The 140137-nt window shown below is 41.9% G+C and overlaps 5 protein-coding genes and 4 long non-coding RNA genes across 10 annotated transcripts in view; 5 read left to right on the top strand and 4 right to left on the bottom strand.

Annotated features, from left to right (window-relative positions):
• The window catches only part of LOC133392946 (uncharacterized), a 51269-nt gene extending 48485 nt beyond the window's left edge, over positions 1 to 2784 (bottom strand). For both annotated transcript variants that reach the window (XR_009765909.1, XM_061655586.1), the window contains exon 1: positions 2229 to 2784. Coding sequence is in view for 1 of the 2 variants with exons in the window: in XM_061655586.1 (XP_061511570.1) it covers positions 2229 to 2727 (499 nt within the window). In the remaining variant the exon portion in view is untranslated. The remainder of the gene's footprint in view (positions 1 to 2228) is intronic.
• Positions 2785 to 19210: 16426 nt separating this feature from the next.
• Positions 19211 to 22350, bottom strand: LOC133393698 (uncharacterized). The gene is made up of 3 exons (XR_009766332.1): positions 21390 to 22350; positions 21181 to 21317; positions 19211 to 21000 (listed from the first exon to the last, which is right to left on the bottom strand). It is a non-coding gene; the product is annotated as an uncharacterized LOC133393698 (long non-coding RNA).
• Positions 22351 to 39624: 17274 nt separating this feature from the next.
• LOC133393810 (uncharacterized) lies at positions 39625 to 40557 on the bottom strand. The gene is made up of 3 exons (XR_009766405.1): positions 40000 to 40557; positions 39835 to 39933; positions 39625 to 39753 (listed from the first exon to the last, which is right to left on the bottom strand). It is a non-coding gene; the product is annotated as an uncharacterized LOC133393810 (long non-coding RNA).
• Positions 40558 to 46512: 5955 nt separating this feature from the next.
• LOC133392786 (uncharacterized protein K02A2.6-like) lies at positions 46513 to 48540 on the top strand. Its single transcript, XM_061654173.1, has 2 exons — positions 46513 to 46983; positions 47077 to 48540. Exons 1-2 carry the CDS (start codon positions 46513 to 46515, stop codon positions 48538 to 48540), a joined length of 1935 nt encoding a protein of 644 aa, XP_061510157.1.
• Positions 48541 to 49699: 1159 nt separating this feature from the next.
• LOC133393609 (uncharacterized protein K02A2.6-like) lies at positions 49700 to 54186 on the top strand. The gene has a single exon (XM_061659259.1). The coding sequence runs from the start codon at positions 49712 to 49714 to the stop codon at positions 52136 to 52138; it is 2427 nt and encodes an 808-aa protein (XP_061515243.1). The 5' UTR covers positions 49700 to 49711; the 3' UTR covers positions 52139 to 54186.
• Positions 54187 to 91967: 37781 nt separating this feature from the next.
• Positions 91968 to 93011, top strand: LOC133392940 (uncharacterized). Its single transcript, XM_061655572.1, has 2 exons — positions 91968 to 92277; positions 92749 to 93011. Exons 1-2 carry the CDS (start codon positions 92148 to 92150, stop codon positions 92925 to 92927), a joined length of 309 nt encoding a protein of 102 aa, XP_061511556.1. The 5' UTR covers positions 91968 to 92147; the 3' UTR covers positions 92928 to 93011.
• LOC133392784 (uncharacterized) lies at positions 92928 to 93770 on the top strand (the record flags this gene model as incomplete). The annotated part of the gene is made up of 3 exons (XM_061654161.1): positions 92928 to 93154; positions 93235 to 93542; positions 93625 to 93770. Coding segments are annotated over 3 exons (681 nt in total), but the record flags the coding sequence as incomplete, so codon positions are not given.
• A 26-nt stretch (positions 93771 to 93796) lies between these two features.
• LOC133392941 (uncharacterized) lies at positions 93797 to 95247 on the bottom strand. Its single transcript, XR_009765907.1, has 2 exons — positions 95156 to 95247; positions 93797 to 95027 (listed from the first exon to the last, which is right to left on the bottom strand). It is a non-coding gene; the product is annotated as an uncharacterized LOC133392941 (long non-coding RNA).
• Positions 95248 to 105208: 9961 nt separating this feature from the next.
• LOC4397748 (uncharacterized) lies at positions 105209 to 106486 on the top strand. The gene is made up of 2 exons (XR_009765906.1): positions 105209 to 105680; positions 105745 to 106486. It is a non-coding gene; the product is annotated as an uncharacterized LOC4397748 (long non-coding RNA).
• Positions 106487 to 140137: the final 33651 nt, after the last annotated feature.

Here is a 140137-nt window from a genome sequence, read left to right as displayed (position 1 = left end):
TAAAGGAAAGGAAAAATGAAGCAATAGTCCTAAATCGGAGAGTAGAATGTATAAACAAAACAAACGATAACTTTTGAATGGCTGATGCAACGTTAACTTGAGATTGTTTATCGGTTCTAATTAATTATGTTTCTTTGCATTTACGTAAAACATAGACTACACAAGATTACTGAAGCCCCTACTACTATGGGAAAACAGGTTCCTTATGCTATTGTAAGGAAACATACGAGGTTAAATTGTTCAATTAGATAAGTTCCATGATGAAATATAATAATTAAATTAATAAATTAAAAGCAATATATGCTAATGATACGGCCAACCAGGCCGTCCTTACGAGAAATAAAAAAAAAAGCAATATATGCAAAACGATTATTCAATACAATTTAAACGATTGGATTCAATAAATGAAATTAAATGAAATTATTCAGTGTTCAAATAGTATAAAGTTTATAATAAAGTAAAGTTTGCTTGTTTAAATTTTGCATGGGATGCTTGATCCAATTAAGCCTTATGAAAACAATAGTTTTTGGTGATATTTCAAGTGTTGTAATAATATACAAACTAGACTCAACTAGCGAAAAACTAGATAAAAAAAGTACAATAAAACATTACGTTAACAATCCAATAACGAAGTGTTAACAATAGGCTAGTAAAAAGCCTTCATATTAAAAATTAAATAAATATATAAACAACATTATGTATTCTGTTATATTACAAACACATTTAATTTTTTGTAAAACTATTGTATTATTGGCATATTGCCGGGTGGGAGAACATATTTCAACAGAGTTTTTGCTCAGTTAAATTAAAATAATCGCACATAACACCAACATAAGTAAATATAGTTTCCTTCATAACACCCCATTCCTATATGGAAATCACCGATCAAATCCAATACTATCTTATCGAGTTGCAAGCTGATTCTTCTGCAATGTCAGTGTTTACATAAAATACGCATACAAAGTTGTGAGTAATGATCTGCGAAAATGGCGGAAATGTGTATATGTATCATAGTATGTCAGGGTTTTTTGGTTGTTTCAGGAAGAAAACTAATGAATCATTCATTTTTCCTGTTTACACAGTTTTTTCTCATTATCTACGAGACAAATAGACAATTTAAATACGATTAGAACTCTTACTTTTACTCTTAGGGATAGGTAAGAAAGTAAGTAAGAAGAACTCTTACTAAAATGATTTTAAGTTTCTTGAACAAACAAATTCTCAACTTTTTTGTTAATATATATTATTTTTTCGATAAAATCAATGAACATACAAAAATGCACTTAATAACCAAGAATACGTTCTATTTGCTATACTTTGTGTGCGGAATCCAATCGTTAACGGTTTTACAATGACGCTAAGTCGTTAAACTATGGCAACCCCCCAAAGGTCCATTTTCACCACCATTTTTAATCCACCTTGGGTTGCAGTTACCACACAACCAGATAGTCAGTCCTATTAATCGCGCCCACGTGCATTCAAATACATCGGAATCAATTATGGAAGTAGTTATCAACGCAAAAATAACAGTGTTTTATCACATTGTGCTCTGAATTTCATTAAACACATATTTGATTCTGTCCGGAATTCGAAGCAAGATTTTATATTTTGTTTTAAATTCCGGACATCCGAGGTTTACTGTGGTTAACTGTATAAAAATATGTTTTTAGATAGTGATAATAACAAGAAAACAACTATATTTGAAGACCTATGCGACAAATGGCTTGACGGCTGTACGGGAAAGACCGTTAATTCGTGTACAAGAGAAAAACAGCATCCATACCCCGTTGTTTTTAAGACCGTCGTTCTGTTGGTCTAGAAAGTTTCCTTCACTGAGAGTTTGATGTTTGAAACTTGAAACAAGTTAAAAGCTAAAAAGGTAAAACCATAAGATTATAGACGAAATTTAGTGGCTGTCCGGAATTTGAATCAAAATGTCCGTAATTTGAAACATGAGCTCGAAACTGTCTAGAATATGAATCAAATTTTTGTTAAAATTTAATGAATTTTGGCAATGTGTCGTGTAAATTTATGGGAAATCTTTTTTTTTTCTCAATTGTAGAAGGTTTTCATTAGTAAACGGTGCTATACAGACGTCTGAGCGATCAATATTGATTTAGTTAAAAAATATTCAATGCCAAAAATGCCTAAAGTGCCCGTTAATTGAAGCAGTACGGTAGAAAAAAATGTGAAAGATGATTTCAATTGAGATACTTTTCATTACATACCTAAATTCAAATTTCCTATTCGCAAGGGAAACGGTTCAGGAATTATTTTGGAACACTGTATACCACTGTCACCCGGATAGCTTAACCACAAATGATTTTCACTTTTATCGCAAGGCTTACTCGTTTTGTTTAATTCTAGAATAACTGGTTCACAAACATGGCCTTTTTCCATTTTCGTATTCAAATCACTAATCGAAAGTTTGGTAAAATTAGGGAAACTTCCGTTGTATTTACCACATAAATCACATTTATCCATTTCATAGAAACTATGATAAGCTTCCTCTTCAGTAACGGAAGATGACAAAAATTGTGATTTATCACCAAATTCCTTGTTCCTTGCAGGTGTTGACATACTTAATAAACGGTCGATGCCAAAAGTTAATTTTCGATGTGAAGCTTCATCCTGAATTTTCACCGGTGTTCGTATGTTACTGCATTCAATAACATTGTCCCCAAAAAGCCTACCACGTTGCACCATATCGTTGTTGATATCGCACATAGTTTGAGCTAACTAACAACTGTGAAGGATGGCATCACAGTACTGGCAATCATTTCACGCAGGTTATTTCGTCGATTGTTGGAACTTTTTTCTATGCACGATTTTTACCAAGTAGTGGGCGTGGCCATGCAGTATCGCTTGATAATTAGGTACTCAGCTAACAAAATCAACATGTTTTCTCGCTCTGAAAGGTCTGTTGGGTAGAGCGAAAGAACATGTTGATTTTGTTGCTTGAGTTGTTATATTAGCTTGTGACTAGTGATGGGTGTGGGTAATAGAGGTGTGCCAAATGAAACAGAACCGATGGGTTTATTCTGTTCACGTGAAAAAATGAATGACCAAGACAAGAATAGAACAGTATGGTTCATTTGATACATCGAAAATAAATAAGAATCTACAAAATGACTGCAGGTATTAATGATCATTGAAAAAAACCGAAACAACAATTTATATGCAGAACCAGAAAAGTTCGATTTTCATTTGCGCAATGCGTTCCAGCGTCAAACGATAGATTGTCAGTATTGGCTTACAGTTGAGGCAACCAAGCCAAACCGATCTGTAGTTCTACCGATTTTCAAAAATTGTCTATATTGGCGGTGCCCATTTTTTCATCCTCTTCCTCTCCTTCCTTCACCATGAATTGCCTTACTTGCGCTGCAGCCTGTGCCTTCCGTCATAAGCTGATAGTGTGCTGTGTATAAGTTGGTACTTTAGCAGTTAGCATTTTCTATTTGTGTGTGTGGTTTATTTCGGAAAATGAAGTATAATCGGTGTGGCGATGGTTTATTTAACACACAAACACACACACACACACACATACACACACACACACACACACACACACACACACACACACACACACACACACACACACACACACACACACACACACACACACACACACACACACACACACACACACACACACACACACACACACACACACACACACACACACACACACACACACACGCACACACACACACACACACACACACACACACACACACACACACACACACACACACACACACACACACACACACACACACACACACACACACACACACACACACACACACACACACACACACACACACACACACACACACACACACACACACACCCACACACACACACACACACACACACACACACAGGGAGTTGAGTCATGAAGGACGTGCTTTTGCTGTCGCTTCTGATCGAAGCTGTTTTTTATAGTGTTTTGGTGCGATTCACTGGTGCTTTTCCTGGACAAGGAATTTGGTTCTGCCTGTGGTTTCCGTGCGTGTAGCGGGTTCTGGCCGCGGGCCTTTTTCTGCTGAGGGGCAGAAGCGCGGAACGTGCTAATCTTGTGCAACGCGGGTGAAGCCGCCACTATAGAACAAGGTCGTGTTATAAGGAAGTGCGGTTGTTTGTAGTGGTGTTGCCGTGGAAAGTATCTCGTGCATTTAGGATACACACTGTACCACTTAAATATTGATAGTGCGCGTGAAGTATAGTTCGGTATTACGGGTGCCTCTACGCACACTTGAGTTTAGCGAGTAGTGTAATTGTGCTGGTGAAGCTAGGAGCACCCAGTGCGTGAGTGACTCGAACGTGAGTTCTGTGAGTTTCAGTGACTTCCCGTCCGGCAAAATGAGTGTATTTTTTGAGTGATTTGAGTACCGTCCCCCGTTAGCAGTTACTCTTGGAGGAATGAGTTACACCCTCGCGCGAGCCCTCCCCCTCCACACCCGTAACGCACGGTGCGCTCTGCAGTTCTCAATGTGTTGTGTTCTTTCCAATCATGCTACCAACACATCCACAGATATTTGTTTCTTTCAAATATGTGTACAAGAGAAAAACAGCATCCATACCCCGTTGTTTTTAAGACCGTCGTTCTGTTGGTCTAGAAAGTTTCCTTCACTGAGAGTTTGATGTTTGAAACTTGAAACAAGTTAAAAGCTAAAAAGGTAAAACCATAAGATTATAGACGAAATTTAGTGGCTGTCCGGAATTTGAATCAAAATGTCCGTAATTTGAAACATGAGCTCGAAACTGTCTAGAATATGAATCAAATTTTTGTTAAAATTTAATGAATTTTGGCAATGTGTCGTGTAAATTTATGGGAAATCTTTTTTTTTTCTCAATTGTAGAAGGTTTTCATTAGTAAACGGTGCTATACAGACGTCTGAGCGATCAATATTGATTTAGTTAAAAAATATTCAATGCCAAAAATGCCTAAAGTGCCCGTTAATTGAAGCAGTACGGTAGAAAAAAATGTGAAAGATGATTTCAATTGAGATACTTTTCATTACATACCTAAATTCAAATTTCCTATTCGCAAGGGAAACGGTTCAGGAATTATTTTGGAACACTGTATACCACTGTCACCCGGATAGCTTAACCACAAATGATTTTCACTTTTATCGCAAGGCTTACTCGTTTTGTTTAATTCTAGAATAACTGGTTCACAAACATGGCCTTTTTCCATTTTCGTATTCAAATCACTAATCGAAAGTTTGGTAAAATTAGGGAAACTTCCGTTGTATTTACCACATAAATCACATTTATCCATTTCATAGAAACTATGATAAGCTTCCTCTTCAGTAACGGAAGATGACAAAAATTGTGATTTATCACCAAATTCCTTGTTCCTTGCAGGTGTTGACATACTTAATAAACGGTCGATGCCAAAAGTTAATTTTCGATGTGAAGCTTCATCCTGAATTTTCACCGGTGTTCGTATGTTACTGCATTCAATAACATTGTCCCCAAAAAGCCTACCACGTTGCACCATATCGTTGTTGATATCGCACATAGTTTGAGCTAACTAACAACTGTGAAGGATGGCATCACAGTACTGGCAATCATTTCACGCAGGTTATTTCGTCGATTGTTGGAACTTTTTTCTATGCACGATTTTTACCAAGTAGTGGGCGTGGCCATGCAGTATCGCTTGATAATTAGGTACTCAGCTAACAAAATCAACATGTTTTCTCGCTCTGAAAGGTCTGTTGGGTAGAGCGAAAGAACATGTTGATTTTGTTGCTTGAGTTGTTATATTAGCTTGTGACTAGTGATGGGTGTGGGTAATAGAGGTGTGCCAAATGAAACAGAACCGATGGGTTTATTCTGTTCACGTGAAAAAATGAATGACCAAGACAAGAATAGAACAGTATGGTTCATTTGATACATCGAAAATAAATAAGAATCTACAAAATGACTGCAGGTATTAATGATCATTGAAAAAAACCGAAACAACAATTTATATGCAGAACCAGAAAAGTTCGATTTTCATTTGCGCAATGCGTTCCAGCGTCAAACGATAGATTGTCAGTATTGGCTTACAGTTGAGGCAACCAAGCCAAACCGATCTGTAGTTCTACCGATTTTCAAAAATTGTCTATATTGGCGGTGCCCATTTTTTCATCCTCTTCCTCTCCTTCCTTCACCATGAATTGCCTTACTTGCGCTGCAGCCTGTGCCTTCCGTCATAAGCTGATAGTGTGCTGTGTATAAGTTGGTACTTTAGCAGTTAGCATTTTCTATTTGTGTGTGTGGTTTATTTCGGAAAATGAAGTATAATCGGTGTGGCGATGGTTTATTTAACACACAAACACACACACACACACACACATACACACACACACACACACACACACACACACACACACACACACACACACACACACACACACACACACACACACACACACACACACACACACACACACACACACACACACACACACACACACACACACACACACACACACACACACACACACACACACACACACACACACACACACACACACACACACACACACACACACACACACACACACACACACACACACACACACACACACACACACACACACACACACACACACACACACACACAGACACACACACACACACACACACACACACACACACCCACACACACACACACACACACCCACACACACACACACACACACACACACACACACACACAGGGAGTTGAGTCATGAAGGACGTGCTTTTGCTGTCGCTTCTGATCGAAGCTGTTTTTTATAGTGTTTTGGTGCGATTCACTGGTGCTTTTCCTGGACAAGGAATTTGGTTCTGCCTGTGGTTTCCGTGCGTGTAGCGGGTTCTGGCCGCGGGCCTTTTTCTGCTGAGGGGCAGAAGCGCGGAACGTGCTAATCTTGTGCAACGCGGGTGAAGCCGCCACTATAGAACAAGGTCGTGTTATAAGGAAGTGCGGTTGTTTGTAGTGGTGTTGCCGTGGAAAGTATCTCGTGCATTTAGGATACACACTGTACCACTTAAATATTGATAGTGCGCGTGAAGTATAGTTCGGTATTACGGGTGCCTCTACGCACACTTGAGTTTAGCGAGTAGTGTAATTGTGCTGGTGAAGCTAGGAGCACCCAGTGCGTGAGTGACTCGAACGTGAGTTCTGTGAGTTTCAGTGACTTCCCGTCCGGCAAAATGAGTGTATTTTTTGAGTGATTTGAGTACCGTCCCCCGTTAGCAGTTACTCTTGGAGGAATGAGTTACACCCTCGCGCGAGCCCTCCCCCTCCACACCCGTAACGCACGGTGCGCTCTGCAGTTCTCAATGTGTTGTGTTCTTTCCAATCATGCTACCAACACATCCACAGATATTTGTTTCTTTCGTTTATCGTTTTCTTTCATGCATTGCCACGATCGCAAATACGCACTTATTCCAACAACAAACACAAACACGGTCATTTTTTATTTCATTAAACACTTTATTGAAACATAAATTACACTTTCACAACACATTTAGAATCCTTCATACTCACGAATGGCGTCATACTGCAAAGTACCGGGTCGAGCCAGGCTGCGGGAAACTTGTCGACAATCTGCGTTGCCTCTGTTCAGCAAATTCTTACCTGTCGATGCACGCACTGCATGTGCGTCTGTACACACTGTTTATTCACTTCACACTTTACCAAAACACACCAGCGCACGAGACTTATAACGAAATGCACACCAACGCACAAACACTGCGCGCGGGACTTATAACGAAACGCGCACAACCATCTCCGGCAAAGCGTCGCGCTGTACTGGTGGTTTTGCACGCGTAGGAGGGGGGGACATACGGAGCGATGGTTCGATGCTGTAGTGTAAGCGAGACAACACGATGTGACGAGCAGCTAAAAGTTGAGCTCGCTGAAAGAAGACACACACACATTCACAGACGGCTCGTCAAAGCACGGTATTTGTATTGGTGTTAGTGAAGCGCGCGTGTAAAACAGAATGCGAACTCTCATCGCAGCGCGCTTCTCCGTGCTTCCTCAAGCTTCCTCATACCCCTCGGCCTGAATCACTCAAAATTTGGGGTCTCATTGTTTGCGTGGTTATCGTTGCGTTCGTTGCGTTGTGTGTGGTATCCAAACACCACCGGTATACTGTGTGCGTAATGAGTGTATTACGATCATCGAGTGCGTGAGTGCCTTTGAGTTAACGTGCGGAAGAAGCATTAAGGTGCGCATACACGTACCGTGCGCGGTTAGCGTCTTAGGGTGCGCATACACTCAAAGAACTAAATGCGCTGCGTATCTGGATTCACCTGACGGAATGAACGGAAACGAATCGCTTCATCCTCGTCCGCTAGGGTCTGCCCTTAAGGACATAGGCGCCTTTTTTGGTCGTAGCAGCAAGACGCCAAGATCGCCTCCGAATGATAATGTGCAGGGTTCTGTTTCACCGGCGGTGGATGTCGTTGAAGTTACTCCGGAAGAGCAGACTTCAGCCAGCATGGAGTGCCAGGAAACTTCCCATCCTATCAAGGAACAGGGTTTCGAGGTTAGTGCCAGCAAACTGCAAGAAGCTCTGATGGTAGCAAGGGAGCTGCATACGTATACGAAGGATCGGAACAATATACATGCTCCGATAAAAAAGATGTCAGTGAGCATCCTCTCGGCGTTATCGTGTATCAAACGGGAGCTGCTGACTATGAAGTTGCGAGCGGAGAGGGCTGAAAAGGCGCTTCGCGAGGTCCAATCGGAACCTCCAGAAACACCTATGACTGGGAAGAGAAGTAGGAAAGCGAGAACGCCAGAGGAAGCAGAGGACGCTAAACGAGCAAAAAACGATGCTCCCTCTTGTAACCGTCCAGATGCAGAGTACAGCGAAGGGGGTAAAAACTCAGAGAACGGTGAGCTATGGAGCACGGTTGTCAGCAAAAAGGCCCAACGCAAGAAGAAGATGGGAACCATGGCGGAGGGTAAGCAAACAAGAGCGGGTGAACACAACGGCCCAGTTAAACCCGTACCGCGACGACCAAAAACGGAGGCAATCCTAGTTGAGACAACTGAAGTATCAACGCACAAAGACATCCTCCGCAAGCTTAAAGCTGACCCTGAGCTACAGTCGTTCGGCAAACAAGTTGCTCGAATAAGAAGCACAAAAAATGGAGGATTGCTATTTGAGCTTAAGAAAAGTGATCAAACGGAGTGCGAAAGCTTTTCCGGAAAGATTCAACAAGCCATTGGTGAAGCTGGCAACGTAAAGTCTTTGGGACAAATGGAGACAGTAGAAATTCGTTTCATCGACGAAGAAACGGAAGCAGCTGACGTAGAGAGGGATCTGAGAAACCAGATAACTGGCCTCGAAGGCTATAAGGTGGAGGTAACGATGAAGCCTTCCTTCTCTGGTATGCAGACCGCTCTAGTGAAACTCCCGGTAAAGCTAGTGTCGGTGGTTACAGGAGCAGGAAAAGTGCAAATCGGTTGGTCAGTCTGCCCGGTGCGTATAAATATACCTTGCAGAAGATGTTATCGCGGCTGGCAAACCGACCACATTTCTCAGGACTGTTGTGGACCAGACAGAAGGGACTGCTGCCTGCGCTGCGGGGAAAAAGGGCACTTCGCTGCTACGTGTCGTCAGCCACCACGATGTGTGCTTTGTCCAGATGGATCCAACGCGCATCACTCTAGTGGAGTATTCTGTCCGGCGGCTAAGAAAACAGCACCATGGAAGTAGCCCAGATAAACCTAAACCATTGTGAAGAGGCACAGACACTACTGAGCCAGGTGATGGTGGAGGAGATAGGAGATATAGCCATAGTCTCTGAGCCATACAGCGTTCCAACAGGCTCTAGTAGCTGGGTGGCAGATAAGACTGGGAACGCTGCAATATGGGTGACAGGCAGGTACCCAATACAACGGGTAGTATCTAACACCTTCGAGGGTTTCTGCATAGCTGAAGTAAATGGAGTGTTTTTCTGCAGCTGTTATGCTCCCTTAAGTTGGGAGCTAGAGAGGTTCCATGTTATGTTAGACAACCTCGTAGCAGAGCTGGATGGGCATAGACCACTTGTAATTGCCGGTGATTTCAATGCTTGGGCTGTTGAATGGGGGAGCAAGCGAACTAATAGCAGAGGTGATGCTGTTCTCGAAAGCTTCGCCCGGCTGGGAGTAACGCTGGGAAATACCGGCACAACCCCCACGTTCAACAGAAACGAGAGGACATCAATCGTTGATATTACGTTCTGCAGTCCCACTCTCTCGGAGAGATTGAACTGGCGAGTTAGTGATGCACTCACTCTCAGCGACCATAATGTTGTCAGATACGCCATCATCCAAGGGCATAGGCTAACATCATCATCAGCGCATGGGTCCCGAGTTGGTGGTAGAGGCTGGAAAACCGAATCCTTCAATGAGGATTTCTTTAAGGAGCTTTTAGCTTTCGGAGATTTCGGCGAAGCCGTGAGCGCCTCTCAAATCGTGATAGCCCTTACCAAAGCCTGTGATGGCGCTATGCCAAGAAGAAAACCTCCTAACGGGCGACGACCACCTGTGTACTGGTGGAACGCGTCGATTAAAAGACAACGGGCTGAATGCGTAGCAGCACGGCGCAAAATGCAGCGAGAAAGATGCCCTGAAGTAAAACAACAACTCTGGATCGTATACATTGCGGCTAGGTCAGAACTTAAAAGAGCGATTAAAGCCAGTAAAAGGCAACACTTCCTCAAGCTATGCGACGAAATCGCTCGGAAGCCCTGGGGACTTGCCTTCAATACACTCATGAATAAGGTAAAGTCTTCGGAACCTGTAGAACAGTGTCCTGTAAAACTGAAGAGCATTATTGAAACCCTGTTTCCAACACATGCACCACCGAACCTCAGTCCTACAACACGCCAGAGACTGACCCTGTGCCTATAACGAGACAGGAGATTATTAACCTGGCCAATCGTTTAAAATGTGGCAAAGCTCCTGGGATAGATGGCATCCCCAATATGGCGATCAAGGCTGCTATGTTGGCATACCCTGATGTGTTCAAAAACGTGCTAATGAACACCCTGACTACCGGCCAGTTTCCGTCAATGTGGAAAAGACAGAAATTAGTCTTGATACCGAAGCCAGGTAAGCCGCCAGGCCACCCGCCAGCTTTGAGGCCCTTGGGACTTGTGGATAACCTGGCCAAAGTGCAAGAGATGGTGATTTTGGACCGCCTAACAAAATACACTGAGGGACCACACGGTCTGTCTGATCGTCAATTCGGCTTCCGGAAAAAACGATCTACAGTGGACGCGATACTGGCGGTGCTGGAAAAAGGTAATGCGGCGTTTCAACGGAAGCGATGTGGAGCTCGATACTGTGCGCTCATCACCATCGACGTGAAGAATGCCTTCAACAGTGCTAGTTGGGAGGCAATTGCGGCAGCGGTAGAGCGCATGAAGATTCCCCCGCACTTGTGCAGGCTGTTGAGGAATTATCTTGACGGTCGCGTGCTGCAGTATGATACGGCGGAAGGAGTGAAAACCAATGCCATCACCGCAGGCGTACCCCAGGGATCAGTGCTTGGTCCCACCCTGTGGAACGTCATGTATGATGGAGTACTGACCCTCGCCCTCCCTCCTGGTGTCGAAATCACTGGTTTTGCAGACGAAATCGCTATCACTGTCTCAGCTGTGTCTATTGAGGAGGTAGAGATGCTCGCCACCGACGCAGTCGGTCGGATTGACCGGTGGATGCGGGACGCAAAGCTAGTGATTGCGCATGCGAAGACTGAGTTCATCGTCATCAGCAGTCACAAGGTGCACCAAAAAGCATCGATAATGGCAGGAACTGTACAAGTCGAGTCTACCAGATCGCTGAAGTATCTTGGGGTAGTCATTGATGATCGACTGAAATTTAAGAGCCACCTCGAGGAAGCCTGCAAGAAGGCCATGAAAGCAATAAATGCACTAGCGGCATTCACTCCAAACATTGGCGGACCGAGTAGCAGCATTAGGCGCCTTCATGCTAACTGCGCCATCTCGGTGTTGAGGTACGGAGCGCCGGTTTGGGCGCATATACTAAAGGAGAAGCAGCACCAGAACACCGTGAATAAGGTGCACAGGAAGTTGGCCATGCGTGTTACTAGCGCGTACCGTACCATTTCGTACGAAGCGGTATGCGTTATTGCGAGCATGATGCCTCTTTGCATCACCCTCGAGGAGGACTCGAAGAACTTCCGGAAATCGCGTGCGGGGGAATCTTTCACTGAGACTGCCAAGAAAGCCTCAAGGCAAGCATCGATGCGGCAATGGCAGAACGAGTGGAGTAACTCGTTGAACGGAAGATGGACCTACTTGCTGATCCCCGACGTTGCAGTATGGCTAGACAGGAAACATGGTGATGTGGACTACTTTGTCACCCAGGTTCTTTCCGACCATGGCTGTTTTAGAAGCTATCTGCACAGGTTCAATCGCGCCTCTTCATCTCGGTGCCCTGCGTGCAAGGATGAAGATGAGACGGTGGACCACGTCATGTTCCACTGCCTTCGATTCGCCGAGAAACGCCTGCAGTTGAACGAGAGTTGCAGAGTAGAGGTGGGCCGTTCAAACCTGGTACAAGTCATGCTGCAGCATACCGACTCATGGGAGGCAGCGGCAACAACAATGCGTCTAATCCTGACCAAGCTGCACCAAAAATGAAAGCAAGACCAGCAGCTCGGCGATATTTAAATTCGTCGTGAGTGTATGTGTTAGTGAACGCGTGAGTGCGCGGCGGAAAAAGTGTCGTTTAATGTCTAGTGTTTCGCGTCGTCGTCATGACCGTCTTGTGTTCGCGTGATAACTGTCAAATCTGTCTCACGAACTTTGGCTCATCGTACAGTAGCGAGGATGAAATGCTAATGCATAAGCCCTTCCCCAAGAAGCATACCGAAAGGTGAACCCATGGGGAAGGGTATATGGCCCAAGGAGGGGGTTTACTGGGTAAGAATCCCATGTCAACACCCGTGCGACAACGGGAGTCTTTCGAAGATTTCCCCTCCTTGTAAAACAAAAAAAACACATACACACACACGCACACATACACACACAAACACACACACACATCTACTCTTTGATAGAGAGTTCTTTTCGTTATTTACGTGGTCACGAAAAAGCATACCAGAACCAGATACCAAGATACAAGATTTTCTAGTTAAGAAACTTAGCCATGGAAAGGCACGAAGTGATGTGAAAGGGTTACGGCATACGGTGAAACGTAAAAAGAAGCTTAGATTTAGATAGATATAATAATCCATTAATTGTAAAAGTGTTTTATTCAATTAATGATTTAGGCATTTATACAGTTAGGATATGAATTGTGATTCCAGTTGTGATATAAACTTTGCTGGAGTAAACGTATATGAATTTAATAAGTAAAAATTCATTCGCTTCATACACACTTAAAAATATTTCACGACCTCGGTTAAAAAAACTGCCGAAATCCGTCGGCTCTTTCGATTCTTGCTGATATGTCAGTTGAAAAAACCCAGTAGCCGAAAATCAGTACCATTTAAAACGGAAATATCAGTTAAATAAATATTTGAACCGAAACTCGGCAACACAACATGCCGAGCAAATACGATAACACTGCTGTCACCGGGATAATCCGTCAAAATAACCGAGATTTCAGCTTTACTACTTGGATTAGCCGAGGCTCGGTATTCTATCTGTCATTCGCCATTCTGTTAATCTCGTGCTAATGAAACGAAAACCTTTCGTAGTGATGTTGTGATGTAAAATAAAAAATGTAAAAAAAGTGAAAATGAGTCTCTCAGCGTGAAAAAAACGAGAATCAGTAGCGTGCGATCGAGCACAGGTATGGAGCGGGATTGGGGTTAGGAAACTCCATCAGCGCACGCAACCGGTGCTCTTCAGAGCGTCGCTCGGAGCAGTCCCTATTTAAGGATCAGATGTGGAAGCTAATCCGGTTGGTTCAACCTTTGCCAGACCGTTCAGACTTCCAGGATTCATTTCCGGTCACCTACACGAGGTAAGTATCAACACTCGATCACATGAAATCTAAAAAGGGTTTACTCAGACTTGTTTCACTCTGCCCGCTCTACAGAACCGTGCCTGTATCAGTGCCCGCTCCTTGTCCGGCTCATTTTCCTGTACCCTTGTTGATGAAAATCAGCGCCGGGCTGAACATGTCAATGCGACTTAGGGTTCAGCGCGTTGCACAGCAAACCCTCCAGCGTAAACTAGCGATTTCTTGGTCATTTTTATATTGCATTGTTTGAACTCATTGCGATTTTTTGGTTTGATTTGTGAAAATGCAACTTCATCGCCGCAATGTTTGGTAACGGCATTTTTAGGCGCCACAACAGTTCGCGAGCATTGACCACACGCGAGAAAGAGATGGAGCTATGGAGGGAAAAAGCACGAACGACGACTGACAGCGATTGGCCATCTGACGCACCAACACATCTAAACCTTCGGCAGCGCGCTCATGCGAGGGGTATGAGGCGGAGCCAGGGACGGGTTGCTCGACGAGGTGCTTGACAAATTTGCAGTTGGAGGGAAAAAGATGGCATGATAAAATTCTCCGAACGGCATGATTTCTTCCGTCGCTTTGCACAGCGGGATTTCCTGCGCAGGAAACTGCTCGAATTTGCGCAGCGGGCCAGCTGTAAATGATGAAATTTATGGCCCAAGTGTAAGGCCCGTGGCAACGCTCATCGGATGCGATTTTATCGGACGAGATTTATATGGGATTTGACAGATAACGTCGGACGTGCGATTTCGTCGTCCGACGTTATCTGTCAAATCTCATACAAATCTCGTCCGATGAAATCGCATCCGATGAGCGTTGCCACCGCCCTAACTCCCATTCAAAACTCTATTAATGATGATGGACAACTGTACAACGATCTTCAAAGCTGGTCCGTGGGTTTCTACATAATAAAAAATGCCCTGAAGTCGCTTATGGGTTTACTTGACAAAAGGTTGTCATATTTTTTTATTTGGCAGTGACCATGCACCAATTGGGGTTTCTTTGATACTTCGTAAAACGCACTCGGAATATGTGAGCAGCTTCGCTTGAGCCTGAATTATTTTGTCCTAGGTTTCCATTATATGCATTTGGTTATTGATTATGGTAGCGTGCTGTGTTGATTCTAGGTTCTCCCCTGTTGAAGCTGGATCGACATAGACGATGTGTGATGTAGAACATTGACTCTGCTCTTTCAATGGAAGCTGCTTTTGATGCTTAAAGACTGAATTAAAGACTGTCCTTACCGGTTAACTATTCAACTTACAGGACAGTTTTGTTTAATTGCAACACTGAATTTCCAATTCTTTCGGGAGCACTACAACGACAGACGCTTTTGTTTATAAGTTTGACACTTGACACGATAAAGCTTCCGGAGACACAATAGCTTGCGCCATTGCTGCCATACAGGTTAGCATGTTTCACATGTCATCGCGTACAGTGCTGTACAGCCATTTCCACGCTAACAATGAGACCCCAAATTTTGAGTGATTCAGGCCGAGGGGTATGAGGAAGCTTGAGGAAGCACGGAGAAGCGCGCTGCGATGAGAGTTCGCATTCTGTTTTACACGCGCGCTTCACTAACACCAATACAAATACCGTGCTTTGACGAGCCGTCTGTGAATGTGTGTGTGTGTCATCTTTCAGCGAGCTCAACTTGGAGCTGCTCGTCACATCATGTTGTCTCGCTTACACTACAGCATCGAACCATCGTTCTGTTTGTCCCCCCTTCTACGCGTACAAAACCACCAGTACAGCGCGACGCTTTGTCGGAGATGGTTGTGCGCGTTTCGTTATAAGTCCCGCGCGCAGTGTTTGTGCGTTGATGCGCATTTCGTTATAAGCCTCGTACGCCGGTGTGTTTTGATAAAGTGTTACGTTAACAGTGTGTACAGACGCACATGCAGTGCGTGCATCGATAGGTAAGAATTTGCTGAACAGAGGCAACGCAGATTGCCGACAAGTTTCCCGCAGCCTGCCTCGACCCGGTACTTTACAGTATGACGCCATACGTGAGTATGAAGGATTCTAAATGTGTTGTGAAAGTGTAATTTATGTTTCAATAAAGTTTTTAATGAAATAAAAAATGACCGTATTTGTGTTTCTTGTTAGAATAAGTGCGTATTTGCGATCGTGGCAATGCATGAAAGAAAACGAGAAACGAAAGAAACAAATATCTTTGGATGTGTTGGTAGCATGATTGGAAAGAACACAACACATTGAGAACTGTAGAGCGCACCGTGCGTTCCGGGTGGGGAGGAGGAGGGCTCGCGCGAGGGTGTAACTCATCCCTCCAAGAGTAACTGCTAACGGGGGACGGTATTCAAATCACTCAAAAAATACACTCATTTTGCCGGACGGGTTATGCTTAACCTTTAAGTTGGCAACCGGATACCCGGGTATTTTTTCAACTTTAAACTGAAATAACTTTTGATTCACTGCTTTTATTGGCCTGAATTTTTCTGTAGCCCATCAACTTTTAATTTATGATTTTTTGGTGGATAAGTTGTAATTTTAAACAGCCTGTAAGTATTTTATTTTGATTTTTTTTACTTTACCACGTAAGTTGGTAACCAGCATACCCGGGTATTCCATACATTTTGTATGGAGAATGACGTTTCTCTTCTTCTTCTTTTCGTATTGTGCCTACCCAATTGACATTTTCGAGCACGAATAACCGGGAATTCGAGCAAATTCCCTTAAACTGGAGCCTTAAACTTCCCTTAAACTGCACCAGTTTAGAGGGAATTTAGAAAAAGTCCTGTAAAATCAACTGTGATACAACTTTTTCGTTGCTTTCTTCCAAATTCGATCGGAAATGATGTTTCCTATCGTTATAGTGGGTCATGTTGCCATTTTACACTTAAATAATATCGATTTTTTATAAAATAACGTCACACAAAATTCGATTTCATTTTTCATGAAAAAACAAAGCTACGAATCTAAAATGAGCTCGACGGCATAGTTCATCGATAGAAGAAAGTCTAATTTACGAACACGCCAAATCTTAGAGCTTTCAACACACTTGATCACACACAAATCCACAATTTCAGGCGTATCGAGTACTAATCGAGCAGATATGGAAAAGCATTATCGAGCAAATGTCACTTGGGTATTTTCGAGTCAAATTCAAGCGATTCCTCCAATTTCAATTTGACCGTTATTTTTATAATAAAATGAAAAAACTTAATGAATAAATGAAATAGAAGAGAATATATGGTCGGCACTACTTGCTTACAGCATTAAACTATAGAAAGCATTGTTTACCTATGAAAATCGTTAATTTTTTGCATCAAAACGTGTGGAATACCCGGGTATGCCGGTTGTCAACTTACGTGTGTAAATCTGGTTGCCAACTCTACGGTTAACAGAGCACATGAATAGGTAAACTAAGAATTTTAAGTCTAAATATTGTTTGTTGCCATACATGTTAAATCAAAATTTGTTTGAAAGAGTCGTAAATCAAGATATAAGTGTCTTAATGCAATGGAAACCATTTTGATTAATGAAATTAACATTTATTGCTATCTAAATGTGTATGCCAAATTGAATTTCTGTGTATGCAAATATTTGACTTCATGCTTATAATTTAAATTTTTAACAATACATGACCTTTTTCAACTTGATATTACTTTATACTATGCTACAATAAGGGATAAGGGTCAAATATTTTTTTTATTATTTTAAAATAGTAGAACACTCGACAGTTCTTTTTAAATATTTTTTTTATTGTTATTTCTTTATTTATTAAGTGTATTATTATGTCAGCGCTTTGTCAAAATTCGAGGTACAATGTCATATTTCATCAGTAAAACTTTCTTGGCATTTAAATTTGCCCTTCGGCAATGTTATATATACATAAAAATATGACTATTTCATTTGTTGACTATCACGATTCACAGGCAGATAATAGCTGGCCTCGCGAAAGAATTGGTTTAAAATTAACAGTCGTTAAAATTTAACCAGAGTCGTTTCAAATTTCTAGAATTTGGCATCGCGATCGCATTGAGTTCATTTGTTAATTTTAACTACTGGTCATATGCCGCCGTTAAACAAACGACTGTGAAGAGATGCACTGACTGTATGCGATGCAAATTAACAGTCGTTTAATTATACTGCTCGATTTTTTTCCCCGTGTTTGCCTGTATGCGATATCAAGCAGTCGTTAACTGTTTTGACGATCGTTTATTTTAACAGGAATGAACAACAAATGAACTAGGTTAAACCAAAATGAACTTTAAACGACTGTTAAAACGTGTTCATTTATTCGCTATGCCGGCTAATGTTATGGTTGTATTTTTATTGCCACTGAAATCTTTCAAGAATAACAATTTCACAGTGGTACGGATTATGATTTTTATCTCATGATTTCATTTTTTATGTGTTTTAAAGACTTTCTGAAGATCATGGAATCTTGTTAAAATATGATTATCTCAGTCGTAACATGTACTTGAAGATTGAATTAAATTTCCAAGATACAAGATCTTAAAGTCTAGAGAAGGTTGCAACGAATAGTTTTAATAGAGTTCTGTAGATGGGCCCTTTCAGGCTTAAAAGAGCTTTATTATGGTTTTATGAGGACATACAAGAAGAACACCTATTCAATGAATACTTAATGTCATGATAATAACAACATTGTTAGAACTATGATAAAACTTAAAACGTTACTTGGGTGCTATCATCACATAAAGCTTGCTTCAGATAGAATTGGAACATAGACAATTGCCTGTATGTCAGTTATTTATTATTGAAATTAAGATCTTTTTTTATGCAAATGTAGCGTTTTCTTCATACTTTTAAAGAAAAATACGGATAAAATTATTCTTCACGGTTTCGAAGGAATTCTCGAATTTTTCCTGTAACACGGCTCATTAGGCGGCGCACATCTTCTTCGTCCATCGTTTTAGCTATTTTATTGCACCAGGTCGTCATCTGATTCAAGGTTATTAAACTCTATACAGGTTACGACAGAGCGATTGAGAGGGTCACCATTTTGTAAACCTTGTTTACAATTTGTCTGTTAAAATCGACGCCGGTCAGCTGATGCTTGGAATAAACAACATAAATAAGATTGCAGAAGCTGAAACTAACGCTTCAAGTTTTCTTCATCCTATCACGTTCCATCGTTAATAGAATACGACTTCCTTGTTGACCTGTTCAATGCTGAGTAAGTTCTGCTGATTTGCCAAGGATATCATCGCATTGTTTACCCAGTTCCGTTTGTTCTCCAGGTTTGAAATTGCAGTTACAGCTTCTGGGGACGAGGATTTATGCCATCTAGCAGCAGCATTGATAAAAAGGGTTAGAAATTATGCAGTCCTGAACGCGACCCTACTGCGATGTGTGGGAAGCGGCGAGGCTCCATGCCGATTCGCCACAATCATCGAGTTCAGGGTGATCGTCTATGCTGCTCCCGTTTCAGTTCCGTATCATAGCAAAAGAATGTTCGTGCTGTTGTCTTGTTCCAGTGGTAGAGAATTCATGCCAACTCGGGTGCAGCTTAATTTAAGTGCTAGAGCGAAAAGACGAGAGATAATTGTCGTCCCGGCAGTGTTAAACAACGGCGGGGGTCCATTTCATTTGTGCTCGAGTCAAGTACAATACAGAGCGAATATGATGTTTGAAGCATTTGTGGTGGGTACATAGGTGACATACATAGGTAGGGGGATCATAGCTTACAAATTCCCACATTTGTGTGAGGCGAGTGCATTGCACGGCAGAAAAGAGAGTGTGTAAAAAGGTTGATCAAGTAGGTGCTCTCGGTAGGGGTGCACGGTGCTGCTGGTGTACGGCCCGTACAGTATGAGTATCAAAATGTTTTGTACATAGTGTTTATTTATATAATATTTTGTGATTGCGTAAATTGTTGTGACGAAAGTTATGAAAATAACATATTGTCAATGTTATAGAGGAAAATCGTATTTGATAAATGCTACCAAAAAACACAAATATATTTGAAGTTTTTTTCCTAATTATTTTTGTTACAACGGGCTTGTTAAACATTAACTCACTTTTACCTTCTCCTACTCCTTGGTCAGCGATTCGACAACTCACGCACGTTCTTCCATACACACACTAGTGAAAGTCGGGGCAACTGGAACTCACCGGGTCGGAGCAATCCGAAGCATCCCGTAGCCGTGCGGGTCAACCCGAAACGTACAAATAGATGTAGTATGTGCCACGATTTCGGTAGATACGAATCCTAAAGCATAAGCGATTCCGGCCCATTGGTGCAGCGAGTACGGGTCGGGTATTAAACCTACTTTGACCTGACCCAAACTCGCTGCACCAGTGGATCGGAGTCGTTTATGCTTTCTTACAACTACTTATCATTCGAGTGAACTTGAAGTCCTTACGGTAGTAGGTCCCCGAGGTAGGGTCGGATTTGTTTCCGACTCCGATCTAGCACACCCGCTCCACTTGTGGGTCGGAATCATTGATGATGCATGATTTGCGTTACCCTATTGCCTCAAAACCATTTACTGTAGCTTAGTCTAACCTGCTTTAGAATACGCGAGCATTGTTTGGCACCCAGTTAGTCTGGTATGAACTGACAGGGTTGAAAGCGTTTAACCGTTAGGCGGCTCTTGGGGCAATCGGGTGCTACTCTTCTCCCGTATGAAATTCGGTGTCGTATGTTTGGTTTAATGATCCCCACGATCGTCGATATGCTTCTCAAGTTTTGATTATTAGTGGTTTGCTTCGATATGAGATTGACTGTCTTTCATTGTTCATTAATGAGCTGAGATAGTAGATGACGTATGATCACGTGCATCCAGTCTGCGCGTCAGAACTGATTATGCAACCAGATCACACACTGGAGTCGGGCTATGCTATGGGCTATGGAGTTGGTTATGTGTGTGCTGGACCCATCACGCGGCACTGTTGGATCCACAGGGATACGCCAATACATGTGTTGACCAGCTAACGGTTTATCTCTATATGACGGTATATATGAGCAGCTTCTCCCTCTGCTGATGCTGCAGTTACATCCGGGCGGTAAAAGAATTCGTTCCCTAGAATGGAGTAACATTCAACGGCTCATTCGTTCATTAGTGCAAATATACTCATCTAGCCGTAGCAACATGCCATCTCGGTCATCAGGACATTATGTTGCAGTCAGGTGGAGTCTGAAGGGAGATAAACCTCATCCCAACGGATACTGTCTAACAGCCAGGCATGGTATGATTCCTCACCTATAATGAACAGTGATTGCTTTGGGAAGAAACGGCACTTTGCTCCCCTCCCTCTTCATAGCTACTGAACTGTTGTTGGACGGAAAGGAAACTCGTAAGATTAAACTGTGTCTGCACTGCACATCCTCTTGAGAAATCTATGAGAAGATAGTTTGTAAAAAATGAAAATTATTTTTATATTCATTTCATTAAAATATGAATCAAATTACCGCACAAGTTCCAGCAACTGCATACATTTCCCTCCAACATATGCTTTCTAGCTGGGTACTTCACTCGCTTATTTATCTCCTTGTCCGTAATGCTGATAATGCTGAGAAGCGAATGATTTCACAGCAATCTTCTGCTTGCTTGATATAATCGTTTTACCTGACACAATGTTAAACTCCTACATGTTGGATCTTTTCACCACAACAAAAGCATATTTTACTAGATTCTCACTTACTCGATTTCTCTCTTGTCACAGCTGTTAATTCATCGCAATATTAATAATTATAAAGTTACAAAATAATTAAATAAATTATAATTTGCAAGATTCAACACCAAACACCATACCATTGCACGATTGCAATCCAGACAAATTGTAAACAAACCAGTCCAGTTGTAAACAAACCATTCCAATTTGTCTGTCAAAATTTTCATTCATTTTTTTATTGGAAATCGGCCAAAACGGGCTTTTTTCGTAACCTGTGTAGAGTCTAATAACATTGATCTGATTGATGTCTTTGACAACCTTTCCCTTTGCCTTGAGTCTCCTCTTCATGATTGCCCAGTATTTCTCAATAGGGCGGAACTGGGGGCAGTTGGGTGGGTTAAGGTTTTTCGGAACAAACAAGACCCCTTTCTCTGCATACCATTCTCGAACGACTATACTGTAATGACAACTTGCCAAATCGGGCCAAAACATTACGGGATGGTCGTGGGATCGAATGAATGGCAAAATTCGTTTTTGGAGACACTCTTTTTGATATTGTTCCGACGTCATTGGCTGGTATTATTGAATCCGTTCGTAGCGGGAACGTACGGCGCTCACATGAAATTCTAGAGATGGCAACGCATTTCTTGAGCCCGCTCCTACAACGCCACGGTGAATAACTGTAGCAACCATCTAGTACGTTAGGAAAATAAGTGTCGGGACGTACGCCGCCGCTACGAACGGATTCAATAATACCAGCTATTCGGGGCGACTATGGGCTTCGAACGACGAGATCCGTTCGCCGCGGTTGTCAGAAGGCGCTCACTTGGCGCTCAGTTTTAAAATAACGTACCATTGAGAGACTGTAAGAAGCGCGCGAAAGAATGAGTTCTACCTGCCGGGGTCGAACGTTCCCGTTTGTATGGGGAGAAATCCGCGAGGTTTTGCGCTGCGGATTTGGAACGAATGTTGTTTTCAATGTAACGTTTTGCTTTAAATTTTGCTTTAAATGATTGAAGTGAATTGAACTTAGAGGTATGTAACATTTTAAAAATGTTTTGTGATCAATTTCCAATGAAATAAATTTTCATCAGTTTTGAAAATGTACATAAAAAACATAAAATTTATCGGAATATAACTATACATACAAATATCTATAATAATATAGTTCTATATATATATATATATATATATATATATATATATATATATATATATATATATATATATATATATATATATATATATATATATATATATATATATATATATATATGCATAGAGATATTTTTTTGTTTTTTTTCAAGAAAGTGAGTAAAGCGTAAGTAAGTTCAATAATGATGTATCGAATGAAATCCAATACCAACGGCAAAAAAATTCAAAATTCAAAACATAACTATCCTTAAATCGTAGATATAAACGTCTTTAAATGCTTGACAGTTGTATCTCATGATTCTCATTCTCTCATGAGCGTCGAACGGATTTCGTCGTTCGAAGCCGGTACTCGCCCCGATTGTCTTGTTTGTAGCGAAAACTTTCGTTTTTTTGCCACAGCTACAAATGCCCTGCCAAATCATAAATTTTCTTGCAAATTTGTCGGCAAAAACAAATTTAAATTTGGCGGGAACATCCCCCCGACCCGTTGCCAAGTAAAATTTTTTACCTGGGATTTGCCCGAAGTCAGCCTTAACATAGGTTTCATCATCCATCAGAAGACACCCGTCGAACTTGGTCAGCACCTGATCGTATAGCTTCCGAGCACGAGTTTTGATAAAACTATTCTGTTTTATGGTGCGATTTGGCTGTTTGCTAGCTCGATACGACTTGATTCCTTCCCGGAATCGAGTTCTTCTGACGGTACTATGGGCAGCACCGAATTTTCTGGCCAAATCGCGGTCCGACAGATTAGGATTCCCCTTTATCGTCTTCAAAATCTTACTACGTAGATTCTGGTCTTCCACTCCGACGATTGGCTTGAGGTTTCCGAATCGTCGTCAATGTTTTCTTATACCGTTTGATAACGCGCCATACGGTATTTCTGGTAAATTTCAGCTTTTTAGCTAGCCTAGATGCAGACCACAAAGGATTTTCCAAATAACTGTGCACAATTTTTTCCCTTCTTTCGGCTTCCATGTTGATTGTTTACTAATTACAGTCGATTTGCGGAATGTCAAAAATACATACGTCAAGCTGACAAAATGCCCGACACGTTGACACTAAGAACTTCCAAATCCGTCCACCAGGAGCGCCACAATATGAGCAAAAGTTTGTTCCAATTCTAAATGAAGCAAGCTGTATATACGTCGTGTGAGACGCAACAACTCGGAGCGCCAATTCCGAATCCACGTCCGACGTACGTACCACGCCGCGTAGTCACTGTGAACAAGCGTCTGGTGAAACGCAACCACACGGTGTGGCCTTCACGGTTCCACGTCGGTCGAGACGTGCCACGCAGAGCGGCCACTGTAAACAGCCGTCGGATGAGACGTAACCATCGCAATTCCACGCGGAACAACCGTCGGACGAGACGCAACACGGCGGTTCGGCCACCGCGGTTCCACGTCCGATGAGACGTGCCACGCGGTGTGGCCATCGCGGTTCCACGTCGGACGAGACGTGCCACGCGGTGCGGCCATCGCCATTCAACGTCGGACGAGACGCAACACGGCGATTCGGCCATCGCGGTTCGGCCATCGCGGTTCGGCCATCGCGGTTCGGCCATCGCGGTTCCACGTCGGACGAGACGTGCCACGCAGTGGGGCCATCGCGATTCAACGTCGGACGAGACGCAACACGGCGGTTCGGCCATCGCGGTTCCACGTCGGACGAGACGTGCCACGCGGTGCGGCCATCGCGAACAATCATCGGACATGGCCAACCCGGAAGTATTCCGGATCGAATACAGCTAAGCATTTTCTTTTTTATCATTATCATTCTTTTCAATCATTATTATTGTGTAGGATTGCGCCCTACACTAGATTACCTTAAACTCACGATTCGAGTTTCAAAGGGAGCAAAAATCAGCACGATACCAAATACACTTGAGAGCGCTGATAAGTGTCAAGTAAGAGCTACCCGCCAAGGACTCTGTACAAGATTTGCCAGCTGGGTGATTTGAAGATATAGAACAATAAATTCTGACTCCACAATCTGTGCTGTTAACTGAATTCTGCATGTATTTCTTGGGGTAGTTATTACAAAGTGCTGTGTTCCGTTAGCGATGTTTACCTTTTGGAGTTTGTACGCTGGCTTAATTTCCCCTCTTTCCGTGAACATACAAATGTTTCCTTATGATTAGCCAATACACCACCCTTTGACCCCATAGTTTGCATAATTAACTATGTAGATGGCGCTACTGTGAAGTGTGGAATAGTTGTGTTATTGCCTCGAGATGGCGCTGCTCTTGGTTTTACGGCTTACTTCGCGCATACAACAAATTGCCTACATTTGGCGCATTTAAATCCTAAACATTCTGCCACCTTAAATTGGAACCAATTTAACCTGGTTTAGGAAACACGTATGATCTATTGGTCTTGTTATTGTTGTGCCCTAACTGTTACTCACTGTAGCTACTCTTGAATGAACATCCTATTGAAGATACTCTCGTGGGATACAAATTGAAATCTCTTGCCAATGGACACTTACAAGATAAATTATTTCTTGCCTAATTCAAATTCCCTGTCGATTTTGTATGTCCCATTTTACGATTACGATATACTTTGCCAAACTCACTGTTAGAACGATACCAAATCTTTCGTTGCTGCATTTGCCGCCAAGGGTTGAGACGGTTTCTTGGAAATCCTGCTGGGTTGTTTTCTGAAACACCCTTCAGTACATCAGCATCCGGAGGTTCACCGATGATAGCAGCTACGAAACGAGGTTTGAGACGACACACATTTGTCGCCATCAAGGTTGTCGGCACGGTAGATGATCCGAAGACTCGATCCAGATCCGCCTTCGTCAGGTTTACTGCTGCCACCTTGCTGATAGGCCTCAGATGTTGACACTCGTTGTTACACTCGATGCTCACCTGTCGAGTTTCTGGTTTCAGCTGCACACGATGCTCAATAGTTGGGAACCACTGCAACGGATTGGATCGGGACTCGATGTCTTCACTCGTAGTAGTTTCACGTTCCTCCAACCTCAAATTCGGTTCATCAGTCGTGTATTAAATTGCCGTCATGCACACTGTTGGATCGGCAAATGTTTCAACGGGTGCATTTCCACTCACTATCCAGCCGAATTTCGATTCTTGAAGTATCGGACGATGCTGACCAAAAGATACACGACGCTCCTTCAAGAATTCGTAAAACATCTCGGCACCAAGAATGACGTCCACACTTCCAGGCTGATTAAACGTCGGATCTGCCAAGATGTATTCAGCCGGGATGTGCCAGTTGCTGATGTTTACCGGTCGGGTTGGTAAATTTGCAGTAGGTTTGGGCAAAACCAGCAAATCGACGAAGAACGTATCGTTGGAGCAGAGGGATCGAATTGTGGCTCGTACAGCATGTCGGACGTTGATGTTTGAGCTGCCACCGATGCCCGATAGGGGAATGTTGACAAGTTTCCTTGGCAACCGCAGTAGTTGGGCCAGTCTACCAGACACGAAGTTGGATTGCGAGCCGCTATCCAGTAATGCTCGCGCATGATGCTCAATTCCTTGATCGTCCTTGATGTTGATGATCACTGTAGATAACAGGACAGTGGAGGTAGCCTCTCCATTCACACTCAAGGCAACCTGAGGTGAAAACTGACTTCCGGTCGGTTGTGATGTAGTTGAACCAGCTTGGGATGACTGCGTGGAGGTAGATGGCACATTTTCCGTCTCTGTCGTATCGTTGCTTAGCTCAATGTGAAGAAGCGTGTGATGACGTCTGTTGCAATGGCGACATTTCCTCTTGGATTCACACCTCAATGATGAATGTCCGGAACCAAGGCAATTGTAACATAGATGAAGAGTTTGTGCCTTCGCTTGTTTCTCACGTACGGAGAGTGCCAGGAAATCTGGACACTGTGCAATGGTGTGTTGTTCGCCACGACAAAGCTTACAGACTTGTACCGATGATGTGTAAGCTCTAGCACCTGCCACCTTGCCTTTCTCGCCTTTGTCTGGAGCACACTGGTCTAGCACATCGCATTGCCTGCACAAAAATTCGAGCGTAGTCTTCAATTCAGGAAACTGCCCTCTGGTCATTGTCCGTTCCCACAGCTTCCTTGTTTCTGGATCGAAACATGACGCCAAGATGTGGGTGATGATTAAATCGCTGGTACCGTCGATCTCCTTTTTCATGTAAGACAGTCCGTCTAAATGAGTTTTACACGTCTCCATTAAATCACGCAGTCCACGTGCAGATTCTCTGGCGAGGGGTTTCATTTGAAGCAAGCCCACAATATGACCGTCAACAATTACGCGAGGATTTTCGTAACGGTCCTCTAGTATCTGCCAAGCACTGACGAAATTGTTTCCGGCGATGATGCTTGCGTTTAGAATGCCACTTGCATTGCCAATCAACGCCTTGTTCAGATGATGAAGCTTGATGGCATCAGAAGCACCAGATTGCTGCACAATGTCCGAAAACATTGATTTGAATTTAGGCCATTGGGAGTACGTTCCATCGAACGTTGGCATGGGAATGTTAAGATGGTGTGACGGTGCTATTACTACTGGATTCACCGGAGCAGATGCGGCACTCGGTGTCCCACGTGCAATCAATGTGTCCAATTGAATGCAAATCTTCGAGTATGCTTCGTCTTCAGCAAAGTCGAGCTCCATGTCAGCGGGAGCTAGGGCAATTACCTTTTCAAAGATTGCATTCTGCTTGGCTTTTAAATCATTCAAATATTGCCACTTGACGTTATGGGTTGTTGCGGCTCCCGGTAAACGACTTTAGGACTTTTTTAGAACCTTTAACTTTATTTTATTTTAGCGCTAGGTTTAAAAACACGTCCGATTTGTATGGCGTTCACCGATCAAGAAACCGATCAAATCCGCCCGGATAATCGTGCTTCCTGTTCCTCTCTTCCGCTAACGACCTGCTACTTCACGCGTTTACAATCGCAGGCCGAGTTCGTTCGAGCTATCCTAACATTCCTCCTCCCGTGAAATAAGTGTGGACTATTCTACCTAGGCCCTTTGTCCACCAAATCCTTGCGTCGAACGAAGGCATACACCACTCCTGTATTTCTTACAATTTGAATACAATTATTTCAATTCGCGATTTTCTCCATCAATGGTCGGGGTACCAAAATTATTCGTTTCTATATCAAGTTTGGCAAGTTTCGACACTGCTCGCAAAAATTTTCCTTCAGACGTTTCCACCACAGCTTGACGAATTCTTCCATCCCAACCCTTCCGAATTTCAATGACTTTCCCGCGAAGCCATTTATTTCTTCTCTTCTCATCAACGATAAGTACTATGTTTACTAATTCAATGGGTTTTGTTTCGTTAAACCATTTAGTCCTGCGTGTTATTACAGGCAAATATTCAATAACCCATCGACGCCAAAATTGATTTGTTTGTGTTTGAATTAGCTCCCAGCTTCCTTTAATCCTGACAGGGTAGGTACAGTCGTGATCTAGTAGTGGTTTAGAACCACTTGAACTACCAAGTAAAAAATGGTTTGGGGTCAATGCTTCACTTTCTTCTGAATCCAATGGTAGATAGGTAAGGGGTCTAGAATTTACTATTTTTTCAGCCTCTCCTACTAGGGTAAGCAAGCTTTCATCGTTCAAATTTTTCATTTCTGCGCAAGCAATACTACGCATAGCTTCCTTTACCGATCGCACCATCCTCTCCCATGCGCCACCCATGTGCGGTGTAGCAGGGGGTATGCAATTCCACTGTGTATCGGTGTTTGTGAAGCTAATGCTCAATTCCCTATTTATCGGAGCAAGTTGCTGTTCTAGTATGGCCTTTGCACCCTTAAAATTGGTTCCGTTGTCGCTGTATATCACGGAAGGTGCTCCACGACGACATATAAATCGTCGCACACATGCTATGCAACTCTCGGTTGTCAAGTTGTGAGCAACTTCCAAATGCACTGCGCGTATGGTTAGGCATGTGAATAAGGCTACCCAACGTTTGACTGCACTTCTACCGACCTTCACAGTCATAGGACCAAAATAATCGAGCCCTACATGGGTAAAAGGACGAAATCCCACTGCCAAACGAGCAGGTGGTAATGGGGCCATCCGTGGTATACATGGGGTTGCCTTGCGGATTTTACAAAATTGACAATCTTTCGTAATGCTGCGTAATGTCGCCCTTAATCGTGGGATACTGTATTTTTGGCGAATTTCATTTACTACCGTTTCTCCGTTAGCATGGTGCATATCTTCGTGATAATGTTTGATAAGAAGCTTAGTAGCTCTAAGATTTCTTGGTAATATAATTGGATATTTCATATCGTATGGAATGCATTTAGCTAGGGCGATTCTACCTTCTGATCTCAAAACTCCTATCTCGTCTAGAAATGGGCTTAAGTCTCGCAGATTACCTGCGATTCCTCTATGTTTTCTTATGCTATCGATTTCGGTTGGAAAAGTTTCGTGTTGAACTAATTTCTATATATAATTTTCTGCTTCAATAAGTTCTTCCTTACTAAAGTCCATTGACTCTTCAATAGTTCCACCTGAGGAGTTCTTAGACGATTTTACCATTTGTGCTGTTGCCAGAAGCAGACATTTAAAATCGTCAAAATTTTCAAATTCGATATTAAGTTCTGTCTCCGGTGATGTATGTACGTTCAAACAGTACTTGGCTTTTAATCCCTCTGTGATTTCTTGTATGTTTTCTTGTTGAGGCCATTTGTCTTCTGTCTCAAATAGGAACGTTGGTCCCTGGAACCATCTATTGTTATAATCTAATGCAGACTGTCTACTCCACTTGGTACCATCGTCGGCTACATTTAGTTTTGATGGGACATAATTCCATTCTCTTACATTTGTAGCGCTAAGAATCTCACCTATGCGGCAAGCTACAAATGACTCGTACCTTTTGGGATCACCTATGATCCAACCTAAAACGGTTTTTGAATCACACCAGAAGTATCTTTTGGAAATGTTTATGTTATGCTGTGCTTGTATGAAAGCAGCTAACCTTGTACCAAGCACAGCTCCACATAATTCTAATCTAGGAATGGATATAGTTTTCAATGGTGCTACCTTAGACTTTGCCGACACTAAGGAACATTCTATACTTCCGTTAGGTCTAACAATACGAAAATAAACTGCTGTACAATAAGCCTGTTCGCTTGCATCTACCAAAATATGCATTTGCAAGGTATTATAAATTTTACTAGTAACTCCCGCAAAATAACATCGTGAAATGTTTAGTGTATATAGTAATTTTAGGTTTTCAATCCATCTCTTCCATTCTACGTAAAGGTCTTCGTCTATTGGTTCATCCCATCCTAATCTTTTACGCCAAGCATTTTGCATTAGTATCTTGCCGTGAATAGTAAAGTTACTAATCAAACCTAAAGGATCGAATAAACTCATTAAACATTTGAGTACCTGTCTCTTAGTGGGTCTATTGATTGTATCAAATAAATGTTTTGCTTCAGCGCTAAATGCTGTTGAGTAAGCTAAAGAATCGTTGGTTGGCGTCCATAACATGCCAAGCACACGTTCTGAGTACTCCTCATTTGGGAGACCAATGGTTTTTTCGTTAGTATTGTCTAGTTCTCCTAACTCTTTCACTATTTCCGGTCGGTTAGATATCCAGTTCCTCATACAAAATCCTGCATTAGAATGGATGTCCTTGACTTGCTTAGCGATCGTTTTTGCTTCACCGATAGACTCAAAACTTGCAACAAAATCGTCGACAAAATGTTCGTTTATGATCGCATCATAAGCCCTTGGATACTGATCCTTGAACGTTGCCGCGTTTAAATCCTTCACGTATCTTGCAGATGCTGGCGAACAAGTAGATCCAAAAGTTGCCACATCCATAATGTAAATCGTGGGATTTGACGAAGAATCGGTTCTCCACAAAAAGCGCTGGACATTACTATCTTCTTTCCTTATCCTCACCTGATGGAACATTTCGCGTATATCGCCACTAACTGCATACGGGAACTGCCTGAATCTAAAGTAAATAGAGGGAAGTATTGTGGTTATTAATTCCTCTGGACCTTTTAAAAGTGTGCTATTAAGTGATACTCCCTGCACTGTAGCTGATGCGTCCCATATTATTCGCACCTTACCTGGCTTTTTGGGATTAATAACTAACCCAATTGGCAAATACCAGGTTTTAGGATCGACAGTTATCAGCTCCTCTTCGTTGGCTGCATGGGCGTAACCTTTTGCTACGTACTGTTGGATTTGGTTCTCAACATTTTCCTTCAAATCACTGTTTCGTAGTAATTTCTTTTCTATCTAGTTGCTGCAATCTTTTCAACGCCATTTGGTAACTGTCAGGCAACTGGATTCCGTCCCATTTCCACAATAAACCGGTTTCGTATCGGTTTCCTATACATTTTGTAGTTTCCTTTAATAGTTTTGCACTTCGTTCTTCTTCCTGAGAAATCGGTCTGGGTAAGGGTTTTGTACCTATATCTTCGCCAGAAAAATAAAATTTTAGTTGATTTTCAATCATTAAGTCATATTTAAAATGAAAATTATTTAGATAATGTGTTCGATTTAAATCGCAATTTCCGCCATATACGCCCCACCCTTAGCGTGCTTTTGCCGCTATTGGTTCTTGTTTGGCTCCTTCACGAACCTTCAATGGAACAATTAGCTTAAGGTGGTCGATACCTATAAGCAATTTAGGAATTTGATTTGTGTAACATTGTATAGGAAGGCCTTTTAAATGTGGAAAACGATAGATATTTTTGGTCGACAATGACTGGCTGGGTAAATTTAAATTGCTAACTGTTCTAACGTTTGCTAGTGAAAATATTTCAGATTGATTTTTCCCAGATATTTTTAGGTTAACTCGCTCCGAGTCTTCGATTCTTGAAATTAGTCCTGTCCACACAAGCTGCAGTGGATCCTTTTCCCCATGGACACCCAATTCTTTAGCTAAAGACATTTCGATCATGGTTAGGGAGGATCCTTCGTCAACAAAGGCGTATGTGTCAATTTGGTTATTCCCGCGATACAATGTGACTAGCATTATACGAAATAAACATTTTTCCTTTTTTTCTATGTGCGCACTGTGATTACACGGATCGACATTCTGATTTTCCGACGATTGATGGAGTAATGGGTAATGTTGCCTTGTGCAATTTTCAACGAAACAAACTACAGGATTGTTGCATGGCCTTCGCCCGTGCGATCGCAAACACCTAATGCACAGTTTAGCTGCTCGTATAACATTCCACTTTTCACTTGTACTGTACCTCACAAATTTCCTACAGTCTCGTATTTCGTGATTTCTCAACTTGCACGCGTAACACATTTGGTCTTCATGGTTGCCTTCTCTATGAACGTGCGAGTAATTCCTATCTCTCTGTTTGCTTTCCTGCTTACGCTCGTTGTGTCCACTGTAGTGCGTTAACCTTCCCACTGCATATACTATTTTTTTCATGAAATGATTAAATTCGAGTAACGTCACTTTTCGTTTTGTTCCCTCCACATATTCCTCACAATCTATCGCCCAGTCCATTTGCATATGCCCTGGTAGGCGATTAACTATTTCTTCAATCAGTGTTGGGTTGCATAAGTGTTCTTCTAAACCCGCAACCCTAAGATAATCACACGCGTTTCTAACCGCTGCACCGAGTTCTAGAACACCGCTGGCGTTTTCCTAATTTTGTCTAATAAAGCTTCTACCATGACCGCCGGTCGGCCAAATCGCTTTTTTAACGTCTCTAACGCTTCCTCAAGTGTGCCAGGTAGCATTAATAAACCTTCAACTAGATTTAAGGCTGGCCCTTTTAAACTGGCATGTAATCTTTCAATATTTTCTTCTTCAGAAAATCTGCACAACGCTGTGCTCCTTTTGTAGCTACTTATAAAACGTACCCACTTTTCCGGTTCCCCAGCAAAGGGAGGCAGCGCCGAGACCGCGTGTCTCGCTGCCCATTGTTCTGCGTTAGGTTTAGTCACTTTTCTCACCTGTACTGCATCTTGCTGCTCCGCTGGTTTCTCGGGTACCGGTGCATCACTCGTAGCTGCGTTGTGGTCGTTTTTGCTGCGACGATCGGCACTCGTATCCTCATTACCCAGCATTGTAGCGTATCGAGTGCTACTCAGTTTCGCTAGGTCAACGTCCTTCGGCTGCTCTCGTTGGTCCATCCTCGGTACAGCGTAATCGATCAGCGTCGATGTGTAGGCCGCATCCGTGATAGAATGGACTTCTTCCTCTTCGTCTATCTCCTCCTCCATGTCCTGCTCGATCCTCGATTGTTGCAACTTTACCGATTCTAACTCGAGTTCGATCAACTGGCGTCGCAGATCGATCTCCTTTTGCTTGTAGAGGTTAAGCTTCCTCATGGTTTCTGCCTTACTCGATGACGAGGTTGTGCTTCTCGCCACTGTGGCACGCACCTTGCCTTGCTGCATACTTCCACTCGCTTCGTCGCACGGTTCTTCGCGCACTTCTGTGACCGCTGAGATTGTGGTAGTGGAGCTTTGTCCTACCTTACCGGATTCGTCACGCGTGCCATCCGTTGCCGAGATGCTGTGCTGTGGTGCGGTGTTCATCGTGATGCTTGGCTTGGTGTTGGTTTCACTTCACTAATAACGCGTATGTATGTAATGTCGCGTGTAGTTGGAGTGTTTTTAAAAATGTTGCGGCTCCCGGTAAACGACTTTAGGACTTTTTTAGAACCTTTAACTTTATTTTATTTTAGCGCTAGGTTTAAAAACACGTCCGATTTGTATGGCGTTCACCGATCAAGAGACCGATCAAATCCGCCCGGATAATCGTGCTTCCTGTTCCTCTCTTCCGCTAACGACCTGCTACTTCACGCGTTTACAATCGCAGGCCGAGTTCGTTCGAGCTATCCTAACAGGGTAGATGCCGTTATTGGATTTGCTGTGACTTCTTCTAGTAGCTGAATGAGTTTGCGTTGCATACTGGAATGCAGAAGCCTTAACGTCTTAAGCTCTCTTTGTGTGGCCAAAGATCCATCGTCCCCATAGTGGTACATTTGTTCAGCGACGACAGCTTGGGATGCAGATTGTTGTGAAGCTAGTGATGCAGCTTGTGGTGCAGCTGGTACAGCTAGTGGTGCAGCTGGTGCAGCTAGTGGTGCAGCTTGTGGTGCCGCTGGTGGTGCAGCTTGTGCTTCTTCTTGTGATGCAGGGTCTTCTATACGCTGCGATGTGGATCTAGTTGTCGGCATGATCACTTGTAGATGCTTTTCCTACTGATGTCGTGATGAACACACAAGGCGATGTCTAATACACCGCAAAATTGACGATAGGAGTTGCTCGTTTGTGGATGTCTTCCTCGTTGGGCCAAGGTTTGTGCCGTTGTCCAATACAACGCACTCTCAGGGATGAATTGGAAGACAGTGGATGTCTTCCTCGTTGGGCCAAGGTTTGTGCCGTTGTCCAATACAACGCACTCTCAGGGATGAATTGGCCGACAGTGGATGTCTTCCTCGCTGGGCCACGCCGTATGCCGTTGTCCAATACAACGCAGTTTAAAGGGATGAGATGGCCGCCAGTGGATGTCTTCCTCGCTGGGCCATGCCGTATACCGTTGTCCAATACAACGCAGTTTAAAGGGATGAGATGGCCGCCAGTAGAGGTTTCCGTCGCTGGCCACGCCGTGTGCCGTTGTCCAATACAACGCACCTCAAAGGGATGAGTTGGCGTCCAGTGGAAGTTTCCGTCGCTGGCCACGCCGTGTGCCGTTGTCCAATACAACGCACCTCAAAGGGATGAGTTGGCGTCCAGTGGAAGTTTCCGTCGCTGGCCACGCCGTGTGCCGTTGTCTAATACAACGCACCTTATTGGGATGAGTTGGCGTCCAGTGGAAGTTTCCGTCGCTGGCCACGCCGTGTGCCGTTGTCCAATACAACGCAGCTTATTTCACTGGTTCACTCTTACTTTACCGACCTGGCCGGCATCCGGTTCGAAGGACCAAAATGTGTAGGATTGCGCCCTACACTAGATTACCTTAAACTCGCGATTCGATTTTCAAAGGGAGCAAAAATCAGCACGATACCAAATACACCTGAGAGCGCTGACAAGTGTCAAGTAAGAGCTACCCGCCAAGGACTCTGTACAAGATTTGCCAGCTGGGTGATTTGAAGATATAGAAAAAACGGTGTTGAAAAAACCCGATGTGGACAACCCTTACACCTCACTCAAACATCATATTTTGAATAGAGTTACTCAAAGTGAAGAGGCAAGATTAACAAAATTGCTCTATCACGTGGAGATTGGTGACAGGACCCCTTCGGACTTGTTCCGCCATATGGTGCAGTTAGCAGGAGATTCGAGTATGGTAGGTTCGGCCCTCATTCAGAAACTATGGAAATCGAGGTTGCACAAAGCAATAGAAACGGCACTAATAGCAGTAGACACAAAGGAACAAGAAGAACAGCTGCGGATCGCAGACATACTGTGGGAGTGTGTTCAAGTGGGAATGGTAGCAGAGGTAAAAAATAAGAGTGAATCTTATTTTGATACACAAAATACCACCTCTGAATTAAGGGCGGAAATCCGCGAGCTTCGCGAGGCAATAAAAAAATTGACTGTTCAAAAGCGAGGAAGAAGCCCATCGCGCTCTCAAAGTGGTCGTGCTAGGCAACGTTCCAAGTCTGCTCGGTCAACCTCACAGTCACGCATGTGCTGGTACCATTTTCGGTTTGGAAAAGACGCCGAAAAAAGTGTTGCTCCATGCACCTTCAGCAAAAATAACAAAAAAAAACTAACGAACTCGCGTGAACTAGCGGATGTCCCGCGAGCTCACATTAGCTTCTCGCCCCGTCTTTTTATCGAGGACGAAATGTCCAAATTAACATTTTCATTCGATACAGGAGCTGATGTGTCTGTAATTCCGCACACCATGATAGGGAAGGCAACGCGTAAAACAGAGGCAATGCTCACCGCAGTCAACGGCAGTGCCATTGCAACGTATCGTACGATGCTGATAAAAGTTAGCCTCGGATTACGACGTGTTTTTAACCCTATATTTATGGTGGCTGCAGTCAATCGACCTATATTGGGAGCAGATTTTCTTTTTAGTAATGATATCGCAGTAGACTTGAAGCGACGCAAGTTAGTAGATTCGTCTACTCACATTACTGCTCAAGGGAGAATTGCTCAGGTTGACACGCCTACACCTAAACATTTTTCACATGAGCCTTGCGCATTCACGAAGGTGTTAGAAGAGTTTCCAAATCTACTGGAGCCACCGAATTTCAATGAGCCAGTACGTCATTCGGTCCAACACCACATCGAGACCAAAGGGACTCTTCCCTTTTCATGGTGTCTAAATCGAATCAGGATTGGAGACCGTGTGGTGATTATCGGCGACTCAATGCCATCACCACACCAGATCGATATCCAAATCCCCATGTACAGGACTTCACCATGAACCTCAACGGGTGCACATTTTTTTCAAAGTTGGATTTAATCAGAGCCTACCACCTGATTCCAGTTGCAGAAGAGAATATTCACAAAACTGCAATCACCACACCGTTCGGATTATTCGAATTTGTTCGAAAGCCGTTCAGCCTTAGAAATGCTGGACAGACATTCCAGCGATTCATTATTATTATTATTATTATTATTTATTAATCTTCAACGGGCCCTATGGCCTAATTAAGATGTAACAGTTCATTAAAAAAAACATATCAAAACATGATTTGCAGCGCAATTCACTGCGGCCATGGCAAAAGCCGGAGACGTTCCTTGAAGCACTGAGTTGAGATGTCGAAGTCGAAGCAATCCGAGACAGTGTTGAAGACAGCCGACATGCGGAACATAGGGTCAGACCGACCAGCGCTGGAACGGGGTTGAGCGAGCCGTAGTGTTTCTCTAGACCTAAGTGTTCGGGATGGTGCATGGATATTGACTCGATGCAACAAAGGCGATGAGTCGATAGAGCCATTTAGCAATCCAGCGATGAAAGAACACTGTGCATTGCGTCTTCTAACCATAAGAGGTTCAAGGCCTAGAAGACGGCACCGCGCAGCATACGGAGGAAGATTATTGCGATCCTGCCAGGGAAGTAGGCGTAGGGCATATCACGTGAGCTTACGTTGAATCGCCTCAAGTCGAGCAATTGAAGAAGCGGTAGTTGGGCTCCAGACTACGCACGAATATTCCAGAACCGAACGAACGATACAGTTGTAGACAGCTTTGATTCACATGGGGTTGCGGAACTCATTAGTTGTCCGGATAACCACGCCAAGTAATTGATTTCCTCTGGCTACAACGTCATCAATATGCTGTTTAAAGTTCAAACTAGAGTCAAGCAGAACGCCCAGGCATGTCTTTGGCATGATTTTGTCGATTAATTGCAGTGCCGTCTATGAAGTAGGTACCAGTGACTGGGCTCCTGCATTGACTAAAAGACACACAGTAGCATTTCTCGATGCAGATAGTCAGTCCATTACGCTTCCACCACGAACAGAAAATTTCGATGCAGTCTTGCAGCAATATACAATCACCTGTGTTGTGAATAGGCGCAAAAATTTTTGCATCGTCGGCAAACAGACTAACACTGTCGGGAGGTAAAGCGAGGGTAACATTTTTGATAAACAATATGAAGAGAAGCGGGCCAATATTGCTTCCTTGTGGCACACCCGAGCTGCTGACTATTTCTTTGGACATGTGCTTATCAATTTTCACGATGTATGTGCGATTAATTAGGTAAGACTTAAGCCACTGTACGAGCGAGCAGGGAAATCCTAGCTTATCGAGTTTAGCGAGAAGAATTGCGTGCGGAAGAGAGTCGAATGCTGCTTTCAGATCTGTATAAATTGCATCGACTTGAGCTCCGGCATCAATTTGACTAGTGCAATAGGTTACAAATTCAACCAGGTTCGTGGTAGTCGACTTTTTTGGCACGAATCCATGTTGATACGGGCTTAGGTAGCTGCGGCATGCATGTAGCAGATTTTTGTATATCACTAGTTCGAACACCTTGGAAATGGTACACAAAGATGTAATACCCCGGTAATTGATGGCATCTGTCCTGTCGCCCTTTTTGTAAATAGGAACCATCCAAGATTTCCTCCATGTTTTGGGAAAGTAGCCATTGGCTAGCGATGCATTGAACAATTTTGCAAGGATAGGTGCTACTGTCGTTTGACAGCGTTTCAGTACGGTAGAAGGAATTCCGTCGGGTCCAGGAGCGAAGGAAGGCTTTAGTTGTGCTAGGGCAGATAAAACGATCTCACTGTCGATGAAAGGAGTGCTCATGTTAATTGCGCCAGCCGGAGTGTTGACGAGAGCAGCATCAATGGTATCGGTATCATTCATGGCTGGTGAAAAGCAATCTGCGAAGCGATCCGCGAAGAGATTGCACATTTCATTAGTGTTGGCACTTGTTGCTCCTATGTACGTAATGGATTTCGGTGTATGCGTGGATTTTGTTTTGCTGTTGTAGAAGCGCCAAAACGAGTCAGGCCACCTGCAGAGGTTACGTTGAATTTTACTCAAATATCTGCCATATCGAAACCTGTTATAGCTGCAGTATAAAGAGTGCGTGTCAAAGTAGATCGAGCGAGATCTTTGGCAGCGGCGCGTTTGGTAGTGACGATAAGCAGCTCTTTTTACACGTTTGAGTCGTTTGAGTGTGCGGTCCGCCCAGGGGGGGTTAGGTTTAGGACGCTGAACTGGGACGCATACAACAAAGGCTTGCAGCATAAAGGACGAGAATGAACATACTGCTTCGTCAAGTGAAACAAAATTGGAACAGTGAAAGCTATTGTTAAACATTGATATCATGTCGTTCAGTTTCACATAGTCAGCTTTAGCAAAGTTATAACGATAAAATGCGGTTGTCGTCGAGTTTTGTCGAGCCGTCAAATTGCGTCGGGTCGACGAGTTAATACGTATATTGAAGTCAAACGCCGGATGGTAGGAGTCAAGAGGTACAAGCGGAACAACACTTGGAAAGACAGGCGAACACAATTTAGCTGCAGCATTGTTAGCGTAGAGCAGGTCAAGCATGCGTCCGTGCGAATTATTGATGTGATTAAGTTGCACTAATCCGTTAAATTTAAATCCATCCACAAAGGTGTTGTTGGCCAGTGAGCGCGCAGTTGGTTCATAGTGCGTGATTGATGAGTATGCTGGCGAGGACGAAGGATCAGCTGTGGACCAGCTTATGCTAGACTGATTGAAATCGCCAATAACAAACAGCAGATCCGAAGGCTTCAGTGTGAGAGTGAAGCTGCTGATACAATCATGTAGAGAGCGAAGAGTCGATATCTCGGAGCTAAGCTGCGGTGGACCCAAATAGCATTGGAGCGTTACGTTTCGCGATTTTTGTATGGAGGCGTTACTGCTCGCTACCTGCTCATAACACTGCTCGATAGCAGTCATTAGTGAGCAGGTAGCGTGTAACATTCTATGTAAGCTCAATGAAAGCTCAAAGCTCAAGCGTTACTTAGCGAGTGCACGAACCTTAGTATAACGCTGTGGGTTCTGTATTCGGATGTAAACAAAAACACACACACTTTTTTAAAATTTCGATGCACATTGTCCAGTACAACGATAAAATGTATTTTATTTAACTATTATTCAATACTTACATGCCGCAATATATGGTTTTACACGTTTATATACGATTTCAACCATCACTTTGGATGGTATCAACGGATGCTGACGGCGTTGTTGTCTCTGCGTCAGGCACATGTATTGTTGCCGTTTCTAATGCTCGGGTCGTTTTTTCGTTAGCAGTAGCACAACGATTAAACGCACTAATTGTACCACTTGCAAAGCGATACAAATAACGTAAAACACATAATACACCGTACAACACACTTCTTAACAACACATGCACATAAAAACCACTTGTCGATGCGGTGATCCAATGTCCTGTTTGCAGTGGAAAAATAACAAGGAAAGATTAGAATGCTTTCAAATATGACATTATTTTATAATACTTTCCTTTCCATGCTATTTTGTGGTGTATGGCAACGTTAGTTTGCTTGAAGATACACAACGACCGGTGTGTTGGTCCAGTTGAGAATGTGCCGATCACGATCACAGCCGGCTTTAGTGATTGATGTAGAAACTGTAACAAAGATCAATATCATTAAATCTGCATTATTTTTGCAATTCATTGTGATTTAAAAAGTAAAACATTTCATCTTACCGGCGTCGTATTCCGTCTGCATACACACACACACACACACAGCTGCTCAACCATACTCGGACGAATGTTGCCAAATTTCGGGATGAAATTATGTTTTTCCTGTGGAATAATGTGTTCAAGCATTAAAAGATAGTTTATTTACTGAAATATGCACAGAACACTTACCTTTTCCCGAGTTTTCACATAAAATTTCACGATTATTCTGCTCACAATCTTTACGGGCGGTTGCCCGTGTTTGTTTACGGTTCTAACTTGACAAATATGCGAGCTGTCATGTAACGAAGTGAAATACATTCAAACCTCGCCAATTGCAAGACTGCTTTTTCAATTGAATACAAAAAATCCGAGTTGTTCATATAAATATGAGAAAAAGTCAGTTAATCCACATTGTATAAAATAATAAACATGAAAAAATACGCAGACATTAGTCGTGTTGCATAAAAAATGTCTTTTTAATAAACAAAATCTAATTTTTTGTAGACATATGATATAAATGCAATTAGCGAGTTCTAATTGTATCATATATACAGGCGGTCCCCGAGATACACGGTTAATGGGGACCGAAAACGGCCGCAAAATACCGCGTATCTCGAATTTCCGCGTAAGTCGAATCTCGTGATTTCCAGCTAAAATATTAGTAATGTTCGTGTAATTTTGCAAGTAGGGGGAGGTTATAGTTACTTTATGAATTAGTTGATATGATTCTTACTGAATATAACTGTTTTAAACCTTTTGATATAGTTTTTAACATTCGATCAAAACGGAAATTATTTGGCAATTTTAAATTGATGTGTCAAATCAGTACAATTTGCTCAAAGAATTGTCAAATTTAGAAAACCGCGTATCTCCGAATCCGCATATAAGAGGTACCGTGTATCTCGGGGACCGCCTGTATTGCTATTTTCAAAGCGGTTTAAATTAAAACAAACATCAGTGTTTTTTTTTAAATAATCAGAAAGATAATTATAAACTTAATAATGATTAAAATGTATTTTATTACATTTATGTACAACGATAACCTAACTAGTAAGCATGTTCATGCACGTGTGTAATTATTTGATATTTTTTTGTGTGATCCCAATACGAATGTAATTAAGTAAAACAGACAATATACTCTGTTCCTTTTTCAATTCTTCAAGATAAGTTTTGTTTAATAGAAACATCTAAGTTTGCTTAAAAAACATATATAAATACATATATAATTACACATACATATATGAATATAAATATAGAAATAAATAAATAAACAAATATATATATATATACATATGTACATATATATATATATATATATATATATATATATATATATATATATATATATATATATATATATATATATATATATATATATATATGTATATATATATATATATATATATATATATATATATATATATATATATATATATATATATATATATATATATATATATATATATATATATATATATTTGTTTAATTTGTTTAATTTGTTTATTACTCGTTCAATGGATAACAATGGATCCGTGTGAATGTTCTTAAGTCTAATATTAGATTAAAATAAGTAGTAAGATCATCTTAATAATTCGCTTCTAAGGCAGTTTTTAAAGGATTGCACTGACGTTCCAAAATCAAACAAATGACGAACTTCGTTAAACACCCTAATCATGGAGTTGAGGGGGTCTCTAGATCCATATCCAGTTCGACTACGGTTCAGGGCAAGTAACGGACGAGAGCGAAGCTGAACAGCAGGCGCGTAAAAGTTTAACTGCTGGAGTAGGGAAGGACAGTCGATGTTATTTTGCAGTAAACCAGCCACAAATAGTTGTTGTGCGGTACGGCGTCGGATGTGGAGCGGTTGCAGTCCGAGGAGCAGAAGTCGCGATTCATAAGGTGGTAACTGACTGCCAGGTGGCCAAGGTAACAAGCGTGTTGCGTATCGGGATAAGCGACGCTGTATCGATTCCATTCTCTCAGAAAGTCTTTGGGTTGAGGGCTTCCAGACGACACAGGCGTATTCGAGTACCGGGCGGATAATACCACAGTATAACGCTTTGATGCAGACTGGGTCTTTGAAATCTCTTGTTATCCGAAACAACATGCCAAGCAATTGATTACCTCGGGTAATCACCTCCTCTGTTTGCTGGTCAAATGACAGCTTTGAATCAAGTATGACTCCGAGATCCTTCATAGTATTAGTGCGTTCTATTGGTAAACCGTTAACTGTGTAGCTGGTATTCTTAATTTCTCGTGCGCGTGTGAATGAAATGACTCGGCATTTTTCAATGCAGAGGCTCAGGCGGTTTCGATTGCACCATTGGTGAAAATCGAGAAGGTATTGTTGTAGCTCGGAGTGGTCTGTGTCATTTTTTATCGTCATGTAGATTTTAATGTCATCTGCATACATTAAATGATTCGCTGCTGGTACTACATACGATAGGTCGTTGATGAACAGTACAAACAGTAGTGGACCCAGGTTGCTACCTTGTGGCACACCAGATGATGCAATGAAAGACCTTGAATGGCACCGTGAGAAAGATACAGCATACGATCGATTGACAAGGTACGATTCTAACCAGCATATTAAATTTCGCCCAAGTCCCAACTTGTTCATCTTGGCTAAAAGGATGTTGTGATCGATGCTATCAAAAGCAGCCTTTAAATCCATATAAACTGCATCTGTTTGAATCCTGCTATCCATGTTACGGAGACATTGTGATGTAAAGTCAACAAGGTTAGTAATCGTCGACCGCTTTGGAACGAAACCGTGTTGTTGAGGGCTAATATAGTGATATGAAGCCGTGAGTAAACTTGTTTGGATCACTTTCTCAAAAACTTTGGCTCCAGCACTGAGTGATGTTATGCCTCTATAGTTGGCTGCATCTTCCTTGTCACCTTTTTTAAATATGGGGACTATCCATGAACTCTTCCAAATAGAGGGGAATTCTCCTTGTTGCAGCGAAAAATTAAAAATTTTGGTGAAGATCGGCGCAATGGACTCACAGCATCGGCTGAGAATGATGGCAGGAATACCATCTGGGCCGGGACTAGCTTTGGGCTTGACTGCTTTGAGCACATTTAGAACAGATTCTTGCGATATATTAGTTAAATTAAGGTCGATGACATCATTAGGAGTATTAATTAAAGCGTTGGTGATAATATTGTCGTCAGTAGTTGAGATTGTGTATGCCTCCTCGAATCTACACGCAAATATATCACACATATCTGAAGCAGTTGAACCAGCTCGGTCATTGTGGTAAATCGATTTAGGTGTCACATTTGTACTATTGTGTTTCTTACGAAAACTCCAGAGAGCTTTGGGCCTTTTGATAAAATTCTTCTCCAACCGAGACAAGTAGCCACCGTAGCGTATTTTATTGTAACTACGGTACAAGCGAGTTGTTTCATTTAATATGCTTTTGTTAACAGGTGATCGGTACTTCGTATATTTTTTTAATGCAGCTTCCTTAGCTCTTTTAAGTTTTTTTAGGTGGCGGTCAGACCAAGCAGGGCCGCTCTTTGGTGTGATAATTGGTACACACGAATCAAACGAGGATAAAAGAAAGCGTATAAATATCGATAAAGCTTCATCAACAGAATTAAACTGGCTAATTCTGAACTGGCTATTAAAATTAGTTATGAGCTCATCAAGCTGAGTAAAATTGGTTTTATAAAAATTCATCCTAGGTCTACTTGCTTGCGTCAGTGTAGGATTAGGCATTGTGCTTGGAATTCGAACCGTTAAATCGATGGCTGGATGGTACAGGTCAGGAGAGACTAGTGGTGTTGGGCAGGGGTGCAAATCGATGCAGTAAGTTGCGGCAATAAAATTTGCGAATACTAAGTCGAGCTGCCGGTTAAGCGAGTTTTTGATACAGCTTATTTGATAAAGATCGCTAGCGTTAATTTCATCCAAAAACCGGGATCTGACCGAAGATGATGAATTTGCCACATAGTGCGCGAACGATGATGAGTGACCAAATGTTTGTTGTGCTAGTGACCACGATACTGCCGAAAAATTAAAATCTCCAAACAAAAATATTAGATCATTAGTTTTTGCATGGTTTACTATTGCACTTACACTTTCAATCACAGATGTAAGAGTATCTGTGTCGTTAGCTCGATTAGGAGGAATGTAAACAGTCCCGATGAATATCGTGCAAGATGATAGGCGAACGGTAACCCACACTTGCTCAAGTGAGTTACGAGGTAGAGTGAGTTCACGGGTGTTCAATAAGGATGAGCATGCGATCAGTGCGCCACCACCACGAGTATGCATACTATTAGACAAGCTACGATCACATCTATACACCGAATAGCCCGGGTCAAACAGTAGCGATGATGGAATTGAATTGTCAAGCCAGGTTTCGGTGAGTATTATTATCTGATATTTAGCGTCCAATGTGTTCAATCCAAATTCTGTGAGTTTGGTACGTAGTCCTCTAACATTTTGGTAGTGAAAATGTATATCACATGGTTTCAAAGCAGTGTCAGTCGGTTTGGCATGTGAAATATTTTTAATATCGCGAACTGAAAACATTTTCAAGTGAGTTGCTGTGTTAGTGCGTGCGTGGTCATTACATGAAGTGTTAGTGTGCGAATAGCGACTGGCTGATGCTTCTTGTGTGCGTAAGCTTCATGAGCTGTGTTCGTGATGAACGTCATTGTTTTGAGCCGTACGATCAGCTGGGATAGGTGAATGCTCCATATTGTGCACTATTGGTTGTACATTACTAGGTGATGAACTATTTGGCTTTTCATTGATGGTTTGCTCTGCCGGTTTCGGAATATTATCGATAGGCACTGCATTGATGCTTTGAAGTGGGGTTTCATGTGCATTCATCGGTGTGAGACAAGCCAAAGGATGGGATGATGCTGGACGGTTATCACGTAGTATAAATTCACGTACACGTAGATTAGAAGGCCAAACCGAGGACGATAACGCAGTTTCACGAAGGTGAGCCGGGATGCGAACCTTAAACGACATCGGTCTAGCCAAAGTAGTGTCGAAATTTTTGCCCATCAAGCTAAATGCAATGACGTCGGTTGTGGCCAGCCGTCGTTTCACAGATTCCACGACTTGTTCACAGGAAGTGCCAGGAGCAATGTTAGCTAAATGAAGCCACATTTTGGGTACAAAGCGGTTTTGAACGGTTGGAAGGTTTGGAGAATCGTTATCCGTGCCATAAATAGCAATTGGCTGGCGAGAAGTGATGTTATTTGTGATGTTAATATTGTTGTGCTCAGCTAGTGACGGTACGGCTATGTTATTGTTGATATTGTTGTTATTGATGTTTGTTGTTCTTTTGGCGACAAGCGAGATAGCAGGTGAAGTGTTTGTAGCACTGACCAACTCGGAGAATAATCTCTTCGCTGGTAAAACTCTGCGCAATTTGGCAGGAGGGTGACTGCTCAGTGGTGTTCTCTTCTGCGATTCATTAAGCTGCGATAGACCAGTATATATATATATATACCTTCTTCTTCTTCTTTGGCTCAACAACCGATGTCGGTCAAGGCCTGCCTGTACCCACTTGTGGGCTTTGTGGCTTTCAGTGACTAATTGATTCCCCCCCATAGCAGGATAGTCAGTCCTACGTATGGCGGCGCGGTCTATTTGGGGATTGAACCCATGACGGGCATGTTGTTAAGTCGTACGAGTTGACGACTGTACTACGAGACCGGGTTATATATTTATATATATATATATATATATATATATATATATATATATATATATATATATATATATATATATATATATATATATATATATGTATATATATATATATATATATATATATATATATATATATATATATATATATATATATATATATATATATATATATATATATATATATATATATATATATATATATATATATATATATATATATATATATATATATACACATATATATACATATATATACATATGTTTATATATATATATATATATCTATATATATATATATATATATATATAATATGTTATACATATAAGTTGTTAATATAATTATTTTTATATCATTATACCGATGGCGGAAACCTTTAATTTTTTCATCAAATTTTAGTACAAGTTTCTGTTAATTTTGTTTTAAAATATGTGATCTGAATCGTTATGAAACATCCATCACCCATCTTTTCCAAATTCAGTTAGACCATCTCGCTTTGCTTTGAATTCTAAGTCAGAATGTATGGGGTGCGCGGTACGGGTAAGAAGAACATAGGGGCGGGGGTACAAATAAACGCATCACAACACCAAAGTCTGGGTGAGACGGTGATGGCGTGAAACGCTTCTTGCTTCAAGCTCTTGTGGTAACAGTGTTAAAAGCAACAACAACAACAGAGAATAACGCATCGCGTAGAAACAAACACACCGTTCGTGGGTATGTCAGGGGGGGAAACAACGGGAAAAGCTTAATTCTCTCTCAGCGATGCCGCTTGGGGAATGTATACTACTGTAGTAGGCTATGACTACTATGACTACCTAACAGTGGGATTTTGCCTCAGCAATATTTCACTTCCTAGGCATAGTAGCCTATGCCATGTTTAGTAATAAAGCAGTTCATAGTTAACCACCAAACTAGCAAGTTGGTTTTTATTTGCTCTCTGTGTGAACTGTAACATTTGGCGACGAGGAAAAGTTCAGAAGCATTTCGAAGGTCTTTTTAGCGAAATCATCAAATAACGAAAATGTCCCAAGAGGATCTGCGAAACGCCATCGTCCAACTCACGAATCTCGTCGCGAAGCAGCAGCAGCAGATCGAAAATTTAGCAAATCGAACTTTTTCGACGGCGGCTAGCGGAAGCGAGAAGACAATCGAGTCGTTGGCAAATGGAATCCAAGATTTCCTGTACGATCCGGACGCAGGAGTTTTCTTTGATGCATGGTACGCTAGATACGAAGACGTCTTCATTCAGGATGGTCATTCTCTCGACGATGCCGCCCGTGTGAGATTGCTTCTACGCAAATTAAGCACCCCTCTGCACGATAAGTACGTGAACACTATTCTGCCAAAGCATCCTCGCGATTTCTCTCTGGATGAGACCGTTACAAAACTGAAGAAGTTGTTTGGTCGCCAGAAGTCGGTTTTTCACTCCCGTTACCAGTGCCTGCAGTACGCCAAGAGTGACGCGGATGATTTTACTTCGTATGCTGCCATGGTCAACAAACACTGTGAAGCGTTTCAACTTTCCAAGCTCACGTCGGATCAATTCAAAGCTCTCCGATTTGTCTGTGGACTGACCCCAAAGTAGAGTAGATACCCCAAAGTACCCAAAGTAGATGCGGAACTCGAAAGGCTCGAAACAAACGGTATAATTTCTCCAGTTCAATTCTCGGACTGGGCAGCACCAATAGTCGTCGTACGGAAGTCGGACAATGTTTCGGTCCGTGTGTGCGGTGATTATTCTACGGGGCTGAACAACGCGCTGGAATGTGACCGTCATCCTCTACCTCATCCTGACGATCTTTTCGCGGAGCTGGCTGGGGCACGCTATTTCACACACCTTGACTTATCAGACGCCTATCTACAAGTTGAGGTCGAGGTGGAATCGCGCAAGCTACTTACCGTGAACACACATCGCGGCCTTTTCCAGTACAACCGACTTCCTCCCGGAGTCAAGTCGGCACCTGGTGCTTTCCAACGCATTATTGACAGCATGGTGGCTGGCATCTCTGGAGTGAAACCTTACCTTGATGATATCTTCATTGCTGGCCGCACCAAAGAGGAGCACGACCGTATCCTCTATGCTGTTCTCGAACGCGTCCGTGAGTATGGTTTCCATTTACGCCTTGAAAAATGTCGTTTCGCGCTTCCCCAGATCGGTTTCCTTGGATTGATCGTCGACAAGGACGGTATTCGGCCTGACCCGTCCAAAACAGAAGCCATTGCCAAGATGCCACCCCCGAAGGACGTGAAGCAACTTCGCTCCTACCTCGGAGCTATCAACTATTATGGTCGATTCGTTCCACAGATGAAGCACCTCAGGGCTCCCCTGGATGACCTGCTGAAAAAGGATGCTCGCTGGAACTGGACAAAAGAGTGTCAGAAATCTTTTGAGCAGTTCAAGACCATTTTACTCTCCGACCTGCTGCTTACTCACTATGACCCATCTAAGGAGATCATCGTCGCGGCAGACGCATCGAAGTATGGTCTAGGCGCTGTCGTCATGCATCGTTTCCCCACCGGTGAGGTGAAGGCAATCGCACATGCTTCTCGCTCACTAACGGCAGCGGAAATGAACTACGGCCAAGTGGAAAAGGAAGCATTGGCGTTGATATTCGCTGTCACCCGTTTCCATAAGATGCTGTACGGACGGCATTTCACTCTCGAAACCGATCATCAACCGCTACTCAAAGTTTTCGGCTCGAAAAAAGGAATACCAGTTTACACAGCCAATCGTCTGCAACGATGGGCTTTGACACTTCTCCTGTATGACTTCGGGATCAAGCACATCTCGACGATGAATTTCGGCTACGCAGACTTCCTGTCCCGGCTGATGTCATCACAGCGCAGACCAGATGAGGATTACGTCATAGCTGCCGTCTATGTCGAATCCGAAGCAAAGGCGATTCTCGAAGACTCCATCAACAATCTGCCAGTCACACATCAGATGATTGTGGCTGAGACACGTAAGGATGCTGTTCTGCAGCAAGTGATTAGTTACATCAATGAAGGATGGCCAGCAAGCGTGAAGCTAATCACTATGACTACCTAACAGTGGGATTATGCCTCAGCAATATTTCACTTCCTAGGCATAGTAGCCTATGCCATGTTTAGTAATAAGGCAGTTCATAGTTAACCACCAAACTAGCAAGTTGGTTTTTATTTGCTCTCTGTGTGAACTGTAACATTTGGCGACGAGGAAAAGTTCAGAAGCATTTCGAAGGTCTTTTTAGCGAAATCATCAAATAACGAAAATGTCCCAAGAGGATCTGCGAAACGCCATCGTCCAACTCACGAATCTCGTCGCGAAGCAGCAGCAGCAGATCGAAAATTTAGCAAATCGAACTTTTTCGACGGCGGCTAGCGGAAGCGAGAAGACAATCGAGTCGTTGGCAAATGGAATCCAAGATTTCCTGTACGATCCGGACGCAGGAGTTTTCTTTGATGCATGGTACGCTAGATACGAAGACGTCTTCATTCAGGATGGTCATTCTCTCGACGATGCCGCCCGTGTGAGATTGCTTCTACGCAAATTAAGCACCCCTCTGCACGATAAGTACGTGAACACTATTCTGCCAAAGCATCCTCGCGATTTCTCTCTGGATGAGACCGTTACAAAACTGAAGAAGTTGTTTGGTCGCCAGAAGTCGGTTTTTCACTCCCGTTACCAGTGCCTGCAGTACGCCAAGAGTGACGCGGATGATTTTACTTCGTATGCTGCCATGGTCAACAAACACTGTGAAGCGTTTCAACTTTCCAAGCTCACGTCGGATCAATTCAAAGCTCTCCGATTTGTCTGTGGACTGACCCCAAAGTAGAGTAGATACCCCAAAGTACCCAAAGTAGATGCGGAACTCGAAAGGCTCGAAACAAACGGTATAATTTCTCCAGTTCAATTCTCGGACTGGGCAGCACCAATAGTCGTCGTACGGAAGTCGGACAATGTTTCGGTCCGTGTGTGCGGTGATTATTCTACGGGGCTGAACAACGCGCTGGAATGTGACCGTCATCCTCTACCTCATCCTGACGATCTTTTCGCGGAGCTGGCTGGGGCACGCTATTTCACACACCTTGACTTATCAGACGCCTATCTACAAGTTGAGGTCGAGGTGGAATCGCGCAAGCTACTTACCGTGAACACACATCGCGGCCTTTTCCAGTACAACCGACTTCCTCCCGGAGTCAAGTCGGCACCTGGTGCTTTCCAACGCATTATTGACAGCATGGTGGCTGGCATCTCTGGAGTGAAACCTTACCTTGATGATATCTTCATTGCTGGCCGCACCAAAGAGGAGCACGACCGTATCCTCTATGCTGTTCTCGAACGCGTCCGTGAGTATGGTTTCCATTTACGCCTTGAAAAATGTCGTTTCGCGCTTCCCCAGATCGGTTTCCTTGGATTGATCGTCGACAAGGACGGTATTCGGCCTGACCCGTCCAAAACAGAAGCCATTGCCAAGATGCCACCCCCGAAGGACGTGAAGCAACTTCGCTCCTACCTCGGAGCTATCAACTATTATGGTCGATTCGTTCCACAGATGAAGCACCTCAGGGCTCCCCTGGATGACCTGCTGAAAAAGGATGCTCGCTGGAACTGGACAAAAGAGTGTCAGAAATCTTTTGAGCAGTTCAAGACCATTTTACTCTCCGACCTGCTGCTTACTCACTATGACCCATCTAAGGAGATCATCGTCGCGGCAGACGCATCGAAGTATGGTCTAGGCGCTGTCGTCATGCATCGTTTCCCCACCGGTGAGGTGAAGGCAATCGCACATGCTTCTCGCTCACTGACGGCAGCGGAAATGAACTACGGCCAAGTGGAAAAGGAAGCATTGGCGTTGATATTCGCTGTCACCCGTTTCCATAAGATGCTGTACGGACGGCATTTCACTCTCGAAACCGATCATCAACCGCTACTCAAAGTTTTCGGCTCGAAAAAAGGAATACCAGTTTACACAGCCAATCGTCTGCAACGATGGGCTTTGACACTTCTCCTGTATGACTTCGAGATCAAGCACATCTCGACGATGAATTTCGGCTACGCAGACTTCCTGTCCCGGCTGATGTCATCACAGCGCAGACCAGATGAGGATTACGTCATAGCTGCCGTCTATGTCGAATCCGAAGCAAAGGCGATTCTCGAAGACTCCATCAACAATCTGCCAGTCACACATCAGATGATTGTGGCTGAGACACGTAAGGATGCTGTTCTGCAGCAAGTGATTAGTTACATCAATGAAGGATGGCCAGCAAGCGTAAAGCTAATCACCGATCCTGATGTGAAGAAGTTCTTTGTCAGACGTGAGGGACTTCAAGTCGTCGATAACTGCGTCATGTTCGGCGATCGAATCGTCGTTCCATCAAAATTCCGAAAGCGAATCGTCCGCCAGCTACATCGTGGGCACCCAGGAATGGAGCTCTGGATGAAGTCTCTGGCTCGCAGCTACATTTACTGGCCGAATGTTGACGACGATGTGGCGCAATTCGTTCGTCAGTGCGATGCATGTGCTGAAGCAGCGAAGGCTCCGATGAAAGCAACCCTGGAATCATGGCCTCTTCCGGACCGGCCGTGGCAACGAGTACACGTCGATTTCGCTGGCCCAATCGATGGACATCACTATTTCGTGATTGTGGATGCCTACTCTAAGTGGCCCGAAATTTTTCGCACTAGATCCATCACCACGACAACAACTTTGGACCTGCTTCGTGAAACATTTTCCCGTTACGGCAATCCAGACACGCTAGTCTCAGATAACGGAACGCAGTTTACGAGCGGACAGTTTCAACAGTTTTGCAGTGAGAATGGCATCAACCATATTCGTACTGCTCCATACCACCCGCAGTCGAATGGCCAAGCTGAACGTTTCGTGGATTCCCTCAAACGCGGCCTTAAGAAGTTAGGTAAGGGGGAATCACCATCATTACAGCATCTACAGACGTTTCTTTCAGTGTACCGATCAACACCCAACCGGAATACACCTAAGGGAACGTCTCCAGCCGAAGCGTTTTTAAAAAGAACGATGCGCACTACGTTGGATTTGTTGAGGAAACCATATCCTCCGACTGCAGCCGTTAACCACAAACAAAAAGAACAATTCAACAAACGGCATGGAGCGGTCAAACGATCATTTGTAGAGAATGACTTGGTGTATGTTGAACAACACGTACACAACAAAAAGTCGTGGGTTCCTGGTCGAGTCATTGAACCAAAAGGATCCGTTCACTATGTCGTGTCGCTTGACTTGCATGGAAGACAGAAGCTGGTTAGATCGCATGTCAACCAAATGCGTTCTCGCTACGGTTCCGAAACCCCTGGGCAAGAACAACAACAACTTCCATGGGAAGTTTTATTAGAAGAAGTTGGTACTACTGCTCCAGTGAAACCAGCTGGCAATCATGTTGCTATTAATTTGAACTCTACGGTGCCAGCTGATATACCTGTTTTTGAAAATCCGTCAACCGATTTCAACCCGCCAACAACCAATGAACAACCATCTGCATCAGCATCGGAATCCATCGCATCCGAATCCGTCATAGCCGAATCTATCGCATCTGAATCCGTCGCATCCAAATCCATCGGAAGCTTACTACGTCGTTCCGTACGAACACCGAGAATCCCTCAATGGCTCTCATCATACGACCTTTACTAAAAAGGGGGAGATGTAGTAGGCTATGACTACTATGACTACCTAACAGTGGGATTTTGCCTCAGCAATATTTCACTTCCTAGGCATAGTAGCCTATGCCATGTTTAGTAATAAAGCAGTTCATAGTTAACCACCAAACTAGCAAGTTGGTTTTTATTTGCTCTCTGTGTGAACTGTAACAACTACCATGACGTACAGATGTGCGTTATTGCAGGCGACGCGCACACAAATATACTCGAGAGAACGATCATGGGAAGGTAATTCTATCGACTCGTATGCGTTAGAAACGGCTAGCAAAACACCACCACCGCGAGAGCTAGAGCCGCTGAGAGAGCGATCACAGCGGTACACAGAGAAGTTGTTGTTGAAGAGAAGAGCAGATGGAATGTTGTCAACAAGCCAAGTTTCCGTGAGGGCGATGAGATAGAAGTCAGCCTCCGATACAGCTAAGTGAAATTCTTTTGTTTTAGTACGCAAACCTCTAACGTTTTGATAATAGCAGCTTAAATGCTCAGCGGTAGCGTTGTCATTGTGGCAGTTGGATAAAGCGGGTATACGGTAAGTCAATTGAGCTGCGTTGTCAGAGCATGAGGCTTGGCGTGTTTGTTGCGTGCAATGAGCGGAACTTCGTCTAGTTGAGAAAAAAGCGATCGATTGTAGACTGGTGTAGGTGCGGAGATGAAGCACGGTAGTTTTGGGGCGGTCCAGAAACAAGTGTTGAGTTGGGTGCTTCCAAGGTATCATTCACCGGGGGGTGACACTGTTGTGATGATGTTGTTTCAGGACCAGGTGGAGTAGACGTGCGTGCGGCTAAACGGTGAGTCGTTGTTGGTGTGCGCGGGTGTAGCGGTGATCAGTACTAGTAGCTGGTGTGCGTGTTGTAAAGCGGTTTCGGGTGGCTATAGGAGATGAGGTTTGGTGGTCGTGTTGACGGGATTGAAAAAACTCACGTACACCGATACCAACGGGCCAGGTGGATGGTGTGAGTGCCGCATCTCGAAGGATAGCCGGAACTCTCAATTTGAATGCAAGCCAATTCATGCTGTCCACACTAACCCCTCTTCTCAGCAGGCAACACGCTATAACGTCATTGGTGGCTAAGCGACGCTTTACAGAAGCGACCACTTGTTCCACAGTGACGGCCGTTGATAAGCGGGATAGGCGGATCCAGATCCTATCTGTGAATGGCTCACGAGGTGCAGCTTGAAGCGGTGATGATAACGGATCGGTTCCCACCAGTTCCTGCGGTTGTGTAGGTGCCGGCTGGACGGCAATCGTGGTGTTGGTGTATGCGTTTGGCGATGACGCGGCACAAAAGGATGTTGCCGCGACTGTTTACAATTTTGTTTACACCAGGAGATGCCGAATTTTCGATTTTGTGCCTCCGTTTTCTACCAGTAGCTGGTCGAGGATCAGAGTCTCGATTGTGAGGCGTGGATGCAGTTTGAAGGAGGGTAAAACCACTGCGAACTTCGGCGACAATAGGCTTAACGAGCTTGCCAATAGCTGCTACAGCTGAGTTGAGGGCGGCTTGGAAACCGACCTGGGCGCCTATTTCTTTTACCGAACGGCAGCGCGGATTTTTAAGCATGTTAGTGCAGCCAATGCAGCTCCAGTGCAGGTCGACATTGGACAATACTGCGTCAATCAGCTCGGGGGGCAATTTGCAACAGCCGCGGTGGAACGTAGCGTCACAATATGCACAACTGATGATGCAGCCGGTGGCCTTTAGCGGTTCTGCATACGAGAAGCAAATAGCCGCCATATCGCGAAATCACGCGTAATCACAGCACAACACTGCTAAGCCGAGCAGGAAAAAACAGCAGGAAACCACAGTTGTGATGCAACTAAACAATTCTCCAAGACGAAGCGATGATGTTAAACAGTTTAATAGTCCGTAGAATAGGCAACAATGCGATGCGACGCAGAAAACACAAGAAAATTATTGAAATATCACGGAGCGCGACGGGAGGGCGGCCGAACAATTAAACGTCAAACGTCATATCAGGAATTCATGAAGACCATATTCAGTGATTTAGATTTCGTTTTCATTTATATAGACGATATCCTTATTGCCAGTCTAACAAAGGAAAAACACGTGGAACACCTTCGAAAAGTATTGAAGCGTCTTTCAGAGTTTCGGGGTAAGCGAGATAAAATTTCTCAGTCGCCGCATAACGGCCGAGGGCATTTTTCCTTGCCCAAGCAAAATAATTGCTATCAGAGATTTTCCGACCCCAACTACAGTTAAACAGGCCCAACGCATAGTTGGAATGCTGAACTATTACCACCGGTTTATTAAAAATGTTTCGAAAAACTGCGTCCTATTCACCAACTAATAGCTGAGCATAGCAACAAAAAAATAAAAAGATTTTTGAATGGTCTCAAGAATGTCGCCAACGGAAACAAGATACTCGACTTACGATCGCGAATTACTTGCGATAGTTCTCGCTATTAAGCATTTCAGCCATTTTCTTGAAGGAAGATCTTTTGTGGTATATACCGATCATAAACCGCTGATTTCAGCATTACCTTCCTAATCGGAAAAATCACCGCGACAAAGTCGCCAGCTAGATTTTATTTCCCAATATACCTCTGATATACGCCATATCACGGGAGATAGCAATGTGATAGCTGATGCATTCTCAAGGATAGGGAAAACAGAGGCAATCACGAGAAATACCTAAGAATTTTTTTCTAGAGAACAGAAAAATGATGAACAAATAGTGAAGCTCATGCATAGTGCAACAAAAGACGTGAACTCAAAATACAGGTTGGAACGCCTAACCTTATTCGACACAGATTTAATGTTCGATTCCTCGACTGGGACTAACAGACTTTACGTCTCATCAACCTTAAGGAAACAAACTTTTGAGAGCCTTCATAATCTGGCACATCCAGGCATATGCGTTTCACGCGGACGGATAGATTTTTCTGGCCGTCCATGAAAAGAGACGTTGGCATTTAGATTCGAGCTTGTCTGGGATGCCAAAAAGCTAAAGTGGTTCGCCACGTGAAATCCCCAATCGAGGAATTCAAGCCTACGAAAGGCAGGTTCGAACACATTCACATGGATTTGGTCGGACCATTGCCCCCGTCAGAAAACATGACATACCTACTAACAATTGTGGACCGATTCACAAGGTGGCCAGAGTGCTACCCGTTAAACGATATAGCTGCACCCACAATAGCTAGAAAATTCGTTGACAAGTACATCTCACGTTTTGGCTGCCCTGCAGTTATTACCACCGATAGACAGTTTACTTCGAAGCTATTCAACGAGGTTACGCAAATTAATGGGAGTGCACCATATTGAAACAACAGCATATCACCCCAAGTCAAACGGTATGGTGAAGCGTTTCCACAGACATGTAAAGGAAGCAATCAAGGCAAATGAAAACACCAATCAGTGGACGAAATGCCTACCGTTGATACTTTTGGCAATCAGAGTCGCTTTTAAAGAAGACCTTAAAGGCGCACCTGCGGAAATGGTCTATGGCCAAAACCTGAAGTTACTTTCTGAAATATTTACCCCATCACAAGACAACTGCTTGACGGATCGACACCCATCGTGCTTGACGGATCGAACCGAATTTATCAAAGATTTAAAAGAAAAATTGAGATCGGTGAAACCGAAGACCCCAAGGTACGATCGTCGTCAACACGTTTATTTTCCAAAAACCTTAGAGGATTGCAAACAAGTTTATATTCGAGTTGATAAAGTGAGAACAAGACTTACTGCACCATATGAAGGACCTTACGACGTTATAAGAAGATGTCGAAAATACTACGTCGTAAAAATCAACGAGAAAAATGAATCAAATTCTGTTGATCGGCTGAAACCAGCGTTCGAATCGGAAGAGAACCCAGACATTGTAAAATCACCAACCTCACTTCTGGTTTTTTCCTTCCAGAGGCGCAAGGAAAAAAACAGTCCGTTTCAAATGATACAATTGTCCACGTTTTTTTTTGCGTTTGACGGTTCATCGAATTCGTGACTGGATCACTGGGGGAGGGTCATGTAGTGATCGTAGCGACATCTGTGCGTCAGGCACGGGAACACTCCACTCACTTAGCATAATTCCAAACCGTATCAACCAGGAGATAGGATTAGCTAGGTGATAAGATCGGATGCGCCGATCTGATTACGAGATAGGATCGGATGCGTCGGAGATAGGATCGGATCGCCGGACTAACGGAGAGAAGAGATCGGATGCGCCGATCTAGCTAGACGGTAGGATCGAATTCGTCGATCTAGTTAGGGACGGACCACTTCTCACACGCACCTGAGCTAAAGCACACGTGCCAATAAAAACGTATCAGTAAAGTTTACAAAATACAACACGGATCTGTTTTACGGTCGCCTCGCTAGAACCATAGATGCGTGCCCCAGGCATGACCTCAAAATCATCCTGGGGGACTTCAACGGAAAAGTCGGTAGGGAGCCAATGTACCGCCAATACACTGGCTGTCACAGTCTGCATGAGCACAGTAACGATAATGGTAGTAGATTGGTCCAGTTCGCCGCAGCGAACAATCTGGTTGTATGAAGTACCAAATTTGCGCGGAGGGACATACACAAAATTACGTGGGCGCACCTGGATGGAGAATCCTGCAACCAGATCGACCTCATGTTAATAAGCCGCCGACGACAGTCGAGTCTGTTAAATGTCAGAACATATCGAGGAGCCAACATCGATTCCGATCACTACTTGGTTGGCTAAGTGATACGTTGCAGAATCGGCCGCCCCCGCGCCAATCGGGGCGGAGAAAACACGCAGCCTCGGCTCAACACGGACTCTCTAAGGGACATTACTGTCCAACAGGAATTCAAAGCCGCTTTAGACGAGTCTCTACTACCAGAAAACAGATATGAAACTACGAGCGAGAGGTGGAACGCTCTAAACACAAAAATAATAAACTGTGCAAGATATATACTCCCAACACGTCGTGGCAATACCAAATCTGGCTGGTTCGACGATGAATGCAGACAAGTGACCGAACGTAAGAATACTGCATACCGAGCAATGCAGCAACGGCATAGAATGCGGGCATGCGCAGAGGAATATTCACGGCTCAGACGCGAAGAGAAACGAGTTCACCGCTCCAAGAAGCATGCTTTGGAGGAGCAAAACTTGCGGGAACTCGAGTCAACCAGAGAGGCGTACGGAACGACACAAACGTTTTACCAAGCGATAGCAGGTCACCGAAACAACGTTGTACCTAAGGTAACCTGCTGTCGCAACAAAGATGGAGATCTGGTTAGTAACCAGCCAGAAGTCCTCTCGCAATGGGCTCAGTACTTTGATGAATTACTAAACGACCAGTTTAACGAACAGCTAAAAGCACCACTAGCAGATAGTGTCATGCTACTGCCACCTAGCATAGAAGAAACACGAAAGGCTATCCATCGGCTGTAAAATAAAAAGGCACTCGGAACCGACGGAATTGCAGCTGAACTGGTCAAGAATGATGAATCTAGTATTCTAGTCGTGCACCTACAAATTGTTAGTGAGGTGTGGGATAGCGAATCGATGCCTTGTGACTGGAATCTCGGCATCATCTACCCCATATATAGGGCGTTCGGGATAATTTTGACAGTCATCTACGGAGAAAGAAAAAAAAATAAAGTAAAGTCCGTAAAGTCTTTTCAGGCCGTCAACATAAACAGAGGAGGCATGGTAGGCCCAAATTGAGGTGGCAAGATGGCGTGGAGGCGTCCGCCATTAAGGCCGGGATAACGGACTGGCAGACGAAGGCACGAGACCATGAGCGGTTTCGGACATTCCTGAGGCAGGCAAGCCCGCAAAGCGGTTGTAGCGCCGGATAAGTAAGCAAGTAAGTAAGTAACAACAAAATAATAATAATTAAGATTATAATACTAATAATTATGAAAAAATCCATATGACATACTAAAATTATTGTTAATTATTATGACAATAAGTAACAATATTAAATATGATAAAAATAAAACAAAATAATAAAATAAAGACAGAATAAAAGTAAAAAAATAATAATAAAATAATAAATTAATAAATGACGACTCTGGGAGGGCTATATTTGTGATAACAAAGTTAGACATGGACGCCTCTGGGAGGGCTACATGCACTCCGAAGAGTTATGCAATGGTGCCTCTGGGAAGGCTATATTTGTGATAATTTACCATAACACGGACGCTTTATTGAAAAGCTACACGCGTAATATAAATTGAAAACATTATAAATTTAACAATAATAACAAAAACAATAAACCCATTTACATAAATTAGAAAAATAAAACAATAGAACAAAGAAATTGTAAAGTTGCGGAATTTTTGAAACAGAAAAGACGAAGAATCGGAAGGTGTGCGCTGTTCTGATTCTCGAGCACGAATGCCGTTTTATTTTGACGTTTACGCCTACGATACTTAAATATTAACGTATGACCGCGAACAAGGTGTTTATGTGTTTGAGGTGTATTCACATACAATTTTCGGTTTCTACAGCTCGGCCATCCTGATGGCAAATTGGCCTCAATTTTGCCTTAACAACTTTTCACTAGAGTTCTCTTTTTTTTGTCTTTGTTCTTTGAGATCGATCCACGCAAACAATGAGACCCCAAATTTTGAGTGATTCAGGCCGAGGGGTATGAGGAAGCTTGAGGAAGCACGGAGAAGCGCGCTGCGATGAGAGTTCGCATTCTGTTTTACACGCGCGCTTCACTAACACCAATACAAATACCGTGCTTTGACGAGCCGTCTGTGAATGTGTGTGTGTCTTCTTTCAGCGAGCTCAACTTGGAGCTGCTCGTCACATCGTGTTGTCTCGCTTACACTACAGCATCGAACCATCGCTCCGTATGTCCCCCCCTCCTACGCGTGCAAAACCACCAGTACAGCGCGACGCTTTGCCGGAGATGGTTGTGCGTGTTTTGTTCAAAGTCCCGCGCGCAGTGTTTGTGCGTTGATGCGCATTTCGTTATAAGTCTCGTGCGCCGGTGTGTTTTGGTGAAGTGTGCAGTGAATAAACAGTGTGCACAGACGCACATGCTGTGCGTGGATCCACAGGTAAGAATTTGCTGAACAGAGTCAACGCAGATTGTCGACAAGTTTCCCGCAGCCTGGCTCGACCCGGTATGACGTCATTGGATTCTAAATGTGTACTTTAGTGTGTACTTTATGTTTCAATAAAGTGTTTAATGTAATAAAAAATGACAGTGTTTGTGTTTAGTTTTAGAATAAGTGCATGAAAGAAAACGAAAAACGAAAGAAACAACTATCTTTACATGTGTTGGTAGCATGGCTCGAAAGAACACATTGAGAACTGCAGAGCGCACCGTGCGTTACGGGTGGGGAGGGGGAGGGCTCGCGCGAGGGTGTAACTCATTCGTCGAAGAGACACTGTATTTCGACAGCGTCACTCAAATCACTCAAAAAATACACTCATTTTGCCGGACGGGTACAGAGCGCACCGTGCGTTACGGGTGGGGTGGGGGAAGGCTCGCGTGAGTGGGTAACTCATTGGTCGAAGAGACACTGTATTTCGACAGCGTCACTCAAATCACTCAAAAAATACACTCATTTTGCCGGACGGGATCTCCATCGGTACCGAGACGGTGGGTACTCGTGCTCGTCAGCCGACGAGAGATCGCTCTCGCGGTAGAGCGTGGTGTAGAGCGTAGAGGTAAATGTAGAGCGCACATGAGTGCCCCGCTTTGTAATGCATCCAACACTGAGTATGTTGCTTTGTCTGAAGCATCGCAGGAAGCTATTTGGTTGCAGCGATTGTTAGAAGATTTAGATGAAAACGTCTCGATCACAATCAATGAGGACAATCAATTTTGCTTAAAATTGATAGAATCAGATAAATTTAGTAATAAGACAAAGCATATTGATACAAAATATAATTTTGTGAAAGATCTACAAAGAGTGGGAACCATTAAGTATGTATACTGTCCGTCTGAAAGTATGATAGCTGTTTTACTTACCCAAGTGCCACAAATCCACTAAACGACCACTAAACGGCTTCTAAACGACTCAAGTTCTCTACCTAAACGGAATATAGAAAGACTTCGTTTAGCAGACGGCAAACGACTCATGCATTCTAAAAATAGCAAAAAAGCTGGTGGCGCTATCTCTGTTGGTGGGATACCCCAACCAGTTGAGCTTCATCGCTTGAAGGAGAGCTTTCTCATTTCCTCTGTACTGTTGTATGGTTTCGTATTGAAGTTATGCATCGCTAGAACTAGAACGGCGATACGATTGTTTAAATACTAAACTCCAATGGAAACCACCAGCATTGAAGCAAGTGAGATTTGAGTAATGGTCGTTGGTGTTGATACCCACGTATCAGACCACACGACCATTCATATAGATTTTTGCTCGGAAAGTTAGAAGGCTATATAGGTCATGATAAGATGAAACTTGTCGAAACACATTGCAAGAAAAGGATAGCAATATAATGATGAGTTGTAATGCGCCATCTATTGATCAAACCAATGAAGCTGTGGAGCTTTCATTTTTTTTCTATAGATATTCATTTTTCCAGTCGTTTAAGCTTAATCTGTGGCGCTTGGGTAAGCCTATAGCGCGAGTTAGAATTGAGCAGCTTAGAAAATTAGGTGGATTAAATTAACAAAAGGACTGTGTTGAGGAGGAGTGTAGAAACTGGCAACACGGTCATGATATTGAAGTGTATTTTGTTAGTAGGGAGCTGTGCCATATATGACGACTGAAATATGCAATGAATAAAAACTCTCTCTTCCTGTTCAACTCACATGGTATTCGGACGTGTCTACTCATTTTTGTGCTCTCCGAAAATACTCAACAGTTATTTCATTACCGTATTGTGTAATTTGATATATTTCTCGATAAAAACTATGAAATCTTTTATTTTATATAGCTATGAGTGGTATAACTTAAACTGGTCTATACCAGTATAATATTATACAAGTACTGTATAAACCTTGCCCAACTGAACTGTCAAAAACGTCAGTTGGATAACACAGCCGAGCTTCTCACATTATTTCTTTTTCTATTCCGACCGTTGGCGAATAAACACCTAAATCCAATCTCCACGACTCATTATTGGCGCAGCCGGTAGTTGTCGTTGAAACAAAAGGAAAGATAACAGTGCTAGTGAGTGTATTACAATCTCACGCAGATTGCCCGAAAAATTAGCCACTACTAGATAGAGCTATAATTTCATCTCCGAACGAAAACAAAGTGCGGACGACTTGTGGCAACGCCGTTTCTAATTCAACGACAGAACCTTCCTTCCTCCTCTCCTTTTATCCAGAAGCGGATTGAGGTTAGGGTACTACACGTGTTCTCAAACACGCACGCACAGGTAAGCGAACTTGTAGTTTTAATCTTTTGTTTGTCTAAGAGTGACAGAGATAAAAAAACATTTGCTACTGTGCAGCGAATAAATACTACCTGATAGGTTTATTCGCATTCTTTATCAGGTTGCTAAATAGGCGCTTGATCTTGGAAACAAAAAAAAACGCAGAGAGTGTTGTTTCACGCTCGATTTTTTTTTTCATGTGGAGAAACAATTCCACTGTGTGTTCAGAATCTGATACAGATTCATCATCAAACGATTCGGGAAGCCTTTCACATATACCGATAACAGTTGAGCTTCCATTTGCTAGCCTAGCAGTTAACGAAAAAAATACCATGGATCAAATTCAGGAGCAACTAGAACAAATGAATCGTTTAATGCAAACTCTCGTTGCAACACAGAAAGAGCAGGAGCAAAGGCTTTCTGCATTAACGGTTAACAATGCAACTAGTTCAAATAACCATGCAATCGCTCACAATTCTAGTTCCAAAATAAGCATTGAATCGTTTTACAAAATCCCAGACCCTATTAAAGGCATACCTGTGTATGAAGGTAATAAGAAGCAGTTGTTTTCTTGGCTTAAAACAGCGGAGAATGCACTCAACATTTTAAAAGACAAAGTGCATCCTTCAATCTTCAGTATGTATGAAGCATCCGTGATTAATAAAATTCAAGGTCGTGCAAAAGATATTATTTGCCTTGAAGGTAGCCCTAACGACTTTAATAAGGTAAAAGATGTGCTTATAAACGGTCTTTCTGATAAGTATGATCTATCAACTCATATAAGTCATTTGTGGCAAAATAAAATGAATCACAACTCAACTATTAAAAATTATTACCTTCAAACAAAAGAGGTAATACAAAGCATAAAAATGATAGCCAAGCAAAATGAAAAATATAAAAACAGTTGGGTGGCGATAAATAGTTTCATTGACGAAACAAGCTTAGCAGCTTTTATCGCTGGTCTCTCTCACCCCTATTTTGGGTATATGCAAGCAGCAAGACCAGAAAGTTTAGAAGATTCGTATGCATTTTTATGTAAATTTAAATCTCACGAATCAACTGCAATTAACATGAATACAGGAAAAGTTCCAGAAAATAATAAATTTTTCGGAAAATCTTCTCATGATCTATATCCCTCGAGTTCGAAAACGACTCGGCGGGAGACAAATAATTCAGTTCGATCCGGTGTTTTTAAACAAAATACAAATAAAACTAACCACATGGAAACAAATTTCCCCGTCCCTATGGAAACCGAATCCACAAGGACAAGATTAACGTTAAATAAGAAAGGTGTGAATTCGAATGAACGTGCGAGCAAGACGATCATAATAATTGTGAACAAGTTGAAGACATAATTGATGCAAATTTTTGCGAAGCATTACAAATAAAAACAAAGACATAGATTTTTTACCGTATATTTTAGTTACACATCCTTATTCTATGAAACAAATTAAATTACTTGTAGATACCGGCGCTAACAAAAACATATTAAAGAGCGGAATTATTCCTCTAATTCAACCTACTAACACTATTGTGAAAAACATCAGTGGCTCACATGATGTAACACAAAAAGGAATAATTAATTTACTAGGAGACAATCTTCCGGAACAACTATTTTACGAAATGGATTTCCATGCTTTTTTTGACGGTCTAATCGGATCCGAGTATTTAGCAATGTGTGAAGGCACTGTCGATTATAAAAATGAAGTTATTCACCTGTTGGATAAAACTTTCCCTTTTCATAAATATTTTCTTACCAAAAAATATTATCATCACATAGTTTCAATAGAAACTCAACAAAATGGCGATTGGTTTGTGCCATACCATCAAACACTATGTGAAAATATTGTAATAGAACCAGGACTGTATAAATCGGATGGATATAAATCAACTATTAACATTTTAAGTCAATCTCAAATTGCACCAAACATAAAGAAAACTTTTGATTTGAAAGTAAAAAATTTCGAAACCATAAGTCCGATCCCGCTAAGTTCTGACGAAGAGCTTAATAAAATATCAGTTGAAAAGCTAATTCGTACCCACCATTTAACACCATATGAAAAAGATGCTTTACTAAATATTATTTTAGGAAATCAAAAAGTACTGCTAAAGCGTCATGAGACACTTTCATCTACTAATGCAGTCAAACATAAAATAATAACAACGGATAACGAGCCAACTTATACTAAAACATACCGTTTTCCTAACCATTATAAAAAAGATGTCGAGGAACAAATTAAAGAATTGCTCGATAATGGTATAATTGTTCCTTCTAACAGTCCTTATTCATCTCCTATTTGGGTAGTCCCAAAAAAATCGGACTCATCTCTCGTTAGGAAAGTAAGGGTTGTGATAGATTTTCGTAAACTTAACGAAAAAACTATCAATGACAAATTCCCTATTCCTCAAATAGAGGAAATTTTGGATAGTTTGGGAAAATCTACTTACTTTTCAACCCTGGACCTCAAATCTGGCTTTCATCAGATAGAAATGGAACCTTCCCACCGTGAAAAAACGGCCTTCTCCACATCCCAGGGACATTTCGAATTTACGAGAATGCCGTTTGGGTTAAAAAATGCCCCAGCAACTTTCCAGCGTGCTATAAATCATGTGTTAACTGGATACATTGGTTCGATTTGCTTTGTCTACCTAGACGACATTGTCGTTATTGGATGTAATTTAGAATCACATTTAGAGAACTTAAACAAGGTTTTGAAAAGATTACCCTTATTTAATTTAAAAATCCAAATCGACAAGTGTGAATTTCTAAAGAAAGAAACTGAGTTTCTAGGTCATCTAATAACACAACATGGTATAAAACCCAATCCCGACAAAATTCAAAAAATTCTTGAATGGAAGCTGCCATCTAATCCGAAAGAAATCAAACAGTTTCTTGGGCTTGCAGGCTATTACCGTAGATTTTTGAGGGATTATGCCAAAATAACAAGGCCTATTTCGAAATATTTAAAACAAGGAGCTATTTTCTCAAATGAAGATATCGAATTTAGAAAATCCTTCACAGAACTGAAACAAATTATTGCTTCAGATCAAGTACTAGCGTACCCTATTTTTGAGCTGCCCTTTATTTTGACAACAGATGCTAGTAATCATGCTTTAGGAGCGGTTCTATCTCAAATTCAGGATAGTTTTGAAAGGCCGATAGCGTTTGCAAGTAGGACTCTGAATAAAACAGAGATGAATTATCCTGCTACAGAAAAAGAGGCATTGGCAATCATCTGGGCGGTAAAAAAGTTTAAACCCTACTTGTACGGGCAAAAATTTACCTTGATTACTGATCATAAGCCGCTTACTTTTATAAAAACTTCATTTAAGAATTCAAAAATACTCAATTGGCGATTAGAATTGGAGAACTTTGAGTACGAAGTGAAATACAAAGAAGGAAAGACCAATGTAGTAGCGGATGCTTTAAGCAGGAGACCTGAAACATTGCCAGATATTAATATTTCTTCTATTTCAGATCCGGATACAAGTATAACGCATAACAATGACACAAGTGATTGTTCAAGTAATGGAACAACAATTCATTCGGCTGATAAATCGAACGATTATTATATTCATTACACGACGAGACCTGCAAATTTCTTCAGAAACCAACTCGTATTTAAAATGGGTTCCACAAACTCAATAATTCAAATATTACCGTTCAATAATTTTCACAGAACAGAAATAACACGTACAATTTTTGACTCAGATAGTATTAGCCAATTCATAACCCAGTATCATAATGGAAAACAAACAGCGATTTTCGCACCAGAAGAAATTATGCACACTTTACAAGAGACTTTGAGTAATTATCAGTTTAGTAAAGGTCATTTTGTAATTACAACTAACATTGTAGAAGATGTTCTAGATCCAGACAGGCAACAATTTCTCGTAACATCCTAGCATGATAGGGCACATAGAGGAATAAGTAAAGTAGAACACCAATTAAGAAGATCATATTTTTTTCCTTGCATGCTTAAAATGATTAGAAATTACATTAATAGCTGTGAAATTTGTAGTTGCCATAAATATGACAGGAAACCCTATAACATTAAAATTTCACCAAGACCAATTACGGAAAAGCCATTGGACCGCATTCATATGGATATTTATATAATTAATAAGTGTAGCTTTCTTTCCATAATCGATTCATTTACAAAACATTTACAAATGCTAAACTTAAAAAACAAAAACGATGTACAAGTTCAAAGGAAAATTACAAAGTATTTCTCGTCATTTGGTTTACCCAAGGAAATCATAACAGATCATGAGACCACTTTTATGTCCATTCAACTAAAAAATTACCTATCGTCATTAGGAGTTTCGCTTAAATATGCCTCATGTTCCGAATCAAACGGACAAATCGAAAAGACACATTGCACATTAACTCAGATACTTAATACAAACAAGTATAAGTATGAGAGAGCAGACACAAGGACACTAGTAAGAATTGCTGTTACTCTTTATAATAATACTGTACATTCAGCGACAGGATATACACCAAATGAATGGCTATTTAACAATTCAGATAGCCGTAATTTGCAAGAGATATTAAGGAATGGGGAAACATTATTCTCTGCGGCACAAACAAATATGTTAAAAGCAGCCAAGCAGCAAACCAAACGAAATAATGTAAAATGTAACCCTCCTTCTCTTGAAGAAAATCAAGTGGTGTATATCAAACCAAATATAAGAACGAAGATGCAACCAAGAGCATCAAAAGTGGTAGCGAAAAATGTTGCTTACAGAACTTTCGAAAATATCAGAGGTGTTAAAAGACATAAGCGCAAACTCAAAAGGTTGAAATAAGTGACATGATAGTGAGTAGAATGATTTGTTTTGGCTTTAAACAGTTATTTTTTCTTAAAATAGTACAGCATAGTAGTTCATGTCTAATTTTGAATTTTCCCTTGTTTAATTTTTGTTAGCTAATGATTTTGAACTCTAAATATCATATGAATGCTTCTAAATGCTAAAGATAGGTCTATTACTTAGTTAAGCTTCAAGATAGTTTTAAGTAACATAAATTTTACCGTGTTTGAATTTTTTAATAATGTCAATCGGACGAGGACGCCCGAGTTTCACCCCCCGAAGAAGTTATGAGTGGTATAACTTAAACTGGTCTATACCAGTATAATATTATACAAGCACTGTATAAACCTTGCCCAACTGAATTGTCAAAAACGTCAGTTGGATAACAGCCGAGCTCCTCACATTATTTCTTTTTCTATTCCGACCGTTGGCGAATAAACACCTAAATCCAATCTCCACGACTCATTATTATATATTTTCACATGCTTTTCTCGATATCTAAGAGGCGCATGTGCAATTTGAATGAATTTAATATTGTGTTTTACTTGATTTTTAACCTCCTGAGAAGCAAAATCATTAACTGCATTGTTAATTTGACCAATTTTTTCGTAAATAATCAAAGGATATACATAAATACACTTAATAAGCAAGCAATCTTTTCTATTTGCGATATTTTGTGTGCGGAGACCAGTGGTTAACGGTTCTAAAATGACGTAAGGTCCCTCCACTATGGCGACCCGTAAAATGCCCTTTTCCACCATCTGATTTTTTTAATCCACCTTGCTAGATTCCACTACCTGATATGTTGAAATCCACCTTGATTTTAACCAAGGTGCATGTCCTATACGTCTGACAACTGTCAATCGACAGAAACTGCTAGTTGGGTAGCAAACAGCTGTCAGTGAGAATAAATGGCACTCTGTTTCTGAACTGCGAACGAAACACATGTGTCTTCCTTCCACAAGTTATAACAATTGGCGACGAGTGTCAAATTCTGAGAACCCTGGAACGATAGCGCTACGCAGTTAAATAAGAGCTGAAACAATCGGGTATAAGTGGAGACAGTGGCATGATCGAAGAATAACCAACAAGCAGTGGTACAAAGCAGAACATCGCACAGAGTGAACAACGCACCACAATGGCAAAATTCGATATGGAACCTTTTAACAAAGGGCTCATGCAATGGCCCCGCTGGGTGAAACGCTTCACTTCACGGAGCAATGTCGGTATTTGAGGTTGAATCGAATATTAAAAAAGGCATGCTTCTGCATTACATGGGTGCTGATTCATACAATTTATTGTGTGATCATATTTCTCCGGAAGAACCAGAAGACAAAACATACGAACAAATAGTGAAGTGTTTGGATGAGCTGTTCAACCCGAAACCCCACGAAATGGTGGAACTATGGAAGTTTCGTCAACGACTTCAGAGTGAGGGCGAAACTATAACGGAGTTCATCACGGCTTTGCAAAGAGTGGCGGCTAATTGTGATTTCGGGCAATATTTGAATCTAACACTGGAAAAAGCTAAGCAAATTGCTTTAGCCATGGATGCTTTAGATGGAGCTGAAGTGCTGATTAGCAGAGATGCTGAAGTTAACATCGTGAGCAACACAACGAAGAAAAACGTCGAGTGTTACAGATGCGGAGAATCACATTTTGCATATGTCTGCAAGCACAAAAGAACCGTCTGCAAAAAGTGCGGGAAAATTGGACATTTGCAGCGCGTCTGTCGCACGAACAATAGAAGCAAAAGTGTGAGGTTAATTGACGAACAACATCAAGACAGCGAGGAGAACGAAGAGGTAAACTCAATTTTGCTCAACAATTTACACCAAAATGCAAATCATACCGCAAAAATGTACATAACACTAAAAGTCAATAATACTAAAATTCAATTTGAAGTAGATTCAGGATCCCCGTTTTCTATTATCAGTATGAACGACAAACAAAGATGGTTTAAAAATATCCCTATTAGAGAATCAGATATTAAATTACAAAGCTATTTTGGAGGATCTATAAAGTTATTTGGTACAATTAGTGTTATAGTGAAAAATACTAAAACAAAATTAACTCTATTTGTGGTAGAGTCAACTCTATTGTAGGAAGAACATGGATGCGGGATTTGAAATTTCATTGGAACGAATTATTAAGTAAGAGGAACTCGTACGTATATCAAATTGTCACCCATTCTAATACTAATCAAGAAGTGATAAAAAAATTAAAAGAAGAATTCGAGGTGGTTTTTCGTAAGTCATTAGGAGAGATTTCAAATATTCAAGTGTCCCTTATTCTAAAAGAAAATGCGTTGCCAATATTTCTAAAAAATCGTACTATACCATTTGCATTAGAAGAAAGTGTCGAGAAAGAAATTAACGATTTAGTAAATCAAGGAATTTTGATAAAAGTCAACCGTAGTAAATGAGCTACACCAATAGTACAGTATCGGACAGAATGATAGGACCCTAGTGTTTTCAACGCAGCATGCACCCGTTGGGACAGGTTTATGTGTGGTTTGTGTGTTTGTGTTTGTGTGTGTGTGCATGTGTGTGTATGTGTGTGTGTAAATGTGTGTGTGTGTGTGTGTGTGTGTGTGTGTGCATCTGTGTGTGTGTGTGGGTGTGTGTATGTATGTTTGAATGTGTATTGGTGTGTGTGTTTGTTTCACAAGTATGTCGTTTCGGATAGATTTGTTAGTAGTTTTTTTGTGTTTTGGGTTAGGTTTTTGTTGTAATTAGCATGACCACCGCCCTCGCGAGCAGTGATCCCTATTCAAAAATGCAATAAGCTCAGTTTTTGATCTTATTGCCGTCGCCCACGATGACATTTATCATGCGTTGACGCATCGACATCACCAGATTCTGGATCGTTTTAGGTGGAATTTTGCTCCACACCTCTTGCATGTGATCGAAGAGGTGATCCTGATCTTCCGGTATGTTTTTACCCAGCCTCTTCTTGAATATTGCCCAGAGGTTCTCAATGGGATTGAGATCCGGGCTAAGGGCAGGCCACTTCATTGTTTTGACATTGTTGTCAGCAAGCCAAGTTTGGACAGTCCCGGAAGTATGCTTAGAATCGTTGTCTTGCATAAACATCCAAGACCGAGGAAGGTTCTTCCTAGCATGCAATAGCAAATGAGTATCAAGAATGTCTCGATACCCAAAACCATTTAAATTACCGTGGATTCGAACCAACGGACCCATCCCATAGTAGGAGAAGCATCCCCACACCATGAGACTACCACCGCCATGCTTGAAAGTTTTGAAGCAGTACTTCGGATCAAGAGCACAATTAACAGGGCGCCGAACCAACCTGCGTCCGTCCGACCCCTGTCGATTGAATTTCGACTCGTCTGACCACAAAACCCTGCGCCAATCCTCCTCATCGAAGAACATGTGCTCAATTGCAAATAACACCCGTGCGTTTTTATGCGCAGGTGTTAAATTGGGCACTTTGCGTGGCACTCGCGCGAGTAGCCCGGCACTGACCAATCTTCGCTGAACTGTTCTCGGCGTCACCGCCAATTTCAGTCTGCCTCGGATCTCTGGTGCCGAGCTAAACGGATGTTTCTTCGATATGTTTACGATCTTACGGTCTTCCTCCGCCGTGGTCTTCCGAGGACGTCCGGGTGACTTGCGCGTTTCGGTTGTCCGAAGCGCGTTTGCCACAAAGGTGCGCGATCGTTCCATCACGAACTCGATCGTTCTGCGCTTAATGCCAGCAGCCGCCATTCGCTTAATGATATGGCGCTGATAATCGGAACAATGTTTACCTCGACGCATTGTTACTAAAATTGCTTGCTTAGACCGTCAAGAACACACTGGTTAAAAACTTGGACACGACTGATGCCGTGCACAGCCTGCGTTCTGCTTTTATACGCGATGAATCACATCGTTGTCGAGCAGCAAAAAAGCGTATTGATAAAAACTATCAATGAGTAAGCGAGTGAGCATCTACCCATTCAAAACCAGATCAGGCCAACGAAAAACGCCCATTGAAAAGAACACCTGCGCTCTTGCTCAATGCACACACAAAGTTTACCATGCGCACACAACGTTTAACGCAGAGATGCACGCATGCCTTTCAATGGCGTGCACTGGTGAAACACCTGTGAGGGAATGCCGAGTTCATTGCTATTGTGCGCGTGTCCATTTCGCACCGGTGTCGCATTCACATTCATGAAACAGCACACCTGCGTTCTCGTCCGAGGAACAAGCGCTGCTGTCGATGCAAACTTTAGCTGTTATCCAAGTGTAAACACACGCTGTTTCACATGATAACACACATAAACAGAATGCTTTCAACGCAATATGAAACCATGTCAAGCTACGTTTCTTCAGACAAAAACCGCGCACTCGCCCACACACACACACACACACACACTCACTCACACACACACACACACACACACACACACACACACACACACACACACACACACACACACACACACACACACACACACACACACACACACACACACACACACACACACACACACACACACACACACACACACACACATAACACATCTATCTTAATGTCCGATACTGTACCCGTAAAAAAATCAGGAAACCGTGTACGATTGTGCGGAGATTGTAAATTAACGGTGAACAAAAACATGGTAATAGACAAATTTCCTTTGCCCACAATAGAAGAACTTTTTGTTAACATGGCTGGGGGAGAAAAATTCTCGAAAATAGATTTAGCGCAGGCATATTTACAAATGATAGGTAAACCTGAACATTAGGAACTTTTAACACTGAACACTCACATGGGACTATTCAGACCAACACGGTTAATGTACGGGGTTGCTTCTGCCCCAGCCATATTCCAAAGAGAAATCACACAGATTCTCCAAGGAATTCCAGGCGTTTCTGTATTTTTAGATGATGTTAAAATAACAGCTCCTGATGACAAGACCCATGTGGAAAGACTGCGCACTGTTTTAAAACGATTTCAAGACCATAATATGAGAGTGAATGAAAGCAAATGTAATTTCCTTGCAGATTGCATAGAATATCGCCATTCGTCGCTTCCTTCCCGATCAGTCTTCTATTTCTCCATATCTTGTCCGTTGTCGCCTGCTTAGTTTGGAACCTATCCAAGTCAGACATTCTATCATCCAGTCCCTTTTTGTTGTCAATCTTCTCTCCTCTAACCTTGATTCTCCATCTCTCTTGTCGCGTATACCCTTTATGTTCCGTCTCGACCCTTACGCCCCAGAGCTCCGCTCTACATTGAATTTCACCAAACCCGTTACGGCCAAAATGACCCACTCTTACGAGCGTTAGCCACCTTCAATGACCACTCCGATCTCTTCGACTACCATATCGCACCCTCCCGTTTCCACTCCCTCCTTCGCAACACTATCACCCTTCCCACTCCATAATTCGTTAACCCGTACATTCTTTCCTCATCTTAGTTTTTAAGCAACATATTGTTAAGCCTTAGCCGGTCTCATAGTACAGTCGTCAACTTGTACGACTAAACAACATGCCCGCCATGGGTTCAAGCCCCAAATGGACCGTGCCGCCATACGTAGGACTGACTATACTGCTATGGGGGGGATCAATAAGTCACTGAAAGCCAAGCTCACAAGTAGTGGTACAGGCAGGCCTTGACCGACAACGGTTGTTGAGCCAAAAAGAAGAAGAACTGTTAAGCCATAGGCGGACAATTTAATTAAATAAATAAATAAATAAATAAATAAATACTGTGGATACAGGATCGACAAGTACGGTATTCACAAAATAAAGGAGAAAATTACTGCCATTCAACAAATGCCAAAACCAAGGAACAAAGATGAGGTAAGAGCTTTTGTAGGCCTTGTGAATTATTACGAGAGATTTATCCCAAATTTAAGTGAAAAGATTTATCCCATAAATAATTTACTTAAAAACGAAATTCTTTTCGAATGGAATGAAGGTTGCCAGGAGGCATTTGAATGGATCAAAAAGGAAATGCAATCTGAAGGGATCTTGGTACACTACGATCTTAGCTTACCAATAGCTCTAGCAGTAGATGCTTCGCCCTACGGAGTTGGCGCCATTTTAAGTCACATCTATCCAGATGGCAAAGAATATCCAATTCAATACGCATCTCAAACACTATCACCATCCCAACAAAGATATACTCAGGTTATTTTCGGAGTTAAAAAGTTTTACCGATATCTTTATGGAAGAAAATTTGTCTTAATAACTGATAACAAGCCAGTTTCTCAAATTCTATCACCACAGAAAGGTTTGCCAACGCTATCAGCAACTCGCATGCAACATTACGCTGTATTTCTAGAATCATTCAATTTTGAGATTAGATATCGACCATCAAAAGAACACGGAAATGCTGACGGAATATCACGATTGCCAATCCGAAATATTCAGCTGGAGGATACAGAAGAACCCGATGAAATTGAACTAAATCAAATAGAAAATCTTCCCGTATCAGTAGAAGAACTTAGTAAAGAGACTAGCAAAGACATAAATGTTCAATTACTAATAGACGGATTAAATTTAGAGAGAACAGTATCCATTAACGATCGTTTTGGAATCGACTAGACACAATTTTATCTTCAAAAGCGATGTCTTATGAGAGGCGCTATGGTCTACGTTCCACCTCAATTACGAAATCGAGTCTTAAACGAACTTCATGAAGGCCACTTTGGCATATCACGCATGAAATCTCTTGCTAGATCTTATTGTTGGTGAAAAAATATGGATAACGACATAGAAAGATTATCTAAAAACTCTTGTGCAAAAGTAAGAAAAGATCCTCCTAAAGTACCAACTCATGTATGGGAGCGTCCACAATCAGTTTTTGAAAGAGTACATGCGGATTACGCTGGGCCATTTATGGGTATATATTTTCTTATGCTAGAAGATGCATGCAGCAAATGGCCTGAAGTAAAAATAACACCGGATATGAATAGAGACACGACTATCGACAAAATGCGAGAAATGTTTGCCACTTTTGGCTTACCATCAATTTTAGTGACCGATAGAGGTACACAATTCATGTCAGAAAAATTCCAAACATTCTTAAAATCTAACGGAATAACCCATAAAACAGGAGCTCCTTACCATCCCGCAACAAATGGTCAGGCAGAAAGATATGTATAAACAATAAAAGATAAAATTAAAACTATGCAACGCCATAAATCTAAAATTCCAAAAAAGTTACAAATCATACTGCTAGCATACAGGAAAACAACTTATCCAAGCACAGGGGAAAGTCCTTCGCGGTTAATGTTAAACAGGCAGATACGGTCTCGGCTTGATGTTATGGTACCAAAAATCGAAAAGAAATCCAATCCTGAAGTAGTAGACAAAACGACAAGATCATTTGCAGTAAACGAAAGAGTAGCAGCAAGAAATTTCCTTTCCCAGTTCGAAAAGTGGAAATTTGGAACGATTGCAAAGAAGCTAGGAAAACTGCATTACGAAATACTATTAGACGATGGAAGGATGTGGAAAAGGCACATAAACCAAATGAGATCTGGTCCTGAAGAAATATCAATCCACCATAGTTGTAACCAAAACATAGAACCTTGGATAGATGAATCATTTTTCTGCCAGATAGGATGGAAGAGTTTCAACTCCCTCATGATTCAGAAACGGAGATGTTGTAGCATATCTGCTATACAGAACTTATTATAATACACACTATCAGCTATAGACACATTGTAACACACTTCGGAAAGCCAAATCACACCATTGCAACACATTCATTATAACACATCAGCAAATCAATCCACAACATAGCAACACACCCAGACCATACCGTTCATAGAAAAAACAATTGAGAAACATTTATCGAAAACAACCGAAACGCGCAGCATAAGCAATTCAAGCGTTACTGCGGCAAAGTGGACAAACAGAGAACGCATAGCAACTTATTGCTAAAAAGCGCAGTGTAGGCAAAGATCGACGAACGCACTCGTTCTTTGGCTAGAACAGTTGAAACTTTCCAGAACCTTTGTAAAAACACTAAAAGCGCAACATAGGCACAAATTGATAGACACCTCACTCCAATACAATGTATGAATTGTACTTCATATCAATAACCTTTAATTAGGACAAAAACACATTACAAAACCAAATGTACGAAACTCATTGAGTATAAATAAAACCAATTCCGACCGTGGCAAGTCAGATTCGTTCGGACTGTCAGGATAGGACTATGCCCATCCAACATCTATCGACTTCTCATTTAAAGAGTTTAGTTATGTCCCCCTACCCAAGGTAAGGCCTCTAAACTCCAACGTTTCCAGTAAGGGAAACCTCCTAAAGGTTTCTATGATCACCTGGACGATCAAGTGTCGAAAAGTCCGCTTCGAACAAAGTGTTATTCAACCTCGATACTTGTCAGCGAAACACTGACCTACCGCGATGGTACGCGTTGATCAGTTGTACCGCTGTACGCTCATCATATGGCGACCGTAGCTATCGCCTAACCCATTACATGGCGACCGTGACCATAATCTGCAATCAACGGGCAGAAGTTTAAGTGAAATTAAGTAAAATGTGATGCACACAACTATAACGTATAGCAGTGTCATGTTAACGCACCTGAAAGTATTGCGACCATGTGCGGCATTCGACGGAAAGTGAAAAAAGTCTCAAATGTGCAAATTTATATAGAACATAGAAATAATGTTGTGAACAATAATTATGCGTTATGATGCAAAAAAGGTTGGTGACAACCTACCTCAACGTGCAGAAATGCAATAAGTTATGAATAAACACTTCAGTGATCGGTTTGCAAAGTAGAGCAAACTTGAAGTGAGACAGAACGCATACAGCCCAACGTAAGCGGAAATAACAAATAACGATGTTACCATCATACAAACACAGTGCAGTGAAACCATAAGCGATACGTATACGTTACCTGTCACCACAAACACTGATGTATCTATTCATATGGAAACAAACAACAACATTACTGCCTCCACCAACAACACTGCAGTCTCGACGTCACCTCCTCGATCATCACAGCAGCAATAGCAACACTACTTACACACTCGCACTCTAAATCTCCGTTAAAATTTTACTATCAAAACACTCGCGGTCTCAAAACCAAACTTTCGGATCTTCGCATCTCTCTCGAAGTTGCGAGCTATGATGTCATAATATTAACTGAGACATGGCTGGACGATTCGATTCCTTCATCCCTCTTCTGTGACCGAAAGTATACCGTCTATCGTTGTGATCGTTCAAGCGCTAACAGTACCTGCTCTCGCGGCGGTGGTGTACTCATTGCCTGTTCCGCTAAGCTCTTGTCGCTGCACATTGAAGTATCCCAATGCTCGTTAGAACTTTTATGGATTCAAATTAAACTGAACGGTCATTCACTCTTTGTTGGTGGTGTGTATTTACCTCCAAACCTCAGCTCGAATACTGACACGTTAGACTCATTCTTCAATACAATTACATTAATACAATCTCGCATGAAAGATAGGGATTTGTTTGTCTTATGCGGTGATTTCAATCAACCTGGACTATCGTGGTCTCAAAATGAGGATTATTTCGCACCGCTTGCCGTTAACCCTGCCTCATCCTACTTTATAGACGGATTAGCTGAATTCAATCTGCGTCAACTTTCAGGGGTTGTAAATATTTTTCGGTGGCAACTAGATTTAGTTTTTGTTAATGAGTTAGTGACATATTCATGTTCACCAGTTTCTTGTAGTATTGACCCTATTGTTAAATTAGATCATTATCACCCACCTCTGGAATTCGCAGTAAATGTTCCTTTACCGCATAATGGTAATAATGTTAGAGATAACAAATCTGAGTTGAATTTTCGGAAAATGAACTTAGAAAAATTTAGGGAAATCATAACCAACTCTGATTGGAATTTTTTAGAAATTAGAACCGATTCTCCCTCCACTGTGGACGTAGCGGTGGAGCAATTTAGTAATATTGTTAAGGCAGCTCTCCCTTTATGTTGTCCTCGTTCTAAACCCTCCTCTCGCCTTCCTTGGTATGATGCTACATTGCGGTCATTAAAGGCGGATAGAACACGCGCCCTCAAAAAACTCGGTTCAACTCCTTCTGAGTATAATCGTAGAGTTTTCAAATATGCCGCTTCTGCTTTTCGTATTTATAATCGGGCCAGTTATAGGTTGTATCTTGGAAGGCTTCAATGCATGTTATACCGTAATCCTAAACTTTTTTGGTCTTATGCCAAGAAGCGTCGTAATCCCTCTTCCCTTCCTACTTCCATGTCGCTCGGTTCGGTCACTACGGACAACGCTGCTGACACCTGTTCCCTATTCGCTGAGCATTTCGCCAATGGTCTGTCTAGACCGGAGAGTCAACCTTTGACGGAGTCTGAGGGCATATTGCCTGGTTTAAACTCCGTCGCATGGGCTGAGGGTATTGTCAATGTTAATACAGTCTCTGAAGCTCTTAAAAAACTTAAGCCATCCTTCTCCCCTGGACCGGATGGAATACCAGCCTCGGTTTTAAAAAAGTCACCTTTTCTATTCGTCCCTCTATTGGTAAAATTCTTTAACCTATCTTTGTCCTCGTCTTCATTCCCTTTATTGTGGAAGCGGGCATGGCTAGTTCCCATTCACAAAAAAGGTAACCCGTCTGTCATTTCCAATTACCGTGGCATCTCAATACAATGCGCAATAACCAAGGTATTTGAGCATATTATCCATACCTATGTGTTTAAACTCACCTCTTCTACTATTATCCCTCAGCAACATGGCTTTTTTCCTAACCGTTCTACAACAACTAACCTTATGTCCTTCACCTCTTTCGTATCATCCCAGTTAGAGTCAGTTAAACAAGTTGATACTATTTATACTGACTTCAAATCTGCATTTGATCGTATTCCTCATTCCTTACTTCTAAATAAAATTTCACAACTTGACGTCAATAATCTTTTTGTATCTTGTACCTATATGTTTTCGACTCCCTTTTCATGTAGTGCAGGCGTACCGCAAGGTAGTGTTATAAGTCCTTTGCTGTTCATAATTTTTATTAATGATGTCCGTACCACCCTCCCTCCTGAGTGTTTCTTCTGCTACGCAGACGACCTCAAAATCTTTCTCCCAGTTTCGTCTCCTAGAGATTGCATTTCCCTACAAAATATTCTTGATCGTTTTTCGTCTTGGTGTTCTAGTAATTCCCTCACATTATGTCCTGATAAGTGTAACGTCATTTCGTTTAGTCGTTCGCAGTCTCCAATCACTTACTCGTACGTCCTAAATTTTGTGCAAGTCAATCGTGTTTGTGTCGTAAAAGACCTCGGTGTCTTGCTTGACAGAGGCCTCACCTTCAGCCTCCACATTGACTCAGTTGTCAATCAGGCGCGGACAACATTGGGTCTCCTAAAGAAAATTGCGTGCAATTTCTCCGACCCAATGTGCCTGAAGACTCTGTTCTGCTCTCTGGTCAGATCGATTTTGGAGTACTGCTCAATAGTCTGGTCCCCTACAGCTCGAACCCATGTGGAACGTATCGAGCGGGTGCAGCGATCGTTCACCAGGTTTGCTATATGTAAAATCCTGGGTAGATTGTCCTCCCCCATACCTCCTTACGAGGACAGGTGTCGGCAGCTTGGCCTGGAACTATTGGAAAACCGCCGTTCCCATGCCCAGTCCACCTTTATTGCCGCATTACTCCTTGGTAATATTGATTCTCCTTCCCTTCTTTCTTCTATCCCTTTCTACGACCCTAACCGTGTTCTTCGAAACCGCCCTCCCCTAGTGATCCCTTCCCGCCGAACTGCAGTGGGCCGTAATGACCCCCTTCTTCGTGCAATTCGTCGATTTAATTGTGTATACTCTATGTTTGATTTCAACCTTCCCTTATCCTCTTTCCGATCCCGCATCAGAACCCTCCATAATCCCGTGCTGCCTTAATTTTTAATTTTTAAATTTTAGATTCTAATTTTCTAAAAAAAAATTTTTCTCAAATTTTTGATAATTTGTGTTAATTTTTGTTAGGTTAGGAACATAGGTAATAAGTATTATTTAAGCATTTGTGTAACCAAAAGGTAGACAAATAAATATGAATATGAATATGAATATGAATATGTATGTAAAAGTGATGTTCATCTGAAAGGTGATAGAATGAACGGCGAGACTACGGTCAACGAGATGTAACCAGCGTAAATGAATTGAACAACCGTTCCCAACGTGGAAGACGAAAAGACAAGGCGAGCTCACTGCCCAATATGGATTGGCAGGCGCGAATGGACAAAGGGTCCCAACCCCGACAAGACATCGAGTGACGACTGAAACACCAAGCACCGATTAAACACCAAGCACCGGTAACGAGCATCATCATGAGCAGCAACAACAAAAATATATATTATGTATATAAACAAGGTACCGTAAATTTAAAATTTTACTGATGAGATTGTGCAAAAATAGCAACAACAAAAAACAGGCTAGGAATTTATTAAAATTGTCTATAAACTATGGCAATACTAACAATAACGAAGCTGAACGATGCAAAACTATTAGAGAAAACAGAAAATTATGATAATAATTTATGATCAGGTGAAACAGCTAAAATGTAGGCTCTGCGCATTTACAGCATTAAGGGATAATACTAAGGAAATTTACGACTTTATCAGAGAAGCAATTTGAAATAACAATGGAAACGAAACCTGACAAAATGGCTGAAATTATAGAATTGATTAAAATCACCACTTCTCTCATATCAAAGTATGACGGTAATGAGACAGATTTGAAAAGTGTGGTATCAAATTTAAACGTACTAAAGAAAATAGTAGATCCGGGAAATAAAGAAACAATAATAGAACTGGTATTAGGACGTCTTACAGGAAAAGCGCGAACTGTCGTAGGGGAAACCCCATCCTCAATCGAAGAAATAGTTAGCAAATTACAAGACAGGTGCAGCATAAAGGTAACACCAGAGATCATAGTATCGAAAATGGACAATACTAAACAGACGGGAACGATAGAAGATTTTGGAACCATTATTGAAAAACTAACGCAACAACTTGAAGAAGCATACATAGCGGAAGAGATAGCACCAGAAGTAGCCAGAAAAAAGGCAACTAAATCAGGAATCAGTGCATTGAGTTATGGACTCAAAGATTTCGAGACCAGAATTATAATGAGATCGAGTAAATTCGAAACCTTGCATGAAGCGATAGAGCGAGCAGTAGAGTTGGAGCTAGAAGACATGATGAAAAAGGGAAAGAATGATCATATAAAGATCCTATATTCAAACGCTACCAGGAACAATAGAGGGCATGGAAACAACTACCAAGAAAGAAACAATTTCAACGAATTCCCAAATAATAATAGATTTCAGACACAAAACCCACCCAGATTCCCACCCGTAAGATATGGACAGAACAACCATAGAAGCAACAATAGGGATTTTCAACATAAAGATACCCTAATTAATTATCAAATTAACCCAAATTTTAATCAATCGATAACAACTCAAACACCATCCGATAACTACAGTTATATAAATAATAACAACTACAATTTCTATAAACACCACTATCAGCTAAACAATTGTACTAGTAACAATCAAGTTAACCAAGGATATAATACTCGCGAGAACAACTATAACAACAGTAGTCAGAACAAAATCCAATGCTTTTATATAAGAACAGAACAAAACAATCATACACAATTCAATAATAATATCAAACAACATAAAAGTCGTACTTACAATCAAAATTACGAAGACTATACAAATACTAATCAAATGAACGATCGAACTCAAAAAGACTATAATAATATAAAAAAGCATAACGAACTATAATAACAGAAAACTTAAAGATAAATCAGAAAGAAGAAATGCATTAAATAATGAAACAATTAATGATATGAAAGGGTCAAGAGACTCTGAAAGAATATTTAAAGAGAATAATAACTTAACAAAAGAATGCGAAAATGATCCTAAACATTATTATAAACGTGAAAACAAACAACAAATACAAATGAATACAACAAGTAATGACAATGAGAAAAATATTGTTGAAGAACAAGTAACGGATAGTTTATTATTGCTAGACAACAGGGAAATAAATGAGGAGAATCCTTGTAATGAAAATCATGCCACCGAACTAAAACGTATGAAGAGAAGAAAGCATAGCATCAAATCAAAGAAGAAGTATATAAAAGAATCTAATAATGAATTATATTGCCAGGATAAAAAGGCTAGAAAAATGAATTATTCCACATTATGTGAAGAAAATGTAAAAGAACCAAGAAGAACTATAGCTTACAAAAAATATATAAAAGAGCTCCTTGTAAAATTTCATAATTTTACCTCCATGCAAAAAGTCATAAGATCTATAAAAGCAGAAAAGTCTAGAAACGAACCCAACAAAGGAAACATAGGAAAATCTAAATATTTTAGAAGAAAATTAAATATTCCCAATTCTTTACCTCTAGATAATAGATCTATTTACATAAAATATTACCCACCTTAAGAGATAAGAAATGATTTTATTAGTAAACCAAAAAAAAGCATAGCAAATACTCAGCTAAATTAAATGAAAAGAATAACTTCAATCATTGTAATTCATTACGTTATTCTATTAAAGGGGGGAGGTGTAGCATATCTGCTATACATAACTTATTATAATACACACTATCAGCTATAGACACATTGTAACACACTTCGGAAAGCCAAATCACACCATTGCAACACATTCATTATAACACATCAGCAAATCAATCCACAACATAGCAACACACCCAGACCATACCGTTCATAGAAAAAACAATTGAGAAACATTTATCGAAAACAACCGAAACGCGCAGCATAAGCAATTCAAGCGTTACTGCGGCAAAGTGGACAAACAGAGAACGCATAGCAACTTATTGCTAAAAAGCGCAGTGTAGGCAAAGATCGACGAACGCACTCGTTCTTTGGCTAGAACAGTTGAAACTTTCCAGAACCTTTGTAAAAACACTAAAAGCGCAACATAGGCACAAATTGATAGACACCTCACTCCAATACAATGTATGAATTGTACCTCATATCAATAACCTTTAATTAGGACAAAAACACATTACAAAACCAAATGTACGAAACTCATTGAGTATAAATAAAACCAATTCCGACCGTGGCAAGTCAGATTCGTTCGGACTGTCAGGATAGGACTATGCCCATCCAACATCTATCGACTTCTCATTTAAAGAGTTTAGTTATGTCCCCCTACCCAAGGTAAGGCCTCTAAACTCCAACGTTTCCAGTAAGGGAAACCTCCTAAAGGTTTCTATGATCGCCTGGACGATCAAGTGTCGAAAAGTCCGCTTCGAACAAAGTGTTATTCAACCTCGATACTTGTCAGCGAAACACTGACCTACCGCGATGGTACGCGTTGATCAGTTGTACCGCTGTACGCTCATCATATGGCGACCGTAGCTATCGCCTAACCCATTACAATGTTTAGATCTGATAATATCAATGAAGATTTAGCTCGTGGAGAAGAATCTCAAACTCAACTTAGGAGATCAACAAGAATTCGACAACCACCAATTCGATACCGTGATTAGGGATTATTACTTTAATTAAGAATGTAAATATGAATTGTCTTTCACTCTTTAGCAAGTAATCACTTTATATTGTTAAGAGGAGAGAGTTGCAACATTGGTGCTGCTGAGTTGCTTGTACTGGCTAGTGCGTGCCTTCGATTGTTATCAAGTTGCACTTGAGTTCTTGCACCTAGTCTCCTGTTATTTCGTCAGTTTTGCCGAGATATTGTTTGGCTTCGTTCCTGCTCCTGTCACTCATCAGTTTGTGCTGTGTCATCGTTATGCAGTTCTCAACCTGCAATGCACCCACCGATAGTGCAAATTCGGTGTCCTGCGCCGGTGTGTGTGGTTCCAAGCATCATACCCATTGCACGGGTTTGTCCCGTGATTCTACTCGTGAGCTTGGGCGGAATAATCAATTGTTGTGGTTGTGCAAAAATTGTAACGAGTTTCGCAATGGTACAAACTCACTTCTCACAAGTGAGATAGCAGCCCTACTCGAGTTGGTGAAAGCAGAAATTCTCACCACGATTGACTCATCTCTCTCTTCTCTTAGATCGGCTATCAAGAGCGATTTGCTTCCTGAGATCCTCGCTCTCGCTGATAAGCTAACACCCATATTAGCTAAGCCGTCTGTTTCTCACGCATCGCGAACGCACACGTCCACTAATGCATCGTCACTCAACGCCACTAATACCAGAACGACTAAAACAGCATCCACTCGCCGTACATTTACCAACTCAATGGAGCTCACTGCAGATATCCAACAAGCAGCGAACGATACCAACACTGTGGAAGCTTCTGATAGCTGCAACCACTACACTCATCGTACTAAGGTGACTAGTGATATTAGTGCTGGGCACTGCCGAACAAATACAAACTCATCTTCTGATCCTGTTTTGAACCATGATACCACGAACACTGGCATAGCAGAGATAGTATGGTTATACTTCACGAACATCAAATCGCATGTCTCCGCTGATGATATGCGTGTGTGGCTTAAAGCTGTGCTGCCAACCAACAGCATAGATGTTTATCGTCGCACGAAAAAGGGTGCGAACCTTGATTCGATGTCCTTTATATCGTTTAAAGTGAGTATTCCTAAATCACTTAAGGATCTGGCACTTCAATCTACTATTTGGCCAGTTTCACTTACTGTTCGTGAGTTTGTTGATCGTGGCCTACCAAAGCAACGTATACATGAAAGGGCCCGATTTGACCCTTCTGCGCTTACTTCGCATCGTTCAAGCAGTGCAAATTGCTCTTCAGCTGCGCCAAAAAGCACCGCTCATCCGGATCATTTTTTGGATCATCGATCACCATCCCCACAGCGCGGGAATAAATCACTATCCCAGATGACCGAGATCCTAGAGGCTATCCAACCGGAGTTTCCTCCCACACCCCCTCAGTTATCACCGGGGGTGGGGCTTCAATCACAGAACAATCTCAGCAACACGAATCGCTCACCACAGATCAGCCCGTTTGCCAAACGGATAGCTCACAATTAATAGACCCCTTCGTGATCTATTACCAAAATGTTCGAGGCCTTCGCACCAAATATAATGAATTGCGCCTTTCTGCGAATGAATCAGGGTTTGAAATGCTTGCCCTTACTGAAACCTGGTTAAATGAATCGATTCCATCCAATATGGTCCTGGATAGTGATTCTTACAATTTATACCGTTGCGATCGCAGCAGGTTAAACAATGAACGATCGCGTGGGGGTGGTGTGCTGCTTGCATGTTCCAGTCGTTATCCGTCTGTGGCACTTAACATGAATCAACCTACGTTTGAAACTTTATGTATTCGTGTTTCTTTTCCTAAGTTTCGTCTTTATGTGGGGATTGTTTATGTGCCACCGTATTTGAGCAGCGACCGCAACTATTTCGAATCCCTTTCTGCTTTCATCAGCGATGCATACATGCATATGAAACCGAATGATCATCTTATCCTTCTTGGCGACTTCAATCAACCGGCGTTAGGGTGGTCGCCTGCAGCCGCAGTAAGGTCAGATTCAGCTTTACCTATGAGACATTATGTGCCACATATCTCTTTGAATTCATCCAGTTCCCGCTTTTTGGATGTGTTAAATTTGCATGAACTCTATCAGCTGAACGGGGTGCATAACCATTCAAATCATTATCTGGACCTGGTGCTCTCTAACTCTGCTGTTGCTGCTTGTTCTTCTGTGTATCCTGCTTCGTCACTGCTCCTGCCCCAGGATGTCCATCATCCTACTCTGGAAATTGCGTTACCGTCTTCTTTATTTAGGGCTAGTAGGGTTAGGAATGAATTGCCTTCTGCTCCTAATTCATTGAGTGTTCGTTATAATTTTCGGCTCACAGACTATCGTAAACTTAATTCTATTCTATCTCGTGCCGACTGGTCTTTTTTTTATCAATGTACATCGGTCGACGAGGCTGTCCTATCGTTTAATGCTTTGTTATCCTCTGCACTCCTTTCATGTACACCTATTTTTCGATCCCCTCCTAATCCTCCCTGGTCCAATCGTACTCTTCGCAACCTCAAAAAGGATCGTATGAAATTTCTTAGCAGATATCGTCTGAACCGATCTGCCTACAACTTTCGTTTATTTAAGTACGCTGCCTCTGCGCATCGATTGTACAACAGGGCTCGTTTTGAGGCCTATTCGAGTAGACTGCAATCGCGTTTCCGTTCTGATCCAGCATCTTTCTGGCGATTTGTTAGGGTACGAAGAGGGTGCAATACGTTACCTAACGAAATGGTACTTGATTCTCTAACTGCCTCTACTCCTGTTGAGATTTGTGAACTCTTCTCTGCCCATTTTTCCCAAATGTTTGAGCCACCGGTTAGTGACCCTAACCTTATCGAGGGTGGGCTACTCTACATGCCAAAGAACTTAATTAATCTCTCTGATATTTCAGTTAGCTCTGAAACAGTTGTACAGGTGTTATTTGAGTTGAAACGTTCTTTCACTCCTGGTCCAGATGGCATTCCTGCCTCAGTTTTAATAAACTGTAAGGACGTCCTTGCTCCACACCTTGCTAAAATTTTCAACCTTTCACTTTCTCTCGGGGTCTTTCCTGCTCTTTGGAAATCCTGTTGGCTTCTTCCGGTACACAAAAAGGGATGCCGTAGCATTGTCTCTAATTATCGTGGGATAACTCAAACATGTGCCACAGCCAAAACTTTTGAGCTATGTATCTTTCCAACCATACTTCATAGTTGTAGTTCCGCTATTAGCCCTAAACAGCATGGGTTTATGCCTGGTAGGTCTACTTCAACTAATCTCATGTCTTTTGTTACCAATATTTTCAAATCTTTTGAGGCAGGTACCCAACTTGATGCAATATACACTGACTTTCATGCTGCATTTGATAGTTTGCCCCACTCTTTACTATTAGCTAAACTATCTAAACTTGGTTTTGGTGATGGCATCATTAGCTGGCTGTCCTCATACTTAAGTAATCGATCTTGCAGGGTTAAAACCGGGTCGTACTTATCTGAGGAGTTTTTTTGTACGTCAGGTGTCCCTCAGGGTTGTGTGCTAAGTCCACTTCTGTTTTCTTTGTTCATCAATGATGTCTGTAATGTTTTACCTCCTGATGGTCATCTCCTTTATGCGGATGATATCAAAATCTTTTTACCTGTGTCCTCTTCTTCTGATTGTATGAGTCTTCAGCATTACCTTAATGCATTTGTTCATTGGTGTTCATCCAACTTACTTCGCTTGTGTCCTGATAAATGTTCTGTTATTTCTTTCTCTCACTCTCTTTCTCCTATTTCATTTAACTATACTCTCTCTAACTCGTCTCTCTCTCGTGTTATGTCCATCCGTGACCTTGGTATTATACTCGACAGTCGTCTTAACTTTAAACTGCAGCTTGATGAGGTTCTACTAAAAGCTAATCGAACTCTTGGGTTTATTTTACGTTTTACCTCTATTTTTAGAGATCAAAGCTTCTTAAGAAACCTTTATTGTGCTCTGGTAAGGCCTCTTCTTGAATATGCTAGTATCATCTGGAATCCTCCTACTATTGATGGCTGTTCGAGAATTGAAAGCATTCAGCGCCTTTTTACCAGGGTTGCTTTTCGTCGTTTGTTCGGTGCTGCCTCACTACCTCCCTATGAAACGCGATTGCAGTTATTCAATCTTCACTCTTTAAGCTTGCGCCGCCAAGTGTCTCAGGCATGTTTTATTGGTGGCTTATTACTTTCTGATACTGATGCTCCTGATTTACTCTCGTCCATCTCGTTGTATGTTCCCTCTCGTTCCCTTCGTCCTCGTGATCCTCTGTCAATTGAAACACGTCATACTCTTTATACTTTCAATGATCCTATTCTATCCTGTTTCAGGTTGTTTAACCACTTTTACTATCTCTTTGATTTCGACTCCTCTCTCAACTCTTTTCGTAACCGTATTTTTTCTTCTAATTCTCTTTAATTATTCTTCTAAGTTTCATTAAGTTTTGATAGTCTCTACGCTCTACCTATGTTTTTTTTTCTTTAATTTTTTTGCTAGGTCTAGACTAGTTTAGTTAGGCTTAGTTTATCATGAATTATTTTGTTTATTTGTTAGGGTTTATTTAGTTTTAAGTCTGCCTTATTTAGCCTTGATGGCGGATATTGTATTAATAAATGAAATGAAATGAAATGAAATGAAATATACGTCTGACAGCTGTCAATCGACAGAAACTGCTAGTTGGGTAGCAAGGTGTATGGATATTAGGAGGTGAAGTGCTTCAGAGCAAATTGACATTTCACGACTTGACCTAACAATACTGGGGGCTTCGGTATTGAAATCGGGGAGGGCTGGAGGGGGGTATAGAAAATTGTATGCGATTTGACATAACAATACTCAATGATGGCGCCAGGAAAACGCGCTAACAATTCACCTCCTTAATAAACACACCTTGGTTGGGTAGTGTGGTGGGTAACTTGCTGTAATACACGATCTGGCTTCACTCCGTTCTGTATGTGTTCTGACTATCTGTCATCGTTGTCAGATTATACCGCGCTCTAGCAAGGAGCGGAATAAAGCCGAGCTCTTACAACACATACCACATCTCCCTTTTTTCCGAATAATGAACGATAAATGCAATTCCCCAAATTATTTATTTTCTATTTGCTTTCATCTGATTATTTCACCCAATCTCTTACTCTATGATAGGAACTTAGCGGGACGTTTAATTTCTCGTTTCGGACGGGAGAGTGTTCTCGGTATCTCTCCGGTCGTTGGTTCATTAAAACCTACTCCTTCCTCCTGGTTATCCACCACCCTCTCACAACCATCCCTATGATCGTCTGGGTCCTTGTACTCTTTTAGGTGGCTCGAATTCCTGTCATATAATTTCCCGTTTTGCTCATCCTGTACTGTTACGCGAGAACCTTGCTTCTCAATTACTTTTGCAATCTGTGGTCCAAAGGGTGTACTCAGTTTGTTGCCTGGCATTGTATTCCTCAATAGGACTCTATCTCCTACTATTATATCAGACGGTTTTGCTTTGCGTCGTTGATCTTCTGTCACTCTTCCCTTTTCCTTCATACATGTGTCTCTATCCCTGTAATCAGACATTGGTATTGCAGATCCGGTACTGATATCTCCCAATGATGGTATTTTTGTCCGGATATTTCGGTTGAACATCAACTCACTCGGTGTTTTCCCTGTGGTGCTGTGTGGAGTGGCGTAGTACATGGAGAGATACGCCCCCAAATCTTTTTTCCAATCCCCGTTCTGAGCCTGGCTTATCTTCAGCCTTTTTAGCAAAGACCTGTTCTGGCGTTCAACCAGACCATTTTCTTGCGGCCAATATGGGGTTGTCTTGTTAAGCAATATTCCTCGCTGTTTGCAATAGTTGTCAAAATAATTGCTCACAAATTGCCTTCCATTGTCGAGTGTTATGGTTCTCGGATAGCCAAGACGCACAAATATTCGTTCAAGTCGTTCAGATGTTTCAATCGCTGTAATTTTCTTTACAATTTCAACCTCTTTGTACCGCCTGAAGTAATCAATGATTACTAGTAGATAATCACCAGTTGGTAGTGGGCCCAAAAAATCGATTGCTACATCTACCCAAGGCTTATGTGGTAGTGGCCTTCGCTTCATGGGCTCCGGTTTATCTGGTTGGCTGACCAATTGGCAGCCTGAGCAGCTGCTAACCAGTCGAGCAATAGCTTCATCCATTCCTGGCCACCAGCAAGTACATCGCAGCCGTTGTTGCATTTTAGTGCGTCCAGGATGCCCTTCGTGTGCCAGTTCTAGCATTCTTTGCCGGATAGCTTTCGGTATTACTAGTTTGCTACCGCGGACTACTAGGTCTCCAACTGTTCCGAGTTCCAATCGAAATGCTTGGTAAGGTTTCATTAGTTCATCTGTATAATTCCACGCACCTCTTTCCAAACACTCCTTAAGAGCCCGCATTTCGGCATCATTCGAAGAAGCAATCTCTACCTCTTGCACATCGATTGCAGCATTTTCCATCACGCTGCGGATATATACTGTAGAATCTGGATCAAATTCTGATACTTCAGTAGGACTTGACAACCGAGACAGAGGATCAGCTATATTCGTTTTTCCTTTCCGATAAATTACATCATAGCTAAAAGCCTGCAGCCTTAAGACCCAACGCTCAATCCGCAAACAAGGAGAAGATGTGGGGCTAAAGATAGCCTCTAGAGGTTTATGGTCCGTTTCCAGCTCGAATCGTATTCCGAATAGATAGATTTGGAACCGTTCCACGGCCCATACTAACGCTAGTGCCTCCTTTTCTGTTTGTGCATACCGTTGCTCGGTACTCGTTAGGCTCTTGCTGGCATAAGCTATTACTTTAGGCTGCTCGTTCTGGAACTGAAGGAGGACGGCTCCTAACCCTACCGGGGACGCATCTGCCACTACTCGGGTTTTTAGATGAGGATCAAAATGGGCTAATCTTTCGACGTTAGAAACTAACCGGATCAGTTCGTTAAATGCTTTGTTCTGGTCTCGCTCCCAAACGAATTCGGCATTGTTCTTTGTTAATTCGCGTAGTGGGAATGAAACTGTAGCTAAGTTTGGAATGAATGTTCCCACGTAAGTAATTAATCCCAGAAAACTCCGAACCTCTTCACAATTTTTGGGTGGCCGAAAGCTTCTTATTGCTTCAATTTTGTTTAGTGCAGGGAGCATTCCGTTCTGGTTAAAACGTTGGCCAACGAATTCGATTTCTGTGAGTTTGAAAACGCACTTAGATTGATTAAGTAAAATGCCATATTCCTCAATCTTTTCCATCACTTTCTCTAGTGCTAAATCGTGTTCGGTCTCAGTTTTTCCCGTAACTATGATATCGTCGATAAAATTGACTGTGTTTGGACAGTCGGCCAAAACTTGTTCCAATATTTTTTGGAATTTCTCTGGAGCGCATGAAATCCCAAACATCATTCGTTTATAACGATAAAGTCTACGGTGGGTGATAAAAGTTGTGAGAGTTTTACTTTCTTCATCGAGCAGTAGTTGATGAAAAGCATCCTTTATGTCAAGGCGAGAAAAGTATTTAGCACCATTCATTCTCCAACGTATGTCTTCTATGGTTGGTAGTGGATGCGTTTCTCGCAAAATTGCTTTATTAACTTGCCGCATGTCTATGCAAAGCCGAATACGGAGTCGCTGAGCTACGGGTGTCACCGTCTTATCAATTGGAATGTGGATGCTGACTCCACGAATTGAGGGGAACGCGCGAAATGTTTCAACCTGGTTGATTGATTCATGCTGGCTAGGTAATCCAACATATAATACTCCATGCTGTTTTGCGGTGATTTTTCCCAAAAGTGGTTGTGGACCATTTTTAACTACGTAAAATTTGGAAACTGTACGGAGTTCTTTCAACCCGTCCGCAATAGCTATTTCCGCCTCAAACATCGTAATTATTTCTAAACAATCGGTCTGAGCGTATGCCTTGAATTTCCGTTCCGGACTCCGTGCCTCGCCGATGATCTTGACTTGGTTATTCCTCATTGACGCCCACGTTCTATCGTCTATGATATTCGACTGGACTCCAGAATCAATTTGCATCTCGATAAGGATACCGCCTACTTTCGCCCAGATCAATTCGTCTGAATCGTTTGCCGAAGATACCATCTCCACTAATTCACACTCAAGAGGTTCATTTCCGTCATCCTGGATTGCGTGAATTTTCCTTGCAAACTTTGCCGTTTTCTTATTTAGTTCCGAATCATTAAAGTGCCCTCCGAACGGCCTCTTTTGCATTCTTTGATTCGTATGTAGTCTATTTGAAGTTTGTCCAGCATTTGAGTAGCATACAACAGCGAAATGACCTCGCTTGCCACATTTTGCGCACGTTTTGTCTCGTGCCGGGCAAGATTGTTGCCCATGGGTACGACCACAGAATCGACACAATGTTTTTATATGATGGATGTGTTGGTTATTTATTTCAAAAGATTTGCTCCTACCGCTCATTTGTTCGTTGGCAACTCGGGATGTTTCATACGAATTTATTTGTTTAATGACTTCGTCCAGAGATAAGTTTTTTTCTTGCAGAAGTTTGACTCGCAAATTTGCCGGTACAAACTGAAGCACTTTGTCAATGATTGCAATCCCTGCACTCTCTGCCGCAGTTGCCCCGAAATTGCACTTGGAGCCATGAGCTTGGGCACGCATTACAAATTTCTCTAGCGTTTCTTCCGGCTCCGGTTTCATTGACCAAAACAAAAATCTCTCGTGTGCTTCGTGTCTTTGTGGAGCGAAATATTCATCCAATTTAAGAATAGCAATCTCGTATGGGTCTACGCCCTGGTCTACGTCCGCCTCTACATCTGCATCTGGAATGCTGAAAAATATTTCTTGCAGCTCGAGAGAACCACAAGTTAAAAGTAAATTCTTTTTCTCCGTTCCGTCCACTATCTTCGCCGTACGCAACCAAATTTCGAACCCCCGTTTCCACGTCGTCCATTTTGTTCGCCGCTCGGTTAGGGGAACGCCTTCTAACGACAGTGGTGGTAAATTCCCAAATAATTTGTTTGGTTCCATCGCTGATTCCCTGAAATGAAGCAGGTTGTGAATACGATCAAGTATTCAATTAGTTCACTATTTCATGACAGATTCATGACTCTTTCCCTAGTCATAACTCTATTAATATCGAGTATTTCCTTTTTTTCCTCGCTCTCTAGACGCGCATTTATTAAATTCTCTTCCTTCCTTTTCTTTGCTTTTTTTCCGCTCTCTAGACGCGTACTTATTTGATTCTCTTTCTTCCTCTTCTTCATTTTCCACTACCGCTTCCAGACGCGGCTCATTAAAGGCATCTTCAATTATTACATCCGCTTGCAAGACTCGGCCTTGCTGTTTTCAAGACACAGCGCTTTTTATAGATCTTATAATTTTGCCTTTCGCTTCCATAACGCTTCACTGCTGTTTGCTTGACACAGCTCTTTCTACACATCTCTTTTGTTTTTTTTCCTCCCGAGGCGGCCATTCTGTTTTCTCGACACAGAGCATTCACTTATCCTTTTGTCTTCCTTTGTACTCCGCATAACCCAAGCCAGCACTAATACTATGATGCTTTCAACGCTTTATTTCATTTCTGCTCTTAATCTTTCTTTTCCCCATTTCTTTCGTCCTTCTCTGATAACTTACCCTATTTTATTTCAATTCAAATGCTTCAATCTCGTGTTGCAAATAGGAATAAAGAAATTTAACCCTGTCCTCGTCGCCAATTTGTGGTAGGTAACTTGCTGTAATACACGATCTGGCTTCACTCCGTTCTGTATGTGTTCTGACTATCTGTCATCGTTGTCAGATTATACCGCGCTCTAGCAAGGAGCGGAATAAAGCCGAGCTCTTACAGCACATACCACAGGTAGCAAACAGCTGTCAGTAAGAATAAACGGCACTCTGTGTCTGAACCAAGGTGTATGGATATTAGGAGATGAAGTGCTTCAGAGCAAATTGACATTTCACTACTTGACATAACAATACTGGGGGATCCGGTATTAAAATCGGGGAGGGCTGGAGAGGGGTATAGAAAATTGTATGCGATTTGACATAACAATACTCAATGATGCCGCCCGGAAAACGCGCTAACAATTCACCTCCTTAATAAACACACCTTGGTCTGAACCAAGGATAATGTATTCACAAGTAACAATTGACAGCTAGATCTAGGACAGCGGGGGTGGGAAATATCGACATACAGGTAGCGAGGGGGTATGGTGACTTCAAACCGTTCAGATGATGTGTGGAGAGAAAGAGACAGGCACATAAAAGAGCGAAAGCGAGAATGACAGTCGGTCAAATTTGAACGTAAACAAACCGGCATCATCATTCCAGCATCGTTGTCGGCCAAGTCAAGTTAAACATTGTTAGTTCAGTTAACAAAATAAGAGTTTATTCCAAGTGTTTTAAGTGAAAATGGAGAACGTGAAGCGTGCTAGGAAAAGTGGTATGCTAAGCAAGCTTGGGCAGGCGATAAGGGAGGAGTGCGAGCGAGAATGGGAAGCGGAAAACCAACCAGGAACCAACCGACGCCAAGAAGCACCAGGTACATTTTCGTTATTATTTTGTGGCGTCACTTTAGCTAAAACCCCAAGTGAAAGCTTCATAAAATGCTTTAAAAATAACAATAAAAATGATGTTCAAAAGTATCAGTGATATTAAATAAGATAAACCAGTGCTGTGTGTTTAAATGCATGACAAGTGGCATTTGAAGCAAATTTTACTCGACAACTATATTCCTTCATGTCACGCCAGCTTGTCTCAGAATTAACGCGTGTGATTACCGTTAAAAGCCCTTCAATATCGGGAAGGTGGTAAAATGTTCATACATGCATCTGTGACAAGCCGGTGGCTTCTATTTTAGATAACTTATGCTTATTGCTGGCCCTTAAGTGTTTAACGTTCATCTATCGTCTATCATTGACAATATAAGATTATTGTAACTAAAAATTGCTCTAGCCGTTTTTGCAGTATAAGTAAGAGTTCTGTTCTGTTTCTTTTTACATCTCACTTTCAGTGATTGAAATTCCGCATGCTGGTTCGGAATTCGTTGATGAGAATGCCTCCGATGAAGAAGTATTTGACGACGATGAGCCCGAAGAAGAATGGTTGGAGGAATGGCTGAACGAAAGTGACGAAGATGAAGGCGAAGATAATCAGCATACAGAAAATTATGTAACGGATCCTCAATCTTAAAACATATTATCAAGGAAATTACGAATGTGGGCCCTATCTCATCGAATAACCCACACAGCTATAAATGATTTGCTTGGGATCATACGCGAGACAACGGAATATTACGTTCCAATGGATGCAAGGACGTTTCTGAAAACTCCCGTGAACGTCAGACAAAATATTACCACAGTGGCAGGAGGACAGCTATGGTACCAAGGGATCGAAAAGACGCTTCAGTGCCATTTTAAGTTATAATTAAAATCTAAAGTAACATGATTTTTCCATCTCACAAATGATATATACATACATTTTTTTTCATTTATTACAGAAACACGACGCCTACTGTGGACAAATTTGCTTTAAATCTCTTCGTAGATGGGCTTCCGTTACATAACAGTGGCCCTACGCAATTATGGCCAATAATGGCGCAGATTCACGAGCTTCCGGAGGTGCCTGTCTTGGTGCTAGGCATTTTCTGTGGTTCGTCGAAACCTGACAACGTGGAGGATTATCTTCGTCAATTGGTAGACGACCTTAATCGTGTTATGGACCAAGGAGTCACAATCAACAAAACAAAAATTGGAATTGATCTTCGTGTTATCATCGCCGATTCTCCCGCCCGAGCGTTCATAAAAGGTAAGTTTATCAAAGAAAAATGTATACATCTAATTTGTATTGTTTATTACTAAATTCCTCAATTTTTTTATTCATTTGTCAGGTGTGGCGAATTTCAATGCAGCGAACGGGTGTATAAAGTGTAAAATTGTGGGAAAAAAGGACAAAAAAAAACCCACAGAATGGTATTTGAAGGAACAGCTGAACCGAGGACAAACAAGGAATTTAGGCAAGGAGATTATGAAATAAGCCATCAGAAACGACCAACACCGTTATTAGATATTAAAGATAAAGATTTTATTAAGATCTTAAGCATAGCAGACGATTTACACTTACTACATTTAGGAATAGCAACAAAATTAGGAAAAGGATATGCCGAAGGTAGTTTAGCACCGTTTCCGAAGTGGAACGAAGAAGATAGAGAGGAAATTTCTAAAATTCTAGCAAAGACAAAGTTACCTGCAAAGATAAATAGGGCAATGAGGCCACTGAAATATTTAGCTTATTGGAAGGGGTCCGAATATCGTACATTTCTCAATCATATTAGCATAGCATTACTTAGAGGTAGAATTCACGATGATGGTTATCATCATTTTAAACTCTTTTATGTTGCAATAACATTGTTTTCCAGCAATCATTTTAAAAATCATTGGGATTACGCGGAAGCTCTTTTAAAACAATTTGTTGAGACAATGTGTCGAGAAGCAAATTTTAGGTCCCTGCTTGCCTTCTCCGGTCCAGCAACATTTCTTCAAAAAATCTTTTTCGAAAAAAAGATCGAGAACAATTGTTAACCGTTTGTCAAAATCTGTGACATCCGTTAATATATGCACGATTTGACAAACTAGGTTTACCATATACGTACCATTTTGTAACGATTGTTCAAATTTGTTTAGGCTATGTTCATCGCTTATCCTGTCTACTTCAAATGACCTAGGGACGGTATATTAGTTTCTACACACGTTGTTCATTATCATCGAAACCTGCGGTGATAACTTCTCCAGCATTTTAACAGCAATGTCAATCTTCTTTTCAATCCTTTCTTCTCGATACATCTTTGAATATGCGATATCAGTTGCAGATACTGATGGTTTAGGTGCTATTGGTGGTTTGGATGCTATTGGTGGTTTGGATGCTATTGCCGGTTTTGGTGCTACTGTAGGTTTGAATGTTGTGCTAGTTTTTGGAGCCATTGGAAGTTTAGGAACAGAAGCAGGATCAGAAAGAACTTTGGGTTTAGGAGGAATCGCAGGTTTTGTTGATCCTGGTTGTGAGTGAGGACGAGAATGCGTTGCTGTGGATGTTGATTGTAGGGGGGCACTAATATACATAAAAGCTGGCGGAGATGATGATCGGGAAGTGCTGGAATGAACAGCTTTCGGCGGAACTATCAATATGTTGTCTATGATGGTGATGCCACGAGACGAAGTCGGTAGAACTGCTCTGTTTCTTTCACTATTGGGTGTCTCATTATTATCAGCCATGTTTCTATTATATCCGCTAATCCTAAAATGATGAATCAATACCATTACATATTGATTAATAACACCCATGATGGCAGGACACCTGAATGGCCGTGCGGTTAACAGGCCGGACTACCAATCAATCAGTCCCATTTCAATTCTAATAACAACCTCTTTCAAATCTATATCCACAGGAACACCAAAGGAGCGACACGACGCAACGATATCAAGCGAGAATCACTGTTGAAAGAAAGCGACAACTGGAACGACAATACAAGGCAGTGCAGACCCTCATGGCAGAAATCGCCTGTACACTCTGCCTCTCGCTACCCCCGCTCTACACTTGCGAGCAATCATGCGACACACTCGCACACTTCCATACGTCTCCACCCCTGAACGCTCCCATCGTTGAGGTGTTAAGCAAAAATCGGCTCTGAGCTTGAGAGACACACTTGCACTCCACCAACCCCCCATGACCGATTGCTCCCGTCATTGCGATGATGGGTTATTGTTACATCTGTGTGTGAGATCCTCGTTCTCACTCCGCCATGCCTTACCAACCTACTTCACGCAATGCTTCCACATTTGCGGTGTTGGTAAAATTTTCAATCTGATGAGAGAGCGAAAGAAACTATGGGCGAATCATAGTTCTATTTGGCAAAACAGAAATAAAACAGATAAGCATAATTTAATGATATTTAATACAACACACAATAATTTACAATTAGTTTAAGAGTAATAATGATTCTTTAAATGTGTGTTGTGTTTTAAATCTTTTTTTCCTGGCAATTGAAAGTTGTACACAAAACTATTCTAAAAATTTGGACAAGTATTGAAGCTGTCCCATAGTGATAAAAGTTGTTTTCTTCATCTGCGGTTCGCCTCCCTCGTTTGACAGATATCAGTGTTGACAAAAATTGGCTTGGTTTGGTTCGGTGAAATTCTGGAGTGATTTATGCTGTTTAACTAATATTATTTCAATAAAGTACAGTTTAATTTGCTTGTGCTTACCGAGCATATAAGTGCAGTTAACAAATATTTAGTGTGCGGGGTGTGCGCAAGCGTAAAGGCGTTAAATTGATTTAAATTAGCAGGTAAGTTGTGTAAAGTGTGATGATTGCTGGTGTTTTTTTTTTCTTTTTGAGTTTATAAACTGTATATTGTTATAGGATCCAGATATCCAGTTCGTAACGGCTCGAAGCAACGGGCAATTGTGGATCAGAAAGGAGGAAAGAAAGGGTGAGAGGGGAGAATAGTGAGCGAAAGCACTCACAGCCGGTGAGTGCGTAGCTTAAATGGATAGCAGTAGCTTAAACGATCAAGCCTCTCGTGAACGGGCACTCAGCGTGGCTTAAACTTTTGAATGCCAATAAGCTTTGTTTAAGCTACGAGTTTAAGCCTACATGTCACGCGATTTCTGTCAGAAGGGGATGGGTGGGGGTGTAAACAACAAGTGCTGAGGAAGGGGAAAGTTCGCTTTTTTTATGTATTCAATTGTAAACATGTACAAAACAAGGTTCTTCCTTTGTTCAGACCAGTGTAAATTTTTTCCGCCATGACAGTCGATATAGCCGCCATCTTGGATTTTGAACATCGGCCTTTCGACATGCGCAAACATTAACCAACCGTTCCTCCAAATGGTGAAAAAGAGGGATCGTGGTGAATTTGGCAGTGGAGAATTGTTACTTGTGTTCCCATATAACAATTTTCACCACAAATTCACCTCAAAACCTCTTGATTTCAGCAAAACAAGAGGTTTGGTGAATATGACGTCATATGCAAACGGCGGTTTGCGAAAAAAGGGGGTGGGGCCACGGCCGTGCGTGGCTTGTACCTGTATCCGCTCTGTTCGCTATGTATTTGTATTTATGTGTGTATTGTGCACAGCTGTTCTTGGTGCGTTGTGGCTTTTAATCTGAGGGCGGATCTTCGTTTCTCTCGCACGTTTTTTTTCGCTGCGTTTCTTTGCTGTGATTGAAGAGAATATTGGAGGAAGAGCGTAATCATTTAGGTTTTAATACTTTACCGGCGTTGTGTTGGATCCATCGTCAATGTTTTCGGCTATCTTGGTTGCACGTACCTGCCTACGCTATGAGTGAACAAAATACTATTCAATGCGTTCTTGTTTCTTGCCATCAATCTCTACGCAAAATAAGTGGCCGAGCGAGTCTTGGAGATCGAGAGGATTCTTTGAGTTCGCTAGAAGGTCTCGAGAAGAAAAACCCTAGCGCGCTCGCAAGTCAATTTGTCTTTGTTTTCTTCTCCATCTGAGAATCATGAATGTGGCTATTTAGGGCCAAGCTACTAGCGATGGATAAATTTGAAAAAAACACCGGAATCGCTGCCAAATTACTCCACAATAATCGCAAGTTGTGAAAGGTAGATGCAATCTCGGTAATGTTTGGTGTCATCTGTTGTAGCCGACCAGGACTGGCCGGTTGCGTTAGTCGGTAACTTCAGCCGTCGTATTCGTTGGATCCATCCGAAGCCGATTCCAAACAGCTCGTGACGGTTGCGGATGGCTTCGGACGGTTCCAGGCGAATGCGTCGATGGGCAAAGGTAGTCATTCAAACTTTCCGATTTTACGTACAAAACGGCCGTAAATACAAACGGTACCATCGCACAAAAAGTTTTTTGATTGATTCAAACGATCATCAGCGAAGACCTACCGGCTTTTTAATAAGAGCGGCATGTATGAAAATTGAGCAAGCTATAGCAAGCGCAAATATTCTTGCTCTTCGTATATGTGGCTCTTCTCTTATCCCCTTAGCTACACTCTCTCCATGTGTTGTCACGCTCCTTGTTTTATATCACTCTTTCTCTTTCTTTGTCACCGCTCATTATAGCATCCTCGCTCTCCGTATGTGTTGCTGTTTGCTTCCTACATAGCTTCTTCTATTTCTTCCTCATCCTTCGTTACTCCTCGCCATGGCATTCTCGCTCTCCCTATGTGTTGCTCTTCGCTTCCCCCTTTATTTCATTCCTCTCTCTCTGAATTAACAGAGCCTCTCGCTCGTCGCAACCTGTTTCTCGCTACCTCACACCCCGTTTGCCATAGAAATAATTCCCCATTGTTATATGGGGTTAGAAGGTTGATTTTTATCGCTTTTGCTGGGCGACATTGTGGGGGACATCTGTCACTCTCTGCATACAAATTTCATTACCCCGCACCAGCCCTCCCCGATTTTTATACCGGAGCCCCCGGAAGAGAAATGTCAAGTCGAGAAATGTCATTTTGCTCTGAACAACTTCACCTTGTCATTAATAACCGTAGCAATAGACGATGCGCAATCTCAGATTGCGCATATATTTATCTGTCAAACGGATCGGTTAGATATATTTATCTGTCAAACAAAATTTATATATCTCGGACATATAATCTTGAAAATTTATGCGCAATCTTGGCGCAATCTGAAATTGTATAGAAATGACGTTTTTAGCTCAGGGTTGGCTACGCGAAATGACTTATGTTTTGATAAAACGAATATATGCGCAATATGAGATTGCGCATTGTGTATTAATACGGTAACACCTTGGTCTGAACTGCGAACGAAACACATGTGTCTTCCTTCCACCAGTTATAACAGTGCTTTACATATATCAGGTAGTGGACTCTAGAGCAAGGTGTGTTTATTAACCCTATTACAGGCAACCGGCTACACGGGTAGCCAAATCGATTTTGATTGCTCATTTCTCTGATTCTAGGAATCCGATTGACTTAAAATTCGGAATATGTGTGTAATCCACAGCCATCTTTCACTAGAATTTTTCCTAGAATTTTTTGAGTATAATTAACCTGATTTTTAGAATTAATTTTTCGAATACCTTTATTCCAGGCAACTGGACTACCCGGGTAGCCAGCGACTTTGGAGGCTTATAACTTTTGAATGCGCAATCCAATATCGATGCAATATTCCGATGAAAATTAAACAAACTATTGCAGTTTCTATAACTGTGCATAGATTGGTTCAACCCGCTACTGTTTTTTAGTTATGGATTTTCAAAGTTGACAGGATTTGATTGAAAAAAAAATACAAAATGAAAAAAATATTTTTTCAGTACTTTACAAAATTTTCGCAGCAAAATGACTCTAGTAGTTTGGAGAACTTTACGTTGCACTCTTGCACTACGTCTCTTATAAATTTTTCAGATTCGTTTTACTAGGAATTAAAAATATAAAGGAGTTTCCATTTGAATAAAAACCGTTACGTTATGATCTATGCTGGTTAGAAAGACACCAACATCAAATAAATTTCAACAACAATGTTTTAATTCAGTCTCTTTACAATGTAAAATCAACATAATTTACCAACAGAGACAATTTTATGAAGTTTTTGCATTTGTCGCAGATGTGCATTTTACAAAATTATTATGACAGGTGTGATGTAACGGTTTTTATTCAAATCAAAACTTCTTTATCTTTTTTATGACTCATAGAAAAACTCAAAAAAAATTATAAAGGACGTGCAACATACAGTTTTTCAAACTATAAGAGTCATTTTGCTGCGAAAATTTTGTAAAGTACTGAAAATATATTTTTTACATTTTGTAACTTTTTTTCACAAAAATCCTGTTAACTTTGAAAACCTATAACTAAAAAATGGTAGCAAGTTGAACCAATCTATGCACAGTTAAAGAAACTGCAATAGTTTGTTTAATTTTCATCCCAATATTGCATCGATATTGGATTGCACATTCCAAAGTTATAAGCTTCCAAAGTCGCTGGCTACCCGGGCAGCCCGGTTGCCTGGAATATGATGTTTTTTTGGTTGCCAGTGACAGGGTTAAGAAGGTGAATTATTAGCGTGTTTTCCGGGCGCCATCATTGAGTTTTGTTATGTCAAATCGCATACAATTTTCTATACCCCCCTCCAGCTCTCCCCGATTTTAATAACGGAGCCCCAAGTCAAGGTGGATTTAAAAATAACAGGTAGTGGACTCTAGTGCATTTTGACAATTCGTCACTTGACGTAAGGTCCCCAGGATTCAAACTTTGTTTACAATTATTAAATTTGTTCATATAATTTATCTAACCCATTTTTTCTATTAAACATTCTTTAAAAACATATTTTGGACTTCGCGAGTTCTTATTTAACATTAAAAAATGGATTGAAGTGTGTTATTTTGTGTTATTCCGTGAATTTATTCTATAATTCTTTGTGTTTTTGACATTTTTGATGATAAAAATTAAGAAAGTGTAAACGTAGCTAAATCTCACTTCACACTTTTCACACAGAAAACACGTTTCGCTTTTTTGGTTTTCAAGTGGCAATTGAACTGGTTTATTTCTACGATTTGACATAACAACTGTCATCGGGTTGCATCACTTCGCTTCACTCTCAACTGTCAGAGGTTGACGTTTGGGTACCTAATTTATAAATTTATACTGCTCGGCCATCCTGACATTTTATTGGCCTCAATTAACTTTCGCCTAAGTCGGAAGCAGAATCTGCTTCTTGCAAGATCCGCTTTCTCAATTTGTCAGCCTCTAGTACACCGTCGTACGGAATTTGAGTGTGCTGTATACCGTCAATGTCCCTTACTACATATCTATCGTTGGGCAACCGCTTATGAATTATGTAAGGTCCCTTGTACCTAGCTATCAGTTTCTTATTTACATTAGTGCTGTTGTCGACATTGCGGATGACTACAAGATCTCCTACTTGAAACTCAATTGCTGGGCGATGTTTTTTACTAAATTGTTCCTCATTGATTATTTGTGATTGAATAATGTTATCTGACACAGTTTGTCGTATGCTAACTAGATTTGCTTGTACCTGGGTCGACTTTTCATTGAAAAATTCTGTTAATTCATCAACTTGGGGACCACGTTGGTCCGTTCCAAACAGTAGCATTGAAGGGGTAAAACATGTTGAAGAAATTACTGTGTTGTTCAATGCAAATTCCAACGCACGAAGTTTAGTGCTCCAATCTGAGTGATCGTATGGGTCAGTCGTTTTGCTAAGCATGGGTCGTAATACTCGATTCACTCTTTCCACCTGGCCATTGGCTTGTGGTGATGATGTGGCCGTTAAAATATGGGTAACGCCACGACTCGACAAAAATTTGGTAAATTCGTTCGATGTAAAACATGTCCCTCTATTGCTAATGATTCATCTTGGCCGGCTATAGTATGAGAAGTACTGCTCTAGAGCACTACAGGCGATCTTGCTGATAGTTGATGTTGCTGCATAAAGCTTTGTAAATTTAGTAAATGCATGTATCACAACTAAAATATACTTTTTCTGTGATGCGATTGATGGTGGGCCCTTTACCATCTGATCAATATCAATATCAATAGTGATCAATATGTACAGTGTCGAAAGGAAGTTGAACTTTTGGTGTGCTATAAAGATTTCGCTGGTCTTTACGTGCAGGTGCAGAATAGATTAAACATTTCAAACAGTTTCGTACAAAAATTTCAACGCGTGCCTTTATTGTAGGGAACCAATATTGTCTACTAATTGAAGTACAACACTTGTCAACGCCTAAATGACCCATTTTTTCATGAATACTGCAAATGACGTTGTTGATCTTTTTTTTTTTTGGTACCAGTAATTGCAATTTATCCTGGGAAGATTGCCTGTACACTACATTATCTTTTATCAAATAACCATCAATTGAATTGGCTTATATTTTTTCCTTCAGCTCTCTTATGTATGAATCACGAGACTGAGCGATCTGTAACTGCAAGTCAATATCTTTGTCATCGACTACTATCGCTACCTGTTTACGACTTAGCGCGTCGACATGGCTCATCGAACTACCTGCTCTATGTGTTATTCAATAATCGTAGTTCTCCAAGAACAACGACCAGCGAGCAATTTTTGCCGAAGTGTTTCGATATTTTAGAGTCTCTACTAAGGAGTTACAATCGGTGACAATTTTCAATGGTATTCCATGAACATAGGCATGAAAACGTTTCAAAGCATAAATGATGGACAATGTTTCCAACTCATAACTATGCAATTTTGCCTCGCCTGAAGATACTGTTTTCGAAAAGTAGGCAACTCGATGAAGTTTTCCATCTTCTTGCCTCTGTAATAGAACTGAGCCAAAGCCTATCGCACAAGCATCACAGTGCAGTTCTGTTTCTCTTCAAGGATCGTATACAGATAATAAAGGTGCTTCAACCAATTTTTTCTTCAGAGTTTCAAAAACTGTAACACATTGATTATCGAAGACGAAGGTAACTTTGTCTTTCAACAAATTTGTTAAAGGTTTGGCCAGTATAGAAAAGGATGGGACAAAATGACGGAAAAAGGAAAATAACCCTAAGCACTGTTGCAATTGCTTCTTATTTTGTGGCTGTAGGTATTTAGTTATTGCTTTGATATGATGATCGCTGGGGCGTATACCAGCAGCATTTGCACGATAGCCTAGGTAGTCCAATTCTTCATGCGCAAACTTAAACTTATCCAAACGTAATTCCAATCCATTTTTCCGCAATGTATCTAAAACTTTTTTGATGATATCAAGATGTTCATAAAAACCAACTGATGCTATAATGATATCATCAATGTACACGACCAGCTTACCCTTTTCAATGCAATATGTTAACACATTGTTTAAAAACCTTTGAAATTCGGCCGGCGCGTTTTTCAGCCCGAATGGCATACGTAGGTATTCGTAATGCCCGTCAGGCGTGACAAAAGCTGTATATTTGATCGAATTTTCATCCATTTTAACCTGATGAAAACCACTTTTCAAATCAAGTAACGTAAAATAATTCTTGTTGCCGAAATGCTCGAGGCACGTTTCGCTCAGTGGCAAAGGATAGTTATAGATTTTGTTTAAAGGCCTGTAGTCTACACACTTTCGGATTTCTCCGTTCTTTTTTCTCACTAGCACAAGGAGCGATGCATAGGGTGAATTACTAGGGCGGATTATATTCTTTTCGAGTAAATTTTTAACAATCTCTCTCACTTGGTTCCGTTCGGCGTAAGACTACCGTCTCGGTTTGGAAAATATTGGAGTATCGTGCATTAAGCTAATTTTCTTACCATACTCCGGTGGAATGATTTTCTCTAAAGGAAACTTGCAGTAACATTCTTTAACAGTTCTAGCTACTAACGAGATTTGTTCATCAAGGAGATCTTTACTTATGTCAAATAAAGCATCGTTATCAGAGGAAGTATCAATAGCGCACAATTGTAAGAATGTATTGATTGTGCCCTCATCTTGAGGAGAGGTCAATAATTTAGTCGACAATTTTTTACCTACTTGTACATTGCCCCCTAGCTCTATTAGAATGCCTAGATCGCAAAGTTTCTCTGGCACGTGTGTTTTCAGGGGAGGTATTATGGAACTCAATTTATGGTTTAATAATGTGCTTTTATCATAAATTTTATGTTGCAATATAGCTAGAGTAACTTTTAATTTTGGCATAACATCTCTACCTATAATAATGGGCCGTGACATACAGTTTTTAGACAAAATAATAAATTCATGTTTTATTTCATTTTTCCGATACTTGATTCGGCAATTAATTCGTCCCAGCGACAGTAACGCACTATTTCCTAAACCGCAATATCCCGAATTTTCCAGTTTTTGGAAGAGGCTTATGGACACCAAATTTTCATTTATAAATCTTCTGGGGCTCCCTGAATCGAAAAGAGAAAACACACGTGGAAGAAAATTATTCAACCCTCTTAATTCTACAAACGTCACACATACCTCTTGCATGGCTGGAATTTGTTGTAAATAGCCCGATTCCGTATCCATTGAATGCACCGCGGCGGCTGGTACGTTGTTACGGTTCGGACATTTGCGATGTGAATGTCCCGTCTTCGAAACACGATCCATGAAGGCGTTGGGGTCGTTGGCATTGGCTTTGATAATGCCCTTGTTGCAGACAATTGTAGCACTTCACCTGCTCGATGTTCATGGGTACGTCGCGAGTAGATCGTCTGTCCTTGGGTGCAGATGTTGACGGCTGGTGACGTGTCCGCATCTCTTCATATCTTTTCAGCAAGGGTAGGAGATCATCCATCTGACGAGCAGCATAACGGATAACGGCGGTGTTGACCGGATCATTTATACCTTCGATTAAGATGTCAACAAGCTCACCCTCCGGAATTTTCGCCTTCCTGGCAATATTCTTCATGTCAATGAAGTATGTTATGGTCGATTCGGAGGCAGAAAGGCGGCGACTGCGTAGCTCGTGATAAACACTTTCAACGGAATATGTTTGTTGAAATCTTTCGATGAGTGTTTGCTTCAGAGCATTATATTCGAATAAACCTGAAGCTCGAGCTAGTACTTGAGCTGTCCCGGAAAGCAGTCGAAGCGTTATTACCAGTTTTTGCATTAAGTCGATGCTGAACAATTGAAAGACTCTTTCTAATTCCTAGAACCACATCGAGATGTCGACGCCATCTTGTCCGCTAAACGACGGAACCAAGCTTTCAATTGTCGTAAGGTTGGGAAGGTTTTTCTCAGCATTACTCTGCAGCTTCATCTCCGAAACTTCCTTTTGCAAGGTCAGCAGTTTCTTCTCCACCTCCAGCTGATCAATTTTCTTCTGAACGGCACAGCTATTACCGACACATTCTTCAGCAGTGTCCAACAGTGTGCCTTCCATTTTGTTTTCCTTTGCTTGCACCGGCATCACGGCGTCATACAGACTCCGGAATTGGTTAATTGTAGCGTTGGCAGGACAATCTACGCCAGCATCCGATAAAACACACACCATTTGGTCCTTTGTAGGCATTTTCGTGAGTAAATCCCACTTCTGAGGTTGTAAACGTAGCTAAATCTCACTTCACACTTTTCACACAGAAAACACGTTTGGCTTTTTTGGTTTTCAAGGGGCAATTTCTACGGTTTATTTCTTCAATGGTTTATTTCTACGATTTGACATAACAACTATCATCGGGTTGCATCACTTCGCTTCACTCTCAACTGTCAGAGGTTGACGTTTGGGTACCTAATTTATAAATTTCTACAGAAGCATTATTTTTTTCAATTTTCACATTAATTCCTCATTATCTACGAGCCGCATGGACAATTTACGTGAGATTAGAACTCACATGATTTTAAATTTCGTGCATAAACAAATCATCAAATCTTTTGTAGAAATCTAGAATTCGAATTTGTTTATACCTCACACATACACCTATTTCTTATGTATATCTTGTTTGTGCGATCACACCAAGGTTTAAGTATCTCAGGCAATACTGTCAAATAGAGATGTCATTCGTGATTGAACGCTAGAACCAAGGTGTTATAAATGACAAGGTGAAGTTGTTCAGAGCAAAATGACATTTTTCGACTTGACATTTCTCTTCCGGGGGCTCCGGTATAAAAATCGGGGAGGGCTGGTGCGGGGTATTGAAATTTGTATGCAGAGAGTGACAGATGTCCCCCACAATGTCGCCCAGCAAAAGCGATAAAAATCAACCTTCTAAATACATTATCCTTGGCTAGAACTGAAAACACGCAACTCTTCAGCCTTCAGTTAATTCCAAGGTTATTAGACTCTATACAGGTTACGACAGAGCGATTGAGAGGGTCACCATTTTGTAAACCTTGTTTACAATTTGTCTGTCAAAATCGATGCCGGTCAGCTGATGCTGGGAATAAACAACATAAATAAGATTGCAGAAGCTGAAACTAACGCTTCATGTTTTCTTCATCCTATCACGTTCCATCGTTAATAGAATACGACTTCCTTGTTGACCTGTTCAATGCTGAGTAAGTTCTGCTGATTTGCCAAGGATATCATCGCATTGTTTACCCAGTTCCGTTTGTTCTCCAGGTTTGAAATTGCAGTTACAGCTTCTGGGGACGAGGATTTATGCCATCTAGCAGCAGCATTGATAAAAAGGGTTAGAAATTATGCAGTCCTGAACGCGACCCTACTGCGATGTGTGGGAAGCGGCGAGGCTCCATGCCGATTCGCCACAATCATCGGGTTCAGGGTGATCGTCTATGCTGCTCCTGTTTCAGTTCCGTATCATAGCAAACGAATGTTCGTGCTGTTGTCTTGTTCCAGTGGTAGATAATTCATGCCAACTCGGGTGCAGCTTAATTTAAGTGCTAGAGCGAAAAGACGAGAGATAAATGTCGTCCCGGTAGTGTTAAACAACGGCGGGGGTCCATTTCATTTGTGCTCGAGTCAAGTACAATACAGAGCGAATATGATGTTTGAAGCATTTGTGGTGGGTACATACGTGACATACATAGGTAGGGGGATCATAGCTTACAAATTCCCACATTTGTGTGAGGCGAGTGCATTGCACGGCAGAAAAGAGAGTGTGTAAAAAGGTTGATCAAGTAGGTGCTCTCGGTAGGGGTGCACGGTGCTGCTGGTGTACGGCCCGTACAGTATGAGTATCAAAATGTTTTGTACATAGTGTTTATTTATATAATATTTTGTGATTGCGTAAATTGTTGTGACGAAAGTTATGAAAATAACATATTGTCAATGTTATAGAGGAAAATCGTATTTGATAAATGCTACCAAAAAACACAAATATATTTGAAGTTTTTTTTCCTAATTATTATTGTTACAACGGGCTTGTTAAACATTAACTCACTTTTACCTTCTCCTACTCCTTGGTCAGCGATTCGACAACTCACGCACGTTCTTCCATACACACACTAGTGAAAGTCGGGGCAAATGGAACTCACCGGGTCGGAGCAATCCGAAGCATCCCGTAGCCGTGCGGGTCAACCCGAAACGTACAAATAGATGTAGTATGTGCAACGATTTCGGTAGATACGAATCCTAAAGCATAAGCGATTCCGGCCCATTGGTGCAGCGAGTACGGGTCGGGTATTAAACCTACTTTGAGCTGACCCAAACTCGCTGCACCAGTGGATCGGAGTCGTTTATGCTTTCTTACAACTACTTATCATTCGAGTCAACTTGAAGTCCTAACGGTAGTAGGTCCCCGAGGTAGGGTCGGATTTGTTTCCGACTCCGATCTAGCACACCCGCTCCACTTGTGGGTCGGAATCATTGATGATACATGATTTGCGTTACCCTATTGCCTCAAAACAATTTACTGTAGCTTAGTCTAACCTGCTTTAGAATACGCGAGCATTGTTTGGCACCCAGTTAGTCTGGTATGAACTGACAGGGTTGAAAGCGTTTAACCGTTAGGCGGCTCTTGGGGCAATCGGGTGCTACTCTTCTCCCGTATGAAATTCGGTGTCGTATGTTTGGTTTAATGATCCCCACGATCGTCGATATGCTTCTCAAGTTTTGATTATTAGTGGTTTGCTTCGATATGAGATTGACTGTCTTTCATTGTTCATTAATGAGCTGAGATAGTAGATAACGTATGATCACGTGCATCCAGTCTGCGCGTCAGAACTGATTATGCAACCAGATCACACACTGGAGTCGGGCTATGCTATGGGCTATGGAGTTGGTTATGTGTGTGCTGGACCCATCACGCGGCACTGTTGGATCCACAGGGATACGCCAATACATGTGTTGACCAGCTAACGGTTTATCTCTATATGACGGTATATATGAGCAGCTTCTCCCTCTGCTGATGCTGCAGTTACATCCGGGCGGTAAAAGAATTCGTTCCCTAGAATGGAGTAACATTCAACGGCTCATTCGTTCATTAGTGCAAATATACTCATCTAGCCGTAGCAACATGCCATCTCGGTCATCAGGACATTATGTTGCAGTCAGGTGGAGTCTGAAGGGAGATAAACCTCATCCCAACGGATACTGTCCAACAGCCAGGCATGGTATGATTCCTCACCTATAATGAACAGTGATTGCTTTGGGAAGAAACGGCACTTTGCTCCCCTCCCTCTTCATAGCTACTGAACTGTTGTTGGACGGAAAGGAAACTCGTAAGATTAAACTGTGTCTGCACTGCACATCCACTTGAGAAATCTATGAGAAGATAGTTTGTAAAAAATGAAAATTATTTTTATATTCATTTCATTAAAATATGAATCAAATTACCGCACAAGTTCCAGCAACTGCATACATTTCCCTCCAACATATGCTTTCTAGCTGGGTACTTCACTCGCTTATTTATCTCCTTGTCCGTAATGCTGATAATGCTGAGAAGCGAATGATTTCACAGCAATCTTCTGCTTGCTTGATATAATCGTTTTACCTGACACAATGTTAAACTCCTACATGTTGGATCTTTTCACCACAACAAAAGCATATTTTACTAGATTCTCACTTACTCGATTTTTCTCTTGTCACAGCTGTTAATTCATCGCAATATTAATAATTATAAAGTTACAAAATAATAAAATAAATTATAATTTGCAAGATTCAACACCAAACACCATACCATTGCACGATTGCAATCCAGACAAATTGTAAACAAACCAGTCCAATTGTAAACAAACCATTCCAATTTGTCTGTCAAAATTTTCATTCATTTTTTTATTGGAAATCGGCCAAAACGGGCTTTTTTCGTAACCTGTATAGAGTCTAATAACCTTGGTTAATTCTTCCGAAATTAATAGAGATTACAATTCAGAAGTGGGATACAGCGTTTGCGCCGAAAATGCTTACAAAAGAGGAACTTCTCTGTGCTTTGCAAGTTGCTAACATCGAAGTGCCTCCAAAAGCAACTTTACCACAACTACGCATGTTGTACGAGCAAAGTGTACCGAAAACCAAAATGGAGGAACAATCAACACAGAATTTCATTCTTCCAAGTGTGTGTGCAGATAAAGACGATGTGACGAACAATGGAAACCACGTTGCAGCAGCCGCCATCTTGATGAAAGACAAAGCTGCTCCCACATCTTCGACGCAAGGTGCTTCATTCGACGCAAATTCTCATCATTTGGAATTAATGGCGCTACGAGCAAACATTATGGAAATGGAACAGCGGCAGACGTTTACGGATGGTCGATTGGTTCATCCCGAGGAGTTGAAACATTTGATACCGGAATTTTCTGACGGCCTCGGTATTAATAAGTGGATCAATACGATTCGCTACAATAGTGAATTATATGGATGGCAGGATCGCACGATGCTTTTATATGTAGGCAGTCGGTTGACTGGAGCAGCAAGCGAATGGTACAATGGCTTCCGTAACACTTTGAAGACATTCGACGAATTCGCTGACACAATTAAAAAGGCTTTTCCTGATCGCTGTAACGAAGCCGTAATTCATAGCCAATTAGCGTCTACAAGAAAACTTCTGAGTCGTACACAAGCTATGTATACCGAGTAAATGCGCTGAGAATGTCAGGCAACGTGAGTGAGGAGGCTATCATAACTTATGCCATCAGAGGACTTTCTCGTGACCCTCTCTATGATAGCCTTGTAACCAAGGACTACCGCGATATTTACGACCTGATTGACAACATTAAGCGATATGAATCCCATCTTCTGTTGCGCAAAAACCCAGAACGCCGCAGCCCATCTCACATCAACACCATTTCCCTGAGACCGATTCCACCAAGACAAACGACGACAGAACCTCTTCGATTTTATAACTGCTGATTTTATAACACAACCTCGCCGAGCTCCGGGTTCCTGTTTCCGATGTGGCAGCACATCACATGTCATTCGCAACTGTCCTGTCCCAGATAGACGTCAACCAATGGTTGCTGCGGTTCAAGGCAACGACAATGAAACATCACATCTAGATTCTGGGGAAAATGAAAACTTCGTTCAACTTGAGGTCTATCAGGAGGTAAGTGTAGCTTTTAAGAGAAACAATGTTTGGAGCCCAGGTTTAATTATAACATCTCTTTTTGGTTCCGGTAGTTCTAAAAGCTTCATAAATTAAGCCATTGTTCCGGTTACAAAACTAAGCACTCCTCAGCCAAGTGGATTTCGAGGAATAGGAAATGTGAATTTACAAACTCTTGGAACAGTACAGTTAAAAATTAGTTTTCGTAATGAAACATTCATTCACAATTTCTATATTTTACCAAAAAGCTATATGTCCATGATAGTAGGGAGAGATTTGTTATCAGAATTTAACATCACACTCGCTCGATTCCGTAAACATTACAGCAAACTTATGCTGATGAATTTAAATAAAGATAAAATCCTGAACTTAAAAAAACCGGGTTTTTATCATAAGCTCCAAACGTTGGGTCTTTTACGTAGTTCGATCGAGGCTCCCTTACCAGAGGTATACTAAGATTCGAAATTGTCCAATTCCAATATTTCTTCAAAATTCATTTCTATATCAGACAAATCTGAACATAAACAACAGTATGACACAACTTTTTCTGAAATGTGTTCTATAAATATTAGCGATGAGGTTAGCACTATAAATATTGGAGAACATCTTTCTAAAGAACAAGGCATTGCTTTAAGATCAATAGTGTCCAATAATTACATTAATTTTTTAAATAAACATATAATACCATTTGCTCATAAAATGCGAATTAGCTTAACTCATGATACTCCTATTTTCACAAAGCCTAGACGATTTTCTTTCGATGAGAGGAATAAAGTAAAAGTCATTGTGAAGGATTTATTAGAGAAAAATATAATAAGACCCAGTAACTCTCCTTATGCTTCCGCACTGGTACTTGTTAGGAAAAAAATGGCGAAATTCGTAAGTGTGTCGACTACCGGCCTCTTAATAAAGTAACAACCCACGACAACTACCCGCTTCCACTCATAGAGACGTGCCTAGAACACTTGGGAAATAAAAAATTCTTTACGTTACTAGACCTAAAGAGTGGTTTTCATCAAGTGGCAATGGACGAGGATTCAATTAAATTCACAGCGTTTGTTACTCCAGATGGCCAGTACGAGTACATGCGTATGCCCTTCGGTTTAAAAAATGCGCCAGCTGAATTTCAGCGTTTCATTAATACAATTTTGCGGAAATTCATTGAGAATGAAAAGCTGGATGTATATATTGACGACAATCTCATAGCTTCTCAAGACTTTAATGAACATCTTGAAATAGTTAGTGAAGTTTTGCATACTCTACGAAATAATGGGTTGGAGCTACGGCTTGATAAATGTAAGTTTGCTTACGATGAATTGGATTACTTAGGGTGCAAAGCCAATCATTCAGGTATATGTCCTAGCGATAAAAATTATCAAAAACTATCCTGTTCCTCAGAACACAAAACAGGTACAACAATGTTTAGGTCTTTTTTCGTTTTTCCGGAGGTTTGTTCCACATTTCTCTAGCATTGCATCATCCATTTATTTTTGATGATGAGTGCAACAAAGCATTTGAAACACTCCGAGATAAATTGATAGTAGCTCCGGTGCTTGCCATATACGACCCTAAACGCGAAACTGAGCTTCACTGTGACGCAAGTTCGATAGCTTTTGATTCTGTGCTTTTACAAAAACAGGATGATGGTAGATATCACCCTATTTCGTATTTTTCCAAAACTACCTCGGCTGATGAAGCTAAATTGCACAGCACCGAGCTTGAAACATTGGCCGTTATATATGCACTCAAACGTTTTCATGCCTATGTACACGGCATTCCAATAAAGATAGTGACTGATTGTAATTATCTGGTAGAAACGCTTAAAAATAGAAATTCGTGCGCAAAGATAGCACGTTGGTCACTTTTCCTGGAGAATTATAATTACATTATTTAACATCGCCCTGGATTAGCAATGAGTCATGTAGACGCATTAAGCCAACTGGAACATTTGGCTGCCTTCGATGATGTTGATATTGACTTTCAAATACGTGTAGCTCAGGCTAGGGATCCGCTTATCCAAACTCTGAAAAAAGAGTTAGAGACGACAGATGTCGAAGGTTACCAATTACAAGACGGTATTGTATTCAAACGATCACCTTTGTAATAGGCTAAAATTGTACGTGCCAACAGAAATGGTTAATAATCTGATACGATCAATACACGAACAAATTGGTTATTTGGGTGTCGAAAAATGCTGCAACCAAATAGATCAGAATTATTGGTTTCCTAACAGAAAAACACGGATAATAAACTGTATAAATAACTGCTTGAAGTGCATTATTTACTCTGCTCCATCTAGAATAAATAATCGGAACCTTCATAGCATCCAAAAAGAATCATACAGTATCGGACAGAAAGATAGGGCATTGGTTTTTTAACGCACCGTGCACCCGTTGGGCCAAGTTTATGTGTGGTTTGTATGTGTTTGTGTGTGTGTGTGTATGTGTGTGTATGTGTGTTTGTGTGTGTGTGTGTGTGTGTGTGTGTGTGTGTGTGTGTGTGTGTGTGTGTGTGTGTGTGTGTGTGTGTGTGTGTGTGTGTGTGTGTGTGTGTGTGTGTGTGTGCATGTGTGTGTGCATGTGTGTGTGCGTGTGTGGATGTATGTTTGAATGTGTATTGATGTGTGTGTTTGTTTCACAAGTAGGTCGTTTCGGATAGATTTGTAAATAGTTTTTTTGTGTTTTGGGTTAGGTTTTTGGTGTGATAAGCAGGACCACCGCCCTCGCGATCAGTGTGTTTTCGATATATTAACAATGTTACGGTCTTCTTTCGCCGTGGTCTTCTGAGGACGTCCGGTTGACTTGCGCGTTTCGGTTGTCCAAGCGCGTTTCAGTTGTCTAAGCACGTTTCGGTTGTCCGAAGCGCGTTTGCCACAAAAGTGCGCGATCGTTCCATTACGAACTCGATCCTTTTGCGCTTAATGCCAGCAGCAGCCATTCGCTTTTACATATGGCGCTGATGATCGGTACAACGTTTACCTCGACCCATTGTTACTAACATTGCTTGCTTGGACCGTCAAGAACGCGCTGGTTAAAAACTTGAACACGGCTGATCCCGTGCTCTGCCTGCGTTCTACTTCTATACGCGATGAATTACATCTTTTGGAGCAGCGAAAACATCGCATGGATAAAAACTATCAACGAGTACGCGAGTAAGCGTCTTCCCTTCAAAATCGAGAAAAGAATACTGCCGCGCTCATGAAACAAAACGCCCATTGAAAAGAATAACTGCGCGCCAGCTCAATGCACGCACAAAGTTTACCATTCGCACACAACGTGCAACGCAGAGATGCACGAAGGCCTTTCAATGGCGTGCACTGGAGAAACACCTGTGAGGGAATGCCGAGTTCATTGCTATTGTGCGCGTGTCCATTTCGCACCGGTGTCGCATTCACATTCATGAAACAGCACACCTGCGTTTTCGTCCGAGGAACAAGCGCTGCTGTCGATGCAAACTTTAGTTTTTATCCAAGTGTAAACGCACAATGTTTCACATGATAACACACATAATAAGAATAATTTCAACGCAATATGACATCATGGCAAGCTATGTTTTTCAGACACAAACCCGCGCACTTGCTAATACACATTAAAAAGCACACTCTCTTTCTACTACTACACACACACACACATGCACACACACACACACACATACACACACACACTCACACACACACACACACACACTCACACACATACACACACACATACACACATACACACACACAAACACAAGTAACGTGGCAAAACAAGTGCACGGTGCATTGAAAAAAAAGGGTCCTATCTTAATGTCCGATACTGTACCCATTTGATACCTTGCACATTGACCATTTTGGACCGCTGCCTATATCATCTTTAAAGAAAAAATACTTATTGGTAGTAATAAACGCATTTGCGAAATTCGTTAAATTATATCCAACAACTTCCACTAGTACAAAAGAGGTATGCAATGCTCTAAAACAATATTTCTCTTACTACAGTCGACCTAAAAGAATAATTAGCGATCGAGGTACATGCTTTACTTAAGCAGTGTTGTGAGCTAACCTGGCCCGGACTCATTCACGGCGGTAACTCACGGATGACAGAAAAGCGTCATCCGTCAATGCATGCGTGTGATCGATCCGGGGGTCATCGGTGGCGCGGTCACGGACGTTGACCGCCAAACACCAGCGCGCACTGAAGAACTAGCGGTCAGCAAGGAAGCGTGCTCGAAGCCAACACCAATTGTAACCAAGTGAAGTTGAATATATACGTTAGTAAATTTATTAGTAACGCGTGAGTTTTATTCGACCACCTCTGCGATCGAAAGAACATAAAAGTGGCGACGAGTAAAAAAAAGCGACGTAAAAAAAAGGATTTTTTTAATTGCATTTCGACTGTGAGTGAAGTTGTGCTGTTCGAAAAATTACGCGCCCGCGAGAAAAACGCAGAAGGATGAGCACCAGCGAAAACGGTGCATCGGATTTCCCCATGGAAGGAGAGCAGCGAAGATCATCTTTGCTGCGTTCGACTGGTTTTGCTACGGGACAGCAAATTTTTCCACCCGCGAATGAGAATGTTGTGCCAACGGTGAATCTGCCATCACAGAATGCAGCGGGGCAGCCATCGCTACAGCATTTTGCTGCGTCATCATCAGTGCCGGCGCAGTCACCCGATTCTGCGATGCTGATGCAGATGATGCAGTTAATGCAACAACAGATGCAGCAACAGCAGCAACTAATCACGCAAGTATTGCAGCAGTCACAAGTTACAAACCAGCAAAGCCAGGCCTTCCCGACGCAGGTCATTGCCCCCAGTAATCCGGAGTTGATTATTGATGCGTTGTCGGGTAGCATCACCGAGTTCCGGTACGAGGCGGAATCCGAAATAACTTTCGATACGTGGTTCGCGCGCTACGAGGACCTGTTCGCACAGGATGCCTCCCGCCTCGACGATGCAGCAAAGGTGCACTTACTGGTGCGCAAGTTAGGCCCTGCGGAGCACGCACGCTACGCTAGTGTCATCCTGCCCAGCGTTCCTCGGGAGATACCGTTCGATGAAACGGTTGTAGCATATCTGCTATACAGAACATATTGTAATACACACTATCAGCTATAAACACATTGTAACACACTTTGGAAAGCCAAACCACACCATTGTAACACATTCATTATAACACATTCAGTAAATCAGATCATACCATAGCACCGCAACCGGAAGAGTTCAGGCCTGTTAAATAACGACGAAAAGCAAACCATCAACCGAGAGAAATGAACGCGACGAACTTTGAACAAAAAGAATAACGACCAAGCTTCGATGTTAATTCTTTTTGTTCCTGAGACGCAACTGTACAAGTTCACAATTTTCGATCGCTTATATACTACCGTACGCCAGTAATGTCAAACCCAAACAACAAAACGTTGCTTATTCTTAACACTCCTCCTCAACGTTTTGACATGTAAAATTCAAGTATTTAGACATATTTACATGTTTGATCGTACCTAAAGGTTTGGTCAGAATGTCCGCTTTCATTTCTGCACTTGGGCAGTACCTGATCTGAACCACATTATTGTCTATTAAACCTTTGACAAAAAAAATTTAGTCTCAATGTGTTTTGATCGTCTTGTGCATCTACCCGATTCCGCGAAACTAATACATGCTTGATTGTCTTCATATATCACCGTAGGTTCGTTAACTGACTCACCCATATCATTTAATAAACGCCTAAGCCATATTATCTCCTGACATACTTCAGTTAATGAACAGTATTCAGCTTCCATTGAAGACAAACTTACAGTAGTTTGGCGTCTACTTGCCCATGATATTACTCCTCCTGCATAAAATACTACGAATCCTGTTGTAGATTTCCTTGAGCTCATATCACCTGCCCAATCAGCGTCTAAGAAGGTTTCCAACTTTTGATTACTTGTCCCTCTAAGATTCAAACACCAATCCTTTGTGCCTTTTAGATATCTGACTACACGTTTTGCAGCAACCCAGTCCTTTTCCGTGGGTTCATTAAACTTTCTGCCAAGAAATCCTACACTAGCGGAAATATCTGGTCTAGCGCAATAAACATCAGGCCGAAAATACACGGACCGGAATTTCGCGGCCGCGGAATTCCGCTTGCTGAAAAATGTATGGATATGACAGTTCGGGAAAGTTGCCGTTGACACTTTGTATATGGGTTTGACAGCAGGCGGAATTCCGCGGCCGCGAAATTCCGGTCCGTGTATTTTCGGCCTCAGACTTCCAACAACGCTTCTATATTTTGTACTTTCCGTCAGCGTTTTACTTGGGTTTTCATCACGTAAAAATCCTACGTCCATTGGAGTTTTAGTTATATTTGCATTTTCTAAACCCAATTTTGAAATGAGACCTTCTATATGTGTTTTAGCACTCAAACTAAAAAAAACCTTTATCATTTCTAATCACATGAATTCCTAAAAAATGTTTTACGTCGCCTAGCATTTTAATCGCAAAATGTTTCTTTAATTCTCTGAAAACCTTAGTGATACTGTTTTCATCTTTACATGCGACTAATATATCATCAACATAAACGATTAAGAATACATCGGAACGCACAAAACAGACAAGGGTCTGCTTGACTTGCCTTGAAATCCAACTTTTCAACTACATTACTAAGAGTAAGATTCCAGCACTTTGCTGATTGTTTTAAGCCATAAATGCTCCTCCTCAAAAAACAAACTTTATCTTCTTTTCCGCGTTCTTCATAACCAGGAGGTTGGCGCATATAAATTTCCTCTTTTAAATTTCCATGAAGGTAGGCTGTCTCAACATCAAAATGTTGTACAACTAAATTATCTCTACCAGCTATCGCTAGTAATGTGCGAACAGTATTATATTTGGTAACCGGCGCAAATGTTTCATCGTAATCCGTACCGTATATTTGATTAAAACCCTGAGCAACTATTCTTGCTTTGAATCGCACTAACTGTCCTTTTTCATCTTTCTTCATTTCATCCCAGCCATAATCATCCCAGCGTATGGGGGCACGATCCATTCGAGGCTTTTACCCATGCCGATGTTATTGAGTGGTACGAGTTGAAGATTGTATCACGAGATTGACTAATTATTTGAATTTCACTTACTATTTAAAACAAATAGTTTTTTTTTACACAAATCGTTTACAAGATCACAGCACTCAAACGGTTGTCGAATGGAACAGAATGCTTCAAATCGAATGGCCAAATATTGGAATCATGCCGAGTTCCAAGATCATGTGGACATCGTGGTATAAAAAATAAATACATTTTATTTTGCGTTGTTCATACTCGCATATTATAATATATCTTTTCCAACCCGTTCTGCCATATGAGTACAGATTTGAGTTTTATAATAGTTATTTGTCTAGTTAAGACAAGCTAATTATAACAAAAAGTATGATAGATGTTACAAATTGCACCATAATACCAAATGCAATTCCATTTTTGGTTTCGCTTATCACCGATTTTTATAAACGATACGCGACGAAGTGCGATGAATATTCCTGTTAGCATGGGAGAGTGCACAGGCAACACATACTGTATGCGAGAAAGAGTGAACAGTTATCTTGCATGCAGCAAGCAACAGCCGGACAAAGCCGGTTTTTTCAAAGAACGGAACGCACGAACGATAGCACCTTGCTAACAATATTGACGCGGCAAAGACCGGAACGGAACGGAGTGAACGAACGAAAGAACGAATTAAACGGAACGGAATGAACGGAAAGAACGAAATGAACGGAACGGAACGGAATGAACGGAATGAACGGAACGGAACGGAATGAACGGAAAGAACGGAATGAACAGAACGGAACGGAATGAACGGAAAGAACGGAATGAACAGAACGGAACGGAATGAACGGAACGGAACGGAATGAACGGAACGGAACGATTTTGTATAAAGGATCGGAACGGAACGGCCTACATAAAGAACGGAACTTTTTTACTAGGTTCGAACTGGAACGGCCAACACTAGTCGGCTCTTCTTCGATGTATGCAACACCAACGATGAACTCGTCCAAATAACTCGGCAGCTTTCCACGACTTTCGCGTACAGGCAAATTACTCACCGCATTGTCCTCGTCGGTCAATTGTTCATCGAAGTCAGCGTATGGATCCAGAAACTCAGTTTCTCCGGAATCCAGCGATTGTTCATCCTCTCCATCCGATGATATTGTTGCATTTTCGACACAATGAGGAGCTGTATCGAAAACAACAATGCTATTGTCTTCGCGCTGGCTACTCGTGTGATCCTCACATCGGTTGCTTGGATGCTCGTTTTCCAGGAACCTGACATCACGACTCACTGTTACTTTGGCCGTCTTTACGTCAACAAAACGGTATGCCTTTTGTTCTTCAGAATAGCCGATAAGTGTGAGTTTCTTCGCCTTGCTCGCAAACTTTACACGCTTATTTTTGGGAATATCCCAGTCCGCAAAAAGCCGAAGTTTTGTATGGGATCATATCGTACACATATGTACCCATTTACGCACCCAATTGCAGTAGAAGTGTAAATGTGGTTTCACGCACACATAGACACCTTCCACCCGAACGATCGTGTTCACACAAACTATCACGCTCTGATTTCTTCTGCACCTCACGCATACCAATGTGTTTGCTCCACCCCCTTTTCGGATTGCTTATAGGAATGATGAGGGACACATGTTTACATTTGCTGTATGCACACATTCGCATGCGGTTTATTCCAACTTTTTCGCTCCGTTCCAACACGTGCTTTGGCATACTCACACTGTGTAGACGGCAGAACGGTCTCCCTTTTGTGTTTCGGACTGGTGCACAATTGAGGATATTAAGGACACACGCGGCTCTTCTGTATCAACCACTTATATTCTAATATAAATAACATATATGCTACAAGACTATTGTGTGTGTCGGGTCGCGGCCTATGATCGAGTGCCGACCCTCGGTAGCCCGATTGCTCCCGAAGCCTTTAACGGCCATTCGGACGTCGGATGCTGTCAGTTGCACGACAGCATCGAGTCGCGGTTACACTGCACCGTTTCTGTACACAACATCTCCCTCTCTTAATTCAGCTGGTACAGCTGCAACCTGCGCGACGCCCTTCTATCACGAGAAGAGCGGCGAGGTGGACCATTCATTTGTTCACATACGCAGACTGTGCTAGGGGAATGTTGTGCCACGATGGCTAAAACTGGGTTTGCTAAAATGCTAAAAATTGTGACGGCTATTTTGTTCCAGAAACTCTACCTTCAGCCATTAAAACATCCTACCGTAAATTAATACCATTATTTTCCATTCTTGTATCACTTAATTTCTAGCACTTCTTTGAGACATGTACCCTCTCGCCAGGGATCCTTTAACTCATATGCCCGTTTATAAATCATTATTTACGCCTATGCTAAGGCTCTTGCGACCTCATGTGTCTCCCTTTTCTTTGATACGCTTCGTGACAAATTATCGGCGAGGGCTGTTTACGAAGGTAATTGGCGCTATCTATTCGACCTTCATAATTGCCATAGCTATATAATCTGCGCAGCATTGTATCACGTTGCATGGGCTTAACCACCTCATTGTAAAGGAATGGAATTGCATTCCCCGTGCCTGCTGCATAATCTATGCCATCACCAGCCTTTATACTAGCTACTAGACATTCGGTCTGTTTTTTATCAAGCCTATCATGCTGCTTTAAATTTCTGCCCTCTCTATAGCAATAACTTTCAATGGGTGTTGACCACAGACCCAACAACTCAAACAGATCCGCACCGAATAGCATAAGATCATGTTTTGCCACTCTTATGGTTACTTCAGCCGTAACATTGCCTAGTGTGGCCTCACATAGAAATTCACCCTCGAGCATAAGACCAGCTCCTGAAGCAGTTCTCGCTGCGACGGAAAGGGGTTTGAGCCGGGGGCTCCCTATTTGTTTCCATGTACGCATGCCTATTATAGAAATATCCGACTCTGAGTCGAGTTGCAGGTGAACTGGCTTGTTGTTGAGACTAACCTCCACGTATTTTCTCCTAGATGCTACGCTCTGCACACTCACAGTTACCACTTGTGCAACATTCCCTTCCTGTTCCTCATATCCGAGGCCATACTCAGGATGCCTAAATTTCCTTCGATTTTTGTTGCAATGACTAGCTTTGTGGCCCATCCGCCTACACTTAAAACATTCTTTTGTACGATATGGGCAATCACGTTGCCAGTGGATAGTTAACACGACATCACAGCACCGAAACCAAAACACCAGCACCGAAACAATGCAACACCATTCATAGCGAAGTATGCTATGATCAACAAAGTAATCATCGGAACCAGAACCAGCATCAACATCGTATCAACATCTGGCCAAATCAAACCTCTAATAAATAACCGTAGCATAAACATAATAACCATAGCATAAACAATGAAAAGTAGGGAACCGAACAATATATAACATGAAGTCAGGAAATATTAGCCAGTGCGTCGCGCACATATTCTTAGTTCAAGATGTTGGTTAGAATCTTGAACTAAGAATATGTGTGCGACGAATTGAAAAAAAAAAATATTTTTTTAATACAATTCTAACGAATGTGTTCTTAACTGGATATCCCCACATGCCCAGCAGGGCTTACTCTGCGTCGTACGCTGATCTAGCTGCGATCTTTTGACTTGTAAGTGTCTTTCCGACTGTACAGCCAACACATTCTCATGTGCTGGGGACTCGATCATGGCACTATCCTTCTTTAAGTTAACTATCCTGCCGCACTCCGCCGACAACTGCTGCAGCGTAATATCTGCTTTATCTTCTATTCGCGCAAGCAGCCTCGTACGGAAGTCAACTTCGTGCTCTGACTTCAACCCGCACACAAACAATAAACACTTAAATTGTTCCTCTGTAAGCTTTCCAAGCTCAAATCCGACGCACGCCTTGTTCAACCTACACGCATATGACATATGGTCTTCATTCTTATTTTTCGCTATTTGCAAGCACTTGAACCTTTTGCTAAGCAACGACTTGTTGAACGCAGTCAATGTTAATCATTCGCTGAGTAAAACAAAAGAGGACAAACCAATTTGTTCTGCTGCGCAACTCCACGTTTTATTCACATCTTTTTTTTTTTATCCACACACGGAAGCTGTCAGCGCGGCTCGATGACAGCTAACACACAGTTCAATGTCTTAGCCATATTATGGCGTGGAAACACCGTTCAGAGGAACAGGGTTTATAGGAACAGGGTTCTTCGTCATGACTTCCAACACTCCTCCTCAAGTCGAAGAATTTCTCTCCTCAGTTATTCTAACTTCAGCATCTTACGAAACATGTCATGTTTCTGCGGGCCTAATGGTTTAGTCATTATATCTGCAACCATGACAGTCGTAGGGCAATATTCCAAAACAATTTCCTTCTTCTCACAAAGTTCTCTTATAAACCGCTCTCGGGTATCGATGTGCTTCGATTTCCGACTTATTCTGTCTGTTTTTACAAAGGCGATACAACCTTGGTTATCTTCTTTGATTGTAATCGCGTTCAATTGATCTTCTCCAAAATCTTTAATCAGCTGCCTTAGCCACATTGCTTCTTGGCATGCTTCCGAAAGTGAAACATATTCAGCTTCCATAGTTGATAATGTCACACACGATTGACGACGGCTATACCATGATATTGTACCACCTTCAAACGTGAATACAAATCGAGATGTTGAACGTCTACTTTCTGAATCGCCTGCCCAATCGGCATCGGAATATCCGATCAGGCCTTGGTTTTTGAATCCACCAAGATGCAAGAAATACTCTTTTGTTCCTTTTAGATAACGAAGTATGCGTTTGGCAGCTATCCAATCTTGTTGCGATGGCGATGAAAACTTTCTGCCCAGTATAGCTACTGTCGCCGCAATATCTGGTCTGGTCATAACGGACAGATATAGCAATCCACCCACTAGACTTCGATACATTGTAGCATCTTCGAAATTCTCTGCATTGGCACTTTGTTTCAGGTATCCAGGGTCCATTGGTGATTTAGCAACTTTAGCTTCTTGCATTCCGTGATCCGTTAGTAATTTTTCTATAAACTGTTTAAGCCGAATTCCATATACTCCATCGGTACATATCACTTCCATACCTAAAAAGTGACGTATTTCGCCCAAGCAATTAATTTCAAATTTCTTGCTTAAATGATCGTATATCTTCTTGGCCTTTACTTCGTCTGCTGCTGCGATCAGTATGTCGTCCACATAGACTAATAAGAAGATATGTTGACCACCATGAATCGACTTGACAAATAAACATTGATCTGCGAAAGAGGATTTGAAACCTAAATTTGAAAGTACTTCATTTAGCGTCTTATGCCAACAACGAGCTGATTGATGTAGTCCATATATACTACGTTTCAATCGACACACTAGCTCCTCCTGTCCTTGAGCTTCAAACCCAGGTGGTTGATGCATATATACTTCATCTTCTAATATTCCATTAAGGTATGCGGTTTTGACATCATAATGACGTACTGTTAGCTTTTGCTTCCAAGCAATTACGAGAAAAGTTCGCAAGGTAGTGTGACGGGTAACTGGTGCATACACTTCTTCATAATCCAGTCCATATTGTTGTTTATAGCCTTGCGCGACCAGTCTGGCTTTATGTTTAACTATTTCATCATCTTGATTCTCTTTGATTTTGAAAACCCATTTCGAACCTATTACCGTTTTACCCTTTGGAAATGGTACGAGTTCCCAAGTATTGTTTTGTTTGTGAGAGTTAATTTCTTCTTCCATCGCATTTTTCCAATTTGGTTCTTTCATTGCTTCGCGGTAATTAACTGGTTCTTATTTCGCGCAAGCTGCTACTCCCATGGCTAAATCAAGGATATAATCGTTTAAATGTTTAGGTAGTTTTACTTTTCTCTTTTCTGGTGGTAACTGTTCTTTAGTTGTTTGAATATCAGTTTCAGCATCCGTGAATTCATCATTAGAATCATCCTTAACCGTTTGATCATTACTGGTTTCTGATGGCTCCTCCAACAATGATTCAATATTAACTTCTTCCGAAGTTTCTTCTTTATCTTCAATAAAACGAACATCTCGGCTTATGGTGATTTCATCAGTTTCTAAATCAACAAAACGATATCCTTTATGTTCTAAGGAATATCCAACGAACGTTAGTTTTCGGGCTTTATGATCGAGCTTGCTTCGTTTTACATCGGGTATATGTACATACGCTTGACTTCCAAAAAGGCGAATATGGCTCAAATCTGGCTTTCGACCCCACCACAATTCATAAGGTGTTTTAGGAACAGTTCTCGACGGAAGCCGATTTATAAGATAGGTAGCTGTTTGAACGGCTTCTCCCCAGAAACGCTTGTCTATGTTTGCATCCAGCAACATACAGGTAGCCATTTCAGTGATAGTTCTATTTTTACGTTCAGCCACACCATTGGACTGAGGTGAATATGGTGTGGTGTACTGTGGCTTTATACCCTCTTCTTTATAAAATTTACGTAGCTCTGTATTATTAAATTCTCCACCACCATCTGAACGAATAACCCGAGGCTTACGTCCAAAATTGTTTTCTACCCATCGTACATATTCTTTAATATTTTCTACTGCATCAGATTTTTTTTTCATTAAGTATGTAACTGTATATCTACTGAAATCATCAGTAATGTGCATCATGTAACGGTTACCGCTGGGTGTTTCAGTTTTCGATGGCCCCCATACGGCGGTGTGCACTAAATCAAGAATTTTGTTTGATTTTCTATCAGAGGCTGTTGGAAAAGGAGATCTACATGATTTACCTTTCATGTAACATTCACATGTTATTCTTAAACCACAATCACTCACCCTTATTCCGGTTCCTAGATCTTCTCTATACATTCTCTCAATCGCTGACCAGTCACGATGCCCAAGCCGTCTATGCCATTGATGTTGACAATCTGCTTTGTGTTTTACCAGTAATGCAGTCATCGAGGTTTCTACCTCGTCTAGAAAATATAACCCACAGTTTATAGATCCTGTAGCTACCACTGCACCACCGGCACTCACAATTTGACATCCCTTTTCATTGAATGTCACTTCCAGGTTCTTTTGTGCTAATTTCCCGACAGAAAGAAGATTAGTAGAGTGCCCGGGTACGAATCTAACATCATGCATTTCGATTTGCATTATTTTGCCGGAACCATCAATGCCCTGTATAATGCCTTTTCCTTCGCCACGAATTTGTGATTTGTTACCGTCGGCCATGGTGATGAATCCACCTTCGTATTCATCTAATGATGTAAAAAATGATCGATTATTGGTCATATGCGCACTAGCGCCACTGTCGATGACCCAGCTATGCGACTTTTCTATTCTGCCCACCGTGAACGCTATTGTTCGCGAGTCGCTTTGTGCTGCTTTTGCTCTTCCGGAATTATTACCGGCACTAGTAGATTGCTCTTCATTTTTCTTGATAGTCAAAAATTTCCTACAATTCTGCTTGAAATGGCCTGGTTTCTTGCAGAAATGGCATGTGCGTACCCCACCACCTAATTGATTATTGAATGGCTTACCCTCAGCAGACCGCATAGCCTTTTCAGTTTTAGAAGATTCACCTTCTCGTCTTTCCATTTGACGATTATATTCATCGATAAGTTTAGATTTTACTCCTTCAAGAGATATGTCTTCGTCTGAACGACTATCTAACGCTGTAACTAAACCATCATACGAAGCTGGTAAACTGCGCAATAACATGCACACTTTTGTATCTTTATCTAATAATGCTGTACCTGCAGCTTCGAGGCGGTCGAATAAATCGTCGAAAATGCGCAGGTGATCTTCCACGTTACCTTGTGTTGCCAGGTTTGTCGCACATAATTTCTTCAAAAGAGATACTCGAACAGATCGTGTCGTTTTCTGGTGGTATGTTTTCAATTTGTCATAAACGTCGTGTGCAAACACGGAATTCTTCACCAGTGGTAATTGGCTATCGTCGATTAGTAATATTATTGTGGCCTTTGCTTTTCGGTCTGTTGTCTTCCAAAACGGGGTGCGCTCGATTTCTGGGGGAATGGGTGATTCTACAACATCCCACAAATTTTCTCGACTCAGAAGCATTTCTATCCGAATACTCCATGTTTGCCAGTTGCTCCCATTTAGCTTATCGATTGTGAATTTTTCTCACTCATTTTTCACGTCGTAGCAGCACTGATTTTACAATGTTAAAAGAAATCCCTATCCGGCTCTTCTCGGCCGAATCTTTCAGCTGAATGTAATACTCTTGTTTTGAGTCAACTTGCTGGGCCCATAACCTGTTGAACGCAGTCAATGTTAATCATTCGCTGAGTAAAACAAAAGAGGACAAACCAATTTGTTCTGCTGCGCAACTCCACGTTTTATTCACATCTTTTTTTTTTTTATCCACACACGGAAGCTGTCAGCGCGGCTCGATGACAGCTAAAACACAGTTCAATGTCTTAGCCATATTATGGCGTGGAAACACCGTTCAGAGGAACAGGGTTTATAGGAACAGGGTTCTTCGGCATGACTTCCAACACGACTCTCGCGTGTCAAACAACTCGGTCAACCTCTGGACCGTTTCCGCAAACGAAAAATCTCCCGCTTTCCGGGGCAATATAAACGACGTGTACCTGTCGTGCTCGACCGGACCTAACTTCCTCATCAACAGCCTGACTTTCGCGGCTTCATCTATACGCTCTGCATCCTTCCTAAACAGCTCCTCATATCTCGCAAACCACCCACCGAACGTTACACCTCCTTCCTCATCATAACGAAATTCCGTTATATTTCTCGCTAGCGTGTCAATGATCTGCTCGGGGTGTACCGCGGCCGTAGACGCACCTAAGTTATTTAAACGCTGGCATAATAATTCACTTATAAGCTGCTGCTGCTGTGCCATCTGCTTTTGTACCTGCTGTAGCGTTTGCATCATCGTATTATCACTTCCACTCAAATACGGACCTGTACTTTGGTGCTGCGGTGCGGGAGCCGACTGCGATGGCGCTGTTGGAGCTGACAGCAATGGCGCCTGACCACCGTGGAACAGTGGCAATGACCCGGATTGCGATGGCGGTTGCGCACTTATCTGCAACGACGCGGCATCTTCACTTCGCTGCATACCACCGAGAATGCACTGGTCGCCCAAAAGATGCACGTTGGGTTGCAGCATCGCACCGTTCTGCGAAATTAGCCCTCCGCTCGCGCTAGCTAGCCCAAGCGATGAACGACGCATCTCCTCGTCCATGGCACCAGTCTCCTCAGAGGACATCCTTCGCCGCTTGGGTCGCGGAATTTTCACTCGGATAAATAAACGAAACAACAAACAATTAGAAACTCGTCGCCACTTTTGTGTTTAGGACTGGTGCACAATTGAGGATATTAAGGACACACGCGGCTCTTCTGTATCAACCACTTATATTCTAATATAAATAACATATATGCTACAAGACTATTGTGTGTGTCGGGTCGCGGCCTATGATCGAGTGCCGACCCTCGGTAGCCCGATCGCTCCCGAAGCCCTTAACGACCATTCGGACGTCGGATGCTGTCAGTTGCACGACAGCATCGAGTCGCGGTTACACTGCACCGTTTCTGTACACAACACTCCTCCTTCCAAATTTACCGTTCTTCCTACTCTCGATCTTTTTTCTTCTTACCGCGTCCGGGGTACCATCAGAGCTGCGCGCTGGCTTTAGTTTTTCCTCCTCTCGTTCTTCCTTTCTCCTACCGCTCCCGGGGGCTGCGCGCATTTCGACAGATTCTTAGCGCAATCCAGTGCGTTGCTTTGTGGCTGAGTTGTGCTGAACGCTGTCAATAAAAATGAACCAATAATTAATGTATATAGTACGTATTACTTTGGATAGTTTTGCGTATATGATGAGAGCAACACTTACCTTAATATTTTAAAACTGGAAAACAATTTCTTTCCGTCACCCACTTTGAAGATTGTTGATGATGCCAACACGTAGGCGTTGATGAATGGCGCATGCACCTGTAACTTTGAAGACGGTAAGCATTAGTTGAATTATTACATTGAAGCACATATGAGATCAAGAAACTTACCTCAACAAGTTAGCTAGGATAAATCATTCCACAATGGAAGAAGAAGCAACACTGCGCAAAACGTAAACAAGGAAAGTAGGGGACACAAGAAATCGCACATCACTCCCGCACATCCTTCCACAACAAAAGTTCAGGACAGACTGAGGATGCTTAACACCCGGATGAGTGCGATAGCAGAAAAAATCATGGTAGATCGAGAGAGATGGGTAGACTCGGTAAAGCGCAATCCGGTAGAGCCCCTCCAGAGCCCCCTCCAGGGTAGATGCATGTGTGTGTGGCCAACGAAAGACTTCAGACCCCGCTCCTCGCGTTTTTCATCCATCATTTTTTGTCACACGCACACACCTCTACACGCGCGGCAGTTTGCTGTCCAAAATCTAGAGAAAGAAGACAGGGCATCTCGCTTTGGCACACAGAAAAATCTCTGAGCAACTTCGGCTCTGCTACTTGGGATGTACCCAAGCACTACAACCATATGCCCGGAGATGATCCACTTTTGGTTTTCTTTTGAACCACATTTCGTATGGAGTATTATTCACCGCGTTGGATGGCAAAGATTTTGCAAGTAAGCCGCACAAATTACTGCTTCCCCCCAATATGTTTTGTTCAAACCAGCACCCAAAAGCATCACGGCTGTCATTTCCTGCAAATACCGGTTTCTTCTTTCTGCAACTCCGTTTTGTTGCGGCGTGTATGCGGTTGATGTTTGCAGCAAAATACCTTCTTTTCTATAGAAGTTTTCCAATTTTTCACTTGTATACTCTCCGCCTCCGTCCGATCGAATCACTTTTGGTATTTTCCCGAGCTGATTTTTCACTAATCTCACAAAATTTATTATCTTGTCACACGCATCCGATTCCGATACACATATGTGTATCGACTGTAATCGTCGATTAGTGTTAGGAAATAACGATTTCCACTCGGGGTTTCGACCGGCATGGGGCCACACACATCACTGTGCACTATTTCTAGTATTTCGTTAGTGCGTCGCTCAGCGCATTTCGGGATCTTTGTTCTAGACAATTTTCCCTCCAAGCACACTTCACAAGTGAAATCACACGCGCATGTTTTTACACCAGCACAAGTACACATATTTTTCTTGAACAAATTTTGTATCGCACTATTTTCATGGTGGCCGAATCGCTTATGCCACTGATGCACACAACAATCACCATTATTCTCGCATACAACGTATGCTGATTCTGTATGGTGCGTGTATAGGTTATTGCGCAAGGAACCTTGAATCATACAAACGTTGTTTTTGTGAATTTCACAGGACTCCTTTGTGAAGATTACTTGATAACCTTCCTCACTAAAACAAGCAACTGACAGCAAATTACTGCGTAAAGTCGGCACAAATAATACGTCTTTCACAAAAACTTTTCCTTTAGGGCCACTTACAGCACACTGTCCTAGACCTGTTGCTTTTATCGTTTTTCCATCCTCCAATGTTACATGTACGGCATCATGCTTGGAAAAACTATCTAACGTTTGAAACATCTTGACGTCGTTGCACATGTGCCGGCTGGCACCACTGTCAATTATCCAACTATTTCCACTCATCGCAGTCATAAGGTTTGCAAATACCTTTTGCTGTCCTTTATTCTTTTTGAACTTTGGACAATCTCGTCGAAAGTGTCAAGGTTTGCGACAATGATAACATATTACTTTGTCTTTTGGTGATTGAACGCTAACGCAGTTTCATCCGTTCCAACACTGGCACCACTCTCAGACCTTCTACGATATTCCTCACGCAATTTGTTCATTGCAAATTCCGAAGTCAACTCGGCTTCAGGGCGATTTTCCAGGGACACTATCAGGCTATCATACGATTGCGGTAAACTCGACAATATTAGCGCCATAAACACACGATCCTTGAGTCCCTCATCTACTGCTTGTAGACGTGTATGCAGTTTTACCATTTCATTGAGATGAGCCGGTAAATTTCCATTCTCTGGAAGTTTAAGGGAACACAATTTCCTTAGCACGCATAGCACTGATGGAAGCCCGCTACTCTTATGAACAGAGCAGAGTGAGTCCCACATTTCTTTCGCGGTTTGCTTATTCATAATATGAACCAGTTGGTTATCGTCCACCGTTGCACTAATCACTCCACGCGTCTTTGCATCACCAGTTTTCCAGTCATTAGTCGGAATTTCCGGCTTAGCATCTATCACATACTTGGATAAATCTTGCCGCAATAATTCCATCTCTACACGGAATTTCCAAATTTCAAAATTATCCTCTCCCAAACGAGGGAGTACCACTTGCAAAGACGTCATGATTACACCGGAGTTTTTACTACAACAGAAGAATTACTGGCACAAACACTGGGCCCTTAACCTGTTAAATAACGACGAAAAGCAAACCATCAACCGAGAGAAATGAACGCGACGAACTTTGAACAAAAAGAATAACGACCAAGCTTCGATGTTAATTCTTTTTGTTCCTGAGACGCAACTGTACAAGTTCACAATTTTCGATCGCTTATATACTACCGTACGCCAGTACTGTCAAACCCAAACAACAAAACGTTGCTTATTCTTAACAAGGCCGTCCATTCAAACAAATAACAGATGTGACACACTTATCAAAAACAACCGAAACGCACAACATAAGCAGGAACAGTATGTAACCCAAAGCATGAACAGTATATGCGTTAAACCCAAAACAGGAACATAGTGACAAGAACCATCGTTCTTGTCAACAAAAGACAAACGTAACTAGCTGAGTGAAAACAATAACTTTCCAACATACAACCCGGAACCAAATATGAGAAACCCTTAACTTCTTTTGAGTATAAATAAAACCAACTCCGATCATGGGAAGTCAGATTCGTTCGGACTGTCAGGATAGGACTATGCCCATCCAACATCTATCGACTTCTCATTTAAAGAGTTTAGTTATATCCCCCTACCTAAGGTAAGGCCTCTAAACTCCAACGTTTCCAGTAAGGGAAACCTCCTAAAGGTTTCTATGATCGCTTGGACGATCAAGTGTCGAAAAGTACAGTTAAAGTACAGTTGTACGATCATCGCATTACTTGGCGACCGTAACATTATCCAAACCCATTACATGGTGACCGTAGCTATCGTCCGAACTCATTACATGGCGACCGTAGCTATCGTCCGAACTCATTCTTCTTCGTTTTTTTTTTTTTTTTTTTGGCTCAACAACCGATGTCGGTCAAGGCCTGCCTGTACCAACTTGTGGGTACGTATGGCGCGGCGCGATCTATTTGGGGATTGAACCCATGATGGGCATGTTGTTAAGTCGTACGAGTTGACGACTGTACTACGAGACCGGCTCCGTCCGAACTCATTACACGGTGAAAAAGCTGAAGGCCCTTTTTGGGAGAGCTGAAACGCTTGTGAGTAAGCGCTACAAGTGTTTGCAGCTAACGAAATCTCGTACGGAGGATTTCGTATCGTTTGTTTGCCGCGTGAACCGCTCCTGCGTCAACTTTCAGCTGTCCGCAATGAGCGAGGAGCAGTTCAAATGCCTGATATTAGTGTGCGGCTTAAAAGATGATGCTGATGCGGACGTGCGCACGAGACTTCTCTCTCGTATCGAGGAGAGAACCGACGTCACGCTAGAGCAGCTCTCCGCTGAGTGTGAGCGAATCTCCAGCTTGAAGGTGGATAGCGCCATGATCGCTACTCAGGCGGAGGAGCAAATCCTAGCACTAAGAAGTAGAAGCAATGCACAACATCAGGCGAGCAAGTGGAAACAAAGAAAGCAGTACCAGCATACGAGGAACAGTGATAATGTAAACAAACCACCTGGGCCGTGTTGGTTATGTAGTGAGGCTCATTGGGCAAGTGAGTGCTCATATGCTCTGCACAAGTGTCACGATTGTAACGTAACCGGTCACCGAGAAGGTTTTTGCAACCAGCAGAAAAGAGGCAACAAAAAGGGGAAGTACAAGAAAAAAAACGCACGTCGGTGGACATGCGTACGGTGACGGTCAATGTTTGTAATGTCCAGCAAGCTAGAAAATTTGTTAACATTTTCATCAACAGTAACAGGGTCCGCCTGCAGCTTGACACTGGTTCGAATATTACAGTAATCGGACGAGAAATGTGGCAGCAGCTGGGTAAGCCAACACTGAAGCCGGTAACAGTCCACGCAAAAACAGCATCTGGGTCCCGCCTTGAATTGGATGGTGAATTCGAGGCACAGATAACGATCGGTGACAGAACGCGGTCTGCTGTTATATGCGTTATGGACTCGGCCTTACATCTTTTGGGGACCGATATGATAGCAACGTTCGAGCTCGGTGCCGTCCCCATGGACCAGTTTTGCAACAAGGTGGAAGCAGAGGGAGTGAAATGGGAGAGCCGATTCCCTGCATTGTTTAAAGGCAACGGATTGTGCACCAAGGCGAATGTACAGATTCAGCTCAAGCCAAATCACCGTTCTGTGTTTTGTCCTAAGCGCCCGGTAGCGTACGCGATGCGAGCAACGGTGGACAAGGAGCTCGATCGCTTAGAGGATCTAGGGGTGATTACTCCGGTGGATTATTCGGACTGGGCGGCCCCAATTGTGGTGGTGAGGAAGCAGAACGGCAGCGTGCGGATTTGTGGAGATTATTCAACTGGGTTGAATGCAGCTCTTCAATCGTACGAATATCCACTCCCACTCCCAGAGGATATTTTTGCAAAACTGGCACAATGCAAGTATTTTTCAAAAATTGATCTAACGGATGCATTCTTGCAGGTACAAATTAAAGAGGAATATCGTCCACTCCTGACGATTAACACGCATCGCGGATTGTACCATTACAACCGTCTACCGCCTGGCATTAAAATTGCTCCAGCCGCGTTCCAGCAACTCATCGATGCAATGCTCTCCGGCCTAAAATGTACATCTGAGTATATGGATGATGCAGTTGTTGGTGGCAAAACAGAACGCGAGCACGATGAGAATTTGCTCAACCTTTTCCGGCGCATAAAAGAGTACGGATTTACAATCCGAGCGAAAAAGTGTTCGTTTAAAATGCCAAGGATAGAGTACCTGGGTTTTGTTATCAACAGACAGGGTCTCAGACCAAACCCAGCGAAAATAGATGCGATCCTGAAGATGCCAGCACCGACGAACGTTAGTGAGGTTCGGTCCTTTCTGAGTGCTGTGAATTATTACGGCAAATTTGTACCAAAGATGCGAGAATTGCGATACCCGCTGGATGCATTGCTCAAAAACGACACCAAATTTGTTTGGACACGGGAGTGCGCAAATGCTTTTAACAGGTTCAAAGATCTGTTAGCATCCGACTTGCTGCTGACGCACTACGACCCGAATGCAGAAATAGTGGTCTCTGCCGATGCATCGTCGGTTGGACTAGGCGCGACCATAAGCCACAGGTACGCGGATGGCTCGCTGAAGGTTGTTCAGCACGCATCGAGAGCCCTTACAAAGGCTGAAGCAAACTATAGCCAAATTGACCGCGAAGGTTAGGCGATTATATTTGCTGTGAAAAAGTTTCATAAGATGCTGTTTGGGCGCCACTTCCGACTGCAAACCGATCATCGACCCTTGTTGCGGATTTTCGGGTCACATAAGGGTATATCAGTGTACACGGCAAATAGGTTGCAGCGGTTTGCATTGCAGTTGCTGATGTACGATTTTACCATCGAGAACGTGCAAACCGATAAGTTTGGCAATGCGGACGTGCTCTCAAGGCTGATACACGAGCACGCAAAACCGGATCCGGAATACGTAATCGCAAGCGCTGAGTTGGAAAATGATGTAAGTTCCATAGCATCATACTGTATTAATATATTTCCACTCAATTTTAGAGACGTTGCGAAGGCCACAGAGTCCGACCCTGTCCTGAAGAAGGTTTACGGATACATCATGGAAGGGTGGCCCCAAAATGTCGCGTATGCTGCAGAGCTGGCTTGCTTTTACCACAGAAGCGAAGCCCGGTGCGTGGTTGCATTTTGTTTGGGGAAAGAGTGGTGATCCCTAGCAAGCTGCAGCAGCGTTGCTTGAAGCAACTACATGAAGGGCACCCCGGTATCCAGCGAATGAAGTCGAAGGCCCGGAGTTACGTGTACTGGCCATCCGTTGACATAACGGAGCACGTAAAGGGATGCCATGCTTGTGCGATAGCGGCAAAGACTTCACCTCGCGAAAACCTGTTCCCTGGCCAGCGACACAGAAACCTTGGGAACGTATTCACATCGATTTCGCTGGGCCAATCGATGGTGACTATTTTCTGATCGTGGTAGACGCGTTTACCAAGTGGCCAGAGGTGATACGAACGCGAAGTACCACATCAGGAGCAACGATCGCGATACTGAGGTCAATCTTTGCGAGATTTGGATACCCGGAAACGATGGTGAGCGACAACGGGCCACAATTTGTCAGCGCTGAGTTTTCGGAGTATTGCAGTAGTCGCGGTATACAGCACGTCACAACTGCGCCATTCCATCCGCAATCGAATGGGCAGGCGGAGCGCTTTGTTGACACCTTTAAGCGGTCGATGAGGAAGATCCAGGAAGGGGGAACAACGCAGGACACAGCCCTTGACGTTGTAGCGACCTTGCCCGCTACGATCCGTTTTCGATAAGGCTACGTGTAGCTGCGGCTAAAGGGGCGGCCGTGAGAATAAATATTGCGGATAGTTGCGAGAGGCGAACCGAAAACCGAGAGAGCGAGCGATCGGACGAAGCGGTACGATGATCGAGCGGTTTTGCGGCGCGATGGCGAAAAAAAGATGCGGCACTTTGGTAACGGTTATCAGGTGGTTTGGTGGTGGTTTTGGCTTGTGCAATAAAGTTTTAGTTGGTTTGGCGTAATATCAAATAAAAATAATTTATTTATTTTTAAAAAGAAAGTAGTTAGTCGTTTCATGTGGTGACAGCGGAAAAGCGCAAAAATTTTAGCGCAGGTAACATTTCTGACTGGTGTGCAAAAAACGGGATTAGCTGGTGAATTTTTTTTTTTTTTGGTTATTGGTGGCGGAAAATAGCAGCGTTATAGTGGGTGATATTAAATTATAGTGAATAATACTACACATAAGTTCTTTGTAATCTTTTATTACTTCGTTTTAAATATAATAAAAAAAAAATACATAAATAGTTAAGATAGTTTGTACGATCTTTCTCTTTGTAATTTATTCCCAAATCCTTCATTTTATTTTCGTGCGTAAGGTGATGAACAATAGGGTATTAGCACTTAGAAATAGAGCAATTCAAATTAATACAGGTAGCTTAACTAATATTTGTGCATTCCAACCTACATCATAATTTTGACGTTTCCTCATAGAGCAAGTCACAGTCTGATCGCACTTCAACATTTCGACTGTTTTTGCGCGTGTTTTTCAATCTCATATCGCTTCTGCACGCGCTCAACTAGTCCATCTCTGGTCGATTTATCATCCAGTGATAAGGTTTTCATCAAGTGTACAAACCCCGCAGCTTAATTTCCATTCGAAGATTGAATCAAAACCGCATCGTGCCGGGATCATATACACTCAACCTCGCGTGTGTTAGTGTGTTGTCGTTCGTTTCTTTCTTCATCATGGCCGAATCCTGCCCCTCCTGTGCTGCTCCTGTAACGAGTGATGACTCCTATAAGTGTGTTGGCTTCTGTAATACCACTTACCACTTTTGCTGCTTGAGTGTGTGTGAGGTGGTCATGTCCGAGCTGAAACGTCCTGACTCACAAACTCTTTGGATCTGCACTAGCTGCAATGAATCACGCGCCGGTAAGGGATTTTCACTTAATGGAATGCTAGCTGCTCTTTCAAACCTGAAGCTGGAGCTTCTTGGAGAATTTGATTGTCGTCTCACGGACGCCTTGGACGCAGTCAAGAAAGATGTTCTAGCCGCGTTCCATGCTACTAATGCTAACACGCACACTACGTTACTTACTGCTCCCCCTGACTTACCGCTTCTAACGAATAATTCTGTGGCCACTCCTATAAGCTCTCGCCCCGGTGAGCTCGATCGTAACTCACAAAACGCACCATCCCGAAATCCACCTAAGCGGAGGCTTGTTGATTTTACCCCGCCGGATACCAACCCTAATGCCCCACTGCTCACGGGTACAGCGCCTATATCAACATCGTCTCGTGCCGTGTTGACAGTCCCATTAAGTGATACTAACTCTAATAGGTTTTGGTTATACCTTACCCGCATAGCTCCGTCGGTCACAGACGTCGAGATGATGGAAATGATAACAACACAACTGGGCACTGATGACGTCATCATAAATAAGCTGTTGCCCCGCGACCGCGATCCTAGCACTCTCACTTTTATCTCATTTAAAGTAGGGATGTCGCTTGAGTTCCGAGAAAGGGCACTCTCCTCTCATACCTGGCACAAAGGAATAATATTCAGAGAATTCATCGATCACCGTTCATCCGCTGCTCAAAATTTTTGGCGCCCACCCACACGACAACTGCCACTAGATGCCCACAATCCATCGCAACACACTTCGCAACCGAATCCAAACAACGCAGAACCACCGATCGAGACACTATTCACGACAACACCAGACGAATAACCTCCGTTACTCCGCTTCACGACAACATCACAGTCCATCAAGCCGCCGTATCATCTCACTCTCTCACCATCTACTATCAGAACGTGAGAGGATTACGCACTAAATTACTCAACGTGAGACAAGCCCTGGCTGAGAACAATTTCGATGTGTACGCCCTTACCGAAACATGGCTAGACGACTCCGTGCCTTCCTCTCTCCTTTGCGACAATAATTACGAGATCTACCGTTGTGACCGTTGCTCAAATACCAGTTCTCGCTCTCGTGGAGGCGGTGTCCTGATAGCATGCTCATCCAAGCTCACTTCGTATTCAATTTCGCACACCTTCACGTCACTGGAGCTTTCATGGGTATGCATCAAGTTCGTTAATTTATCTCTGTTTATTGGTGTCATCTACATTCCACCTGATCGCAGCTCATGTGTAGAAATCCTGGATTCACTAAATGAGAGTGTGTGTCTCATTACGGAACGTATGAAACCATCCGATCAGTTACTGTTGCTCGGAGATTTCAACACTCCCTCTCTCTCTTGGCTCCCGTCGCCGACGCTACCGCTTCATTTCACCTCGACCAGCACCTCTACGGGAAATGCAGCTCTCATTGATGGAATGTCGTTTAACGGCTTGCTTCAATTGTCAGGAGTAAAAAATTCTCGTGACCGTCAACTTGATCTTATATTCGGAAATACGACCGCTGCCGAGTTATGCTCTTCAGTGCTGGAATCTCCCCTACCCCTTGTGGCGCTTGATCAACATCATCCTGCACTTGAACTATCCGTTAAGTTTGCAACCCCCGTCATCCAACAACATCAACCTAAATCACACCGATCTCGATACCGAAGATTTAAATTCCGTAGAACGAATATAAGAAAGCTATGTGATATCATCTTGCAGACCGACTGGTCTTTCATCGAACAATGCAGCAACATCGACGAAGTAGTATTTAAGTTCAACAATGTAATCACCTCCTCCTTTCCTCTATGCTGTCCACTCCTGAAACCCTCCCCCAGTCCCCCATGGTCGAACAGGTCGCTTAGAGCTTTGAAGGCCGATAAAAACCGCACTATCCGGGCATATGATCGTTCGCGTCATCCATATTTCCAACGGATCTATAAATATGCAGACAAAGCTTACCGTACATATAACAGTGCTTGCTACGCGTCCTATGTTGTGCGCCTACAGGACCGATTCTCGACAAATGCAAACTTTTTGCAAAGTACCTGTCAAGTGTGTTTGTCGATCCTGCCGCCCATCAGTTCCCAGTATCCGAAGGACTTTCTACAACGCCTCCCGATGTTTTCTCATGCAACAATGTGCCTATTACCACGCAAAGTGTCCTTGCCGCCATGAGCAAACTGAAGCCTTCGTTCTCTCCTGGTCCTGGCGGTATTCCATCTTCCATATTAAAACAATGTGCAACGTCTCTTGCTCCCCTTCTGTCCCGTATTTACTCCAGATCAATCCAAGAGGGTTCCGTTCCCACAATATGGAAATCTGCATTTCTTATTCCCATTCACAAAAAGAACGATCGCTCTTTATGTTCTAATTACCGCGGTATTGCTATACTATGCTCAATGTCCAAAATTATGGATTCGATTGTTCATTCGTACCTGTCTCCTATTGTCTCCAGCTATATATCTCCTCTCCAGCATGGCTTTATGCCCAAAAGATCCACCGTTACAAACCTTATGTGTCTATTATCTGTTATATATCCGGCTCTTTCATCCGCAAGCCAAATTGACGCTATATATACCGATATGAAAGCAGCTTTTGATAGCATACCAATCAATCTCATGTTAGCTAAGCTTGAGAAACTTGGCTTCGGAGGTTACCTTTTAGATTGGCTCAGATCTTACCTTTCTGGCCGTTCCTACAAAGTACGTGTCTGCGATAGTTTCTCTGAAACATTCGCAGGTCCCTCTGACGTACCTCAAGGAAGTGTGCTCAGTCCTTTGCTTTTCATACTGTTTGTCAACGACTGTGTATCTGTGCTCCCTCAAAATAGCTGTCTTCTCTACGCCGATGATGTAAAAATCTTTTTACCTGTTGCCTCACCTCATGACTGTAATGTCCTCCAGCATGTGCTGGACAAATTTACTGATTGCTGTTGCCTCAATAGTCTCCGTTTATGTCCTCAAAAATGCTCTGTCATATCGTTTGGTCGTTCATCCCACAAAGTTCTCTGGAACTACTACATTTGTGGCTCTCAACTTGTTCGCGTCTCATCATTGAAAGATCTCGGTGTATGGTTGGACGAAAAATTACTGTTTAATGTACATGTCGAATTCGTCCTAAAAAAAGCCAACAAAGCTCTTGGATTAATCCTTCGTTTAGCATGCGAGATAAGAGATCCAATGTGCCTTAAGTCCTTATACTGCTGTTGGGTCCGTCCCACTCTTGAATACGCTGCAGTCGTTTGGTCTCCACCCGGTATCACTGCCATGGCTAGGCTAGAGAAGGTCCAACGCAAATTTACCCGTATTGCCATTCGTCGCTTCCTTCCTAATCAGTCTTCTATTCCTCCATATCATGTCCGTTGTCGCCTGCTTAGTCTGGAACCTATCCAAGCCAGACATTCTATCATCCAGTCCCTTTTTGTTGCCAATCTTCTCTCCTCTGACTTCGATTCCCCATCCCTCCTGTCGCGTATACCCCTTTATGTTCCGTCTCGACCCTTACGCCCGAGAGCTCCCCTCTACATTGAATTTCGCCGAACCCGTTACGGCCAAAATGACCCACTCCTACGAGCGTTAGCCACCTTCAATGACCACTCCGATCTCTTCGACTACCATATCCCACCCTCCCGTTTCCGCTCCCTCCTTCGCAACACTATCACCCTTCCCACTCCATAATTCGTTAACCCGTACATTCCTTCCTCTCCTTAGTTTTTAAGCAACATATTGTTAAGCCTTTGGCGGACAATTAAATTAATTAAATAAATAAAATAAATACAACTTAAACTCCACAACTGCTAGCGAATCCTGTATGAATCAGGAATATAGTTATAAAGAACGCCTCCAGATCCTCAAAGCAGAGCTTCTTAACCAAAGTGTCGAAATCGAGAGAGCGTTAAACGGTACAATTTCATGTATGGCGTACGAATTTCCGATAGAGAAAGCAATGCTTTACATTCCGGAATATCACGGAACAGCAAAAGATCTGGACGGTTTTCTATATCAAATAGAGTATTTTGCGAAACAAATTCCTGAAGGGGAATCAGAAGAAGACCTTATACGAACGGTAATGTTTAAATTGAAGGGAGAGGCTGCGGGTTCTTTTAATCGAATTTTGGATGATTCGTGGAACAGTGTTAAAATGAATCTGATAAAAGTGTTTGGAGAAAAGTTTAGCTTGGAAGCCATTTTCCAGCAAGTCGAGACGCTGCAACAAGAGGTCAATGAACCTTTTTCCAAATACAAAGAAAGAGTGATGAAACTTAAAGAACATATTATTAATAACGATAGAGCAAATACGGAAGATTCATACGCACTTAAAAACTTAAAAATACATTTCTTGGCTGGTTTAAAGAACCCGGAATCAAAAACTCTTGCGAGAACCAATAAGCATCTCAGTTTTGATGAACTTTTGGAATATCTCCAGGAAGAGGTAGTGCAAATCGAACATATCCGAAAGATCGAGGAAAGATTAAACCGCACGCAATTTTTCGAAACTTACAGCAATGAGAGTTCCATGAACCCGTGCCAAAACAGTTATAATTACACCTATCCAAATAACCAAACTGATCCTAACGTAGATTGTAGCACTGATAGTAGAAAACGCTGCGATAATGGTAACAGTAGCTTAAACCATTCACATATTAATAATTTTGGGATACCCCAACACAACAGTACAACATATAATACTAATCCTTCTAATTTTAATAATAATTATTCACGCCCGAGAAGATACTTTACACCATATAGAAACAATAACACACAAAACACAATACCTCAAAATAATTTTACACAAGGGCCTTCTCAAAACAACCTCTACACCAGAGCTGTTAGAGACAGCTCACACAATCACCAACAATCCGATAATCCGACTGGGAATCAAAAAAACTAAAACAAGGAGCACTAGTCAATCTTAATAAAAACACTGGTGTTCCTACAAGCCAAAATAATATATTCTTCTTCGGTTCATGTCAAGAACACCAGAATAAATCTGATAACGGTTTATGTAGCAATTTTGTAGAAGAGAGTGAATTGCTTAAGATCGATTATATTAAAGACGGTAAATTAATGGTCAAAATTTTATCGAAATGTATGGGAGCAAACAAATTTTATTATTTAATTGATACTGGAGCCTGCTTTAACTTTCTAAGTTTGGAATTAGCAAAAGAGCTTGGGGCATCCTCAATCGATTATAATGATAATATAAAATTTGCTAGTTTTGATGGAACAGTATCCGACACAGTAGGTTCAATTCTAATTAACTTACATATTGGTAGGTCAACATACCCAATAAAATTTTATATAATTAAAACACTTAATGTCCCAGGAATTTTGGGGGCAGAATTTCTAAAGGAATACACAGTAAAGGCCGATAAATACTTTCAAAGCATATCCTTAAAAATGCCAGTTAACGAAGAGGTCAATGAAAGTAATATTGAAAAATTACCTATTGATAGCTTTGAATACGATTTAGCTTCCCCACCAGAAGATTTTGAACTACTTCCACATATTGAGAAACAAGAAATAGATTGTGATGTAGTTGAAACAAGTAAGGAAATACAACTGATAGGTTCTGAAAGATATGTGGAATTGTTGAGAAAAATTAGTCTTGATCATTTAGATTAAAGAAAAATACAAATTTTGTTTGGAATGAAGGCTGTCAGCAAGCATTTGAAAAATTAAAACAACTTCTTACTTCTGAGCCTTTGTTAGTACGTCCTAACTATAATGATGTTATTGTAATCACTACTGATGCTAGTGATTACGCTCTCGGAGCAGTCCTTTCAAATGAGAAAACCATTGAAAGGCCAATTTCTTATGCTAGCAAAACTCTT

This window comes from Anopheles gambiae, chromosome 3, assembly GCF_943734735.2.
Source record: "Anopheles gambiae chromosome 3, idAnoGambNW_F1_1, whole genome shotgun sequence".
In the NCBI taxonomy this organism is placed as follows: Eukaryota; Metazoa; Arthropoda; class Insecta; order Diptera; family Culicidae; genus Anopheles; species Anopheles gambiae.
Note: the sequence above shows the minus strand (reverse complement) of the source record. Positions and strands in the feature narration are given on the sequence as shown.

Bases quoted from the DNA above. Each gene is read 5' to 3' on its own strand.
- LOC133393609 (XM_061659259.1), top strand. From the start codon at position 49,712: ATGGTGGCTGGCATCTCTGGAGTGAAACCTTACCTTGATGATATCTTC.
- LOC133392940 (XM_061655572.1), top strand. From the start codon at position 92,148: ATGGAGAACGTGAAGCGTGCTAGGAAAAGTGGTATGCTAAGCAAGCTT. The intron at 92,278-92,748 runs GTACATTTTCGT...TCTCACTTTCAG, and splicing joins CCGACGCCAAGAAGCACCAG to TGATTGAAATTCCGCATGCT.
- LOC133392786 (XM_061654173.1), top strand. From the start codon at position 46,513: ATGTCCCAAGAGGATCTGCGAAACGCCATCGTCCAACTCACGAATCTC. The intron at 46,984-47,076 runs GTCAACAAACAC...ACCCCAAAGTAG, and splicing joins TTACTTCGTATGCTGCCATG to AGTAGATACCCCAAAGTACC.